The sequence below is a fragment of the Salarias fasciatus genome, chromosome 18 (genome assembly GCF_902148845.1).
Source record: "Salarias fasciatus chromosome 18, fSalaFa1.1, whole genome shotgun sequence".
NCBI lineage: Eukaryota > Metazoa > Chordata > Actinopteri > Blenniiformes > Blenniidae > Salarias > Salarias fasciatus.
The window spans coordinates 8667642-8792713 of NC_043762.1; the positions used below are offsets into that span (position 1 = coordinate 8667642).

The 125072-nt window shown below is 42.5% G+C and overlaps 2 protein-coding genes across 2 annotated transcripts; both read left to right on the top strand.

The window, feature by feature from the left end:
- The first annotated feature begins 19708 nt into the window (after positions 1-19708).
- LOC115405818 (collagen alpha-1(XI) chain-like) lies at positions 19709-91973 on the top strand. Its single transcript, XM_030115545.1, has 68 exons — positions 19709-20020; positions 27267-27431; positions 29993-30206; positions 31125-31287; positions 38816-38944; positions 42009-42098; positions 43015-43113; positions 44799-45101; positions 46104-46169; positions 47026-47067; positions 47453-47515; positions 49494-49568; positions 49975-50058; positions 51002-51058; positions 51532-51585; positions 51712-51765; positions 52128-52181; positions 53061-53114; positions 53696-53749; positions 53854-53898; positions 54583-54636; positions 54716-54760; positions 55451-55504; positions 56140-56184; positions 56443-56496; positions 56577-56621; positions 57180-57233; positions 57314-57358; positions 58688-58741; positions 58825-58932; positions 60223-60276; positions 62674-62727; positions 63544-63588; positions 63913-63966; positions 64231-64275; positions 64591-64644; positions 64784-64837; positions 64979-65032; positions 65212-65319; positions 65651-65740; positions 68096-68149; positions 70900-71007; positions 71101-71208; positions 72056-72109; positions 72372-72425; positions 76039-76146; positions 78750-78803; positions 80096-80149; positions 80255-80308; positions 80537-80590; positions 81507-81614; positions 81727-81780; positions 82055-82108; positions 82356-82409; positions 84618-84671; positions 86338-86445; positions 86545-86598; positions 86907-86960; positions 87510-87617; positions 87834-87887; positions 87996-88031; positions 88140-88193; positions 88875-89136; positions 89313-89425; positions 89586-89654; positions 89995-90228; positions 91031-91215; positions 91316-91973. Exons 1-67 carry the CDS (start codon positions 19906-19908, stop codon positions 91175-91177), a joined length of 5469 nt encoding a protein of 1822 aa, XP_029971405.1. The 5' UTR covers positions 19709-19905; the 3' UTR covers positions 91178-91215; positions 91316-91973.
- Positions 91974-101430: 9457 nt separating this feature from the next.
- LOC115405879 (noelin-3-like) lies at positions 101431-110402 on the top strand. Its single transcript, XM_030115633.1, has 6 exons — positions 101431-101667; positions 104623-104766; positions 106116-106271; positions 107200-107419; positions 108236-108342; positions 109725-110402. The coding sequence occupies exons 1-6, from the start codon at positions 101599-101601 to the stop codon at positions 110400-110402; spliced, it is 1374 nt and encodes a 457-aa protein (XP_029971493.1). The 5' UTR covers positions 101431-101598.
- The last annotated feature ends 14670 nt before the right edge of the window (positions 110403-125072 follow it).

Below are 125072 nucleotides of genomic sequence, written 5' to 3' on the forward strand. Positions count from 1 at the left end.
AGTTGTGAGAGTTTGCCTCTGAATGAGATTCGCCCTGTCCAACTTGTCCCCGGGTGTCTATTTTCTGTCCATTATCTCCTTGTTACAAAACAGATAGCAGGCACAGAAGAGCTTCCTTGGACGTGTGAGTGCACGTCTGAATTTCCAACACTAGGGGTCTCTCTAAGGATTTGCTGATTGGGAGCCAAATTGCTCAGCAAACAAACCAACAATTAGAAAACCCCCTCGGTTCCAAATGAAGCACACACCTCATGAAGCTCTGGGAGGAGGGCGAGCGCCTAATGTGGAGCCTCTGACTGAATGATGGCAGCCTGGAAATGAGAGGCAGATTTACAGTCTTGAAACCCTCCCTCACTTCCTCTCCACTTCTCTTTAGTTTGCTTTGTTGGCATAAAATCTGAAAGTTTGCTGTCAAAACTTAGTGTACAGAAATATAGAAGGTGTGTGATCGAAATGCTTTATGAAAACTTCCCATCTCTTCCTTTAAGAAAACATTAATTTAATCCTCCATGGCACAGACTGACTGTTTACTACAGCCATGGAGCGCATGCACAGCAGAAGCGTTTTCACCGTTTATCACAGAAATGGACCTAGAGTGTTTTGAAAAAGTTGTGTTTTCACCCATTTACATGACGACAGACTCTGAGCATTTTTGAAAGTTCCACCTAGGGAATAGTTTTCAAAAAGTTGGGTCCTTTATGACTCCGAACACTATTGTCATTGCAAACTGACCCTCAAATGCAATGAACGTTTAATTAATGTTTTCACTGGAAGTTGTTGCCTTAAAAATGGGGCCCGAAACACATATACTTCAGTTTCTTCAAGGATTTCTATTCTATTCTATTCTATTTTAAAGCTGTGTTAAAAAAGTTGCTTTCTTTGCAAGTTTTACAAATTGCTTGGTGGGTTTAGCTAGAAAGATCAGAGCCTCTTGCGGGCCACTTTTGGACCGCAGGCCTTATGTTTGAGACCACTGGTCTACACTCAGTTTGCATTTCTGGGATTGTACACAGTGGTTCTTTGAGGAACCATCAGCATCCAAACATGTTGTCAAACCTCAGAAGCTCTAATGGTTTTGATTTGTAATCATGTGTTCAGCATCAGCTTTCCAACATTTTGTAATTCAAACCAAGCAGGAAAAAAAAAAAAAAAAGATGATGGTGAATGGTGAGGCTGGAAAAACTGAATTGACATGGAGATGGAAAATAAACATGATGAAACCAATTGTTTCAGTCTGCAATAACTTGTATTTGTTGACCTCATGGTGGCGCAATAGTAGAGGAAAACCAAGAAAACCTGGATAGGCCATAACTTAAAAAAAGAGAAAGTTGATTTTTTTTTACTATTCACTTGAAAATGGTGTGATTTGTGATTATATATCATCACTGTGGTGTGAAACTGCTCACACGAGGAATTCCCTGTCTATTTTAACTCAGATCAGAAAACTTCTTCCATTAGATGGATGAAATAGGCAGTGCTGGCACGATTTTAAAGCCGTCAACACTTCAGTGGGTTGAACCAAAACACAAAATAACTCCAAGGAAACCTTTTAATGTGTCCGGGCATCGCATCGCTCTCACAGCTGAGGCTGCCTTCATGGACGTGTGATGCTAAACTTCAATAATGCAAATCAGAGTTTGTGTTGTCAGAAATGGTCAAATAAAAGTTAGTCAGACAGACAGCTGTATTTGCTTCTTTATTACGTGTGATCGATCTTCAGCCAGACGAGTGGAGCCAAACCTAAACCCTGGCCAGTATTAAGTGAGTGTTATATTTGAAGCATGTCAGGCGAAGCCACCCGACAATGAGAAATGTGGGTGACAACAGCTCCTGCAGCCCAGCTGCCGTTTCAAGACGTTGATGTGACACGGTGTCTTCAATTATGCTGAAAGCGATCGGCCACTGACGGTGCCACTTGTCACATCTGACGAAAGAGAAGGAGCTCGGTGTGAAAACCTGACTTTTTCTTTCCTCCTCACAATGAATTATGTCATCTATAAAAGATAAAAAGGAGAACATTTCTTTACAGGTCTGTCACTCTCTCCTCTGTTGTCTTATGAAAAGGACACTCTCCCCCATTCCTCTCCATCTCTCACCATGCTCTCAATCTGAAGTTTTATTTTAGATTCCTCTCCTCACTGAACTATAGGAACTTTTTTGAGAGACTGAACAAAGTGCCCACATTTCTCACCCACTTACACCTAAACAGGAACTTTATAAGTATAGCTTTTAGCTCTCTCTCTCTCTCTCTCTCTCTGTGTGTGTGTGTGTGTGTGTGTGTGTGTGTGTGTGTGTGTGTGTTGCACGTGTGTGCGTCTCCCTCTGTGAGTGTAGCCACGCATGGGTGTACGTTTTCTTCACAGTTTATGCGTGTATGTGATTTTCGACGTTATATTTGTTCCAGGGTATCAATTTGGTGAGCAGGGCTCGACTTGGTGGCCAGTAATAAACTTCTATTCCAGTGCTGCCTGTGCAGTGGCCTCCACCACAGGCAACTATGTGGCTGTCCGCCTGTGCCGCCGCAACGAGAGCCATACATTTGGCTGGTGAGAGTCACGGAGGGTTTACTACACTTGGACCTCAAAGAGGCACAATCTCAGATTTCAACTTCGCTTTGATCGACGAGATGAAATATTTCATAGTCTTCAAAAAAATGCTTAAAACCTGAATGGATTCGTATGATCCTCATAGGGTTAGTGTAGTGGTTAGTGACATTGCTTTTCTGTGTGGAGTTTGCATGTTCTCTCTTTGCATGTGTTGGTTTTCTCCAGGCGCGCCGGTTTCCGTCTCGAAAACACGCAGTGGGGTTTACGTGGTGATTCTGAAGTTGTCGTGGGTGGATTTGTCTCTGTGTTTGACATGTGATGGATTTGTAACACGTCTACTTATATCAAGGGTGTCAAACATAAGGCGTGTGAGCATTATTGTGGCCCTAAATCATTCCTTTCTCCATATCATCAGTCATCCAGTTGTTTAAGATCACTACACTCATGGCTCCCATCATGGCATTTCTGTAAAGACCTGTAGTGTTCACAGCAGGACAAATGGAACATACTGGAAAAAAAAAATGCTACCTGAATCATGGTGAGAGCAAAGCTTTCTTTGGAAACAATGACAGTCCTACCGAGGGGAATGATTCCACATGTGGGAATGCGCTGTGAGTCCGGCTAAATGATTCCAGACATGCTGCTCTCCCTATCTGCTCGACGCGGGTGCACGGGCAGCGAGAGCGCACGTGTATGCCTACGAACAAAACTACACACATGTGGAGACACTCACACCTTCTCCACCCTTTGAGTTCAGAAATGGAAGGTTTTTTTTTTTTGTCAGGAGTCCTCATCTTCACTGACCTGCTAAAGTCGCCTGTACATCAAAACCAGTTATTATCCTGCAGACTTTAACCAAGCTGTCCTGTCACCTCTTTAAGTGTCTGTACTTTCACTGGAAAATACAATGGATCAATGTCACTGAAAAATGTCCATAATGGTGTTCTGTGTTATTACAGGTCCACCCTGCAGCTTCCTTTCCTTGAAGCCAGGATTTGGCATTCTTTGACAGCCAGATGTTGGACCCAGAAAAAAGACTTGGGTGGTGCCAACACTCGGCAGAATGTATCGGGTTCCAATAAAAACCATAAAATCATTCATTTTTGGTGCTCATGGGCCTATCAATATTTTTTTTTTATTTTAGGTTGCTGGTCGTGTAGCTTTATGAAGGCATTTATACATCTCCAGGCGCTATATTTGGTCTCAGTCTCACCACTCCCATCATCTCCGTCCATGCCAGCAGCTGTTCTCAGCGACTAGACAGAGGACACAGTGGAGCGTTTCAGCTGTAATAAAAGCTCAAATGTTTCTCTTAGAGGTGGTGAGCGGAGGATTTCAAACTGCAGGGCGTGCCGGCGGCGAGCTGTGTGAGGGGGAGATGAGAGGTGACGCAAGGACAGCCTACTGAGCAGGGTGAAAAGGACAGGTGGATCGCGTCGGTAAAAGTTAAATGTAGGCCCACAGACTGAGAAAGATTTGAATCAGCTCATAGAGGCAAACGGTGGTAATCCTGCAGTTTTAGTCAAACTTCTTTTGAATCCGTGCCTCAGTCGGATCTGAAGAAATAAAGATGAGTTATATAATGTTGGATGCAGCGCCGCTCACACATACCAAGGATACCGATCCAATCTGCTGCTGCAAAAAAAGGAAAAAAAACCTGGAGAAATCCTCCACAATTACTTTTTTTTTCAACCCTGCTTGAGTTTGTCATATTTTCATATTTTCATGAGTTTACAATCGATCCCATTAAGAAGACTTGGTAAATCCGTGATGCACTGCAAACATGGGGAGTCAATAATTCATTCAGCATACTGTTAATTAGTATGTATGGATAAATACAGATTGGCTGGATTTTTAGCCCAGAGCTGACTCCAGGAACTAATTTACCCCCTGCTTCAGTTCTGTATAAATTTAAGAACCATAGTTTGAATAATGCATAATAAAATAACTACATTTCTGCAAAATTGTAATGTTGATGTTTCTGTCCTAATTTGTTCAGCGTCAACTAAGTACATTAAGACAACTTTATAACGACTGACAAAAATGACATGACATGAAGCTTATATTAAAAAAATGACTCTTTCTATTCAACGCAGAATCGTTTTTTCATGAAAGAAAGAGTGTTCTGGTGGAAAAATGATTACATTCATCTCTTATCCACTTCTGTTCTCCATTCGTATGTTTAAGAGCGAAGGTTTTTTTGATTGGCTGGCTGCAGAGGCTTGTGGAGGGACGGCTTGGCACCGCGGATTACAGACGCTGTGGAAACATGGCTGCATCCAGCCAGTGGTTACTGTAACCCAAAACCACCATGTTGGAAATCAACCAATTCATACACTGTGGGAGGTGAACAAAGGAAAATAGTCAGCTACTGCTGCTACTGCTTCCACCTCTTCCACAATGACTATTATAAAAACCAGGATGCAAACGACGCATGGAAAAAAAAAAATGGATAAGTTTGATCTGGCCTCTCTCCAAAGTCACTTTTCCACCAACTTTTATGTTGTCTGACTGAACCAATGCATTGTTTTGTCCATTCAGAGGAAGATAACGTCACAGTGTTGTGGCAGAAGGAATGAAGCGGTCCGCTGATATTCGTGGAGTTATGGGTGATGTGAGTGCATAACTCTATAATCTACCTCATGTGTTTTTCCATATCTCCAACTGCAGTCGTTCCTTTGGTCCTCTCGCTAGAAGCAGGCTCCAGTGCAATCAAGGTTTTAAGGCCTGTATTTGAAACACTTCTTGCTTTGAGAGACTGTGACAGTGTCTTTTTGGATAATGATCTGTCCCACCGTAACAAACAAGAATGTTCTGTCCTCCATGAGATGGTATTTTACCACTTAACTGTCTTTATTAGCTGCATACGACCGAGACATTGGTTGGAACATCACTTGACTGATTACAGAAACATTAGGATTCCTGGACTAGCCTTTGGAGTATTAGGTCAGCAATTTGATGCTTGATCTGCAGCACAGTTAGAGTTGGACCGCACTTCAAGATGTGACTAAGCAGAAAAACATGTGAACCAGGCTGGGTGTGTAATCTGGAAGCCAAGTCATGATTCAGATTCTTCAGACTCAAAGAGCTTTTGTAAGAAGCCGAATTCAAGCCCCACATTTTTTTTCTATCTTATTCAGATTCACTGTTGTTACGGGATCAGGAAGGAGTTCATTATGTTAGCAAAGATTACAAATAGAATAAGAAAAATGTCAAGACAGTGTGAAAGAAAATGGAGAATGTCCCCAGTTTGAGTTTTGGAGTGTTTCTGTGAGGTTCTTTCCAGATAGTCAAAGGTCGATGGAAATTAAATGAAAATTTTCAAATGTATCCTATTTTTAACTTTATTCACATATCAAACTTCAAAATTGCTCTTATTTCTTGGCTAAATGGTCAAGAATAGCTGAACAGCTAAAATTGCCCTCAGAAAGCTAAAACCACAGAAAAGGAATTAAATAAGAAAAATGCCTCCTCCTCTGAGCCTGGTTCTGCAGGTTTCTTCCTTTCAGAAGGGAGTTTTTTCTTTCCACAGTCACTTTGCTTGCTCGTGTGGAACTGTTGAGTTTCTCCCTGTTAGAGTTCCTAGAAATGACTGTGTTGTATTTGGCACTATGTCAATAAAGCTCAATTGAAGCTGAAGTGAAATTTGTACACTGGCAAAAATGGCTCTTGTTGAAAGGTGTTCAGACTTTTGGGACGGATGGTTGGAAAATGGAAAAAGTGAGAGAAGTGAGCCTGTAGAGCAGAATCAGTAAATAAATAAATAAATAAATAGACAAATAAATAAATAAATAAATTAATTAATTGATTAATTAATTTGTGACATTTAATGCATATTAAGTCCTTTGCCAATAATTTCAAACTTTGGAGTCATCCATGTCAAAAGCCGGAAGTCCAAACTGTGAAATTTGTCATAATAAAACGTCAGGTGTTGATTTACCAAACAAAGCCGTGTTCTTGAATTCACTTACTTATTAAGACATAAACAACGTTGCTGTCCCTTGACGAAGAGCAGGCCAAGGCAAGTCCTCGGCGTGATTTAAGCAGACACCTGGAACTCACATGGTTGCTGGTTCCATTCGCAGTGCTGAGTCCAGCAATGCGAGGAGTTGTTTTTAAGAGCGTATGTGTCCCAACAGCTTCAAGGTCTGCAGAAAACATGTCCGAATTAGCCAAACGTGGAGCTGCAGCTCAGGGCACAGCTGGGCTCAGTAAATATGCCTGCATGTATTTGTGTTATCTTCTAAAGGCTGATGGCTGCTGGGAGAAGGAGTCCAACCAATAACTGCTTTTATGGCTGGAAACCCCGCATGCATACTCCCTCATTAACATGTCAGAGGGAATATACCTGTTGCAATAAAACGTTTGCCAGCTGATATTTGCTTTGTCACAAAACTGTGAGAAATGGCCTTTAACTCCAGCATTAAACTTTCTCTTGGGCCGGAGTGTCTGGACAGTGGAACAGTGGAAAGAACAGACCTCCGAATGTCAAACACAAGCACAGTGTTGATATTTTAGCTTGTCAGCCTAATCTTACTTAAATTTTTGAGCTTTGATGCATTTTGAGACTCTGCCCAGTCTTTTGAGTGATTTAAGTGTCTGCATTTCCTACTGATTCACAAATACTGCAGAAAGACACACAGCCATGACCCAGGAAAAAACGGGAAAGAAAAACAGTGCCTGCTGACATGCGTGAGTGTAAAAATATGGATTATTTGGAATCTGTAAAATTCGTCCTTGTAAAGGAAAACAATAGTCTCAGCATGCTATTTATGTTTCAGGGATGCATTTTACACACAGGAACAAATTTCTCACTGACGTAGAGTATGAGGGGAATGATTCACTCCTCAAGAATGGTAGAGCTGGCCAACATTGATCTGATTCATTAGGTCTTCTTTACATTGTCCTAATATGATTGGTAATGACCTTATTCCATTGTTTTCAACAGGGGCGTATACTTATGAATTGTCAGTTATTTACTATTTGTAACTGTTATTCTCCTTATTCACATCTAAACCTTTAACGTGCTGTCAATACTTGGAGCCCACTGCGCAAGGTGACGTTGAAATAACGTATAAGTAACGTAATTTTTTGACCTCCAAATCAGGTCTGCTGTAGGTGCAGAATGAAAGTTTTTATTACTTCTTTTTTGGACGTCATATGGAGGTCTGAATCTGACGCTGTGCCGACCTCCAATGCAGAGTTGGATTAAGTTAAGCTGAGCAGTACAGCAGCAAAAGTGCAGAAAATTATAAATTAAACGGACCGCACTTTAACCACTGGACTTGCAGTCAGAGGTTCAGGCATATTCTTTCAGTCATTTCAGCACTGACAGGTAAAACATCGGCTTTGAACTTTCAACTCACTGTTCAATGATCCTCAGCCTCACCTGTTGAGCTATTAGTTTACTGTGTATTTACTTGGGAAATGGGAGGGTGACCACTAGTTTGCAGAAAACTAATCCTGAAATACAGTGCAATACACACAAAACAAAGTGGTGGTTTTAAAGAGGATTGTTTTGTTTTTCACCAAAGTTCACAATTTGATGAAATTACGTACTAAATTTAACCACTTCGGTGGCTCTTTTATTAGACATAATTCTGTCTTTACGAGACAATGAAAACAAACAGAAAAAAGAAAAAGAAAAAGAAATACAAGGCGGAGGTTAACATTCACATAAACACTTTTTCAGTGGTAAATTTATCAACGTTGTCTGGATGTTGAAATAACGCTTTTCAACTGACATATTTCAGCAAAATTTTTAGAAGTCATGATTTTAAAAATACTGACGATTACATATGCATTTTAAAAATGTTGATATTTCAATGCTGAATCCACAGTGAGTTTACAACACAACTTCAACCATTTAGTGTCAACGTTGTTTTGATGTTGAATTAACGTTTTTCATCAACTGACATTATTTCAACTACATTTCAACGTTTAAGGTCGGTTGAATGCCAGCTGGGTCATTATGACGTCAAAAAAAGGTCCAATAATAACGTCTGAATCTTGGACCTATTTTGTACGTTCTGCTGATGTCTAGATTTGGTCTTTGGATGACGTCCAAATCCTGAACGTCATTATGATGTCCAAAAAAGGTCCAATAAGGACGTCTGAATCTTGGATCCATTTTGTACGTTCTGCAGATGTCTAGATATGGTCTTTGACTGACTGACCCAATAATGACCTGATCTGCAGATGTTTGGTGGGAAGTTTCACCCCCAGACAGGGATAGTTAAAGATTTTATTACTTTTATGACTTGAAAGCTATTGTATGACATTTATATTTTAGAAACCTAAAATATAAAACTTGACCAATTTAAACTTCAAAAACTGACATGATAAACAGTATTTGGCCTATATTATGTGTTATTTGTAACATTGGAGTCTAAATTCAATCTGCTATTGTTCATGTGTTTGAGCAGAGACTTTGCATTCGAGGGGACAAATTGTATGATTATTGTCTTGGTAATGACAGTTTGCAAAAATTGTATGTCTTATACTGTATATGATTTAATTTGATTTTTGTGTATTGGATCACCTTAAAAATGGGAAGATGATCCTCAATCCATCAATAAATATGTTTTAAAAAAGATGAAAGTCAGTAGTTTAACTCCACTCCACTTGGCTTACTGAAGCTGGATAATTTATAAAGTACTGACATGTTACTACTTTGATTTCATTTGAATTAACTTTAAAGAATTCCTCAATGTCTTGTAGATTTCCAGTTGTATGTTCTACTCAAGCTTATAGTCACCATGTGAAAACTACTGAACTATCTAAAGTCTGCTTAATATTGAGCACGACTTTAGAAGCTCGCAGTGAAATGAGGGATTTTAAATTCTATTCTAGATTTAACAGGAAGCTAATATTGGAGTGATGTGATGTTTCCTGCTGGTTCTTGTCAGTTTCTTAGTGTTACCAAGTCAACATGTTCCTAATTTCACAGATATTATGCAATTAAAAAAAAAGTCCTGGACACTTGTTTAATGTGGGAGTTGAATAAGTTCTTGTCAAAACTAACTCCAGGTTCCTCACAGTCCAAATTGGAATAAAGCCTAATTCTGCTCTAAAATAACCATGCAAATGCCTGAAAACTTTGTTTAGAAATCAGTTTGAATCTGCCCGTTTATTCTCTTTTGGAAGTGGAATTATATGTAAATTAGGCGCGACTTTATACCGGTTGTTCTGCGCATGCTCCGTCGTGATGACACAATATTCCAAGATGGCGTCCCGCGTCCCGGTGTTCGACTCGTACGGATTTGATTTATTTAACTGCAGTTTTAGAAGAATTTGATATAAGGAAACGAGCGAGTGGACGGGTGCATAATAATGCGGTCACTTTTAAAGCGGTTTCATCAAAATTAATCGGGAAACAAAGAAGAGAAAAACACTCTTCACTTCCGGGAAACGTAAGTATGTCACGGCCGCCGCCTGTCCAATCAGAACGGTTCGCAGAACCCAGCGTTGCAAATAACTGGAGGTCAAAGTAACACCATCCACTGTTACTATAAGTTTGTAGATCATTAGTCTTTCAGGCGCTTTGGACAAAAAATAACAACTTCTGTTTTATTTGACTTTACATGGAGAAAATTACGACTCAGCCAGACTTCTATGTTTTGAAGACAAGCTTCTAGTTTGACAGGTTGATCAGTGTCATCTGGATTCATAGATAAATAGATTTATGCGAGCTGAAGAGTCATTAATGTGAAGGAAGAAGCTAAGAAATTGGACTATAACATGCTAAAAAAGATTATAGAGAGGCTGTCCCTCACTACATGCACCAAAACGTAACAAGTGCTGATAAGAAGTGTTGTCAACAGTGATAGGAGTAAATTAACGGTGTAATTTATTCTGCCCAGTGTCCATTTATTTTATTCAGTTTTATAATAAATTATTGAATATTTGAACATGCATCTTAAAGTTAAAGTAGAGGAGATCCAAATTATTTTACATATTTTAACCCTTTTTGTAAGTACTGTAATGCAGTAGTTATTTGTCTAGTAATTGCTACTTTAAAAATATTATAACTAATTTACTAACTCAGTTGCTTTTTTAAGGAAGTAATTAGTAACTATAACTAATGACTTTTTTAAAGTGATTTTCCCATCATTTGTTATCTAATGGCTGCCTGCTCTGCTGAGCAGGATGCAGCCACGTTTCAGATTGACATAGGCGGCAGTAAAAGGCCTTAAGCATCCTCTTTGTACATAACATACACTACTGAGTACCGCTGTCCTACACCGATGCTCATATTACTTGCTATTTAAAGTGTCCTGGAAACAATGGATTTTGTTCGGCAGCACATAGTAGCATCATAACAGTATAATAACATGTATTTTCTGACTGTCATCTTTTTACCATAGTTTATTTGAAATAAGTGTGGGAGTGACCAGCTTACCCAATGAAGGGTTATGTTGTAAAAAATAGGTAGAACTAAAAGTAGCATCCTGCAACTATGCAGTTGCACTCAAGAAAAAAATGCTGTTTTAGAGTTCAGGTATATTTGTGTGGCACAGTGTGGCCGGAGCAGTTTAGACATGCTTAATGTAGCTCATCTAAATTCACTTTTTTGATTTGTTATATGTCCTTCAACAAAATCAGTTGCCCTATTCAAATGTTTCTCTTGATCTAAATGCACTGTTGTTCAAAGTATTTGCCTTTGTAAAAAAAGAAAAAAAATTTGAGTGAAACTCAATTCTCTAAAAAGAAAAATGTTTTTATGCAGAGAATCAAAGATGACACTGAAATTTGTTTGACCACAGCAAACACCAGTAATGAGGAACATGCATGGCCCGGGAAAAAGTGAAACAGAAACTCCCAGAGTGCTGTAAGTTCAGTAAGGTTTAGGGGTCAGAGTGTCTTCTCATCCCAACTTTCCTGCTTGTTTGTGAACTTTTGGTGTTTTAATTTCTCATCTTCTTCGTTGCAGTATCACTCTTGGCTCCTTTGGCTTTTTTTCCTTTGTGATTTGCTGTTGTACTTTCAAGCTCCGAAGACCCAAAAGTCAGCTGTTCTTAAGTAAACTGAGCTTTTTTACCTCTTTAGCCTGCCCGCCTCTCCCCGAGTATGAAAGCAGCAGTGAACTTTTGGTTTTGTGTGTTTGTCAGCCTCTTCATCCAGTGTCGGCCCGTTTCGCTCTACAATCACTTTTTACTACTGACAGCTGGAGACAGGACTCAGGGAACCTTTTGCTCATGAAATATGAGATGCTAGGGGCATGTTTGGATTATCGCAGACCCTCCACTTAACTCACCATAACACTCCTTTCACTGCTAGAAGGAGAGGCGTTCATCACATATACTTGACATGAAGCTTGAATATTGGACGACCTCTCTTCATCATGCTACATTTATCAATTCTGCTTTTATCTTTTCTTCTTTTCATCTGGACTGGATCCTTTCTCAGTTTATTTGTGTTTGCTTTGATGGCGTACAACTTGTGGTTAGCAGTGTCTCGAATTGGATTTAGCGTCTCATCTCATAGCGAGAACATCCACGGTTTGAGACATCGATTGGGTTCATGTCTGGATGAAGTTTGCATATTCTCCCTGTGCCAGCATGGGTGAATCTTGTGTGCTTTCAGTTTGACCTGATGGAAATGCTGAAAGGAAATGTTTTCCCGAAAGAAAAATGTTGTATGTAGAGGTTCAAACTACTATTTCTTTACTTTAAAATTCATAATCTTAACTGGCATCACTACAACATGCAACATGCAATACAACACCGCTGCGCCCCCCACCAGACTCACCACATCACCCTTTCCTGCCAACAAACCCTCAAACAAACAAAAAGCCCACCGCTGTGTATGTCTGCGTATGTCTGAGTGGCCGAATGTGGATTTTTTTTGCACACTTGGTGGCAACAAATGGTTACTCATTTAGAGTAACTAGCATTGTTTCTGTCCCATGTGTTTTGACGTTTCAGACCCCCTTCTGCAGTTTTTGACATGGTTTGAGGTTGTTTTCTGCCCCTTCTGTGAGCCTGAAATATGATTCATTCAGAATGTGGTGTCCGGAAACGGAGTTAGGAGCTCTTCATACCGAAATCAGGAGTTTAATCTCTCTCTATTTCTGTAGTGCAAAAAAAAAAAAAAAAAAAAAAAAAGATATCACACATGCTGATCTCCCCAGGCTTTAGCAACTCACAACTTTTTAGAGACAAGACAATGCAAGAAAATACTCAAACAACAATTTTGGCCATGAATCCCACTACTTTTACATAATGTTCCAAAACAGTCACATAATCTTCTGAGGAAATTTGGGCCAAAATGTTATTTAAAAATCACTAGACATTTCCACATTTATGTGAGAAAACAAATTTGTGGAACTTCGATGGATGATACAAAATGAGACTTTATGAACGTACGAATAGGAGTTCTCTATTGAACTGGTCCAGCATCATCAGGTGTCAAGAAAAATAAAGTTCAGAAAAGACATGCAGAAGATGATGGAGGTGTGTCATTTTTCAACCTTTTGAATTTGGTGAAACTTAAAGCCTAAAGCCTAGTTTTGTGATGTGCTTTAGATGCAGTGCTAAGGGACCCAGGTCAAATGGGGGACACGCACAGGAACCACTGGAACCAAACACTATCACTTCAATTAATGTATTATTAAAATCTGTAAGAAAATAAAAAGGATATTTCAGGATTTATACGAAATCTAGTATTGGAGTAGACTCTAGTACTGAGGCATGCTAAAAGCAGGGGCCCTAAGAATGAGCCCTGTGGAACTCCACGCAATAGAAGAGTTGAGGAGGACTCTGAATCCACAATGTTTATGGCCATAGTTTTATCTTACACATATCCTCAGCCAGCTCAGAGTAGAACCACAAATACCCATGAGATGCTCTTAAGGAGATGATATAATGCTGTGGTCCACAGTATCGGAGGCAGCGGCAAAGCAGGACAAGAATCTGAATTGAGGATGCCATTAATGAATATGACTCTGTTCAGTTCTTCATTGAAAACCTCATCTTGGCCTGAAACACAGAAAGTGTACCTTGGGATTATCATTATTATTTAAAGTTGTTTGTGTGTGGCCGTTTTTCTTCACTGCAATTTTAAAACGCATTCATTTGATGTATTTTGGCTCGTCTGTAGATGAAGTAGCTTTGTTTTTGTTTTCTTTTTTGGGGAATTGGTACTGGACAAATTTGCTTTGTGTAATGGGTGTGAAACCGCATTTCTGAAGAGAAAGCACATCTTCCCCCCCGCTATCAAACACCCACTAGGTGAAGCTATCTGGGCTTCACATGTACATATAATAAACATGCCCAGACAAACATTCATTCCAGTCGGTGGTTATGTGGTTGAGTGTCTAGTGCGTATCCCTCTACCCCCGTCAAGCCACATAAAGCTTTCTAACTGGATAATTCATAGTAACGAGGAGCTTTTAAGGTCACATGTACTTGCGGGCAGCTACAAGAAGTCTAAGCTTCTTGAAACTTTGCTCTTGCTCTTACTCATATTGATAAGGGGAAGCGTCCCTCTCACTCTGATGAAGTCATTGTGAGGTTTTTTATTCCAGAGTGGTTTGTAAGAAGGCATAAGGAAAGGAAAATGCATTTTTTCAAAGCCATTAAAAAGTATACAGGGAAAAAAAACTGCAGTTTATTTGCTTATAAGAGGAATTCGGGACACTGGTTAATGTTTCAGAGGGCTCCAGACTAATATTTCTCCACATTAGTGGCACACAGCGCTGCCAGACTGCTGAACATTTGTGGTCCATGTGCTTCAGATGCATCCAGAAGGTCTTGACATTTCTCCACCTGCGTCCTACATCCGTCAAGCTCCATCTGCTCTTTAAAAAATTGTGGTGTACCGCGCCAGAAATTATTGCTTGTGCAGAAACATAGGATACGGTCTGCACATAAGAAACAGTCCAGAACTGAAGAGTCGGGAGGGAAGAAGCAAATTGTTGGATTACATTGACGGCTTAAACAATGGTGTGAACTTAATGAATGTGATGGAAATGTTGAGCAGTCACTGTTTAGAGCATTAGAGTGGCGGTGTTAAACACATTTCAGTTCAGGCGCTTTTTACAGCTTGATTTCATGTTGAGTGAACTGGACTGATAAAATAGTGATACAATAACTTTTAAATCGAAAATATAAGGTTTTTTTTCTTTTGTGGCACAGAGATGAAAATTTGTATGTTTTCACAAAACCAAACAGTTTCTACCAAAAACGACAAGAACCTATCATTCCTGACAGCATCATCGATGTCAAGGTTTGGGTCTCAGTCTTCTTGTTCCTACTCCTCTTAACAATTTGTTTTAAAAAAAAGGTTTTCTTTGAAATTCATAATTTGCTTGATGGTTTGACGGGCATTATTCGACCCTCTTGCGGCCCAGTTTTGGCCCACGGGCCTTATGATTGACAGACACCCCTGGTTTAAAGAAAATATGAGGCTATTTGTGACTTTTTTGAATGTCTGTTGAAATTGTGGTGACTACGGAAGCTTCAACTTTTAATCTCCCAGTGAGAGTTCTGTAATTTAGACTGTGCAGAAATTATAAACCCACTCATTGCTCAGATGTTTAGGGGAAAAAGACACAAAGAAATTACAGTAAAAGTTGCAGTAGACACTCATTACAAGCTGTGCGGTCTTCCATTGTGCTACATGTTTCACTTTTTAAGTTTGTTAGAAGACTGGATTGACGACCACAATGCTCTGTCTACGCTTGGGGACCTGTCACTGTGGAGTTTGCACATTTGCTGGTTGGATTTTATCCAGGTGCACTGATACATTATATATTATTTTTAGCTTTACTTACACATTAAATTAATCTCCAAACTGAGTGAATTCCTCTTTTTTTTATAAATGTCTTTTGGTTTAGTTTTTTGTTTTAAAGTTACAGCAAATCAAAGAACATATTAATACTAGCAACAAAGTAAACTCTTTCCTCCTTCTTCTCTTTCCCAAAAAAACATTAATCTAAAGCAAAAAGTAATGCTGATGACAACAAAACTGCGATTATGGTATACAGTACCATGAATCCTTTCTGTTGTTGGAAAAAAGAAATAAAATCACAAAACAAGTTGGAAAAAAGTGTTAAAACTGCTAAAAAGGAAACAAGGCTTAAAAAAACCCCCAAAATGACCAAAAAGTGGTTAAGAACTTAAAGGTATAGAGGACGATTTTCTCAAAAGTCGAAGCCAAACGTCTGTAACTCGCTTTTTGAAAAACGCGCATGCGCCAGACGATCCTACCCGCTCTACTGCTCCTCCCGAGGAAACGCCTATCAATGTCGGAAGCGTGCGAGCGCGAGCTCATCTTCCCTGGGCGTGCACGGCTCTGTTCACAGTTTCTGCAACCGGCCTCGCTCATAAAGCTTACTTTCCGAAACAGTTACAGTTTCATTATGTCAGACTCGCCATCGGTAAGTACTGGCTGAAACCGAAGCTCATGGGCTACATAAACACTCTGAATCGCAGATCACGGGAACGAGCGCGCTTGACGGCGTTACGCAAGCATTTTTCTAGCTTGATTGACATGTTGGAGGACCAATAGTTGAGATTCGCATCCCGGAATTCATAGGCTAAGAACATCGTCCACTATACCTTCAAGTGGAAATGGGCAAAATGTTCTTTTTAAACCACTGAAAAAAGGGAAAGAAAACAAACATAAATCCTTAAAAAGAATTAGCTGAATTTGCTATAAAATGTTTACTATTTAAAAGAACACAACTGATGGACGTAAGGATGGATGGATGGATGGATGTGTGGATTAGTGAGTGCATGGACGGATTTACGGATGGCTATATAGATGCATGGGCGGTTTGGTGGATGAATGGGTGAATGGATGGATGGATGGAGGGTAACTGATGGATCTCTGCCACTGAACTCTTGCAGCAGTTCGGTGGCCGCCCTGGCTGCCTTCGAGGAGCACAACCTTCTCGTAATAATCCATCCGACATGCCAGAATAGAAGCGGCTCTCCAGAGGAAACGATGTGTATGAAACGCATGAAGCTCTTTGTTCCTCATGATTATACTGCACACTGGTTCAGAAGGCTACACAAGCCTGGAATGACTCACCAGGAGGTACCGCCGCTGCACCACATGAAAAGAACAGTTGTCAAACAGAAACAATCTGGGATTTGAGTTAAGTCAATATCACAACATATCATGTCATGTTGCATTTGGCACACGGCTCGGATTTCTCACTCGTCAAGCGAGCGTTGTCTTGGCGTGTGAAGCTCATGGGAGGAAGGCTGCTTGACAGCAATATACAAGCAAAGGTTGTGCTGCATGCTGGAGTTTCGTACATTCATTTTGAGAGCAAACTTTTTGTTTGTGATTTCAGGGAATAAAACTTGCCTCGTCATTTTAGGAAGTGTGAGCTGCTGCTATTAATGCAAACGTTGAGCATCACTATCGCAATGGCACAACTTGAAGCATTAAAAATATCACCATGTAAACATCGAGCAAATCACAAAGATGTTACATGTGATGTTTCAGAGAGAACATTTATATTTGAAGTGACTGTAAATCTGCAGACGAAGTGTGCCAGTCTACTGTCTGTGGGAAGCAGCATGAAGAATTTCAGTCTGAAATTTGAAGGCGCTCTGATTAAAAGCTGCATTTGATAGAAAAACATAGCCACGGGGCAACGTTTAAGTCATTTTTGTTTTTATAGCTGCTCAGGGCTGAACCCAGCACAGAGTGGAGACTTATTATAGAATAATTATACAATGTCATCTTGGTACACATTGGCAGTAAATGGATCAGTTGTAATCATATGCTTCCAGCTAGAAAGAAGGCAGCTCCCGAGCCAAGCCCTCCTGAAAATTGTAGACTGTCCCGAGAACGAGAAACTGTAAGGAGCCATTAGACCTTCGTCAGAACATTTCGCCGGCTGACTGATTCAGGTCATTTCAGAAGGAAAACTGAAGGCTTCAGTTCAGTTGTTCATATTTCCTGTCTGCCAGTTTTGGAGCTACTCAATTTAAATCAAACATTTTGGGCTGTAGTCCCAGGAAGCTACATGAACAAGAGGTTCTGACATTCTCCTCCAAACAACGGGAACCAGAAAGAAAAAAGAAATTGTTAAGTGTGCCAGCAGGAACCAACTGAGCCAGGCTGCTCTCAGGGAGGTTCTCTACTGCCGAGGAAGCACGAGACCATCACATCGGTTCATGATTGAACAGGAGGAACAGTTCAGACAATCCATCCTCGAACCAATTTAATCACGTTCAACGTCTGAAAAATGAACATCACTTTTACGACAAAGTTTAGAATTTAAATTACTGGAGACCTACTGTGTTCTGATGATGGTCTGTATTCAAACAGAACACAGTTTCCACCAATATGGTGGATTTTCTGTGTTGATGTTCCTCTGAGGATAAAGCTCACTGATGATTTTCCTGATTTATTTTTTCATGACTGATAACTTTTCAAGAACGCACCCTGCTGTCACTCCTCTTCTACCCTGCGACCCTCACATTGATCAAATGTTCAAGATAAATGCAAAAAAGGTCAAATTTCAACATTTACCACTTAGTCTACTTTCATGTTTTGTGCTCAGTGTCATCAGGGGAACGTTGGCTCGAGAAGTGGACTTGGGCTTGAAGGTTCACAGGTTTGAACTCCATTGAGCTTGACCCTTGACCCCCAGCAGCTCTCCAGAGCAACCTAATGTGTCTGCCCACCATATCCAAGTGGATATGAGGAGTTAGTTGGCACCATTGTTCCCAGGACTCAGTGTTGTGTTGTGTTTGCTACTCTTAAGAAATTTGTTTTGAAAAATCAGTGTTTTCTTTGAATTTTTTCTAATTTGCTTGGTGGTTTGGTGAGTCGGATTGGAGCCACTTGCGGCCTGGTTTGGAACCACGGGAGTATGCTTGACAGCTGTGGTGTACTGACTTCTTAGTGAAGGGATATGCCAGTAAACTTTTCATGACTGTTAACCTTTAAAATGATTTTAAGCTGAGATGTATAGTGTGCCAAGGAGGTTTCTTACTATTAATATGCAAACTGACTCTAGTCCTCATCTAAGAGCAAAGGCTTTTAAAAAGAAGTACCTGTATGTTAATAAGTGACAGAAAAGTGCTTATGCAACAGCTTCCCAACAGAAATATACAAGCAGATGTGGATTTGTGTGAATATGCAAACAATGGATGAATAAATGTTTAGAAAAAGTTGAAATCAGGTCACTCCTGCAGCTGAAAAGAAACTGATCACAGCCAAGACAAATTAGTTTCAAAGGAGATCTGGGGGCGTTTCGGGTTATAATAACATTTATTTTTATTCCTCTTAATAGCCCAATATGCAACCTAAAATATCTGTTGGGCACAGTTTGAATTTCTGCTTTGTGATAATAAAACAGCTGACATGTTTCAGAAATGAGGTTTGAGTTTATGTGCCATTAGACTGAATCCTTTTTTTTTTTTTTTATAGTATGCAAGAAACAAACAAAGCTAATGAAGAACTATAGCTACCACCTGTGCTTCCACTCTTTGTTCCAGTCATCTCTTACCATTAATTATTTTCAGACCAGAGAAGTTCTGCTATCCAAAAATCAAAAAACCGAGAAAAAAAACCTCAGGGCTCCTTTAGGAAACTCCTAGTGTCTGGAAATCATTTCATTTTGGCCACTGAGGCTTTTCTATTAGCCATCGGCTCAGGCACAGGCTATTCAGTCTCTGTTTTCACATTCTTATGCTTTCAGGAAACGTCTATAATAACATCTCCACCCCATCCCTTCATTTGCATCTGGTGTTAAATTTAGTTTAACGCCTCTCCCCCTGAATCTTTCTGCTCCTTATTTTTTCTGGCCAATTTAAGAAAATAGTTACTTTTCTTTATTTGTCGAGTTGCTTGTATGTCAGTTTTAGTATTTGGTTCAATGAAATGAAATGACATGGCTTCTGGTGCTTCTAGGATTTCCAGGTCCCAGCCTGTGTAGGATACTGTACCGGATCCTGTAATTAGTGCGCAGGGATGATGGGATGCTCTGCTCCACACTGTTGAGACATCTTTTAGTGCACATAGGGGCGGGCCAAGGGGGGGACAACTTTTCCTGATTGGTGATTTGATGAATGCCGGGTTTTCCAGTGTCAGTATCTTCAGCGGGCTCAGGTTTGTCCTGCCTCCTCACGGTGCGCAGCTCTCAGGCTACAGCGCTTTTTTTTTTTCATGAGAGCCCTTTACCATCAGTGAGAGAGCTGCGCTTGAGGGGGAGCGGATCTGAAGGGCCCAGTCCGGCTGTGAGAGGCATCCTTTTAACTTTCACACATGGCGCTGTAGTATAAGCACTTTTTTTTTTCTCTCTCTCTCTCTCTCCTCCGTGGATTTGTGGAAAGGACCGCTTTTTCATAAAGAAAGTCGCCCGTTTTCTGTGCAGCTGCGGGCGCTCATCATGGAGATGCAAAGGTGGAGCACCAGGTGGAAAACGAAAAGGTGGCTATGGGACTCGACGCTCACCGCTGTGGTCACATTAATGTTAATCCTACAAGCTGCCAATGTTCGAGCAGGTAAGAAGCTGCATGCTGCTCCCGACATTAGACTCTGTGCCAATTCGAGGACTCCCCCCTGACAGTTTGAGAGCTGGCAGACAGCCCGCAGATGGCAGTGCGCTCAGAACTTTTATCGAAATCCCAATCAATTAGACTCACCTTAATCAGCTTTTTCACTTAATGGAAAAATTAAAAAAAAAATGTCACGTTTTCCACAAACTGATGCAAAAGTCACGTGACTGCGCTCAAACTTTAAATAACCATAAGACATGAATGACTTTTTTTTTTTTCCTGGAAATGCTCAGTAAACCGGAACTTTCTGCCACGCGCTTTGCGTCCTTTGTGATGTGATTATGGCACGAGAAGGAGAGGTGCTCTTTTACTCACTGAAGTCGGTAATTTCTCCCCTCCAGGTGTGGTCAGAGAGAAGTGGGCCGATAGTGCCGATGTCTCTTTGACACATATTACACGCCGGTGGTCTGCGTAAAATGTGCGCGTAAAAAAAAAATCACACGTATGCAAAGGATGCACTGGTGACAGTTATTTGCAGTAGCGTTAGTGTTGCGATTATAGAAAATGTGTTGCTGACCGGATGGCATCGTTTGTGTATTTGGAGTCATCACATGGGAGCACCGGTGAAGACTGTAATAGTTTTACGCACAAGTTTTACGCACAGCGTTTGATAATATACAGATTTCAGATCTGATTTAATAAGGATTTTTTTTTATTGAGTTATCAGTGTAGTAAGAAATGAAGGTCAACTTTTTTTTGTAAAAGGAATAAAATGGATTTTTCCCTTGCAAATTTTCCCTTATTTACTTAATCCGGTAGCTGCCAAATACGTTGACAGTAGTAAATTTCAACATATTTTTTTGTGATGACGTTCTAATGACTGGACGCAGCACTATGGAATTCTGGGAGGAACACTCATATTCTGGCCTGAAGGAGCACCATCTTTCCACATTATCCGGGCTCCCAGTCAGTCCAAAAAGGGGCGTTGATGGAAAAAAGAACGAAAAAAAAAAACTGAAGCATTTCCCGTCCTCTAACAAAATACCTATGTAGGTCACAATAAATACTTTTAATATTTCATTTGTCTGTGAAATCACAGAATACTCACTGTGCTTCAACTACTGCAAAGGCAAAATATAAGTTGAACTTTTCTTGATGAGTTTATATAGCTTTTTGAATGTCCTCTTTGTATTAGAATATGATAAAAACAGAAATTGGATATATATAGCTTTTTGAATGTCCTCCTCTTTGTATTAGAATATGATAAAAACAGAAATTGGATTAAGTTATGAGCTGTTAATTAACTAAGGCTCCATGAAATATTGGGATGCAGATAAGACAGAGTATTTTGGCTCTTTCATATTGGGAAGCAGCTTCATTAGACAAGTCTGACATGTATGAAATCATCTGAAAATATGAAAAGATCCTGAAAGCAAATGCCTCACTGGCACAGCTTGCCCAGTGCCCATCTTCCCTTCTGACAGATATTTAAGCTAACCATAATTGCATGATGTGCTAGCAAACATTTGCAGGCTTTCCAATGCACTTTAATTGCCGCTTCTGCTGCCAACTCTCAGTAGATGGCAGTGACACGAAAAAGACCGACAAGACAACCCTAGATGCTGCTGCGCCGCCGCAGAGACATTAAGCCACAGCGTCACACCAGCTAATTGCACGTCTCAACTTAAACATCAAACTGTATGGCTCTCATGACTTATGAGACCAGGAAAGATGGATTTCTTTATTTTTTTCGCGTATTCATCTGAAAAAAAATGGCATTTTAATGTGCTACAGTCTGGTGGAGAAATTGCTTTCATGATTTTAACTGGGGTTGCTCATGTCACAACATGCTTCGGCGCTTTGGGGTAAATCACAGTCCTTTGTCATGTTAGTAGCTTGTTAACATGGCAGATAGTATATCACAAGTCCCCCGGAGCAGCCAGGAAGATGTGTCATTAAAAATCACAGACACTGACAAATTACCCCTCAGACAGGACTGCGGAGAGTCTGCTTCAGTACCTTCAACATGAAAAACCGGCTCCTCTTTCATGTGGCTTCACGTCCTTATCATTAGAATATGGTTTATTATTTTTAGGGTTAAAGGAGAGAAAGAAGTCTGTTTGATCCTTGATGCATTGAAGCCATAGCATGTTGGCTCGACCTCCTAAGAGGCGGCGAAGGTTTTCGAAGAAAGCTATGCCTAGTCATTTTGGGTCTTTAATGGTTTTGGGATATTGCCTGTTTTTCATGGCTTCTGTGAGGCAATAGTTGTGGAAAGGAGAGGGGCTGAAGAGTCGGGGGGTGCGGGTGGGCGGGACTGTGGGGGGGTTCCTGGCCAATTCAGCACATCTGGAATATATGAGGCCTTGAGGTATGCAGTAATGCAGAAAGGCATTTTGAAACTCACAAAGAGACCTTTAGTCCAAGCTTTCTTTCTTTCTTTCTTTTTTTTTTTTTCGAGAACCAGTAGCTCTGTACTTGTGACAATATTCAGAAGAGCCACAGACTATTTTCCTCTTTATGAGGCATTTTGTGTGCCATTTAAAACCTGGCGTTTCTATTAAACTGCTCTCTGCTCTCCGTCTGAGGAAGTTTTGTCCACGACCAGATTTTTTTGGGGGGAGAAATCTAGAAAAGACATCTATCTTTGCTTGATTTCCCAGCAGTGCAGCACAGTTTATCCTCTGAGTGGATGAAATTGACAAAGTGTGCCACAGGATTATCTGAACCAGAATCAGCATAAATGTCTCCAGAACTTTCACGTCACTAATCGAGCAGATCTGGACGACTTCAAATGAGCTCGAACCCGTGACCCGACCACTGAGCATGTGCTCAAATCATGTCGGTTTGATTCAACACTCCTGCTGTTATTTTTCTGGTCACAGTAGATGTAGCTACAGGGATGAGGCCTTCTCACATCAGGCTCAAGTATGTTTTAGTAAGGGGGGGTGCAGGGAGTGGTGCCATTGCCATAATGGCTTCAGCATGTGGATCTTTTAGCTCCGCCCCTCAGACCCCCTCCTGGTGACTCAAAGCCAACAGGAACTGCACAATCAGCACTTCCTGTCTTCCTGCGGTACATTACTTAAAAAAATAGAAAATGTAATGCATGTATACATAAGGTAGAGCATAATCTGCAAGCAAGTTTCCTTTGGCCTTCACGAGAATATCAACTCAGAAGTGAGTCTGTTTTTGCTTATCGTTCTTCTTTTGGTGGGAAAGATTCTGATTTTCTGCTGTTATCACACAGCTTTTTTTTTTTCAAATGTAAAGTTAAGAGAGATTCCTTGAAGTCTTAATTTGTCTCAGTGGAGTTTTAAACTGACCGCCTACACTTTGCTTGTCACCATTCAGCGTTTGAAGATGACAAATCCTTCATCCTCTTTATTCACTGAAAAGACACTTTAACAATTTACTGTCTGGACACTAATATGTGGGTTGTTGTTGAAATGGTTTCCAGCAGTCCAGGAAGTAGCATTTGGTTGTGGAGATTCAATCCATGTTTTGTGTCTGTGTCTAACATCTTTAGCATTTAATCCATCCTTTTTATTCATTGGAATTAATGTGTTTCTATTTTTTTTCTATTCTATAAATACTTCCTTACAGCTCCTAATGACTTAAGGATGTGCAGTCCACAAGAATTTGTTTTTCAACTTGTTGTGTTGAAACATCACAAAACTATTTGTGTTTTAAAATGTTATGGTCAAAAGTTGTGATCTAACACTTTTTTTGTAGTTCATTGCACGCCTTAAATTGCCAAAGGAAGCATTGATCAAACTGTTGCCAGTGTATCTGTTAGGACTTAATTCTATATCATTGCTTATGTATTTAAATACTAAAGGTTTGCTGTTATAAAATGGGAGAAAACTTGGCATACATGTGGAAGCTGATCTGCTAATGAACATGGAAGATTGAGAACGTGTACCAGCTCATGTAAAATACTAGAACGAGTTCACACTAATGTATTAATTTAGGGCATGTATGTGAAAACCACATCTGAAAATATTTGGCTTTGTGAGTTTGTTTTTGATGTGTTTGAGAAGGAGGTGCAGATCAGCTCAGCCTCTATGTTTCTGTTGTTATGAGATTGATTTCCTCAGCTGCCTCACCATGACTATTGTTTTCACACTTTAATGTGAGATATTTTATGTATTGTACTTTGAAATTTGACTTTGTGAGCGATCGTTTCCCAAACTACATTTCTTTTTGCCAGATTCAGAAATGATTGACAGCTTCCTCCAACAACTCAACATTTTCATGCTTGTGGGCTCAGCACTCGATTTAGCCACTTCATGGTGAACCCAAGCACATAAACATGAGCAAGCGGACAGTTCTGATTCCAGCTGATTGTTCTCGTGTACGCAGACTCTTTATTTAAATAATCAGCCTGTGGCAGAGAAGCTGCTGTTGTTGTGCTGAGAAGCATTTCCACAGCTGGCTCACCACCACTTTTATCTGTTGACACTATAATTGGATATTTTCTTTCTTCCGCCATTCTTAGGACTTGCAATCTTTTTTGGAATCTTCTTTTCTTTTTCCCCAAAGCATTGACTCTTTGACAGATCAGATCCTCGAATGTGCTTTCGTTTTTATTTACTTCCTTTTGTGCCAACTTCACATTCATTTTCTGCGTTTGGTGGCTTGATGCTTCTTTCAGTAACTCCATGGGTCTCAATAAAGAACGAAACTATGTATTTTCCAGTTCATGTAACATGCAATACTCTTTTTGAATACTGTTCTTTCTGCACTATGCCACTCGCGCAATTATTCTTAGTTGATCACCTGCGAAACAAACTTAAATTGAATGTGTATTATAGTTGCCTCAACATACAATTCAGTTGCTTAAAAGAGAATCGTATTATTCTGGGCCCTTTGAAATGATGCACATTTCATAGAAACTGTTCAATCCAAAATTTTGTTTTAATTCTTTTACTGGTATGATGATGAGTCTAACAAATTGTGTCAGTATTAGCTAAAATTAATAGACTTCTCTTTCCACAAGTGGTGTCCTTAACATTTAGCATTGAACTAAAAATGACCCACATGCCTCAATAATCTCTGCAGCTGGACTCATAGGATCAGGTTAGTTGATGTTCAGTACACGAACTCCTCAATATTTAGCATTAACTTCAAAAGTCAGTCAGATATAATGAGCTCAGCATACTGTAGTTAGTCGTAGATATTAGCTTATAGCAAATATATCATTGTGAAATCGTCAATAATCAGCCATAATACATAATGCATGTAGATCATTGGTTTATCTGATGGCTTATTTTAGAGGTATTATTGGTTGAAATATTCAATTAGCATTGAAAACTTACACTTTAACGACACATATTTGATGAGAAAATACTTGACTAAGTGTATATATGTGTTAGTTCATAAGAGTATTTGAGAGTGTTTTAGTTTGAATTTGCATTGAACAACTTCCACCCTTGATGTTATATTATTGCAACATTTTTTAAAACTGTGTTGTAGGGATATCTGGATAATTTGTTTCTTATCAAATCCAGCTTTTTAAAGACTTGCTATATGTCAAAAATCACATTGAACTGCAACGTCAACAGTCCTGTTTATATGATTGCCAAGAAAAGCATACCCTGTTCAACATCTTCAATCCCCCCTATAATCAGACTGTAACTGATGATGTGCACAATGAGACAGGCGAGACAGTGGTTTCACAAGAAAAACATTTTCAGAATCAGAGGGAGAGACTAGACTGAAGGAGAGAGATTAAACCATGTTTATGACTCAGAAGACTTGCACTCTCATTGATAGAAACGAGCCCAGCGTAAAGAGGCTTGTAAAGTTCCCTCCTCTGTTCTCCTCAGTCCAAAGACCCGATGATCAGCAGCGCTGAGTTTTTTTTATAATCCCAGAGATGCTGTGGTGTTTCTGCTGCAGGGGCAACAGTGCGTCTGAGGAGGGGCAATTATGTCTGCTGAGTAGTTCTTAACATTTTTACTGTCTCTCTGCCAAGGCAAGCTCATAAACGGACAACCCGGTTGAAGTGACGGATTTAGCCAGGAGTCCCCTAAGAGGCAGTGGGTGCAACGGGTGTAAATGTTGATTTGTCATTAAACTGTCAGGTTCAGTTGAATTTACTATTACTACTGGGTATACAAACCATGGACTTTCAGTTATGTGCAATGTGTACATCGACTATTGGACAAAAAACATAGCAAGTTTATTGTTATGCATAATTCTATCATATGCGTATTTTAATTATAGCAAAGTCTCTCTTGGTGGTGCATCAGGTTGAGTCCAGACCTTAAGAGTTTAGGGATCTGGGTTTGAATCCCTGCTGTGGGAGAAGGAGCATTAAAACTGAAGGTGAAATTACACTTACAGCATCTATAAAATGTGCTGAAATAGATTGAGCTTGAGTTTATCTGAGTTTTACTTCTGTTAAACGATGAACAACATCACTGTCATGTGTAACACGGATGTGCAAATGGAAATTTTGCTGAGCTGGTGGAAATGACATTGCTTCCTTTTTTTTTTCTGGGATGAGGAAGTTTTCAAAAACAGCATACATTTAAATGAATAAGGCGAATGTCGAAGAGATAGCATATTTTGTCTTTGATATGTGCTAATCTGGATTTACACGTTTGAGCATTTGAGAAATTGAATTGAAATGATTCAGAAAAGAGCGAAGAAGACGTACAAAGCAGGACTGATAATAAAATCTGCAAAAGAAAGTCGTGGTGAGCCAGCTAAGGAAATGCTTCTCACACAATATCAGTCGCTGAAGGCTGAGCTGATGTGCAACACCTTTTCAAACGTGCTGACTGTTGATGTTTGTTCAAACATGTTTCGAAGAGATGCAATCATGAACAAAACGGAATACAGCAATAAAATATTCTGCTCAATCTGGAACTTATGCTGGATATTGTAAACATTATGGTCATTGTCAGCTTCTACATGTCTGCATGCAAAATCAAGTTTGACTCATTTTTATACTTATTCCCTAAAGTAGATCAGGTTCGGTGTTTCCAACTCGATATTTAAGAAACACCGTATTTGCAAACTGAACTTTGCTGCATTTATTTGTATTCTGTCTTAATTTTTTAACAATTGATGGTTTAAAAAAAAACACCTTTAGAAACTGTGTTTTTTGGTGAGAGGGGGCAAGCAAATTCCTTGTTATGGCAAACATGCACCACTGAAACGTCCGCATATCGCTCCCTGCATAACCTTGTGCTAAAGCTTTATTCAGTCCTGTAAGAATCTGTCTGTTCTGCCTCCGCAGCTGAACCAGTGGATGTACTGAAGGTGCTAGACTTCCAGAGCTCTCCTGAAGGAATACGGAAAACACCAGGCTTCTGCACAGTGCGGAGAGGATCCAAACCCGACATAGCTTACCGAGTAGGAAAAAGCGTCCAGCTCAGCGCTCCGACCAAACAGCTCTTCCCAGGTAAACCAACGCCTCTTCTCACACAGATTAAGCTACAGAACATCCTTGAGACAGACATCACCTTCCTTTTGCTGTGTATGCACATATTAACATGCTAACACAACAGATTCAATGTTAATCTGTTGGTACATATGTTTAGGTTAGTGTTATATTGTCCTCCATTTAGAGACAACATATACCATAGGTAATGCTGCTGGATATGTCACTATTTCTGCATAATTTGAAGAAAAAAAAGAATAGGTGTTTAAGAATGGAGGACACACCTTTGGTAATATTCAAGGGTCTCCTTTTGAATTTCTTTTTTCTGACAACCCAAGGGGCACGTGAGTCTCTGAGCACAGAGAAAAGACACGAAACTCTGGACCGAAGTGAAGAAAAAGTCAAATGCTATTTGATATTTTGGATAAACCCATACTCTATTTTGAAAGTGATTAAGAGGAATATATGTTTATTGATGCTTGATAGGGTGACCTTTTCCCCCTTGTGATTGCTGAAAGACGCTTGTATGCAAAAGATGTTCGGCAAAATATTTTAAATAATATATGTGCATTGATTCATAGATGCCTGCTGCTTATGAGAAATAAACCATGTGTATTCAGGCCTCGTTTCCAGAGAGACGTTTCAATTGAAAATGCACCTTTTTTGTGTTTTTACTTCAGAAAAGTTTAACGTTTACAAGGCAGCATTTTGAAACCAAAATCCATTTCTGCCCCTTATGGACATGGTCATGGTGCGCATGCGCAGTAGCAGTGTTTCCCCCATCTACACAGGGATGTAGCATTTCCAGAAACTGTTTTTGCCCGTTTACACGACGACACTGGAACATTTTCGAAAAATGTTCCCCCTTAAAAGCTCTTTTCAAAAAGATGTGTTTGTAGTAGTAGCTTCAAGCACCGATGTTGAGTAAACAGACACTCAATGTGCAACAAAAGTTTAGTGTTCTCACTAGAAATTGTAGTCGCGTAAACACGCCTTTAATTTGGTGGGGAGCACAGCCAAATACGCTGCATGAAATCTACATTCAGAAAATAAACCTACTTTTTGTTTAAATTCTGCTGTTCCTGATTGTTAAACTTTACAGTCCATAATAGTAACTTACATCGGGCGATCCCTTTGAGGGTCATTTTTTTCTTTATTACTGGAGCGGAGTGTAGAAAAAGCCTCTGATTACTTACTGAAAACCAACTTGGCAAGAAATTTATGAGGACCTGGATACTGTTAAACAGATATCACTCGATTGTGCTGTTGTTTATGAGCTTGGCTCAATTCTGAGCTTGTAAAATATCTGAAGGTGTTAGAAAGCTGTTAATTTTGAGCAACGTGTTCACTGAGGGAACCTGGAAGGATATGCTCAAACCTGAGGGGTGAAATGAAGTGTCAGAATGTCTTTATGTATGTTTCTCATTGAACCGAGATATTGTAGTTGAAAATATGTGACACCGGTTTGAGCTGTTGTATTAACAGCCCTTGTAAAGTGAATCCAGCTGCATCACCACTTCACCACTCCTTTCACTTCATGCCAAGGTCTTGTTCAAGCCTCCTTATAATATACACACTGCTGCACTTCTGTTCGTTTACACGAGCCTGGCAGTACTTAGTCTAATCATTACAGTGCAGTTGTTGTTGGAATGGCGTTTGGGATCGGGCCATGTTTACCATGTTTACCATTCTGCAGCATCCGCTCTTCATCCTGCAGCAGTCTAAGAAGCTCTCGAAAGAAAAAAGAGCATTGTTGGGTCGCTCAGTCCCGAGTCTTCTTTACCGGAGATTTGATTCCATTACGTGCCAAATGGTTTCAGCAGCTGGACTCTTCGACTGTGGATGCAGCATCATTGTTGAATAACACAAGGACTTCCCTGAAAACGATCTCGATGAGAGCAGATGTGTCAATAACACCCTCCCAGATGTGCAACCCGTCAACACGTTGGGCATCAAACCCATGAGAGAATCTCGCTGTGATTCATTCACAGGTTTTCTTCTACCTAGCTGAACTCCACTTCTCCAGTTTTAAATTAGCCTTGCTTTCAAGGAGAGGGATTTTTTTTTCCTTTTCGTTTCTGTATTTTGTGGATTGCTCAGTAAAATGTGTTCCCAGACACTGGTTTCTGAGCTTTGCGGTTCAGAATCACGTCTGTTTTTTACTGCAGTGTGGCCCGAGGGCCCGAAGATCACAAATACTCAAAGTTAACCTCCAGACTCGTCTGGCACACAGACTCCTCCACATTCTCCAGATCACTTGATTATATCATGCACTGTAGATGGGAATATTATTAAGCGCTTGAATAATAGTCCAGAGTTTTGAGACAGTAATTGATTTCTTCCCATTTGTATTTCCATGAGACATTGCTTCTTCTTTTGTATATTTCTCTTTGAATCAGTGGTGTCTCTGTCCTGTTACCAATCAACAGTTTCTCTGTCCCTTTTCCTTTGTTTTGGCTTTATCCATCTTAGAGCGTCTTAAACAAATCTGAGGCAGACGTGTTACGTGACACTGTGTTGATGTGTCTTATAATGTAGTTTCCGGTGGTCACTATCATCTCTGCTGCTTGTTCTACCTTAAGGGGGAGTTTTCCCAGAAGACTTCTCCATCCTGTTTACCGTCAAGCCCAAAGCCGGCCTCCAGTCGTTCCTGCTGTCCGTGTACAACCAGCAGGGCATCCAGCAGCTCGGCGTGGAGGTGGGCCGTGCGCCCGTCTTCCTGTACGAGGACCAGCATGGCAAACCCGCCCCGGAGGAGTACCCTTTGTTCCGCACCATCAACCTCGCCGACGGCAAGTAAGTGACTGACAGCTTTAAAAAAAAAAAAAGAAAGCTGGACTGTGCGGTGCGTGTGGGCGGATGTGGGGAGCTGAGGAGTTTTCTGCCCTCTGGATTTTGGATTTCTGGTTCAGTTTGTTGCAAATCTTGTGAGATTAACTCAAAACCAAGGAGAAACACGAAGAGCAACACTAACAAAACTGGCGCTCACAGTATTTTCCTACACATCTGAATCGTCCGACACCGACACCCAGCACTGAACATTTATTTCCATCAAATGTTTGTTCAGTCATTCACGCCATATGGAACACGTCAGACACTAATGGCATATAAATTGTTGGCTGAAATTTAATGACAGCCTTTTTTCTGTCTGTTATATACAACAGTGCTGCAGTAATGTGGAGGATCTTCATAAATTTTACGGCTGTTCAATGTAAAAACTACAAATTTGTCATTAATCTCCTGCAGAAATACATTTAAATTTTTCCATGTGTGGTTGCTCATCTGCAGTCCAAAGAAAATAGCAAAATAATTGCTTTCCGCTGCAATTTTGCCAAAATCTATGGTTTGTAGTAATAAAAGGCGAGACTTGAAAACTACAAGTCTGCTGTAATGTATTGCCATGGAGAGACAGAGAGAAAGAGAAAAACAACCTTTATACAGGTTTAACCATGATTTTAAAACATCTATCTGGCATGTAGCACTAAATTTAGCTATAAACCATATGCCAAAAAAGTGAAGTTTAAAGGAACAGCTGAGTTGTACAGAGAGGTTGGCATATTTATATTGTCAGTGAAATAAATCTACAAGTCCTCTTGACATGATAAGAAAACCTAGGATGCACAGTGAGTTACAAGGTGGCATGTTTAAATGTAGAACTGTACTGTAGAAAACCCATTCCTGCCTTATTTCTGACATCCGTTTTAATTTGGACAGATGGCATCGTGTAGCCATCAGCGTGGAAAAGAAGAGTGTTACCATCATCGTGGACTGTAAGAAGAAGGTGGTCAGGCCACTTGGCAGGAGTGAGCGGGCTGTCATCAGCACAGAGGGCATTACTGTCTTTGGAACCAGAATCCTGGACGACGAGGTCTTCGAGGTAAGATGCCCAGATTTTCTGAAAGTGGAATAAGCTGAGATGTTACTTTTTTTTTGGCCATGGCGTGGTGTAAAAGACATATTTGACATTTTGGCTACCGAGGTGGCGAAAGAGTTTGTGCCTCGTTCGTCTGGTGTGTGCATGACGTAGTGAACTCAAACTCCCGTGGGAACAGTTTTGCATCAGGACAGCAAATGGATATTCATTTGGGACGCCTATTAATGCATTCAGCAGTTTTTGGAAAATCCATCTCTACCTGAAGTGTTGAAGTCTACAAGGATTTAACCCATTGAACCTCTGATTGAGGGATCTTCGGCGCCTTTCATGACCATAATGCAAACATTCAACACTTGATTGAATAGATTGTTTGGACTGGATTAACAGAGGGCTTAACGCCAGCAGACTCTCCAGACTGCTTCAGCTCGGACATAATTGAAAACAGGTTATACATTTTACACACATTCAATTTGTCTGTCATTATTGTGTGCATAAAGTAGACGTTGGAGTTTACTGGCTTGAACAACAGTATTGGCTTTGTGTGCTTGGCAGGAGCTATAGGTAACGTCTATGGAAAAGCTAGTAGCGCAGTGTGTTGTCCAATTTTTTCTCTCAATCTATATGAATTACTGAGAGAGACTGAACATTAACAGACTTCAGTTTTATTTATGCATAATTAGGTTTTCTATATAAAACTCAAATGGTTGATAATAGAGCTTATGCTGAGAAATATAGTTGTGTACTTAATATTTTCGTTCATGGGACTCATACACTTTTTACAGCATTGAAATAGGTCCAAAATGTGTCTTTGTTTTCAATGAGGGGTGTCGAACACATTTGAGTTCAGAGGCCACACTCAGCCCAATTTCAGCTTAAGTTGGCTGTTCTGGTAAAATCGAGCCAATATTAAGTTTTAAATTTAAAGGAGTCATATTATGCAAAATTCACTTTAAAAAGGTGTCTTTACAAAGGTAGGCTGTGAAAATCAGGCTGTTCGGAGGAGGGCTCCTCAGAGCCTCTTTTTAGACCGCTCAAACTCCGAACATAGGATGAATTTGGGGCAAACAAACTTATATACTATGTTTTTGGGCTTCTGTGACCGATATGACGTGACTGAAAAATAGCATAATAGGTCCGCTTTAAACATTTCTTTGTTGTAGTGCAGAGTATATGTGATGGAAATGTCTATATTTTCACAGCACCGTTATCGTGTCAATGGACACCCAAAACGCAGTGCGTGTTTTGCTTTTTCATTTGGAACCATTGTCGTGTAAAAGGGGCCCGGCTGTTATGAGAAGTTTTCATCTTTAAGATTAAAAAAATAAAAAGTGTGAAAAAGGCTTTTTGTTCCAGAGAATTTGTTTCCACCTTTTTCCTCTCTGGAGCTCCCACGAGGTTGTCTATCCGATCTCTGCTTTAAGTTCTGGAAAGTCTTTGGTTTTGGCCACGCGGTAATCACCGACCCCAGCCCCACCCCCACCGGGCCAGCAGATCACACTGCTGGATGTGGAGATTCATCATGCTGTCAATTAAATGTTAAAGACGTGTGAGTCAGGACATTCGACATTTTCTATAATAAAATAAATGAGTTCCGTAACATTAGGCCTATTAGTGGATGCCACAGTGATTACAGTGACCGGGGTTAATTAGAACTGGAAAGGGGTAGAAATAGACTTCACATTTTCTCCAAATCTCTCCTATTTTTAGAGAAACCATTTATCTTTTGCAGGGAAGCTTTGTTTGAACGTATATTACACCAAATAGCGTTGAATTACAGAGTAATTTGTTTCACTCTCGAGGAGAAAAAGATTCCTTTTCTTCCAGGAGTTTAGGTCTTTCGCACGTCGCAAGGTGGCTTTAATCAGTGTGTATCACATAAAAACAATGCTGTGGCAGACCAAATGAAACCGCAGCCATATCTGAAGCTGTAATTATTTCCACTTCAAGTTTAATAACCTTTGATTTGTTGATTGTGAAATGGCTACTTGTGGGCAAACGTCTCCGCTAATGACAAAAGGTCTGACTGGCCACAGGGGTGTTGGTTAATTACTGAGTATTCCAGGAGATGAAAAGAGGTTTACAGCGGAGATGCGAGCCATGTGTTTGGTTTGGGGTTTGCTTTTGGGATTATAGTTTGGCAACCGTTCCAAACATACATCTGTTGTAGGTACAGTACAATCAGAAAGCCTCAGAGGAGAAACGGAAACTTTTGGAAAACTGCTGGCTGCATCGCCTTAAAAGACACGTGAATATCTGAGGCGTCTCCGAAAGGACACGTATTCAGGAGTCAGTTGGACGGAGATTCTGCTATTTTTTTTCCCCAAAAAATATTGACAGTCAGATTAAAAAAGGAGCTTGACTTTCAAGGAAGGGATTATGCTTCAAAGCTTCCTGAGTAAAAAGTATGGAGCTCAGAAGGTAGAAAGTAAAAAGGAATCATCTCAGGGACATGTCTCGTGTCATTTATCACATCGTAACATGAACAACTTGAATAGCATCTTATTGAGGTTATTGTATTGTTGGTAATAAGTAGAATTTTTACACTTATCGCATAAAATAAGAATTATTGAGGTGGTGAAGCAGGCTGTGCTCCTTTTCCAAAGTCTTAAATGACAGCTACATTGTAAGTTAAGGAATATTTTAAACCAGTGTTTTATAGATGATGAGAATTATTTAGTATGGATAGCAATAAGAATGAAAGTGAAGTTTCACTGAACAACCTGCTCTTAGTGCTTGTGCAAAAATGTCTACAGTGGTCAGATTGGATATAAAAAGAATGGATTTTAATAGAAAGCTCTCACAGGAAAATGTAGACTTTGGCTAATCTTTTTTTATCTATTTTTACACAATGTGTTGTTTAACTCAAACACAGTTTTGATACATTTAACAGCCCTTGTTTGCTGCTTTACATCCAAAATTCTTTTAACAGAAGTCTGTACTTCCCTTTTTTTCAGTTACATCAGAGATTCGATGAAACTTTCTCCTTTCTCTGGCTTTCTCTGTCCACTTTACAAACCTTTGTTAGACTCTGACACTTTTACAGGGGTGTTATTCATCTCACTGAGCAGCAGTATAGTCAGATTGATAAACATGTCCATTTTCATTAATGGTTTGGTCCCTTCTGACCTCCTGGCTGTTGCAGTAGGGAAAATGTGTCTTTTCTCCCAATGAACAAACAAATTCACCATTCGAGCTCTCATTAAAGTGGACCTGCAGATGAAGCCGGGGTTTGACCGTCAGGTTAATGATGAAGTTTGGCATGAACTTTGTCACTCAATCTGCTTTGAGCTTTTAGCACATGGCTACCTTACTGCAGGAGATTTCATAAGCAGGTGTTAAAGCTGGAAGCGCAGGGACGACTGAAGGCTGGGGGAAAATATGAGCAGCGTGTGCTCAGTCTTGGCTTGGACTGCACAGCTGTTTAAGAGATATGCTCACTGACCGGGTCTCCAAATGCCTTTTTCCCCCCTCTTTCGTCCTCCTTCAAATAAAACCCACAAGAAATCCGAAGTGAAATCATCTCCCCCTTCTCATATTTATGCAAATTCATTTCTCAGACTTCAGAGGATCGGGTTCGGGCTTCTTTGTTTGCGCCACATGTCAGTCCGTGTGTTTACGTGCGTGTGTGCGTGAATAAAAGCGTGTGTCTGCGAGGAGGACAGCCAGTGAGGGAGGTGAAGATAGTTTGTTTATGTGTCTGTCATAACTGTATAGCAGATCATTCCAGAATGCTGTCCCTCAACCGAGACAGTCTTTGGCAGAGGCATTCTAACAAGCGTCTGATGGGCTCTTAGCCTTAAAAATGAATCATAGCTTATGGTCGGGCTGGCAAGAAAAGCTAACGCCGGGACTGTTTCTCATCTTCCTCAGTTACTTTTCACCATCCTGTACCCATCAAAGGCTGTTTTGTTAAAGAAGAATATGCTTTTCGAGTGGCTAGTCTTACTGAGAAATAAATTCCAACATTTATTTGTGCATGCGCTTTCACATTTCTGCCGCTCTGACCCCGATGCCCTCGTCTCTTGACCCTCACTAAATGGCCTCAGCGCAGTCGTGGAGCCATTCTCGGAAGACGTCTGCTGATGGAAAAGACTGACGTGTAGAAAAAAAAAAGAGAGACGTGGGGAGAGGGCGTGCAGACAAGCAAGCAGATGGTTCAAACAGTTCAACAGGTTTTAGCGAGCTACTGGCAGAAGAAATGTTTTAATATTCGAAGGGTGCAAGACGTTTTGTATGCCCCCGGTGCGTGAAAAGAAACTTTATCCCAGCGCAGACCACAAGGGCTGCATTTGATAAAACACTGCGAGCAATCTGGAGCGCATTATAGATCTCCCCTCCGCCATTCGTCCCGGTTAATTGTTGTCCTTGTCCAGTTTTGAAATTCCATCTGTCTGTTTGGACTTCTTGAGGTCTGCTTGCCTCCTATGGAAAAGCAGGCTGTGTTCAAGGTGTGTGCAAGAAAGCTCATTTATGGCAACGGCGTCGTAGCTGTGAAACTTCGGTTCCAAACTTTTTCTCAAAATTTTCAAAAGCTCAAGACACTGGAAGATTTTCTCGAACTATCTTTCATGAAAATGAATTAAAAGTTGTTGTGGATTGATGATTGTCTCAGAAAAAGCGAATAGCGCCTGTAAAGTTATTTTCCCCTCCATCCTCTGTGTGTGTTCAGTGGGTCAAACTGCAGATGCTTCGGAGCATATTTATAAATGTGTGTTCCAGGTTGATTAATAACCTCCAGCTGTTCTTCTGGTGACCTCCACCTGGCCACTGACAACACCCTCTCAAGCACGTAATTGCCCTTTTTCAAGCTGCTTTTTAGTGGAAACTTTGTGTAATTTGTGTTTCATGTTGAGGAGGCCTGCGAAGTGTCAAACCAACAGCGCAGAACCACAAATATTCAGTTTATGATACGACAAACACATTGAATTTTTGGGACTTTTACTGAAAATTATTGGGGAAAAAAGTATTTCATTGTGGTTTATCTGTTCACTTTATTTCAGTTTTGGTGCAGAATGAATATACAGTGTCGCATACCGACGGCGTTGTCTCCTCCAGAAATTGACACTGTGTTGTTTATGGAGTCTCCGTGTCGAGCATGGTCTTCATTTGGTGAAATTGAAGAAGCAAGCAACATCTTCGGTTACACATCCAAATTAGTTTGACAAATACAGGATGCGGGGAAAACTCGGAACATCCAGTCATCTCTAATCTTCTGCAGGCGGCAACTATCTGCGTCCAATCAAAGTTTTCATTGGAGATGTCAGACACATGCGCCACAGGTTGTGGAAGAAGCAATATGTGATCATAGTGAGAAATATCAACAGCTTGCGTCTCTGTTTCAGTCTGAGTGGCAAAGAGGAGCTCTTATTCCAGTGTTTGTCAACATTTTCAATATCAGTGAGGGATTGTATGGCCTCCTGATGACTGCTTGATATTTATCACTCTGCCTGTTATTGACTTTTTTTTGTGGCTTTAAATCAAATGTGAAACTTGCAAGCTTGAGGATAGATAAAGGCAGCAGTGTTCAATACTCTTGTATTTAAAAAAACAAATGTAAATGAACAGCCATCACCCCCCCCCCCTTTTTTTTTTTTGTAGAGGAATGTCTGTTTCAATCTGATATTAAGGTTAACATGTGATCAGATGTGTCGTATTTACATGCACATGCACATTGTACACAGACATTTTAATAGATTAGTTTCAGTACGGCCGGGACAGATGATTTATCTGTGCCGACTGCAAGTGGATCCAAGACGTTTGCTGAAGCTCATTCCTAAAATTCTGAGGAGGAATCTCAACAGATGCTGGAGAGATGTGCGAGTCAGTCCAGACAATAACACTAACAAAGCAGATAGATGCAGACCAGGAAGACACACAGGGGTGAAAGTGGAGGAAGGAGAAGATGATCAAAACTGATTGAGTCACTGTCTGGATTTGTTTATTGGCGGTGTGTGTGTGTGTGTGTGTGTGTGTGTGTGTGTGTGTGTGTGTGTGTGTGTGTGTGTGTGTGTGTGTGTGTGGTCTCCTGACTTCTTGACAAAGTGCATGCATCGTTGAGATTAATTGGCTGTCTTTCATGGCAGCATCACTGATATCTCAGTGTTGTGTTGTGTCTGCTACTCTTAAGAAATGCATTTCAAAAGGAAATCAGTTTTCTATTCAATTTTCACAATTTTTTTGGTGATTTGGCGGACTGGATTGGAGCCTTTTGCGGTCCAGTTTTGGCCTGTGAACCTTATGTTTGACACCCCTGATCTAGTGTATTAATCTCGAAATGAATCACAGTCGGAATTCCACAGATAAAATGGCCCAGCTGCTTACAGTGGTTGGTAAATTGAACATTCATGCATTAATCCATATGTCAAATATATTTATATCTTCATCTTGTTGTTTGGCTTGTTCAATAGCTTGTTTAAATTTACTGGTCACATGTGATGGAAGCACAGGGCGTTGGGTTTCTAATGCGTTCCAGAGATCTGAGCCCGTACAGATGCTGCCTCCTGTAATTTAATGCAATCTGCATGTATGTGCTTCCTCTTTAGAGGCCACCCTGGTCGCGGCCTCTGTTTGCCTTCACACTATGTTTATTTTTCATATTTTGTCATGTAGTCCAGGTGAGATGTGAAGGGAGAGCGGAGTCGCTCGATAACTTCTCCAGATCAGTGGCGTAGTAGTTCCTGGTTTGGAAATTCCTTGGGATACTATCATGGAAAATGGGCCTTTGGCTGATGTGAGGCTTGAGAGAGGGGATCTAATTTCCTTTTCCAAAGGCTCATGAAAAACAGACGGCTTCAGATAAGTACAGACTTGGTTATTTATCTGCTGTGGATGGGGACTCGCAGTCCCTAATGGCGAAGTGAGAGCGACCGTACAATAGTCCTTTTAAAAGCTTACAGACTACCCCGAGGCGTTGATTCATTCCATAAAGTTATATGTGAGGATCCTGCTTGCCTCTGGTACTGGAAAGCATCTGTCTTGTTCTTTCATTGTCAAAATGAATCATCAACAAGTTGGTGTAAAGGTGTGTCAGTCAGCAGGGACGGGAACTCTGAAACTCTATTGGCACCGACGTTTGTTTTCTTTAATGGAAAAAACCGTCAGCGAGAGTGTTTTGGGGTTGTTGTTTTTTTTTAACAGTTTTGAAGCCATTGTCAGTTGCACAAACCTCTTTTGTCACACAAATGTCTGCTTTTGGATTAAAGAGTCATTTCTGCTAGAAAATCCACAGAGAGCAGTAAACCACAGAGCCTACCAGCCAGCCTCTAACCACCGTTTGCTGCCAATTTGGCAACGTTAAGCCCTAATAACACGGTTTTAAACGGCGCACCTAGTTGTCGACTAATTAGGCCGAATTAAACAGCTTTGTTTCTAACTGCAACTGCCAAGTGATCGGTTCAGCTTCTTTTTTTTTGCCACAGTGGCTGATGCTCCTGGGAAAAATTCAATGAAGCCATCTCACAAACCAGTGCTGCCCAGTATCTTGATGAAGATTGTTGTCTTTCCCTGTGCTAACACACCGCTCTGCTCTCAGGGGGACATCCAGCAGCTGCTGATAGTGGCAGACCCCAGGGCCGCCTACGACTACTGTGAACACTACAGCCCCGACTGTGAAACGCCGAGCCACCACGACACCCCCCAGGCTCAAGAACCCGAGGACGAGGTCAGTATCTGGGTCAGCAGCAGGGAGAGGAAAACTGGCGGAGATGGTTTTGGGAATGGAGAGGCGGGCGGAGAGAGGAAGGGGAGGTGCTGAGGGTTTGGGGGAGTAGTGGGGAGGAAGGAGAAAGGAGAGAAGAGGAAAGAAGCTGATGTGGGAGCTGGAGGGTTGAGGGAAGGCGCTCGCTGGAGGCGTAGCAGGAATTATATTTATAAAGTATAAAATGGGAAGTTTGGATAGGTTTTGATTAACACAGTGTCTTTAGAGACAAGCAGAAATGTACATATTGAATGAATTATTAATTTCTGGTTATATAAAATAGAGACATCAACAAAATACTGTTCTCTTTGACGATCAAACAAAAGGGAAAGGTCACAGATCATCTGTACACCAGGAACACCCTTAGCTCAATCAGTTCCGTCTTTGCTTAATTTTTGAAGTACCAGTATATTGTTTTGGTAATGAATTATTAAGCCAACTGTAACACCAGTAGGAAAGTGCTTTCATACGTCTGTGTGCTATTCTTGTGTCAAGCGGAGTTACTGTGCAGCCTGAGGAACTCTCCGTTTGTTGGCAGATCCTGAATGATATAAAGTCTGACATTTAAAGAAAGGTCGAGGTGATTGAAGGGCTGGGAAATGTGAAAAAAGGACACTTTCAGACTCCGAATTCAGAGTTGGCCCGCTCCAGTCAAGGCTCTTTGCCCCACTCCCATCCTGAATATTCGCCCCATTTATTCGCCAGTGCACTTTTCAGTCTGCATGAAGTAAACAAAGGGTACAAAATATTTTCTGCAAATTGCTTGGACGGATTTGCAAACATTCCTCCCGGCGTAGTCACAAAGAAAAGGCTTTCTGCTCCTTTTTGTTATAGTGGAAACCTGCTGACAAGTCAAAACACAGTGACTCCAAATCACCACTGATACTTTTGCCAGATCTGCTAATTAAAATACAGTATAATTTCCTTTTTTTTTTTTCAAACTTTCTCTATTCCTCTCCTTCGAACCTTTGTCGTCTGACGTTTCCCTTCACTATTTGACTGAATAACTGATGAGCTCACACTGGAAACTTTCCTCTTTTCCCTGCCACGAAGTCTGAGCCCACTTTGGAGTGGCCCCGTGATTTATATCACTAACGAGTTCTGCAGGCTCTGCCCAGACTCCCAGGGAAATCTAAGCTTTTCCTTCCCCATCCACACATCCAGTACCTGGAAAAGCAGACTTTAGATCCCCGTTTCAGGACGAGGTGGTTCTGTATTGAAAAATATTGGCTGTACAGTGGGTACCAGTCCTGGAAAATGTTGCTTCATCATCAACTTACTTTTCAGCTCCAGCGCAAGGAGCCTGTCAATTCTGAATAGACAACAGGGAGCAGTTTGCCTTCAGGAACCTTGTAAATCTGGTTTATTCATTGTTGGTGTCGTTGCAGTTCAAGCAGGAATGTTCTTCCTTCATTCCAGTTTAGTTTTCTGAAGTTTCTTTTTTTTTAACAAACTTGTTCTCCTCCTGTTTATCAATAAGCAGTTTTTACTTTATTTCTCCGACCTTGACCTGAAGCGCGTTGCCTTAGAGTCCACAGAGCTGTGTGTGGAGGAGCGTAATGCAGGAGGAGGCAGGGTGGCTCCCTTCGTGAGCACACTTCAGTATTTATGTCTCTTATCCAAGACTGTGGCGAAGTTCTTGAGCTCAGCCAACACTGTCAGCACGATAAATCTTTATAAATCCTCTCTTCATACTCTTATCTTCCTCCAGGGTTCTCTCTGACCGTCTCTCTCGCTGTCTGTCTGTCTGGTCCGTCTGGCCAGTGTGACCTCTCTCCGGGCCGCTGAACAGGCCCGGCCAGCGCTGCAGCAGGCCGTGGATCTTGTATAATTTTTATGAGCTTAGCGTTGTCCAGGGAGTAATATTTATTCCTTGGCTAATAGAGGATTGCACATGAGGGGCTGGTCTGTTAACTTAATCTGCTTCGCCTCTGTTTGGACTGTGTTGCACAAGTCTTAGACAAAGAGCTAAATGTTTCTAATTAGAATGAGCATGCATTGTGCCAAAAAGTGCCTATCAGTGCTAGAAAGTAAATCAGTGAACGAGAAACCTGAAGTCCTTAGGAGGCTCTGTGTGCTTAGCATTAAGAATAAAAGGGATTAGAAACACCAAGCTCCTCAGGAACACTGAACATCCAGCGTCTGTTCCAAAACAGGGAGGAGTTCATGTTATCTGATTAATGGACAACCCAAAATGTGATTTCCTACTTCCAAAAAAGCTTCTGTTATTTATTATCGCGCCTATTTTTACACATTGGTGCAAATCGGCTCATTTGAAGATGCTGTTCTTTCTTTCTTTCTTTCTTTCTTCTTTTTTCAATTGCATGTCGCGGTGTTGTGTTGATAATGTTTCCCCTCTGGTGAACCATGCTGAATTCATTTTCACTCGCAAATAAACAGCTATAAAAAGCATAAAACAGGCCACATTATAATGTGCGAGTTCTGGAGAAATTCGGGGAAAAAAAACGAACTGCACTCACAGAGACTTTTCTAATGCACTCAATCTTTTAACAGTAGTTAAAACGTCGGGTTCACCTCCTGCTACTACAGGCTGTGCACCCCATAATTTACCATCACGCAGTGAGTCAGGACAGCTTGAGTTTTCTCCTTTAAAGAGTCTTTAATGAAAGCTGCAGGCCATTGTTGCCTCACAAATTAAGAAGCGAAAAGCAGATAAGTTTTCACTGGCATCGCAGTAACATCCTGTTAGACGTAAACAAGAATCCTAATTGCTGTTTGTGTGGTTGCGAGCATTAATGTCTCTCACATAAAGTCGGATGGAAGGAATGTTGCCTTCATCCATACGTAAAACTCTTCAAGTTGTCTGGAATGGATGTGAGCGTTCCTACATTTTTCTTGTGAGCATGTTATTTCTAAAATAACATGATGGTTTGATTCCTGGGTTTTAGAAGAAGCACTGATTCTTACTTGCCATGTAAATAATGTGCGAGGTGTCTCTGAGACACTGTGGTGCTTTATTTACATGACTGACTGACTGATGGCTTCCCTTCACTCTTTTTCCTTTTAGTACACTAACTATGAGTATGGTGAGTTCTATGACTACAGTGAAGGAGAGGTCACCACTGACCCTGCCCCAACAGAAGGAGCCAAAACTGAGGTAACACTCAACTATTACACATATTCATGGCCTCACCATGAATACCAGATACACTTACTGCCACATGCTGAGGTACACCGTGCTGATTTTCTTTTGTCTGAACTGCCGTCATTCCTCATGTAAAATATTCCACAAGCTGCTGAAAACACAGAAATGGATCCGTATTGACACGAGAGATAAGATGAAGCAGGATTTTGCTGCAGATCCCGTGACTACGATTCCATTTTGGTTCGGTAAACTCAAAATAAACAGTTGGAGATGACTGGAGCTTTGTGTTTTCCCCACAGTGAGTAGCCGTGCAAAGACATGTACACTGTGGGAAGGACATGGTCAGCTAACAGTACGCACAGTTCGGCTGTGAGTCGTAAAGACATCCCATGCACCGTCCTGCCTCCATCCAACAGCCTAAACTGTTGATACATGATACATGCTGCACTCATCACTCGGTGTTTGAATTTTCTATTGTTCAGTTTTGGCGAGCCTCGGCTGTTCTCATCCGACAGTATAAGAAATGGCTATTTGATGTACTGTTGCCTTTGAGACTCCAGACCATCAACCTCTGGAAGTCGTTCCTCAAAATTGTATGTTTTCTTGGTACATTCTCTGTGAAGCCCTGCAAAGCTCCCACCATCTCCTCTGGCACTGACTCTGGAGAAATTTATATGCTTCTCCGTTGTGATTTCCACATGAACTGGTGTACCTCAGGTCGTGGATAGTAAGAGTATTGTGTCTGCTTTACTTCATTGTTCATTTTTGGCCCTTCCTTTTTAATCTTTTTCCTAATGATCGCCCAACGCGTGATGACTTGACTCACTATTTCGTGGTCGTTGTTCGAGCTTTACCTTAGTTGCCAATCTTGCTTGTAAATCTTGTTGTATTTTATCAATTTCAACTCCTCCTTGTGTTGTTCCTGCAGACATATGTGGGTGGAGATTACTACACAGGCGAGTATGACTACACCACAGTGGATGGAAATCCACCTGAAACTCCCACTGAGACCACCGGACAAGGCCAGGTAGTTATTTATCACGCTTCCTTCTTTTTATTTATCTTTTTTTTTCTGCAGGGATCTATGTGAACCACTTAATATCACTCACAGGCAACGCTTCAGGAAAACAATAAATACAGTTTAAGCTACATATACTGATGTGTGGATACACCATGTTCTTTTAACATTCCTAATCTCCGTGGTCTAAATGAAACTTCAATAAAACTGTCAGACATCACATGCAAGAGGCACATTTACTATGATTGTATTTGGAGGATGAAACCCGACAAGGCCTCGCTCACATCAAACAGCTCACTCCAACTCTTGATTTCCACTGAGAGATGTCGCCATCAGAAGAAGTTTGGAAGAAGAAAAACTTTGTCGTATAATAAAGCATGACCAACGGAAAATCAGTAGACAGACAACGTCCCCCACGTTTCTGCCATATCCCGAGTTTGGCAGATCCCGTTGTAATTTGTGAGAAACCATCACATAAAACACAAGATAATGAGGAACATTTGGAGGTTCGACTGAAACAATACGAGTGTGTGCTCCGCCAGCCAAATGACTGCCGATTACAAACGGGATGTACCTTCAGGTGGATAACGCAGCTTGAGTTAGCCCGAGACGTGACGTTCATTTAAAGTGACAAGACACGAAGGAGGTTCAGCAAATGCTGCACCATGTTGGAACAGTTGTCTAATTACTGAGGACTGAAATCCAGGGGAAAACTTTCTAGATCTGTGTCGTGTTTTCATGTTATCCATGGATAGGTTACGTTTAAAGCTTGGTAGTAGTATTAAAGGATGACATATATTTGAGGTTCAGCTAAAGAATGAATATAAGTTTGTGATATATGGTGAATGTACATTTTCAATTGCAGTGATCGTGTCCCTGTTTTCCCATCAGGCAAAGCAAAGTAGACAAGGGAGCTCAAGATCCAATTTCTGTTTATATTAATCTGGACATGGAGGAATCGTTAACCACTGCAGTTAATGCTTTAATGTTTTACATTTCTCCAAATGAAGCTGTCTGCAGCATATTGAGCACATTACATCCACTTACAAACATTTACATGAGAAGTATTAATTGTCTTTTTTCAGGGTCTCCTTCGAGTTTCATCTTTTTTTTTACAAAGCTAATTCACGAAGCAATCATTATTAATCAAAGCACTCCCAATTTCCTTTCCCTCTCAAACGCTGATTGATTTTCACTCCTTTCTTAATGCATCAATTCTTTCAGCTACTAGAGTTTGAGTGTTTGAGAGTTTACCTCAGAGGAGTATCTCATCTATATCTGCATCCTGCTTTATAAAAGTTGCAGATGAGCGATTTTACTATGAAATAGAATTTTAGATTCTTTCTACACTTGCTGCTGCTTAGAATGAATTTCCCTTTTAGGACCATTTAATATATTGTATTGTAGTCAAGGTTAAAGTGTTGCTTAATCTCACAGAGCGTTCTTTAAGGAATGTGTATAAATTGATAAAGACAGTTTCATTATAAATATAGAATGGGATTCTAATAATCCCACATAAGTGGATTTTCACAAATGCAGAGTTTTGGTTGAAATCCTCTGAAGTTGACTGAGTTGGAGTCATGAAACTTTCAAAGACTAAAACTTTGCGGTTTAAACCATGAGAATCATTGAAGCTGTGAACTAACCTCCATCTTTCTTCCCATCTCTTTTTTCCACGCCCGGACTGATCCCAGAGTTACGATAGCGAGATCGTGGATGATTATATCACGGGCGCGGAAGAGGTCGGGGCCGACCCCACTGTCGCCGTGGAAACCGTTGCCCCGGTGGACACCGGGAAGACGGTGGATCCCGCCAGCGACGTGTATGAGTTTAAGGAGTACGACCTGAAGGAATACGACCACAAGGAGTTCGTGGAGAAACCATACGACTACGGCGATTACGGAGATTACGGCACCACCGAAGCCAAGCCCACCCCTGTAACGTACGAGGAGGAGATCGGGCCCGGCGTGGCGGCCGAGACGGACATCAGAGAGAGTGTAAGTGAGGACAGAGGAAGCTGGTGGCTGTCGTTTGATGGAGTGTTTTGTTCTCTTCTTCCTGTTTGTTGTTTCTAGTATCCGTGGCGTATTGAAGCAGGCTGCACACACAAGCAGGGAACACAAACACACAACCGCGCACAAACACACACCTTGTCTTGCGCAGATGAGCAGATGTTGACCCAGCTGTCAGCACGGGGCGCCCTCTGTGACCCCTCGATCCCGCTGACCTCCGTGCTTCATCAAAGACCCGTCCCTGTTTATCCCACCAATAATCTGTTTGGATTACCTGATGACAAACAGTCTTTGAAAATGTTTTTTCGTTAAATCCAAGTAGATTGATATCTTAAGCCAGACAGAAATATCTGCTGAGCCAGTGTCTATCATGGCCGCTTTCCAGCCTTCTTCCTTGGCTCAGGAGTCGGATTCTCAGAGGCAGGAAGTGACACAGTCTCAATCTGGATTTTGGCTTGAGATGCGTCTGCTTTGGGTTAATCCACGCTGTGCTCTCCACTCTGCTTTCTTCACCCTTTCACCCTTTTTTTTAGGACTTTCTCATTAAACGCTGTTTTCCTCTTTAGGCTGAACTGTACAGTCTCGTGCGTTGTGCGCTCAGTGGTGTAGCCGGGTTGTGAATTCCTTTCATGTGCAGTCATTGTGTGCATAGTGTCAGGTAACAACCTCTACATCTGAGCACGGTTGGGGTCTTTCTGGCTCCGAGGATGCATAATAAATAGATGTCAGACCAATTTTAAATTATACCTTTTCACGAAAATGCTTCTTGAGGTTCACTTTTTCCACGGGTCAGACTGAAAACGGCTTTTTTTTTTTGCCTAAACTACTCAAATCCCTTTAAGCAGTGAAGACACAAGTCAGCATGTTTTTTGTGTGTTTTCAGTAGGTTTGATTATTATTCTGTGTAACGGTGATGCACCCTCTGGACATCCACTGAAGCTCTGTCACATGGAGAGAGACTCACTCAGGTCTCTGTTATGTTGCCAGATGGGTGGAAGCCACAGCTACCTGGGAGAAAAAGGAGAGAAGGGTGAACCTGCTGTCATCGAGCCAGTAAGTGACGTGTCACACTCGTCTCTTTTCTGAAAAAGAAAACAACTGCAAATTGATTTAAATGTGTTTTAAACTAAAACATTCAAGAAACCTGTAACACATGCTGGCTAACATGATTTTTGTAATTTTAATCAACTGAAAAGCCAGTCTCAAGAAAGCATATTTGGGTTCAAAAGCAACCATCTACTTGAGTAACTAAGTGCAGATATGTTTTTATTTGTCACCGCTGCATAAGTAGCATATTTCTAGAGTGAGAAATGCCATTTTTTCATATTGAACACATTGATTTAAAGTTTAGAGAGGGAGGATATGAAGAATATACTTTTTTTCATTCATTTAAAAAAAATCTGATTACGTTAACATTTCATTTACATCTCGATTCATTTCATTTTCAATGGAGCTGGATCCTCGCTCCTGATGAGATTTAACTTTCCTCTTTCATGAAAGAGACCCGCAACTAAACAGCCGCCGTCTGCACGGAAATGCCACATCACTTCTTTAGGGAGTCATCCTATACAATTTACCAGGGCAGGCCAAACACTGACTGAAATAGCAGCTGCAGTTAGCGTCTCCCCTCCCAGGCTGCGTGCACCACCACACACTCTCGTCTCGACCGTTTGATGGCACACAAACACACACACACACACACACACACACACACACACACACACACACACACACACACACACACACACACACACACACACAAACTCATCATCAGATAAAAGCAGTATTGCTATGATCTCTTTGCCATAAGTGAAGTCCTCCACCTCAAACCCGAGCAGCCGCGCTGCCTCTCATTGGCTTTACGGGCAGCCCCCATAATGCTACTGTATCCACTTTTTCCCTTTTTCAGGGGATGCTTATAGAAGGACCCCAAGGAGCCCCCGGCCAAGCAGTGAGTATCACGTTCTCCCACACTCCTGTCTGCCTCCTTCCACAGATGGAGAACAGCTAAAGAGGGAAAAAATGTCTTTATGGAAAGAGCGTCAGCGCTGATCGCCAGTGAAGCTTGAGCTTGGAGAGACGGTTAAAATGTGTATTTGTGCATGAGTGGTGTGTGTATGAGTGTCGGAGGGAGCGTAAGTAGGGGGGTGGGGGTGGGGGGGTATTTTGAGGCTTTCGTCTTTCAAACCCATGTCTTAGCTTCTGTCTTTGTTGGCCTGTACAGCTCAAGTATTGGATAGTTTGACAGTGGTGGGAATGGTGGTTTAGCTCCAGTCTGGGATAATATTCTCAGTGTGTTTGTGTGTGTGTGTGTGTGCGTGTGTGTCTGCTTTCAGGGTCTTCCCGGTACCCCAGGATTACAAGGTCCCCCAGGTACCCCAGGAGATCCTGGAGAGAGGGTGAGTGAAAGCAGGCCTCGTTTCGCGGCTGACTGCAGACGCTCCTGCGACGCTCTCACACCTATTTTCCTCCTCATTATATATGTTAAAGTTCAGCAGCTATTTTCATGGTAAAAATACATTTTCACTAATGTATCCTCAGTCTTCTCTAATGGTAGCTGCAGCTTCACTTTCTCCATCTTTCTTCTGGGATTGTTTATAAATGCCCCTGTGTTTATTCTCCCGACTCCCCTCTCCGGTGCCGGAAAGCTGTGAAGTCCTATTTCTCTGCCATGGAGTGAATAATGCGACTGGACGCAGGCTGCTACTGCAGCGGTGGGAGGGATCAGAGAGGAGTGGTGCGGGGAGATGAGATGCCCATAAACTGTCAATATAGTGAAAAAGAGAAGCCATGAGAAGCAGCTGTGCTGATATGCTGTGCTGAATAGTGGAAATACTTAGAAAAACACCCCACGGTGGGATTCCACTCATTTATTTGATTATTTGGATGACACAGATTAAGTGTCCACCCTTCTCCGAAAAGCTTTCTTTTTCCAGTTGTGGTGTTTACCTTGCAGCCCCTCGATCATCAACCTTTTATTCAGCCAGGAAGCGTTGACCAACAGCTGTCACAAGTACAAAAGGCTTATTGTTCCTCTGTGTGATCAAGAAATATTTTCTTTAGTCCTAAACTCTCCCTCCTCCCTTCATTTCCTCCCATGAGAGACTGTCTTGCTGAGGATTGACGCGAGGATTAAAAGTGACTCGTTTCTGTAGTCTTGCGGTTTTCCTTTACGTAGGCTCCGGCCCGCACTCAGCATTTCTCTCGTGATCGCCGTCTCTCTCTCTCTCTCTCTCTCTCTCTCTCTCTCTCTCTCTCTCTCTTTCTTTCTCCCTCCACTCCAACCAAACGCCGCTTTTCCCAGGCGTGCGGCACAGTTATTAACACTAGATGCCACTCCGCTCTCGATAAGGGAGGTGGACGGAGGCCGGTGGCCGCCACGGGGGGAGCAGCGGCAGATGGAAACACATGGCTTCAATTTGAGCCAGTCTGAGATCGGTGCTCATGACATGACTGCTAAGTGGATCCTGGTTTTCCTGGAAGCAGTTTGATCTGATCTGTGATAAGCCTGCATTTTATATTAAACCATAAATCTGGTCAAAGTGTAATCTGAACGTCTGTCGGGTTTTGGTGTTTGGTAGCTTGACCATGCAGTCATTTGGTTGAAGTGTAAGAAGTGCGTATTTCAGTTTGAAAGACATCCGAGTGAAGTTTGGCAAACAAAAAAAACTCCGATTCACAAAATACGCTTCAGAAGTTCCCGCTGACTCAAACTGATCCCTGATTCATGTTATAAAGCGATCTTCCCTCTAGTTCCGCCCACAGGCCAGCCACTTTCTCTCTTCTTCCTTCAGTTTTGTTTTCTGGCGTCGGGAGTCTCTCGGCGCAATCGCTCCGGCTCTTTCTTCTCGTTATAAAGTCGTTCCATATCTCAAGGCGAGCTTAATGAAAACACAGGCTTTGTCTTTGCCCGGGACTAAATTCCCTCCGTTCGCTTGTTTGTTTAGAATGAACAACAATGCAAATTGTAGTGAAAAGCAGCTTCCTGTTGAAGTCGCAGATAAACAAAGGGTTTGCTGTGAGCTGATTAGTGCCCCAAACTATGAAGTTATAATGCTGTTATCACTTCTTTTCTTTCTTTCTTTATTTTTTTTTCTTTTCAATTAGCGTAGCCCCTCCAGGGATTATGGAGACATGACAAAATAGTCATGTTATCTACTGGAAAAATACAAGGCTTTCCTATTATCCTCCTCTAATTAATTCTTCCCACTAATGCTGTGTACTGCTACACAATTAATGAAACAATGGCTTGTCATCCAATTTGACAATATATTCTAAAACCAGTCCTGTAAATCTCAAAGATTAGCTCCTTTTTTTTTAGTTGTTGTTGTTGCTATGATATTTTAGCACTCATGTGTCTGTCTGGTGTTTCTTCAGGGTCCTCCCGGCCGTCCCGGTCTTCCCGGTTCAGACGGTGTCCCTGGGCCTCCAGGTACCGTCCTCATGCTCCCAGTAAGTCCCGCTGCTTTTCACACACCCGTCCCGTTTCCCCTCACACACACTGTCCGCCCTTCGTCTTCGGCATCGGCGCGCAAACTCACTTCATTTAGCAAAATTACATCACTGCATCGCCAGCAGGCCAGAGGATCGCAACCTTATTTTCTTTGGGTTACAAATCACTCAGCTTGTAAATGTCAGCTGGTGCAATGGAGTGGAACCAGTGAGCCGGGCTTTGAATGGCCGGGCGACACACATCTCTGCGTGCGTGTGTGGCAAAGAGCAGCAGTTTTTACAAGTTTTCACCAGGAAAGATTTGAACACACTCACCGAGGGGGACATCAGATGTCTCACTCTGTAAAAAGGCAGACGAGTCCATTTGTGTTTAATTGTGTGCCTTTTGCTGTTTTGTGGCTGACAGTTTCGTGCGGGCGGCGAGTCGCATAAAGGACCCGTGGTTTCGGCCCAGGAGGCTCAGGCTCAGGCCATCCTCTCCCAGGCTCGGGTAAGTACGCAGCTCCCCAGGACCCCGGTGCACTGTTATCAATTCAAAGAACACTTTACGAGTATTTTCTTACAATAGATATCCATACGGTGACCCACTGAGGAAGAGCTGACTTTCCACTGGACCCAATCTTCAAATAAATTATCTGATTTTCTAATTAATGGACTTTTGGCAGGTTAACTAGGACGTAAAGCAGCAACATATGTTAACACCCACTCAGGGGTCCTGACAACCAGGGCACTGTTTGAGCAAACATTCTGAGGCTTTCAGCAAGGTGTGATTTGTATCCGAACACATGGAGATCATTAAATGTTGTGAATATTCACATATTCACAACACTCTATGGAGCTGGATGGCTGCCAACGCTCCGCTGTGTTTAGCAGTGTGGGGAAAGCACTCGTCACCTTCGAGGGGGAAGGGGGAAACAATAAAGACAGGAAATACACAGAAAGTGATTTATTGAAACAAACTGGACGGCTTTACGATCTCAAAATACATTCTGGTGTGTCAATATTCATTTTATTTGACAAAACCTGTAAGAAATAAAGCATATGCACTCGATTGACCCTGAATTTGAATTCGTCAGTTCAGTAATCACCCGGCAAATAAGTTCCAGATAACTTAACTGGCAACATCATGCTGTGGTCAACCATGAGCAGCAAAGAGCAGCCTGGGAAACCATGAAGGAGAACAAAGTGAAGTTCACACATTGTAATGGTCTGGGCATTACAAGAATTTAATGGGTGATGTCTTGTTGGGGTTTTGTTTTATTATTTGCAGTATGTCAGACTTCATTCTCCGTTTCCATAAATGAATCATGTTGACAAACAAGTGGATGTGTGCGTGCCTCTGCCTGTCCCATGTATGTGGACTTGTAGTATGTAAAAGTGCCCCTTTAGTCAGTGGCTGGTGGTAAAAAACTCTGTTTTTCTCTGATCTGTAGCTCGCCATGAGGGGTCCTCCTGGGCCGGCAGGCATGACGGGGAGATCCGGTCCTGTGGTGAGTCGCCGTTTATCATCCCGTCATTCATTTAGCCACATTATCTTTCACAAAAATGACCACTGATTCTTAATGTGAAGCGCCATTTCCACAAACTCATACATGCATCACCAACAGATCTGATTTAATTCTAGTGAAATCTGTTAAACAGGAGTAATGTGTTTTTTAAGCGTATTGCATGTTACTGGTGACGGGAAATATTGGGATGTGACGGCGTTCCTCTCATCTTCACATGAACAGTGCTGTCATTGTGTTGTAATTCTTTAACATGAGTCAGATTTTGCTCACATGGAAACGTGCTTCAGGAGGTTTTTTGCATAATTTAGAGCTAGAAATGTTACAATACATGTGTTTGGGTTAGCATTTGGTTCTTGGCCATCTAAAGTCTGATGCAGGTTTCTGAGCGAAATCATGACTTGACAGAATATTTGTCTGAACCGATGACATATTTGTGTGTGTATGTTGATGAATAGGGAGGTCCTGGTGCTCCTGGACTTAAAGGTGACCGTGGGGACTCTGGACCACAGGTGAGAGAAGGACTTTTTTCACCTCAGAGACCTATTTTGTTATTTGTTTCTCTCTTTGATTTGTACGGTGTAATTTTCTGCCCTTGATGCCGACTGTTGTTTTTCTTCATGTCTCCTTTGAATTAGGGACCCAGAGGTCTTCAGGGTCCAACTGGACTTCCAGGGAAAGCAGGAAAGAGGGTAGGAATTCTTTCCAACTTAGAGATTTTTATAGTTCATTTCACATATTGATTAATCTTCTCTGCAGCAACAACACATCACAGCAAAATGAAATGTTCCATTTTCCAAATTTCTAATATTTCACAATGAAAAACACACATTTCAGTAGACAGTGTTTAGTTTTCAACATGGCCGGCTTTCAAATCAGTCAGCTGCACCCAATGATCGTCTCTTAGCTGTTTAAACTCATGTTTATTTAACCGTAAACTGTCTTTCTTCGCAAAGTGCATCTTCCCTGTTTTTTCTCTGCAGCCTTCTGAGATGATTGAATGTTGTTGGGAATGACATTTTCACGTAAACTGACACACTTGCTTGTCCTCCAGGGTCGTAACGGAGCTGACGGAGCACGAGGAATGCCGGGAGAAGCAGGAGGCAAGGTGAAGTTGCTCGCCAGGTTTTTTTTTTTTTAAAGAAGAATTTGTTGTGTTCAACCAGACTGATGCGTGTCCCTCACTGACGGGGTCACTGAGCACGCTCAGGGAAAACTCCTCTGTGGCTCTACTGACCCAACATGATATGGACACGTACAAAAAGCATGATCGCAACTCACTGGCATGCCAAGGTTAACCGGATAAAGAAACCCATGAGCAAAATACTGCCTCAGAATTTATGTCAAATTATCCTTCTACTTATTTAATTTGAGAAAATAAGTATATGCTACAGAAGATGAAACCAAAACTGTGCCGGAGAGGAAAGAAGCACAATGAGCTGATATGAAGTCCTCCCCACCCAAAAACATTTTTACATTTCTAAAATGGAAAAAAAAAAAAAATAACGAAAGATGACCAGAGAAAACAAAGGACTTGATAAAACAGTTACCTAAAGCCCACAGCATGACTACTCAGAATCACTGAGATCCCATTTGAACAACAGACATTGAGCCTTAATGACAGCCAAAGAGAGAAGTGATTTTAGTGATTTAACCAGAGAGTTCCAGAGTTTAGGCCCAAGAAATTCAGCTGATGTTTGGATCCGACTGAGCGGAAACTGAAGGTCTTTTGGGTTCCCTGTTTCATAGGACTGAATGACTGAAGATAACAGGGACAAGTAGTGAAATTTGTCTTATTGATGCATAAGCATGTATGTTTGTATAGTATTGATAGAGGAAATTTGTTAAAGTTTAAACTTTCTTAGCTATTGGCCTTTAATAAACAGCTACATGTGAAATATTTGACCTCCAACATCTCAAACTTCACTTCAACTCTTCACAACAACAACTAATGGCGCTTCATGTTTCTTTTTTTTCCCAACTCCAGGGTGATCGAGGCTTCGACGGCCTCCCCGGTCTTCCTGGAGAGAAGGGACACAGAGTGAGTCCAAGGACAGAACGTTTGGTGTTTCTCTGAATGTGCAGGGTCAGAGGACAAACGTCACGACGCCTTCTGTCTGTAAACAGAAGATCCAGCACTCTGTTATTTCTGCAGCGAGCCGTCCATTGATCACTGTCACCGCTGCTCTGTCCTTACAGCACCGTCAAGGTTGACTGGCAGTTTAAAGGCCGCTCTCCGTCCGTCTCATGTACACTTTGGAGCTGACAGATGTGAATTCATTAGAACGTTTGACCCAGTTTTTAGAGGCGTAACCAGCTTTTAGCCTGGGCTGTGTTTGTGGGATTTGGGCCTACGTAAAGAACCCTCAGTGAGAACACGCAGGCGTATTTCCACATAGACCTATCCTATACAGGGTAATTACAGGGCTACTATGGGATGGCCTGTCCTTATAGAACACTAAGAATAGCAGAAACATTATCGGTCCGTGCCATTTGTGGTGACCGGGCCTATTGTAGATTAGAGGCAGTCACTCACTGGGTTTTTTTTTTCTCTCTTCTTTTCTTTTTGTCTTTTTAATGCATCCAGAACTACATCAGTGAAGTATGTACTGTCTTTTCCAGGGGGAAGCGGGTCCAACAGGTCCTCCAGGATCTCCAGGAGACGACGGCCCTCGGGTGAGTCGCACCGCGTGCATCTTCTTTGCTATCTTTAAGATTACTCAGCTTCTTCCTTTCTTTTTTTTATTCCCCTAATCCTTTATCTATCTTTCCAACCAAAGGGAGAAGATGGTCAAGTTGGACAGAGAGGTGTTGCTGGTGAGAGTGTAAGTATTTATTATTAGTTAAAACTGATTTTTATATATCGTTGTGTCATTGGGAATATTTAAAGAAGTTTCAAATATGATTCTAAAGTTATCCGTTCTCCTCGCTACTCCCCTCACATTCTTTCCTCAGCATTAATTTTCTCAATTACTTAAACACACGTCCTCGCCCTCGTGTCCTCGCTGCAACTGTAATGGCATTCCTCTCTGCAAAGACCATCGCGTTTGTAATCTCGGCCCTGCCAAGACTGAATGGCTTTGCATAATAGATCAAAAAATAGAACTGAATAATGTGTTTTGTCACTGCACGCGAGGAACTGCCTTACTCTGCCAAGCGCCTTTCACGTGGACAACAGAGTGACACACTTAACCCCGCACAATCCTTTTAGAGAGACTCTTGCACTGCATTTCATCACCAATTGTCAATAGGATGAAAGAATATAGAGGAGCCTTGATCTTATAGGCATAACTTAAGAAATGAAGAAACTTTTTCTTGCTTTTGCACCTGCAGTACCAATAAATGACCACATGGGGTCAGTGTTTTACGTGACCAGAGCATTTGCACTGAAAGTGTATTATATTTTACTGCATGTCACTTCCTCACTATTTTACTCATCAAAGCTTTATTCCAACCTCTCATTTGGATGTTTCTGTGTGTTTTCAACCTGTGGTTGCTGTGATTTTCAGGGTCCTCGAGGTCTGCTCGGCCCCAGAGGGTCTCCAGGTCCTGCAGGACAGCGCGTGAGTTTCCACCACTGTATCCGCTTATTTATAATACACGTTTTTTTGTTCACCGATCATTCAAATGTTTTTTCTTCAGGGTCTTCCTGGACTTGATGGGCAAGCCGGTCCCAAAGGAAACATGGTAATTTGTTTATTGGTTTATTTTAATCAGAAAATCTGATGATAGGAAAACATTTGTAATGACGAAGCAAACAAGGGCAGTGACTGTGCTGCAATTCCTCCCTTTTATGTTTGATCAGTCTGCTGAGTGAGGGGAACTTTAAGCTTGAGGGACCTGTGAAGAAACAGAAAACCTGTGTTTTCCTATCATGCATTTATCTTCCTGGAGGGTCTCGGTGGGACGTTTCAGTGGGGTTGGCCATCATTGGTCAAGGCAGCTGCACAAGCCCACATCTTGTCTGTGACCACTGATTCACTGAGCCAGGAAAAGCAGAGCAGCTGTTGCAGGGGCAGAGAACAATGGCAAATTGGTGTGTTTCTCATTAATGTCCCGAAATGCTGGTATCGATGTCAACACGCTAAAATTTAATGAAACCAGAATCCACTGAGCCAGAACTTCCTCAAGCCCTGATGAACATATGGGCCTTTTTTCAAGCATCATTTGGCAGAAAAGAGGCCCTTTACCTTTACTTTTACAGAGAAAACCCTAACATAGTGTACAGTTAGAGCTTTGTGAGAACACGGATTATTATTATTATTATTTTAAATTAGTTCATATCTCAGTAATCCTCTTTATAGCATACCATAAAATCAATTAAAGTAGCATTTAATGGCATTTAATGAAGTATCCTGCTTCCTCTGTTTTACCCAGGGTCCACAAGGAGAGCCGGGGCCTCCTGGGCAGCAGGGCATGCCCGGTCCACATGTAAGTCGTTTTGAACTTCCTTCTTTCTCTGTATCCACCCTTTTAACTCGCACTCTGTCTGATCTGTGTCTTGCTCAGTTTCCCTCTGTCTCCGTTTTTTTTTTCCTCCCAATCTCTTGATCTCTGTCTTCCTTTTCTCACTCCATGCACGTCTCTCCCGTTTCATGCTCGCGCTGCAACAGGGCCTACCGTGAGCTCAAAAGATCACCGCCGTTTTCTTAATCAAAAGTCCGTACTCTTTATTTTTTTTTGTCTGTTCTCTCCATTCTCACCTAATTTATGTTATTGGCTGTATTTTGTCACAAAATTCACCTCAGTGAGAGCAACAACCATGCAAGTATTCATTTAATTAGTGTATTTTCCACTCATGAGAAAATTTTTTACTTGCCTGTGAATAATAGCGCTTGAATCAACTATTCATTTGTTTTGTTTTATTACAAAACAGCATCCTTAATATTTTTAGCCAAAGGTTTATTTACCTTTGCAAAACACTCACAGCTTGAACAAAATAGATTCATTCCCACGAACAGTGTTTGAAATCACCTATTTCTCTTTTATCATAGTGAGATAGGTCCTATAAGTCACCTTGTCTGGATGATTGTTCTCCTAACTGATTTACCTCCATTGTTTTTCAGGGTCTTATTGGTCCTCAAGGTCCAATCGGGCCTCCTGGTGAAAAAGTAAGTGAAGGAGGAGAGCTGCTGTCCCAATAAATGAGTGTTTGGGTCCAGAATTCATAAGTGATTCTGCAGCTTTGCTGCAGAGCCGTCGGCCTCTGCTGGTGCAGAGAAAGACATGTGCTCAAATACTTTATGAGCATAAGTACTTCCTTCGCCTCACAAAAGGCAATGCATGCATTAGTGGCGGTAATATGCTTCTCATCTATCGGCCTGTCTCACCGTCTCTCTCTCTCTCCCTCTCTCTCTCTTTCCTTGTAGGGACCTCAAGGCAAGCAGGGCCTGGCCGGCCTCGCCGGTGCTGACGGCCCTCCTGTAAGCGACACACATCAATTGAATTTTTCATTTGCTATCCTGCTGAATTCTGGCTTAACCAACACGTCTGTGCTTTTTAGGGTCACCCTGGTAAAGAGGGTCCTGCGGGAGAAAAGGGAGCTCCTGTAAGTATAATGCGGTTTTAATCACTCCACAGTGGCGAATCAGAAAAAAAGAGAGGTTGGTTAAGGAGTTACTGTCAGATGTACAGTAGCTCTGATTCACATGGCGTTGAGCAGGGGAAGGATTAGCCTCAACGCCATGCTGTGATTTTCCAAAACATGTATTGTTCAACAGCTGTAGAACTTTTTTGGACATTTCGCTGTATTTTGCGCCAGAAGTTTTTATATTAAAAATGGCTTTATGGTGAGATTGTAGTCGTTTTCAGTCCAGTTTGCTTAAGATAGCTGCATTGATATGATGGAGATAATTCTGAGACAGTGATCATGAATTAATTCAGTCTTTCGATGTAAATCATGTTTTTAATGCCTCTGTTGTTTTCAACCAGATGATGTTACCAATGTAGCCTAATAGCACAAGCTCTATCGATGTATTTTCCAGAAGTTTACAACAGTTCCCTGTGTCTGCTTGGGTTTTTCCCATCATACCTTGAGTTAGGTATCACAGTGTCCCCAAAATGTGTCTATTGTCGCTGTTTCTCATGTTTTTCCTCTAATTTTCAGGGTCATCCTGGTCCTATGGGATCCATCGGTTACCCTGGACCGCGTGGTGTAAAAGTACGTCCTGCCCTCGTTACATGCAGTACCAATCTGCTGTCAGAAATCTCTGTCTGAGCTGAAATGTATTCTCCTCACAGGGTGCAGAGGGAGTCAGAGGCCTTAAAGGTGACAGAGGAGAAAAGGTAAAGCTCTCTCCGTCGTCCTCTCTCCATTGGACGTGGCTGACAGATGACATTCCTCTAAAAACGAAGCCATCAGAGTTGTAATTCCTTCTCAAATGAGGCTTCCTTTTAATCCTGCCAGTGGAAAAACTCTTAAAGGCCCATCAGGCTGGCAGTTAAATCCCCGTGCCACTGAGCTGTAATGGAGTGTGGAACATTAAACCAGAACGAGGCTGCTTTGTGGGGCAGTTTTCACTCAAGATAGATCTATTGCCATTGTTTTCTTGGCTTGCTTTTGTGGAACTTAACCTGTTGCAAGTTTTGTCTCGATTTTCCACTTTGTGGTCAGGAAATTAGACTTCTTCAGAGTTCTGCCAGTGCTTAGAATGTTGATAAAACTTTTTCATTCAGATTTATTTTTATAAATTCAAAAAAAAAGTTTTGTTTTTTTTTAAATTTAATGTTTTTGGGTTAATCCCATGAACACGAAGAAGACTGGACATGAGTGTATGTGTTATGTTAGAAAATGGAGCTTTGGTGAAACAAATATGAACAAAACAGTCGAACTGCATTCTCAATTTTGACCAGCAGGTGTCAGCAAACTAACACAGTGGAAAGAGTCAGATTTTACAACAGCTGACAGGAGACCTGAGCTTGGTACCACCAGGGGCCACGTGTGGTTTTTCCTGACCAGTCTGAGAGAAAATGAAAAATTCGGCAATGAAGTGAAACTACACCAAGCAAACAATACAGGGGCGCACTCTCTCCGGTCCATGTTCAGGGTCCAATGTCCTTCATCAGTCAGTGACTCTGATGTTTCCTAGAATCTACAGTGTAAGATTAACAATCAATGAACTCATTAATTCTAAATGAAACCCCAAAAATTCACAGGAGTTTCTTTTTATTTACCAATCTATAACCAGTCTAAACTTGTAATGCCGCGAAATTGTAACTAAAAAAAGTCATTTCCAAATTTAAAACTACATAAACTTTACAGAAGCCCAGATAAAACACAGAGAGTTGCAAAAACTTTTTTAATTTGCGAATGAGTGTAGATAGCCTGTTTTTTTTAGTATCTGTATCTGAAATGTTCACAAAGTAAATGTGAAGGGCTTTTGGGCGATTTGTGCGATATACTGATTGTGCTGCATGAATAATGGATTTATTATTTGTACAAAGATCTGCCGATCACGCCGTACATTTTACCAAGACTTATTAGAATGCAGTGATTGCAGTCTCATCGACCGCATAGGTTTATACTTGTACAATCTATTTATGTTGAGCACTTTGCCAATTTCAAGTATATCACTAACATGTTTTACTGAGATTGGGTTTGTCTTTGATCTAAAGGGAGAAGATGGTTTCCCTGGTTTCAAGGGAGACATGGGCCTGAAGGGTGACAAGGTAAAGCGTTGCTCTAACCAGGAAATCGAGCTTTGTTTTCGCAGAGACTCAAATAAATGTGTTTTTATTTTCTCTGCTTCCAGGGTGAAGGTGGTGTTGTTGGCCCCAGAGGAGAGGACGGTCCTGAGGGTCCCAAGGGCAAGTCAGGCCCCACCGGAGAATCCGGACCGATAGGAACAGCCGGAGAGAAGGTAAATAAGCCATTTAGTGTTATATATGCATATTAAGCGACATAGCAGGTCGCTTAAAACACTAAAAATATAATGTTTGACTAATCGCGGTCTTTAATAAAGGAGTCTGTCTGAAGATTGCAGTTTCTTGGTTTTTGCTCCTCGCTCCCTTCTGTAGATTTTCTCTATCAGCTGTAAGACCGTCCCAGTTTAATTGGCCCGCGTTGCCAACATTTCTCCACGGAGCTTTGATCCTGTCATAGGGTTTCCTGCTTCTCGGTGCTGCACTATTTATGCTCCAACAAATTAGTAGTAAAAGGTTACAGCACCGTCTTCCCAGTTCAAACTGAAGGTGAAGGAGAAGCCTTTGAAGATAAAGAATAATTCATTAGCTCCGCATTATAGTTTTCCTCCTATGGAAGATCTTCTTTAAGCAGCATGTCCTCCTGAATATTAAAAATATATTTTACATTTTGCATGCATCATCATGCGCCAAAGACATATATTCTGTATTAAAGCAATTACACTCCCCAACTCTAAGACGTTTCAGATTAAAGATGAAGCCGTGAGGTTAGCAGACAACAGTTTTCACAATCCCGCAACCACGGATAGCCTGAGATGATCTTAAAGCATTTCAATGGGACTGCTACGAACCGGCCAATAGGAATGCGGCGTGGAATGATGCAATCATCAGTGCGCCTCCGGCCGTGCACCCAAACAATGGTTTGAAACTCCTCATGAAAGTAAAACACTCCATATTTTCCGTCTGCTCCTCTTCTTTGTTCATTCGCTGCATATAAATGGCTGGAGAACAATGGTTTGGTTTTGGTTAGTGTTGTTTATTTATGTACTGGCGAAGCGCATGGTTTCCATGGAGGGCGTGCAGGAGGAAGCAGTTATTCTTGACCACTGACGTAGCCTCTGATTTAGTGCATGTCAAAATTTATGCTATAAACTGATTTGAGGTTTAACAGTATGATAAACTTACAAGAGTGATAGAATTTCTGTAAATTGCATTACTCTAATCGTATATAAAGTTTTGGAGTTGACCTCAGCTCCCCCCAGATGCAAAACCGCAAGGAATAGTTAAAAGAAACCCTGCGCGATTCTTGAAACGTGGGCAGAATCTGAAACAAACCAGTGAAAAGAAACGCCTCTTTAGAGATGAGATCATTTTCCTAACCGTGACATTAAAGTGATTTAGCTTCACGGTTATGAGTTTAACTTCGGTGAACTTTACTGCTGTCTCCAGAAATGTCTCTGGTTGGAAGAATGAGAACGCAATATCTTTGTTTTGTTGTTGTTCTTCAGGGAAAACTTGGAGTTCCTGGATTGCCTGGTTACCCTGGAAGACAAGGACCGAAGGTGAATAAGAAAACTCCTCTGATTAAAGCTGATTTGTTTTTTTTTCTTTTAATAACTTAATCCCCCCATCCAATGGGAGGTTAAGAATGAGAGCTAATGATAGGTTAATGTTTTGGTCAAGGGCAGCTCAGCCCTGAATAATGTGGAGTGTTGAAGGATTTTCTCTGTGTTCCCACATCACGTTTCTCTTTATGCTTGTTTTATGTTCGTTCAAGTAACCAGAAACACATATTGATGCACAGAAAACAGAAAATATGAACCCCTCTCCTAATCCACTGTGGTTTAACAGGTGATCAGTTCCACCTGTTTGTATGCATGTCGTGTCAGAACAAACCGATTTTCATTGTGATTTTATTAAGTTTTCCCCAGGCCCGCATGCATCAACATCTGCAAAAAATGGAAGCCTTTTCCCACGTGTCCTTTTAAAAATCTGCTGATGTGCTGACTGACTCCCAACGCCCACAAACACAAACCCGAGCAGACACCGTCTGAGCCCTCTCCATGACTCCTAAAGCAAGCCTCGCTGGCACGGTCACCTGCTGTAGTCATCAGCTGTCTCTCTTCCTTACACTTCCTCGGGCATTATCCGGCATTGCTTGCATTGTAGCAGCTCCCATCCAGATTTGCTGCTGTGGCTGCTTCGTCTCGTCTCTGCTGCTGTCAGCACTGACACCTTGGCACTGATATGATGGGTCACATGCACTCAGGCTTACAGCGTGGAGATAGGCAAACCTCCCCGCTCCTTCTGTTAAAGTCAGCAGAATCCGAGCTGTGGGCACAAATTATTAAGGAACTAGAATAAATTAAAGCAAAGTGGAAAGGATTCAGAAGCAATGCGTTAAACGCTGGGCTACAATAAATCTCATTGCATTGATTTTGTTGTGCATGCTTTAATATTTCTAATACGTTTTATTCTGTTGTTTTCTAACCATTTGTGCGTTTCTCTATTACTGTATATTTGTGTGAAATGATGTGAAAGATACAGCTTGATGAAAACTCAAAAAACTTAAAAGAAAACCGACGGTCACCTTCATTTCTCGAAGGTATATAGCAGCCTGTAAATATTTGGATGTTTTAAGTAGGCCAGCTAATTTCATCTCTTCAGACTGTCTTCAGACTTCATGATGGACTGAAAGAGCTCAGCTGCTGTTTACTTTGTGGATTAGAACCAAAAGAGTGTGTGTTTATTCGTCAGAGCATCATCAATGTTTTTTTTTAAATGTCACCTTGTCCTCGGGCGGAGGAGCGGGGTCGTAGTCTCGGCCCATCGGCGGCCTCTATCCCCCCTCCATCAGCCTGCGCACCAGTACCCTCCACTGGCTGTGTTTTTGGCTGCTGCACCCAATCGCTCTCTGTTAACAGCTTTCCCACGCCGTTAATTCCGGATGCCATTTGCCGTATCTTCACTGGACTGTCTTATCTCTGAGACGCAAGTCAGGCATGTTCAGTGCCGGCTCCCCTTTCAGTTTACCATAACTGCACCTCTGTGAAAAACTAATTACGCCGCATAGATCTCCATTTCCTGCTGTCTCCACAACGTTGGGGCTGTTTACATTTTGCAATTCTGCCCACGCTGCCTTGTTGTGGTGCCCTTGCCCGTACAGCACAGCGTTATTCCTCATTTACATATGCATGTGAGCAGTAATGAGCAACTGTAGATGTGCAGAGTATCAGAAGAGATTCAGAACGCCAAGACGTGCCGTGACCTTGGTGTGCAAAGGGAGGAATATTTAACTTGAACTGGTTGAACAGATATTTATGTTGTCTAATTGTGCAGAAAGTGAAGGTCTGTCAGCGAGCTGCTCCATGCTACCGTTATCCGTCCAGCAGCGAGGGGCTGGGCCCTCCTCCTATTTGTTTGACTGACACCGTCACTGCTATCAGACAGCACAGCCGGCAAAATCCCAATAACTAAATTGCTGATGGCTATCAAAGGGGATCTGCTGTTTCCCCTTTGTTTGTCTTCATTTGCTTGCACCATTTTTTTTTTTTTTTTTTTAAGTCTTCCTCTTTTGTCGTCCTCACAAATCTAACAACTGGACGACAGTGTGTCAGAAAGTCTCAGATTTACTTTCACTTCGACTCCATTATAGGCATTAAAAATGTGTTTAATTAGCTACATTAGCCACAAATTATAAGAGTAGACCTTCGATAACAATGAGCCAGCCAGCAGGATGTCTTTTCAGTTTTTAAAAGTTCCTTTTTTTTTAATTACTCTTGTCATTAAAGTGAAATGAACTCTTTCTGTCTTCCTGGACAGACCACTGTGCTCCTCCCTGTTCATGTCTGGACTTCTCTTATGTATTTTTTATACATTTGTTCAGTCTGTCTCTTCTGCTGTTCCTCTTGCTCATCTTTTTTTTTTTTCTTCTTTTTTTTTCTGTTTCTACCTTGCAGGGCTCCAATGGCTTCAACGGATTCCCAGGAGCAAACGGGGAGAAAGGAGCCAGAGTGAGGATTTCTTATTTTTACCACATCTTCTGTTAAGGACAATTACAATCAGTGGCTGGGATCTCTGAAAAGGAACTGCATATAGATTGTGTTTTTCGTGATTAGTTATCAGTTTCAATGTGACTGAATTACACAGCAAAAATAAACAAATTCAGTTTGGCGATAAGTACCAAAAGTGCTGCTGGTAAAAAAAACGTGGATATCAGCGTTTTGAAAGCCCATTTGTGAGTGAATCACATCACAAAAGTGCACCAGGAGTGCAATGAACCAGAAGTGATTGTTGAACCTCTCACTCCGAAATCGCTGCCATTAGTCTGCCCGCTGTAACAGCGGCCGCTCTTCCTGGAAGACCTTTTACAAGGCTTTGTTACCTGGCTTTAGGGACTTGCTTCTCTTTAGACGTGGGATGATCGGCGAGGGAAGCGATAAGGCCGAGGCTTTTCAGAGTGCAGGGTCGTGTCGAGATCAGTCTCTGCAGCGCCACAAACTCTGAAAACTACCTTTTCATGTTGAGAGGGTGTTTCCCCGAAGAGCCGTCTCCTGGTGGAGACGTGGATTCATCATTCATGGTGTGAGAGAAGTCCTGTTGGGAATGACAGTGAAGGTTAGCTCGCCGCTCTGTGCTGTCAAGCACCTGTGTGTTATCACTTCAGTTTTTATCCAAATATGGTCGGATCCTCTGACTCAGACTCCCACGGGGACCGTCTGATGTTGAATTGTTCTCAAACTTCCACAAAGAGGTTTTGAAAAAAGGGCCTAGTTTGGCTACAAGGTGTGATTCTGTCCTGAATTAAAGCTTTTGTTTCTTCTTTCCAGGGAATTGCTGGCAAATCTGGCCCGAGAGGGCAGCGCGGCCCAACGGTAGGCGATTCATCTGTCTGCCGGCTCCGGCCGAGCCCTCCGCTGCAGTGATTTATTGTGCTTAAAATGAAACTCTCATCTTTTTTGTTTGCTGGTGTCTGGGGCTTTTGTTTTAGTCTTTTGAAGAAGCATGTGGGAATTTTTGGTGGGCAGGGACGACTCCTGATATTGATCAGCTGCCCTTTATCAAATTACTTTCTGCGTTTTGGATTTATTTATTTATTTATTTATTTATTTATTTATTTATTTTACTGTTTCGTTGTGTAAAACTGAAGAAGACTGACTGATGAATGCTGGGCCGTTTGTTTATTTCCTGCCATGCAGGGTCCCCGTGGAGGGCGTGGCGCTCGAGGACCAACTGGAAAACCAGGAGCAAAGGTGAATTCCCTTTTATGATCTTTTTTTTTTTTTTTTTTTACTTATTTTTGTGTCCATTTCTTATTGCTTATACACACACACTCACAAAAAGTAATAAAAGTTACCTTAGTGTTTACTTCTGGGTTCTGCACAAAGAAAATAAAATAAAGATAATTCTGTAATTCCAGTGTGAGTGCAGCGCATTTCTTTCATCTGGATTTCGGAGTTTGACAGTTAAGACTCCGCTCACGTCATTTCTCTGCGCTTCCTCCTCTTTTTCCTCAGGGCACCTCAGGCAATGACGGACCTCCCGGCCCGCCAGGAGAGCGCGTGAGTGTCGGCTTGTGTTTCATCACCGCCTGATGTTTTGTGCAGCCAGTGACAGGAACAACACATTTGAAGCTTTGTGTGATTTAAATCCATTCCCGTCTTAATCAGGCGTCCATCAAAAACTGCTTTTGTTCCAATCAACATTTGTAAAATTCCAATTCCTAATGATATCTTATTTATATTGAATAAAAAAAAAAAAAAAATCCCCACAGGCTTGATTTGACAACCAGAGTCCAATTATATACCATGTCCATGTCATGTTGTGTTCCTCATCCTCCTTTCTCTCTTTTCCTCTTTGGTTTCTTTTCATTCAAGGGACCTCAAGGACCGCAGGGACCCGTCGGCTTCCCCGGACCCAAAGGACCCAACGTGAGTAGCTGCTGTCAAGCTGTCTGTGAGCCGGCGCCGCTCACAGGGACGCTGACATTTTTCACGCCGGCTTTTCAAATATTAATCCGTGGCTGACGTCTCCATCTTCATGAACCGCTCACCTGTTGTGGCTCCTCAGGGCCCGCCGGGGAAAGACGGGCTGCCCGGTCATCCCGGACAGCGGGGAGAGACGGTGAGTCGCGTGTTGTGTGTATGAATGCATTGAGTCAGGTGGAAGTGCTGGAGAGCAAATACTTACCTACCAAAGCATGTTCATGACTTCCTACAACTCAGTAAAGAAGCACAATAACCAACGTCTGTTTCTCCTCCTCAGGGCTTCCAAGGAAAGACGGGACCCCCCGGACCGGGAGGAGTGGTCGGACCGCAGGTACATTACAACTCTTTTACTCTGCCGCACGACACGCCGAACTTATTTCACACAACATCTGAGGCAAAAATCAAAGATGCTGGTTTAGTATGGAGGTGAATACAGTCACAGGTGAACTGCTGAACTCGCTCACATTTTCCAGCAACGCGGTCCTAACGTCCCCCCGTTTGGTTTCACAGGGGCCGACAGGAGAGACAGGACAGATTGGAGAGCGAGGACACCCCGGCTCCCCGGGACCGCCCGGCGAGCAAGGTCTCCCCGGAGCCGCTGGGAAAGAAGGCGGAAAGGTGAGCGTGCACCAGTTCGCTCAAAACCTTTAAATTTAATCTGCTGGAGCTTCAGGTGAGCTCTGTTTCTGCTAAGTCCGACAGTGAAGTGACTTGTGGGTGGAATAAAACACACGTCTCACATTCTTCTGTGTGTGGCAGCTTGTTAATTTTGCATCTCATAATCACTTCCCCGTCGCGGCCACACAGTGAGGTATAATTTTCTCGGTCATCCGACGGATATCACTGTGTTTTTTTTTTCTCTCAGTCAGTTCTCATTTTCACAAAAAGCGGTTGCGCGCTGAGCGATTTGCTGGCGTCAGTTAACCGAGATATTTTGTCTCCTGCGCAGGGGGATCCGGGTCCTTCTGGTCTGTCTGGGAAGCCCGGACCTGCGGGGCTGAGGGGCTTCCAGGGGGCAAGAGGTCTTCCAGGGGCCATGGTAACACACACTGACCACCCACAAACAAACACACTTATGCAAACAGTCCCACATGTGCACACACCCAAGTGTGCCGTCCCACATACTGAGCGAGCACCCAGCTGAATTTAGCTCCAAACCCCAATCACGGCACTAACGACCTGCTGTTAAACCAAATGTCAGCCTTGGCAGTGGACGCGAGCGAGAGACGTGGAGCAAGCGCCGAGCCAGATACAACACGGACATGTTTCATCATCATTTTAATCGGCGGTTTAGAAACAGGTCGCAAGTTGCTGCAAATAAAAAAATCTGGCAAAACCTTTGAATTAGTGAAATATTAACCGGATCAGCTGCAGCCGGCATTCTCGAGGCTTGTGTTAATTGATTTAGAGGAGAAGATCCTCTCCTCCAGGGGATGCTCGTTCTGTTGCCATTCAAAAAAAAAAAATGAGTCAGAGCCTCGTGATTTCGATTCACATCCTCGACTGCATGACTACCTGGCCTGCACCCTCGCCTGCTGACTAACCGGAATTAATCCTCAAAAGGAGTGGGTGTGAATTTGAAAAAAAAAAGTTCAAGGAGAGAGCAGCCGGCTGTTAGCGGCTGACTGAGGATCAGCTCGGGGAACTGCGGGCTGGAGCTCATTTCAAGGCTGACCATTAAGAGAGCGCACGACAGCACTACCCAGACTTATTACCGCCATTATGTTTGTCTCATGTGTGCGGCGGGCGGGTGGCTTTCCTGGTAGAACGGCAGGAGACACACGCACACGGACACACACGTCTAATTACACACTCTCTCTTAAAGTGCTATTCGGCAACACGCTGACACACATGAGTGTGTGCACCTGTTGTGAGACTGAAAATAGCGAGTGTAATTTTGTTTGCTGAGGGAATGCAGGTACACGCTTTTTGATCTGCTGACAAAGATTCTGACACACACACACACACACACACACACACACACACCCACTTCATCCCATCTCGGTCTTAAGGAAAAGTGCAGTGGTGATATACGAGCTAATAAATAACGTTCGGTGTGTCCTGTGAAGAAAGATCTTTCCAGTCTTCTAATGCTCGGTGGTGAAATGTGGAAGGTGGAGAGCTTGTTTGGCAGCCTCTGTACCTTCTGGCTTTGTTGGAGCCTGTAAATTAGTTATTATAATGAAAGTCTTTACTGCCTCTGGTGAGCTCTGTTTTCCATATGCAGTTTCTGCCTCCGGGCGCTGTGGTTCAACACAGCGGCTGCCATTCAAGGACTGAGAGCTGACAAAGGGTCCAGACACAAACTGTACAATGGCTTCCACTGTTTATTTTCTTTGGAGCTCATTTAAGCTTATTACTGTGTAAATAATGTAAAGATGACTACAGATTAAGTTTTTTTATAAACAACAGACCACTGTGCGTTGTTGACTAAGTGAATCTTTTTTGGATTATTGCTATTTGAACAGTCAATATATCTTTGTAATTTGAACAAAATGGACATTTCCAAACATCCATCTGCACTGAATGTCAGAAATTCTCCCTTTTGCTTAAAGAGTAACTCAACAGCAGGCTAATAAGCACTATACACCTTAAGATACAGGCAAGGCAAACAGAATTCATTCATACAGCACTATTCAGGCACAAGATGATTCACAGTGCTTTACAATGAGTCAAAGGAAATACATTAAGGCAAGGCTACAGATCTACAGATTCAAAGTTTAAAGCTATCCTCAATAGATGAGATCCAAATATCCCATTTATCATGACACTATTCATAAGATGAAAACCGGCACATTGATTTATTTCAAACAGCCTCTTGAAACAAAAGGATCCCGATCGATCACTGTAATACGGTTTTGATCATTAGCAGTGTTTTTATTGTAGCTGTACTTTAAATTTCCATGAATTCCACCGTTTTAAGGTAGAAGGACAAACATAGATGGATACAATATGAATGAACACCCAACGCAGCGGAAATTTAGAGGTGTGTTAAGTTTCTTTCACTATGTGCATGAAACAAACATAAGAATGGGACGAAGCTCAAGAAATCCGTCTTTGACCTTTGAATCGCTGCACGTGTCTTCGTGGTTTTAAAAGTTACTAGTTACCATAACATTGCTAATAATTAGTCTTAAATTAGACTATTCATATACATTTCACCCAAGTTGCAAGTCAACCTGTGTTTACCAAGCTTTCCAACAAGCACACACACACACACACACACACACACACACACACACACACACACACACACACACACACACACACACACACACACGCTGGGTAACGTGTGAGTGTCCATCCGACAGCTCGTGATTACTGCTGTTTGAATGGCATGGAGTGGCAGCCTGCGCTGAGTGCGACCTAACCCTCTCCTGTCCTCTGCTTTCAGGGTCCAGCTGGCTTGAAGGGAGGCGAAGGACCGCAGGGTCCCCCCGGTCCCATCGTAAGTATCCTGTTACTATGGTTACCCCCTTTGTCTCTCGCCACACAGATAGCGGTGGAAAGTCACTTGAGCTCCTGGAGGATGGAGACGTCCATGCTGTGCACAGCTTCATTCTCCGGTCATTAAGCGGCGTAAACGGCAGAGGTGGAGGGTCGAACGACTGAAATCAGTCTAATAGCTCCAAATGTTTTTGGAGATGATGAAATGCAGTCGATTTGAAAGGATTTTCTTTGTATTTAAAATCCCTCACTGAAACATTTACATTTATCACATTTTTTTTTACCGAGTTAACTCTCATATTAAGATTTTATCTCCCTAATATTTTACCAGGCAGAAGATAAACATTTTGTGCTTATGAAGATTAATAATCAGGCTGTTACACTGGGAAGCTTACAGCTGTGTCACCGTTTGATCAAAGCAAGATGCTGCTTGATTTATTGTGTTTTTGCACGTCGCGTTGAAGCATGGCCCCACTTAAACAATAGGTCTAATTAAACAAAAACTCCTTTCATTGGTCAGAGCCCTTCCCCTCACAGATTTACTGTTGTTGAAGTTTTTATTTCCTCCTTACTCAGATGATAATTCCTTGCAGTTCATTTAGAATCCTTTGCATGTTCCGAGTCGCTTTAGAAAATAGTTTACTCACATAATGAAGCTGCAGTTATATGTTGCGCGGTGTCACGCTCCCACACAGTTTGTGACCCTGAAAAAGATCATGAATCGCAGGGTTATTCATGAATAAGTGGGACACTTTCTTTATTCCTTCTTTCCTTCAGTTTGCAATATATGCGATGAAAAGCCTCGGGAGCTCCGGCGGTGATTCTGTACAGAAAGCTGACTGACAGGCGGCTTTGAACTGTCTGACATTTTGTTCAAGCGTTAAACGCAGGCTCCCGATAATTGCCCCCATGCTCACCATGCGACAGAGCAACACCAGATTAGATGACAGCGGATATGCAGAGCAGGGGTGAAAAAGATGATGAAAGTGAGAAAAAGGGGTGTTTTCTGAATGAGTGAAGCCATTTCCACCGCAGAATGAGGTAGTTTTCTTAAATTGGCTTGAGTGAGCCGTCGGGCTAAAAACATGTGGCTGACTGTTTTGGTGGCGTTTGAAAAATTTCTTGAAAAAGTGGTCGGCGCGCGATGCCCACGCACTCAAGAGATCTGATATTTTCCTGCATCGATTTCCTGCCAGAGATTGAGCTGCTGTTGTGCTGTGGGAAAGCCTGTAAGTGCTGTTTTTCTGTGTGTGTGTGTGTGTATGGTGCTCTCTCTTCGTCTTTTTCCGGGGTTACGTGTGTTTGAACGAAACGGAGCAAGAAAGAATGGAGGAGAAAGGGGGAAAAAAATGAATACGACAAGTCTCAAAGTTTACGTGTTTGCATGTTTTGATTGATTGGCAGGTTTGAGTTCTAGTTAGAGAATCACTGGAGTTGGAGCAGAAATTGGTTGAAAAGAGAACGAGGGAAGAGAGAGAAGGAATGCGAAGTGCTTTGAGTCGGAGGAACTTTGTGCGTGTGCGTGTGTGGGATTGTGAGTGTGGGATTGTGTGCACATGGCCTTATTCTTCTGTCACCTCTTCTTCATTGTAATTGCACACTAGCCACTGACTGAGATTAGGTTTTGGGTCGTGGTAAGTGTCGGTTTGAGAGTAAGTCTGTGGGAAGTGAATGAGAGTCAGTGCAGTGTCTCTTCAAGCATTAAAACAAGTCTTCTCTCCTGGGCTCACCTGTCTTTAGGTGTCCAAAATACCAGGGCCAATGCCGAGATGCATGTATTTAAGGGTTAAGATGTGATTAATTGTAATTTTTAGGGATTGCGTTGACAGAGTAAAAGTCAGTTGGCGATTCATTAATGTCGTTAAGACTGTGACTCGGATGGGAGTGAAATTATTGGGATTAAGAAAGAATGCCTTTTAAATAAGAAGACAGAGAGAGCGAAAGAGATCAGACTGTAATGTCTGTCAACTTCCAGTATTTACCTGCTTAAAGGGAGAAACAGGGAGAGACACAGAGCAAACTCCATTAAATGAGCAAAGGAGCAACTGAGTTTAGAGCCAGTCTGCACGAAACGAATGCCAGTCAACTGCACGTCAGTGTGTGTGTGTGTCATGCCTGTCATGAAACGGGCCAAGCTGGCAGCTCATATCAGCTGATTCAGGGCTCTGCTTGGTGAGGGTGAGACTTCGACCCTTACACCTGCACAGTTTCTGCCTGACACCTTCCCTGGGTGGTGCGACGCTGTAATGTCCTGCTGATCAAATACGTGGTCAGAGGTTTTGGGTTTTTTTTTTTTTTTTTTGTCCTTTGAGCCTCCCACACAGTAATGAGAACCGTAAAGGGAAGAGTGAAGAGCAGGGGCAATGAGACACAAGGATGTGAGGCAGAATGGAGAGGCCTTCCACGAGGCCTTGGCGCAGGAAAGCAGCTGCGTCCTATTAGTCAGATAAGAGCTGGTTTCTCGCGGCTCCTCTCGTCCCTGTGAAGCTCTGGGGCTTTCAGCAGGGTCAGTGGTTATCACTCAGTGACTTCTCTTCTGGTGAAATACAGCTCATATCTCCACGATTATCTCTGCACAGCAATCAGTGGAAGACTATTTCAATTATTCTACATTATAGAACGCGATTTATCTCAAAAGCAACATATTGATAACTCGAGTGCCTGTGTGGAGATTGAAATGTAGTCATGTGGGCATGTATTACAGCATATCCGAACTACATTTACCGCTTCTGAAATGGTCTTTGCTGACAGGGTTCTCCTGGAGAGAGAGGAGCTGCCGGTCCCGGAGGCCCCATCGGTCTGACAGGACGTAACGGCCCGCAGGGACCGCCAGGCCCCGCCGGAGAAAAGGGAGCTCCTGTGAGTGTTTCTGTCTCACCTTCACCATCTTGAATGCTTGTTTTTGGTAATGCACCGTTTTTTGTTTTTTTTAATGCATATGATTCTTCACAGGGAGAGAAAGGTCCGATGGGTCCTGCTGGTCGTGATGGTATTCAGGGACCTGTTGGTCTTCCCGGTCCGGCTGGTCCACAGGGTCCTCCTGGAGAAGATGGTGACAAGGTAGATCAATCTTTTTTTTTTTCTTTGCAAATTTCCACTCATGAGAGCTAAATATGAAGGTAGACACCTCAAATGAAGGACAAGTTCTCCTTCCCGAGCAGCTACTGGAACTCATATAAAAACACTTGGAATTCATCTGTTGCTCAAAACATGATAAGAAATGTCAGAGGTGTTACATGCATCAGTTTTTCTGCCTATTTTTGCTTTACTGCATAATAAATGTTTCAGAATTAAAGCACATATACAGAAAATACACCAGTCATTCATCTTCTATGCTCACTTTTTCTACTTGGTTGTAGTTCAGGATAAATCACAGACTTACTACAGCATCAATCACACATCGGGCTACGTACAATACAAAAGCCACTTATTTTGTTTATTGGCATAAAATCAATGCCCTGCAGGCATTTAAATATTTCTGAAGGAAAACTGTTGCAGAAGTATACGGTACTTCCTGAAGAAGTCGATTGTCTCCATCCTCGGTTTACCCTCCAGCCAGGCAATCAAATCTCACATCCACGGCTGATACACATATCAGCGTTTTTATACCCCCCAAACATCACGCCTCCCACTTCAGTCTCCCGTCACGTCTCCTCTCCTCTCACACCTTTTCGTCAATCGCCGTGCCAATGGGGTTAGACGGGGAGCCAATCAATTAATTGCAAACACTCGCCCAAGGTCTTGGTGGGCCAATCAAATTAAAAATCTCTAGAGAAATATTTACTGCCCAATCACGGCAAAGGTGACACTTTAAGATATTGGACTCTGACTAAACGTGGCAGGGAAGCGCTTCGTACGACTGGGAGGAGAGACGTGAACTCTGCTGTGTGTGTGTTTTACTCTGCAGGGAGAAGTTGGCGGCCCTGGACAGAAGGGAAGCAAAGGAGACAAGGGTGAACTCGTGAGTTTGTTTGTTTTTTTTTACTCCTGTGCACGTGGAGAAAGTCGCATATAAAGCAGATAATTTGAAATCATTATCCATCAATAATAAATCACGCATGGAAATATTAGCTGCACAGGTCACCCTTTACAGTCTGCTGCATTTAAATATCAATTAAAAGGCAATCAATTCAAATGTTTGTCATTGTGATAATGTTCATGTTGGTCCTCACTCTTATTGTTGCTCTTCATCCAACATTCAACATCTTTCCTTCTGTTTTCAGGGTCCACCGGGTCCAAGCGGCCTCCAAGGTGTGGTTGGAGCTCCTGGTCCAGCTGTAAGTATCACCTCCCCCCCTTTTCATGTCACATCGGCGTCCAGCCCACTTTACAATATCGGTGTTCGTGCCAAGTGAAAATGCAGAACTCTCCTTGTGTTTTTGTCACTGAAAATGCAGCTTTTCGTAAACGCTCGGGCTGTGTGTCCATGTTTGTAGCTGTGTTAAATGGTTAATCTGCACATGCTGAGAAGATGGACAATAACAACAATGTTTTCCTCCAGAGTGTCACGACTCCCTGCTCCATATACTCCTGCGTCTGGGTAGTTTTAGAGTTGACTGCCGCCATAATAATATTCCAACTTGCTGGTCTGTCCGTACGAATGTCTTGAGACATTGTTCCGTCGAGGGAGCCTGAGTTGACTTTTCCCTTTTCCATGCAAAAGATGTCATGAAAAACAACGGCTGCCCACCAGCCAACCCCACACACACACTAATATTTCATGCCAGACATTGTTTTATTGGGTGGATCATGAATTTTTCAACCTTCCTTGTTTTCAACATTTCTGATGCTTTTTAAAGTTTTAGAAAGCCGTTCTTCTCCCCTTTACCCTTGTCCTGTCAGTCTCAGGTTGGTTTCTCGGTAATAACGGTTGAAATATGTACTGCAACCCAGAGGATTAAGTGGACGGTGTCATGAGAGGCCACAGGCTGAGGTTTTTTTTTTTAATGACACCGGCTGCCCCATCATGATGAGACAGACTCCTGCGTGTCTCCGCAGGACCAGAATACACCCCGATCACTGTTCGTTTTCCTCCATCTTCAAATAAGAGCAGCGTGCTGGATTTTGTCTTCGTTAGCCGTTCCTCACTGATAGTGTGATAATTATTTCAATGGGCTGTCGGAGTGTTTAGATAGATTAGAAATCTTGGACACTTGGCTCTTAATCGTGCTCGGTTGGAGACCTCCATTACAAGCAGGCAGATTGCAATAAATAAACAATGTTTAATTCCACAGATGGACAGAAATGAAGTGGCGGTCCATTCCAGGTCACAGACACTTTGTGCATTAAGCAGTGTTGCTTTTTACAGTCGGCCCTGCGGTCCAAAAGCGTTTGGCTTCAGTCCCTGCTCATTTTTAAAATCTCCATCCTTTTACCTATAATGTTGAACAAATTCCCTTTTATCCTCATTTTTCACTTGAGGCGTGGTGTTAATATCAGGGCTTTTGTCATCAGTTTGCAACATTAGTATACCACCTTTAGTACCCAGTCATTAATCAGACTGCAATTTCAAATCTGAGTTTTATTTTTCTAGTTGGAATTAAGTTTGTGACCCCCGATTTATAATTTATTTATTTTTTTGTCACATCCAACACTGATTTGCCTGCCAGTCATGTTTGTGTATCACCTCATACGGCACCAAAAAGAGCCAAAAAAAGCTGCATTGTATGCTGCAGAGCGCCCTCCTCTCATCCATCTCATTAACACAACAGGGAAAGTCCTGTTTCCACAATAGCTGATGGCCGGAGGGCAGCGAACAGCTCATTGGTGTAAATTATCAGGCCTTAACAACCATTCGAGCAAAGATTCAGCATCTGCAGGGCTCTGTGGGGGCTGGAATAGACCTGGTGAGACGGATTGCCGTGAGCAGGTAGTGCACCCAAGCTGAATAACAAATTATTTAACAGTTGTTTGTCCTGGTGAGTCAGTCTGCTCATGTGTATTCATATCTTCATGAATGAGCCCGGACTCATGCTGAGCCACTTCAACACTGCCCCCCTTTCTTTTCTGTTGTTGCAGACCTTAATGTTGCCGTCACCATTTGCCTGTACTCCTCCTTCGCCTCTCAATCCGTGACTAAATGTCGATTTCTATAAGAACAAATAATACAGTCGTATTGTCTTTTAAATGATCAAGCATTTGTGATAAAACTATGAGGCAGATTCTTCTTTTTCGTTATGTTTTGAGCGTCCTATTCTGTTAACAAAATGTGGTTTCATTCAGTAACATCTCATATCTAGGCAGTCATGTTGTATAAACTGCATGTCATGGACAATCTGAGCGTATTTTCAGCAAGCTGCATTTCACAAGACTGAGAAATGAATGGATGTGGCTCCTGCAGGTCTAAGCATCTGTCTCTCCCTAAAATACTTAAGTTCTTGTGCTGAATCAAATCTTATTCAATTACACCTGCTACACTTCAGATGTTAAATAGATCCATAAATAATAATTGTGGAGCCTTAAAACTATTCACAGCCAACAAATTTTAGTGCAAGTAATTATACGTTGATGTATGGCGAGTGAAGCACCAGCAGAGCAGTTTTACAATTACAACATTAGCGTGAATGTTCCTTCCAGAAGGAATAATGTCTGCTATTTACAAGAAAAACGCTCCTATTGTTCAGTTATTAGAATGTATCTTACCTTTTTGTTCTTGTATTACATGGACGACTTCACAAAATTGTAATTCACAGAGCTGAAGGCACTTAACTCCATAATAAATGATGGAACGAAGCGCGACTCGGGTTCTAATGAAATCTTTTTGGAGATGCACCTGCATTTTCCAAAACCTGCATGATATCGCAGTAACCAGAGATGGTGTTTCTTTCCCAAACAGTTTAGACTTTTGATTATATTTCTAATTTGAAGGGGCTGCGTGGCTCATAATCCCTCAAAATATTAGCGTTCCCCAGCGGGGATCATCAGAACTATTCCGTCTAATTGAAGCTAAACATTTTACACACGAACGTCTCAGACAAGTTCGAGTGCTCTCCATCCAAACACACGTCTGCGTTTGATGTTGCCTCAAGCCTCCGTAAACTTTGCTCGCCTCTGACTCTCCGCCTCAGCCGCGCTCGCGCTACCTGTAATCACCTAGCGTTTCCTGCTAAGCTGCTCTGCATTCAGCAGCAGCGCCAGAGGCTGCCTACATGTCCCAGGGCTCAGCGAGAGCTCCTCAAGCACTTTCAAGTGCTGACATGCTTTTGAACTGCAAACTCCCCGGTCTGTCAGCACTTGGCTCTCTCCCCGTGGCCTCCTCAGTCGCACCGTGCACCTCAGCATCTTTCACACACACTGTTTACCATCAGCCCGTGGCTATAGTGTACTGTACCCCCGCTCCCCCGTCGAGCCGCTTTAGTCGGATGTTGCTGCTTTTCCTCGGGTATCCCGGCGCTCGGGATGCAGCGGCGGCAAGCCGCCGCCATGTCGCCCTTGTTTTCATTTTTTTTGTTCTGAGGTTGTGATTTATTCAGTGCATTTCCCACTGAATGATCAAACGGCCCTTTCTGTGTAGACTGATAGACACTCTGAAAAGGCTGTGAGTGTGTCTGCCTATAAGCGCGCGGTGAGAGTGTGTTGGCCTGTCTGGGATGACGGCTTGTAAAGCTTTGAGTAAGTCTGTCTGCGGCGCCGATGAAAGTGTAAAGTTACCATAAAGTGACCTTAGTACTGTGATTATACACTCTAAACAGTGTTTGAATGTGTCCATCGATCCACCTTTTGTCATGTGAACTTTGATATTCTAAGCAACCTTGAGGAGGATTCACAGTGAAGAAGAAAAAGAACATTTCAAAACAGAGGAAAAACACGGTTATCGGCATGTTCTGCGGTGTTGTGACTTGTTTACCGGTGATCAGAGTGAAGGACTTTGTGTGCTTTGACCTCTTTCAGGGCAGTGATGGTGAATCCGGGCCCAGAGGACAGCAGGGCATGTTTGGCCAGAAGGGAGACGAAGGACCGAGAGGATTCCCGGGTCTCCCGGGACCCATCGGACTGCAGGTACGTCGCCTTTCCTCTCACTGTGGAAAGCACGATGAAACCAGCTCACGCTGAGCATCAGCTTGTAGGTGTGCACATTACTTTCCTTCTGTCAGAACCTCACTGAGCAAAATGACTTCCTCTGTGCCCCTTAAACCGACCACATTTCATCTCTCCTTGCATCATTTACATTACATCAAAACAAAGCATAATTTATTTATGCAGCCTTGACTCCTAATAGCTCTTTGTATTGCTCCTGGGCAAATAATACTTTTTTTCCCCCCCTCAAGGACTTTCCTCTGTGTAGACAGTGCTAAAAATCCATCACCATTGCTAACATTTTACATTTGGCATTATGCCGTGGCGTTAATGGTGGAGGGGGGACCAGTGTTGGTTTTTCCGCTCAGACTACTTCATTATCATGCAGTAAACCACTCCCCTGCAGTGCTCTCAAGACCAAACAGGAGACCAGCTGCTACAGCTCGGCCTTCATTTGATCAGCTATTTTAATCAATATACAGTATAAATTCATTTATCTTTCGCAAATGGGCTTCATATCAGACAAATTACACTGTGCACACACTATTTCTTTCCTCGATGATGTGGAGTGAGTGGGGAGCAGCACTGAGCTGCAGGGAAGGAGTCGCTGTGGGTTTTTAAAACAAGGCGAAGACGATAACCTGATTAGCTTTATTGAGTATCTGATCCGTAGCCGTGCAAATATCCTGTCCTGCAAATAAAAACATAGACTGTGCATTATGAACTCTGTGATATTTCAGGTCAGTCAGTTTTTTTTCACTGCTTAGTTTATAGATTCTTTTTTAAAAGTCATGCTCAGTACTGAGTATTTAAATGAGACTTTAAGCAGATTCAGAGACACAATAGAATATCCTTCTAATTGCAGAAAAGTAGGCTGGAACAGTAATCAACACTCAGCGCCTCTGCTTATTAAATCCACCCGGGGGTTTTGGAGTTCTCAGCTTCATTTAGTCTGATATGAGCCGTGTCGTATGGCGAATACAGTGAGATTAACTCATCATAATACCTTTATGTGGAGCTGCACACTTTCAGAGTCAGTCAGTGCTGAGTTTGCATGTTCCTCCTCTGTATACATGGGTTGTCTCCAGATTCAGTTCCTGGTGACCTGTAGAGGGTCCGAGGTTGACTTTATCTTCACTCACATCAATGAAGAGGATGAATAGATCGATGCCTCTGATTTTCGATTTTCTGCAATCGAGCGGCGGCAGAGCCGCATCATTTCAGAAAATGAGCTGAAGTTGCGAAAACTCGCTTCAGATGTCAACGGATGAAGAAACGGCGCTCTTCAGAATATCTCAGTCATTTATCCAAGGACTCGCAGAGGATGAAATTAGAGAGAAGCCCCGCTGGTCAATAGGGCCAGATAACGTTGTTATTAAGTGCAATTGGCTTTTAATTGGGCATAATGCACTTCATCTCCACTCTTTTAATTATGTTTGGCTAAGCTGCCCTTCAGTAGACGGCAGCAGCCGCTGCGAGCTCAGCCCTTCAATGCAATTATCTGTAGCATTAATGATTTTTGACTATGGGGAATGAATGGCTCCAGTCTGAAAGCCTTCCATCACCGCCAGGCAGTATTTGCCGAAGAACACTGGAGCGTTGGCTGAATTCTTCAGATTAAGAGGTTAAGGTGGAGCGGCGGAGACGGGTAAATACCAGATCTGAGTGCGCTCAGATTTCAAGACTGGTGTGGGGAAAAAAAAATCATTGATTTTCAATCACAGTAATGTGAATTAAAAGCATAATACACCCCTTCATGGCGCTCATATTTTACAAACAAAACAAACTGCTGATCAAGAAGCTATTATTTCCAAACAATTAATGAGACAAGGTTTAATTTATTTCCACATCACTTGTGTTAGTGTGACTAAAGCCCCGCTCACAATCTGTGGGAGATTAGTCGTGTCTGTCATGCAGGGGTACAGTAAATCAAGCAAAAGGGCTGAAACTACACACGTGTGACTGCAATGATCGATCCCCGCGTCGTTTGAGTCTCGCAGTCACTTATCACCGCTGCTGTTGTTTTCCACCCACCTCTGGATAATGCATGCGTCGTTTCCAAGTTAATCAAACGCAACACCTCATAGCTGCAGTCGGACAGGGAGACAATTCGCTCCGCCGGCAGGTAAAAAGCTCCTTCATTTTTTGTTAAAGATGCAACTTTTCAAGCTGTTCCACTGGAGCACGGCTCAAACCTGCAGAATACACACCACCTGCACTGTCCCCTTTGTTTCCACTTTCCCGTCGGACGTAGATGGATGGAGTTTCCACCCTGCAATTTACACAGGCTGATTATACCAAAGCCTCCCATACCCTTTAATTACAATAGGTGTCCTTTTTGACTAATTGCGTGTTTACACTCGGGAGGTTCTGCTTGTATTAATGCACTCTCCATCACGCTGCATCATAAAGCCCGCTGTTCAAAACACCGCAGCCAAAAGTGTGTGTTAATGAGCTCCCAAAAATGTATTTTCGCTCCTGTCGGTGAGATTTTCTGTCGTGCAGTTTCGCCTCATGTGAACTTCCTCTGTTCTGAAGAATATTTGCCGATTTCTTTTTTCTTTCTTTTTTTTTTTTTTTCGCAGGGCTTGCCGGGCCCTCCCGGTGAGAAGGGAGAGAACGGAGACGTGGGACCGATGGTGAGTGCGGCTGTTCTCTGTCACAGGGATTCGCATTGTGTGCACGTACCGAACAGCGGCGTGGGGAAACGGGCCTCGCTGGTTTGAAGCTTTTAGCTGGTGGAGTTTGGCAACACCAGCAGCCTCAGAACAGATGTTGTTGTCTGTGTGAGAGGCGCTCATGAGCAAATCAGCCAGCGGAAAGCAGAATGCTTCACTGCTATAATTATTCACACTTCAGCTATTAACAATGCAAACAATCACAGGCATGGATCTTAAGAACATGAATTTAGTTACATAGTCGCAATTTTTAACACTCATATAGCAACTTTTTTAAACATCTTTACATCTTGTAACTGTTAATATTATAATACCTGCCAAAAACATGATAAATGGAGCATTTTTTTAATGTAATAAAGCCTATAATTTAAAAAATTTGTCAATGAAGTAGTGATATATTGTAATGTAAAAGTAATAAGTTATTACGTGGTTGAATTTGCATTAAAACATTTAAAATGTATTAACTTCAGTTAATAGTAATAATGCATGAATACGACATTTCTTGGAAATTCAATCCTTTTTTGCAGGTTTGGTGCAGTTTTCTTACAATTCATTGATGATGTGAACTCTGTTGCACTTTTCTCATTGATGGTGGTGAAAATTATTTTACCATTTAATGAGATTATTGGCAATTTATTACTTTATAAGCCCTTGTATCATGCTAGAGCTTGAGTTTATCATTCAACTCTGTTATTCGAGCACAGCGAATGCAGCCCACGACCGCACACTCATTTTTTGGGTTTGGATTTTCCTTTAAGCTCCATTCAAAGTGTGATGCACTCAGTTTCAACATTAAAAGGAGAACTCACACATCTAGCAGAAGTTCAGCAGGTGTTATTAGAGAAATTTCTCTTAAAATACTCAAAAGCAGCTTTTATGGATCTTTATTTCCTCTAGATGGAAAATAAGAAAATGTCATATATTCTTTAAATCACGTTTATTGTCATTGAATTATTCTTATAGCTACTTATTTGAAGAAGAAGTGAAGTTTTAAAGTTTTGCCAGTTAGATGCAGCATCCTACAGTGACGATGACCCAGATGCTGATGGATGTGCAGGAGAGACGCCCTGACTGACCCGAATAATGAAAATAAGGATTGGTCGGTTGGTCTTTTAATGGGAAGGTTGCAGCTTCGATTCCTCATCTCCCCTTGTTGATGTGTCAGTGTGCCCTTGAGCAGGATTCTGAATGAAAAGCTGAGTCAAATCACTTCTCTCCACGCCACTCTCACTAATGTCCCTTCACACCGACAGGGTCCACCTGGTCCTCCTGGTCCCAGAGGTCCTCAGGGTCCCAGTGGCGCCGATGTAAGTTTACATTTAAAGTCTTTAGTTCTGTCTTATACTTTTTTCTTAAATGAAGGATTTTCTTTGTATCGACTTTAACTTGATGTCTCTGGCTTTGGTCTGCAGGGAGCACAAGGTCCACCTGGAGGTATTGGTCCAATGGGAGCCGTTGGCGAGAAGGTGAGCGGCGCTTTCGAACTCCGACGACAAATATTCCTCTTCATGCTTGTTTTTGCCTGAAAATGATTTAACGGGGAGCGGTTGAGGGGCGCGGTGTGCACAAACAAAGACGCAAACCAAAGCTGATCGCTGGCAGCCGACGCTCTAATTAGTGCACCGATAACGTCGACCCCGTTTGAAGTCGCCGCCATTTCCATTAATGCTCTCTTTCTCTCCGTGGCGCCACAGGGAGAAACCGGCGAGGCTGGAAACCCAGGAGGCCAGGGAGAGCCTGGTGGCAAAGTAAGTGCTGCGTCATGGAAAAGCTCCGCTCCTCATCTCGTTTCAAACACGGTTTTGATTTTCTTCAAAGACAGGAAAAAAAAAAAGAAAGAAAAAGCGTTAATAGATGTTTAAAGAGTGTTTAAAATGCATTGTGAGCAGGTTGTCACCTCATCCAGCAGCTCCTCTGATGTGTAATTATGACTGTTGAAACAATACGTCTATGAATAATTAAGTCCTGGTTGCGGTTTGACTCTCTCGCTGTGGGGCTTCAGCGGCATATTTTACCCACATTTCTGTAAAGCTGATGTTTTGCAACCCGAGGGCTCCTCTGCTCGTAATTGGTTCAGCCTCATTTGGATTATTTAAGCTGCTTCACCGGGTTGTTTTCAGAGCAGAAGTCCAAATATACCAGACGTAATGCAGCAGCAGCGGCAGCAGCAGCGGCAGCGGCGGCGGCTTCAGCAGACGGTTTCAGGCTTTGTGCAGGAGAAGCTTCGCCTCAGCTGTGGGTCTGAGGCGCTCGCTCTCCTCCTCCAGTCCGACTCCATCAAGCCGCATCGACGTATCCGTCTGCCGCAGTGTGTCTGTTTACGGTGACGGATAGACCCGGCGCCGCGTCCAGGTCAATGCTGAAGGTGCCGCGCCGGCACTGACCGGAGAGGAGCTGGTCTTTAATGGGCCGGCTAACGATTCGCAGCTTGTAATTATGCTTCAAGCTGCTGCTCCGAGTCCGAGCCCAAGAGTCAGGGAACTGCTTAAGAGTGAAAAACGATCCCGGATGCTTTAGTTCTGTCACTTAATGAGCAAAATCATCTTTTTAAATGAGTGAAAAGATTCATTTGTCATTATGGTTCTTCTCATCAGACGGGTTTTAGTCCAGTTGACAGATTTGAGCCTCCGGTTCTGTTCATGCTGACAACACTTCTCCCCTCAGGGCCCTAAAGGAGAGACTGGCGAGAAGGGAGAAACCGGCCCCCCAGGAGCCGCCGGACCCCCCGGCGGCCGCGGACCTCCCGGAGACGACGGTCCCAAGGGTAACCCGGTACGTCAGCCGAGATGCGCCGGCGGCCGCCGCGTTTCTGAGAACTGCCGCCGACACCGTGTCAGATACGTGACTGGCGCTCCGCCGGCTCAACGTCTCGATCTGTCTGCAGGGTCCCGTCGGCTTCCCGGGAGACCCGGGCCCCCCCGGAGAGCCCGGTGCTGCTGTGAGTACCGCAGTTTGTGTTTACGCCGGTTTAACAAAAATGACGTGTCGGTAAATATTCACAACCCTGAAAGCATAAAACACATGACGACTCCGCAGAGGTACAGCCTCAGCCGCACCTTCAGCTTCATGTTCAAGATGTGTAAAGCCTTTCTGATCACAACTCCAACCCAGTTAAATACTCATTTCCTCAACCTGCTGTATTAAAGGCCAATTTCAAAAGATTAAACTGTGATTATTAAGATTAAACTGTGATTATTGTGTCCTTGTTTTAGGGTCTCGACGGTCTGGCCGGTGACAAAGGAGACGATGGAGAAATCGGACAACCTGTAAGTCCAATACGACCTAAAACCGTTTCCAATGGTGAAAAACAATTGAAATGTACCTATCAGTTCGGCGGCTGCTGCAGCGAGGTGGCGAGATGCGTCAGAGCGAGGATGGAAGCTAACCTCATGTGCATCCTGTCAGAAACGCTTCTGGCTTTTAACAAATGTGCAGTCACAGGAGCTGATTATGCGACAACCCTTCATTTTTTTTGGAGAAGTGGAGTTAAGTATTCTGTCGACGCCTCTTTAGGGCCCTCCAGGTCCATCTGGCGAAGCTGGAGTACCAGGACCTCCTGGCAAAAGGGTGAGTACATTTCCAAACTGACATATGATATGATACTTGAGCTGGGCTCCGGAGATATTCTCCATTTTCAGCCTCTTACTGGCCCCCAGCTACTTTATTACCCGGCGTAGGGTGATGCATATTTATGATGATATGCTTAGATTTTCAATTGATCTTCATGACTTCGACAGGAAATTATTTCCATTAGTTAAACTGAGTGTCTAGAATAAGCAGTAATTGCAGATAGCGATCATCATGTTGTAGAATATTAGCATATTGAGAGTTTGACGGGCAGTAATGTGAAAGCTGTAGGACCGCCGCCGCCGCCGCTAATGTCTGGAAATTAACTTGTCGCAGGCTTTCCTGGCGCTCGCTGCCCTTTCTGTCACATCAGACTCGAGCTGAGATTATTTTATTTCTCCAGCGTCGCGTTTTTATGATACCTTCCAATTACAGTAATAATGTTTTACAATTAATCGTAAAGTCCTAATGGAGCGCGGAAAAGGCTGAAGCAGCGCCGCAGAGACATGGAGGGAGTCTCTCCCGCCTGTGGGAAGCCTGTTACCCTACTAGTTAACAAGTTAACTAGTCGCGTCCTCACGTCGAGGCTCTGCTGATGCTCAGCACAGAGCTGCACTGTAATTTTTATTTTATTCCTGAAGACAGATTCTTGATTTAATTTTCTATTTAAAGTTCCGTTGTTTTGCACTTTGCAGTTATAATTCCCTTCTCTTGATGTGAAAAATAATAATGTGTCTAGTTCAAGCACAAAACAGAATATCAATAGTTTTTTAATGTGCATCTCCAAATTGCTTTGTAGGTTCACAATAACAAGAGTTATTCATCCATTTAATGCCTCATTTCGAAAGTTTTTGGTTTTTAAATACAGTTTTCCAATATCTCGCTTCTTGAAGGAAATGCACTTTTTTATTCAATAAACCCCTTAAATAAGTTATTTGATACGTAGTAACTTGATAAATCCATAATAAAAGTACAACATAAAATAACTACACTTGTTGATGCTTTGCAGTGGCCGTAAATGTCATTTTAAAACATAAATACACCAAAAAAAACCTACTTTATTACCTTTGTTGTAGATCAAATGAGCCACATGCTTCAGTTTTTCATGATTCCTCTTGAGCGTTAATCAGAAGGTCGAAGTTTTCTTTTGAAATAGTCGAATTTGTTCCATTAGTACAAATATTTCAGGCTTGTTTGAAGACGCAGTGAACTCCTGCAGGCTGTTGGTCACAAAATGATCACGGTGCCGATACTTTGGTTTGAGATCATGTGTCGAAAAAATAAATAAAGGGAGAAAGAAATCTACCCACAGCAGTGCTACTCTGCCATGGGTGTTTGTAAAGCCTCAAGCAAACTACCTGGCATGCTACCCGGAACGCACACTTGAATTTTTGATTTAAAAAATCTTGGTAAGCAATTTTAATCCCGGCGATTGGTATTCTGGGGACGTGGCGCGCAGGTGACAGAGACTACTGAAGGAATTAGACCCTGCTCCGTGTCCATGTTAATGGACTTTGCGATGTGATGTGTTTTCATCCCTCGCTGGGATAATTCTGGGTTCGCCTCACTCCCAATATCTCCTCAAAATTGATTTGGATTTGGTGCTCATTGATGCGTGTGACTGCTTCACTACATTAGCCCTCACATGCCACATACACACACACACACTGGACTCATATTCACTCATACACACACACACACACACACACACACACACACACAGTTTCCAGGCCTTATAACCTACATTAAAGACCTGTGGTTTTTCTGCGGCCTATTTGATTATGGCTGAAATGTCAAACCCATTTACGTGGTTTGGACCCGAGAGGCTGTTTGGTGAAAATATCGACGCATGCTTTTAATGTCGGTGTGTTTTGAAAAGTGGGCCAGCTCGTTTGCACCGACACCGTGTCGCTGTTTTTTTTAAGGTCAGACTTATTAATAAGAAAGTTATTCCAAAATGACAGAAATTACACTAATTTTTGTTTGAAAACATGGAAAAGTGGTTTGTTTTCTCACCCTACCGTGAAGAAACTCCCGGTTTGGTTCCAGGGACGTCGGCTTTTTCATGCATGTGGTACTCTCATATCTAAAATGTGTGATTTTTTTTTTTATAGGCATCACTAACATGATTATGTGACAATTACTGCAGAAGGATAATGCAAAAAGCTTCCATTCACCTTTCTAACAGTGTTTGTTGTTGCGTTTCAGGGACCTGTTGGAGCAGCAGGTCAGGAGGGCAGACAGGGAGAAAAAGGATCCAAGGTGAGTTTACTTGATATTTTCATCATAACATTTCAACAGTTTTTAGCATTGGGACGAGAGAGAGGGTTATTTTATGTTGATCTGACAGATAATTAGTGCCTGATATGACCTTGTTTTTGTCTTTATAAAACTTTAGAGGGGCCTTCATTTGAGCTTGGCAGTCATTCATTTTACTTTTTTGGTTCAATCTGATCATATTAAACCAGAACAACTTTGTTATTTTTGCTTTCACTTTCACTCCTCAGCGCCAAATAGATTAAAAAAACAGACCTGCTGTCCCTCTTATCTGTAGTCAGTATCGTGAATATGCACATTTTTCCCTGTGAAGAGTTGACAGCTTGTTTATTTATTGTTTTTGGTATTTGTCTTAAATTTCCAATTCGTATTGTTGACAGTTTTCATTGTTGATGTTCATAAAATACACTTTTTTTTAATTAATTCATTGTTCTCTTTGTGCATTGTGAGGCTACAGTGACGATTCCACGTGTTTCCATAATATCTTCAGTTGTGTTTATGAATGAGCACTGAGGTTACCTAAGGCCATTAACTAGTTTGATTACTTTCTTCAGATCAATAACTTCATGCTTGCTCAGTCACAGAGGAAAAGTCTTGAAGCGTGTGTTTGTCTCCAGATCGGATGGTTCAAAGGAAATCACAGACGGGGGACCCGACGTGTTTCAGACGCCGCCTCTCTCTTCCTCCTGTTCTCTGTCACACTCCCTCTCCTCTCCGCACTGACAGACGGAAACACAAAGTGCATATTCTATCCACATCTGGGCGAAGGATTAGGCTTGATTTGATGGAGACAAGACAAAGACTGCGTGGTGATCCCGCGGTGTCACATCCAATCCTAATTGGTTGTCAGAACAATTTAATCCCCTCCTCCCGCCGTCCCTGTCAGTATGACATCCCTGGCACTTCCATACTCGGGGAAACTGATGAAAACATATCTGTTTCTGCTCAGAGACAATAGACCAGACCTGATAACCTTTAATTTGATCCGACGTGGCGAATTCTTGAATCCTTTCACCCGCAGCGCTGATGGTGAAAAATGCCGCAGAATATCAAACAGAGATTTTGGGCCGATGAAAGGTTTTCGTCATGTGTGCTGAAATGTGTTCGATTTGCGAGGAGAGCGGAGGGTGGGGTGTTTCCCACTGTGTCTGGACCGGGGGTGGACATCTGTTTTATCCTTGGTTGATGCCAATCAAAATACTCCACCTGGCGTGTGAGCTTAGATTCAACCGGATGAGTTTCTCTCTCGACGCTGGAGAGATTTTAAAATACAGTGAATTATCCAGGCGAAGTGGCTTTCATCCCGGTGAAAGGGAGACAGATTTTATCAACACCTCTGATAAATATGGTTCAGCAGAAGCAGGGATGTGGAAACCAGAGGAACAAGAGATCTCAATGCATTATTTGCTGGTTTGTTTAAAAAAGAAAAAAAAAGTGTACCAAGAGAGTTAGATAGAATATATCTCTGTAGAAACTGGACAAAATTAAAGCTGAATGTATTTTTCAATGGAGAAAATTTCCACCCCTGAAGAGAGACGTTGGGAATCTGTGGTCCAGACCTCTGAGGAGTTTGGTGTTTGAGTGGAGCTGTGAGGGATCAGCGCCGCGGCTCCCTGAGCGAATCTCCTAAACCCCGACTTCTGCCTGACAGGGTGAAGCCGGCGCCGAGGGACCTGTGGGCAAAACCGGACCTGTCGGACCTCAGGGGCCTCCTGGGAAAGCCGGTGCTGAAGGTCTGCGTGGAATCCCCGGCGCCGTGGTGAGTGGAGTTTTGACCGCTAAATCAAGTTCAGTCTGGCGTTTAAGCAATGAAATGATGCGAGCTGATCAAATCGATGCTTTTATTTTGTTATTTTAGGGTGAGCAAGGCCTCCCTGGCGCTTCTGGTCAAGACGGCCCTCCTGGACCTCTTGTAAGTCATTTCCTCTCGCCGCCTTTCATAAAACACTGTTTACCCTTCATCATGAATGCAGATTTGATTCTTCTTCCCAGAAAGCCCTGCAGTTTAATACTGTTCTTTACCTTGCTTGGATGATAAATGACTGGGCTTTTGAGAGACGGGAGCTTCATGGAAGCATAAAGTTTTGGGAGCGATAGTAGTTTTATGAGATAAACGCAGAACGCTCTCGTCTCCCATGTGTGCAGATTGTCACTGTTAAATAACACCAATTCCTTCCATTGTCAGTTTTTTTGCTTGACAAACTGATTTCCTCTCCGCAGGGCCCCCCCGGACTTCCCGGTATGAAAGGTGACTCTGGATCCAAGGGAGAGAAGGCAAGGCGTTATTACGATGATAATCTCAAATTGCTTTATTGCGTATTCCTCATATCTGCCGCCGCCGTCTTATCTGGAGCTTTTCCGTCGTGAGCAAACATCTGGTCCCGTTCCCGCCGCCGCTTGGAGCTCGGAGGGGTTTTGCACACAGTGATTTAACGCGGCGGATGAATATGTATAAGTCCGGTAACATCATCTGCGTAATGGTCGTTGGTTTGATGCCAGCGTGCGGCCGTCGGCAGCAGATGGTCGTAACTCTGCCGAGCAGCAGGCGCCGAGACAGACCGCCGTTGTTAAATACGACCACCACAGTAAACACACTAATTATTTATAGGCGGGAATCGGACGGCGCCGAGGTCGTCTGACCAGACGTTGCTCATAACCGTGTGGAGGAATTTGCATATTTCTTCCACTTTGAAGACATAACCTTAATTTTCCACGAGTGATAAAAAGGAATTAGGCTTTTTTGTAGATGTTGTAAATTTCAATAAATGCACCTGCGTCGCTTCTCCTCACTGCTCGTTCTCGCTTCCTGTCGGCGTGGCTCAGGGTCATCCGGGTCTCATCGGTCTGATCGGACCTCCGGGCGAACCGGGAGAGAAGGGAGACAGAGGTCTGCCTGGACCGCAGGGGACTGGAGGTGGAAAGGGTGATGCTGTAAGTACCCTGTGTGATCATTTATATGAAATATATGATTTGTGTGATTTTGGTCATTTATAAACCATTTTGCTTTAAAGTCTTGAAGTGTGACAGCATCCTCCATATGGATAAATAATCAACGCTCACATATGTTACGTGGTTTTAAATCGTTTTGGCCGAACAGCTGAGATCTCTGCTGCTTGCCGACTTGTTGCCTCTGCTGTGTGTTCTCAGGGTATCGGCGGCTCTCCGGGTCCTCTCGGTCCTCCTGGTCCTCCTGGAATATCAGTAAGTTTCATTTCTTGCTGAACAAGTAATTTTTTTTTTCTCCCGTGTCCCTCCTGCTGCACAGCTGTTGTTCATCTTTTAATATTGCTTTTTTTTTTCTCTTCCCAGGGTCCTCAAGGACAGAAGGGATCTAAGGGATCAACTGTAAGTTATATGTTTGATATTTTCAAAGCAATAACTCACTGTTATGTGTTACATGAGTTGGTTTGTAACCATGTCTGTGATGCATTGTCGATTTTTTTTTTTTCCTAGGGTTCAGCTGGTCAGAAGGGAGACACTGGACTGATCGGACCACCCGGACCTCCTGTGAGTTACCTTTTAATCCTCTATTGATCTTTAAACGATCCACTTTAACATTAGAGCCATGTTACAATATGTGCGTGAGGTGACAGCCACGCGTATTTACTCAAACGCCATAAATCACGGCGATTATATCGAGGCGAAAAGCAGCCGCGAACGTAGACGAAGGGATGAAAGCGAACGGCAGAGAAGAGCTTGCAGCGCTGCGAGCTGGAACGCTGAGCTCTGCAGCGAACAGCTCTCCGGGATCTGAGCGGACTGGAGAGGACATTAACAGGAGCCTCGTGTCCTGCTGGGTCACCGAGAACAGAGGTGTCAAACACATTTTAGTTCAGGGGCCACAAACAGCCCAGGTTCACCTTGAGTGGGTCGGAATAATATAACCTTTAACTGCAAACTTTCCAGTAGTTTCTCTTCAGAACCTTTACCACTTAAATCTGCTCTGTATTTTTTATTATTTTTTTACGTATATCTTATTTTTAAACAAATATTTGCAGTTTTCCGCTGAATGTTTTCTTGCCAGCTCTGCTAATTGGGAGCTGGTGAATGGATTTGACCGCCTCAGCAGTCTCCACATCGTTAGTCGCACCCACCCCACAGCCGCACTTTCACACAACACTGGCGAGGGCTCGCACGCTCAACCCCGGACATACGGGCAGGGATTACGTCTTCACCTCTGCGCTGCAGGGTCCGCCCGGGGACGTCATCCAGCCGCTGCCCATCCAGCAGGCGTCCAGGAAGACCAGGCGGCAGGCCGAGGTGCAGGGAGACGAGGCGCCGGCCGACTACGGCATGGAGGGCTTGGGCATGGAGGGAATGGAGGACGTCTTCGGATCGCTCAACAATCTCAAACAGGACATTGAGCGCATGAAGTTCCCCATGGGCACCCAGGACAACCCAGCCAGGACCTGCAACGACCTGCGCCTCAGCCAGCCCGACTACCCCGACGGTACAGCTGACAGTGTATTCACACGTCACCGCTTTAGGTTAAATCACATTTTAGTTCAGGGTCACATACAGCCCAATGACAACCCCCTGGCTGAAACTGTCACAAACGCCGAAGCAGCTCTTTATTATAACGTCTTGCAGTGTCTCACAGGTCTGTTTCTTTTCTTTTTTCCTCAGGCGAATACTGGATTGATCCAAACCAGGGCTGCATCGGAGACTCGATCAAAGTGTTCTGTAACTTCACTGCAGGCGGAGAAACATGCATCAACCCAGATAAGAAATCCACAGGAGTAAGTAATCAATCCTCCTGTTTGTGTTCGGCATCAGACAATTCCAGAGATTTTCTAAGGAGAACTGCAACAGTGACAGTAGAAATGCTTCGATCAGCCGTTCACATCTCTATACCATCTCTGCCATCAGTGTTGACTTATCATTGTTTTATTGTTGCAGGTTAGAATATCAAACTGGCCCAAGGAGTCTCCGGGTTCATGGTTCAGCGAATTCAAACGTGGAAAAATCGTGAGTCGACCCGCACGGCTTCTTATTTTATTTTCTATTACCTCCCGTGCTTTTCAGATAAGTTTTTCCATTTGCCTCTTTTATCACTGGGCTCATTTACAGTAACTCTTTCCCACCAATCTCTCTCTTCTCTCTCCTGCCTCCCTCCCATATCCATTAAATCCTTTCTTTTTCTCAATATCTACTTCCTTGTTTCATGTTCGCCTCCTTTTTTTTTTTTTATCTATTTCCATTATTTCCACTCGCCTCACTCCATCCTTTAACGCTCCGTTCCGTCGTTCCTCCCCCACCTCTCCTGCTCTCTCCCTCACCGCTCCGCCTGCTCTTGTCCTTTCTCCAGCTGAACTACGTCGATGTGGGCGAGAACACAATCACCACGGTGCAGATGACCTTCCTGAAGCTGCTGAGCTCCTCGGCGCGGCAGAACTTCACCTACATTTGCCATCAGTCCGTGGCGTGGTACGACGCCAAGGCTGACAACTACGACAAGGCGCTGCGCTTCCTGGGCTCCAACGACGAGGAACTGTCTTACGACAATAATCCCTTCATCAAGCCGCTGATGGACGGCTGCTCGGTAAATACTCACTGCATAACTTCCAGTTTGCAATTAAACTTTTTTTTTTTTCCTCTAAATCCCGTGAAATCGCATTAATCCCCACAAATATGGAGACCGTTGTGGAGAAATGGCGTTGAAGACATGCTAATACAGGACTGGATAACCAGAGTGCATCAGGAGCCAGAGCAATGGGAGCGTTAAAAAAAAAATGACCAGAACAGCTTGTTTTAATAAAGAAATGAACAAACTCTCACAACACAGGCCCGTTATTAATGAGGAAATGTGTTATTTTAATATAAATAATATGTAAATTACTTTCTGGGAAACACTGGTGATGTGATTGAATGAAGCTGAATAATTTATTCAGTGACTTTTTGTTAATATGTGAGGGAATTCACGACTCTTTGCATTATAAATGAACAGCATCTCAACCGAGAAGGTTTCCCTTGAAAACACACATACACTAGATAAATGTGTGCCGGTCTCAGACGAGATAAATCACCAGGTATCAAGTAATTGCTGTTGTAGTCAACCAGTAATGATCAATAACATCGTTATTTTTGCCATTTTACTTGTAATAAATGTAAGAAAATATGTGAGCCAATATTCTGATAACAAATAAGTTTTAATATTTGGCCTGTTCCCACCTCCACCTCTCACCTTAGACCAATCCACCCACCAACAACTCATTTCAGCAGTTTGTCCTTATTTATGCTCCTCCTACATTTTCTTTGGAATCATCTAGAATATGTACAACAAATTGCGTGACCTGAAAGATCTGGAGCTCCTCTTGAAATCCCTGCGCCTCCTCTGCTTGCAGCTGAAACAGGGCTACTCCAAGACGGTGATGGAGATCAACACCCCCCGCATCGACCAGTTGCCCATTATTGACGTCATGCTGAATGACTTTGGGGACTCCAACCAGAGGTTTGGCTTCGAGGTCGGCCCCGTCTGCTTCCTCGGCTAGACGCACCCCTACTCCCCGCTGAAGGACAGGGTCAGAGGGTATATATTAACACCCACACGCTGAGCTCTGACAACCTCTTTACCTTCTCTCTCCCCGCCGAGCAAATACCCTGTGTTTTCTTTTTGTGTTGCTGAGAAGATCCACTCGGAGAAGCGGCGGCGGCGGCTTCGGCGGCGTTCCCTCGGGCCCTGTCGTGAAGGCGCTGAGCAGGGGAAACTACTCCTCGCCCTTGTAGGGCCAGAATCACATGACTTTAACTTAGTAACGGGAGTGACATCAGGAAAAAAAAAAAAAGGACATTTGATGCCGTGGCGGACAGCGGCGCACCGCCGGCGTCAGAGAGGGGATCCACTCCGCCCCCACCGCCACCACCACCGTGCCCCCCCCCCCCCCCCCCCCCCCCCCCCCTCTCTGGAAGCCCCGGGTGCTGCTCCAAACACAACCACAGAGGTGCTTTTGTGCAGAATCACAAAACACTTAAGGTGCTACAAAAAGTGCTTTTTGATAAAACTGTAATTATTATTATTATTTTGTACAATACTGTTCCTTTTTGAATCCACTCTAAAAAAAAAAAAAAAAACTTTGCATGGCCCCCCCACAAGCTCTAGAAGTTTCAATAAATATTCGGTAATCTATGCTAGAATAAATCTTATAAATATATTTAATGTCTGTTTAGGAACAAAATGATGCTGTCGTTTTTTTTATGGCAAACATTTCACAAAGAACTCTAATTTGTAAGTATGAAATCATCTTTTTGTAAATAATATGACTTCCAATATGAGATTTGAGGAAAAAACGAAGGATCCCGACACCTAACCTTTTTTTTTTCCCATGGTAAACATGTTGTCAGGCCCATTAGGAAAACCAAGCCTTAACAAAACGAGACAATAATATAAATATTCTAAAAGGGCTTATTTTTTCCAGGCAGATGACTTTACCTCAGTTGTCCAACCGTGTTTCTATCATTAGGGAAAAATCAAATTATAACATTGTTTGTGGTTTCAGACTTTTAAAAAGCAATTTTTGTGTGGTTAAGTTTGTTTTCAGTTGTTCTTTATAAATTTTACAGAAAGAGCCCTGTTGATTATTTCTTTGTAACTATGAACAAAATGTTTTCGTGTGCCTTGACTTGTTCATTCAAAAATATTAAAACTGGATTCTGAAAGATGTCGGGCTGCAGTAATGAGTAGTGCTCCTTCTGTGATTCCGCGCTGCCTTCTCCCTATTACCCTCCTCCGTCGTGATCTTTTAAGATCTGGAGGATTCCCGGCTCGCAGCGTTCCGGGATCGTGTGATTGAATTTGCCGATCCCAGGCGCTCCGATCTCTCCCAGATCTGACTTGGATCAAGATCTGTTTGCATCTCCACCTCCTCAGCTTGAAGAGAGCCCAGACCCGAGAGCCGCTTTCAAACCTGTGTAATTACAGTATGCTTTAAACCTATGTACAACTCAAATAAATGTTTGGTGCTTTTCCAAATGCACACCGGCAATCGTTTGCATTCACTTGCAGATGAAAATGTACCTGTAGCAAATTGACAAGGCTTTAAATACAAAAACAAGAATGTATTTCAAAATGCACGTTCAACTTGAGGTGGAGTGGTTAGCGCTCTCGTCTCATGGATGGATGGATTTTCCACTTTTGTACTTACTAATAATGTGTGGCATTGACTGGCATCTCTAGAGAATGCAGTCCAACCAAAACAATAATCTCTTTGGTTTCTTTCTCTAAAAGGATCTTTTGTTTGAATCTCTTCATCTGAATCTTTCCATTCCAGAAGTTTAGCACATGTAGTCAGGTATCTTATGTGCTAACCTGTAACTGGGATTTGTCAACACAAAACTATCAAAAATTCACATTTACCCATCTGTATCAATCAATCCATGTATGTTTAGTCAAAAAAGCTCTCTTCTTTTGGATTACAAAATATGCTTTTTCGCTGCTTTATGGGGAGTTTTCTCAGGGTTCTCCTCGATGGTAAAGTTAAGCTGGTGTCACTCGTCCAGCCCGGTGGCAGGCCACTGACATGTTCAGGGCGTTTCCTGCTTTTGCCCATTGTAAAACAGGACTGGCTTCAGCCTCCACCACCCGAAAGGAGAAATCACTTTAGTGTCAGTCACGCTGTAAGGGAGCTGTCTGTACACACAGGCAGCAAAAGTGCCTCGCGTACACTTCTTCATATTTTCAAATCTTTCTTTTCTTATGCATGAAACGCTCACAAAGATTACATGAAGTGTGATTGAGGGTATAATCCATGTAATGTTTGTGTAATAATAGCTCAGAGCTTTTGTCTGTGCGGCTGAAGTGGCGACAGCCAATGTAAACAGACAGTAATTACCTTTTCTTCCCAGGGAGTTTGTCGTTTTAGCAGTGGAGAGTGTGAAAGAACAGATTACATTTATGATAATGAAGCTCGGAAACCATCAGACACATTCACCAAAAAAAAAAGAAAAGAAAAAATAGATCTGACAAAAGGCAGAGATGACTTACCGTCACATCGAAAACAAGCAGCAGCAACAAAAACACTCCGCAATGTTTAATGCTGCAACTTGTCCACATGCAGAGTGACGCAGGTCGTGTTTTCAAATGGAGACGTCCAATTCGCAGATATACACATGGTTTTGTTACGTTTGGTAGGTAAAAGAGTCAAAAGTGTCTCTGTCATCAGTTTGCGTCTGTCACGGCGACATTAATTCTCTTTTCACTGTAATGAAGTCCATGATGCTGCTTCGGATACGGTCGTAAGAGAGAGTCAGGAGAGTCGGCACGGCGTTCCCTGCTCTTGTCAGAGAGTTGGAGCAGATCCTCACAGAACGCTGTCCACATTTCCTCTCATGCTCATGACAGTTGGTTTTATTATGGTTGGATCTTTGATGATCTGCAGGCCTGAACCGAGGTCAGTTTGCTGGAATTTCGCTGTTTATCGACTTGCAAGAACTGTGTGACGGGAATATTTTCATTCCGATTCACTTGCATTCAAATCACAGCACGCAGTGATCTTGATCACTCGTTGCTGCGTGTTTGAGCGTGACTTCTGACGAAACCGCATGATTGACTCTCTAATTAAACCTTCATTCTCCCATAACTCACTTGTATAAAGAGGTAAAGAAGCAGGAAAAACTGTCAAATTAATCATTTATAGAACACCTATAGATATACTTGAAAGTGAAAGATTTCAACATTTAGTGCATCTTAAAGTTTGTTTCAAGGATCTGCATTTACCTGAGTCTCAAAAGTGAGGAAAAATAACCATATCACAAAGTTGTTCTTCATTGAGAAAGACTAAAACTGATTGAAACTCCCCAGATTTCGTGAGGTAGAGGTTAAAAATGCTTCTGTAGGAGGATATCTGCTAAACTATCCTGTCATCCTGCAGTATCGTTATTGGTATCACTGCTCGCGTTTTGTTTCTTTCAGAGATTCTTTGTCTTTTGTTTCAGGCTCCTTGACTTCTCTCCCCTGTGTCTGATTGCTGTCCTGACGTGTTTCACCGAGGCAATCACACAGAAATTAGAAACAAGGAGGGAAGTAAGCCTTCGGTGTGCAGCTTTACCATCCGACAGGCTTTGAGCACTGTGGCTGGATACGCAGAGGAGAAACGACTGGACCTCTGCCAGATCTGTTGATTTTAACTTCCTGCTCTGGAACAGCTTCCACTTCATGCGTCGGTCGGGCTCAGCGTGGAATGAACCGGAGTGTTTCAGCGAGTGAAAGCACACGTGCTGACGAGTAATCATTAAGTTTCTGTGCCTGACAATTTTCTGCTTTGGCTGATGGTCCAGTTATCTCCCTGCTCTTTCAATTAATAGAAAGCCTTCTCTCTTTTTTAAAAAATCTTAAATGCAGGACATGTTTTTGCCGTTTGAATGGCTCGAGGCTCAAATGAAGAAAGGGGGGAAATAAAGCCGCTTTGCAGTCAGAGGATGCTGATTTCTTCCAAACATTTACCCGAACCCAGCTTGTCAGTGGGGATCTACTAAGATGGTCAACATGCCTGAAGAATTCTGCTGTAAATCAAAAGTGCTGCAGGCTACAAGCACGTCTGCAGAGAGGAGAACAGAGGGAGGGGAGGAGAAATGGTAAAAAAAAAAAAAAATCTTTCAATATTCTCACACATTGTCCTCTGCCATTTTAATCCTTTCCAGGGTCATGAGCAGCTGCACCCCATTGCAGTTTGAATTAAGTCGGAGGGTGAGAAAGATCACAATCTTGTGAATTAAATGACTCTTCAGAATCTCCGATTCTTTACATCAAACTGGCTTTCAATTAGGAGAAATAGTGCTGAGTCATTACAGCTGACAGGAGATGGATGCACCTGTACATTTGAATGGTGGCGATTATATTACACATGTATGCACATGTAGGGATCAATAAGGTAACGCAGAATATTCAGAAACTTTCATCGAAATTGACTTTATGTTGAGATTGTAGTCATTTTTGGTAGTAATTCTTTGTTTTTTGTAAAAAAAAAAAAAAAGACATTTTCATGACACAAACGCTTCTCGCAGTTCTTCAGCAGGGTTTATTTAAACAAGGCAAAGTCAGCAGCAGGCAGAGTAACTAATTCAGACACTAAAAAGGACTGAAGCAAAAAGAAGAAATCAAAGGGCCTAAACAGGAAGCGGGGAAAACAAAGGCAGGCTGAACTGGCACAGACAACACAGAGCACAACGCTCAGGTACAGGAGGAAGTACAAAGGTAATAAAACACAGGAAGAGCAATCAGGGGAGCGAGGCTGGCTTCGGTACAGTCGTCCCAAAGGGGCCGGGGGACGAGACACCTGGAGCAGGAGAACAGAGGAACACACAGGAAATACAGAAAACAACCATCTGGAGGCTCAACTCTGCAGGGTTTATACAAATATTTAGTTAGCAGGTACAAAGTAAAGCAGTTTTTTATCAACCAGAGTGGCCACTGATAGATTTTTCTTAAATTCTAGTAAAAATGTAGACAGAAAAAGTCTTTTTTTTTTTTTTTTATTTGTTTTGACCAATTTATGTTCCATACTGGGGGGAACGTCAGTAGTTAACTGCTGCTTCTCTCTACAAAACATTTACCTTCCAAAGCAGAAAACATCTGTTATATAAAAGAGGAACTTACGTTTAGAGCTCAAATGTGAACACGACAAACATGCACTGGATGGAGGAAGATAAAGACGACTTGTTCAGATTGGCCAGCAGCGTGTAATTTTCTGCTCTTTCATGAGAAACAGTGGAAACGGGCTGTGTTGATCGCTGTTTTCCTTTGTGGGAACATAATTGCTTATTCTGTGTTGATATTTGCTGGAAAGACAGGAATTCCTACTGACATTAAATCTGCCATATTTACAGCGTTATTAAGATTTTATAGTCGTCCATTGATTCCACCCCCGTCCCCCTCCCGGCTTCCTCTGTAAATACTTTTTTTTTTTTTTTAAATTGCGTTTGAAATGCAAAAGATACCCTGCGCTCATCATATGTCACAGCCTCTCTGAACTGGATTAAGCCACGGAGCAAGCAGCAGCCGCCGTTAATGCACAGAGAGGAGCTCATTAGGAATGCAGGTCACGCCTCATAAGAACCCTTTGTTCAACTGTGCCAAGAAACTTCTGTCTCCTTCTCCTGTCAAAGACACTCGAGTATTCCCTGTTCAAACAATTTCGCTGGGAAGCGTTCCAGCAGTACCATGGTTCATTGCCCAACCCATCAACTCGGCCCAACCTGCCGCTGACTGGCGATGTCGACAGGGCCTGGAGACACCTTTATTCTGCAGGTCTCCAGTATGCATCACCGGCTGAAACGCTTCCCACCCCTTCGCTCTCCTGAAACCGGAGGGGCCTGACGGAGCGTCACCGTTTCTTTTCTCCGAAAAGGCTGTTTCGAAACAGTCTGTTTTTTTTTTTTTTTTTTTCTTAGGGAAGGGATAAAATACAAATTGCCACACCGAAAGTGCAAAGCTTTCCGAAAGGGTGAAGGTGACTCCTGCTTTCAAGGACGTGCTCGTCTGTGAACAGCCTCGAGGGGGAAACACTCCAACGGCAATCCGAGCGCAGAGGCCGCGGCTCGGGCCCAAGTCAAGTGGTCTTTAGGCTCGAATGTTCCAGACATACTGCGCACTTGTGACAGAACATCCATCCAGGGGTTTTAAGCTCCAAGGAGCATGTATGGAGGAGGTTGTGAAGGTAGACGCCAGACAAACAGAACACCAGCAGGAAGCCATAGGTGCATGCATATGGAGGATTATTGCACTCCGCTTATTGATCTGTCCCTCTTGCCAGCACGGTCAAGAGCTGGATGTGACGCAGAGCTCATGGAGGTAATTAAGGAACTTACCACTTCATATCTGCAATTTGTGTCAACATTGATTCTCCTTTTCAGAGACAAATCACCAGATTTTATACACCAGCATACCATAAACATGCACGGCTCAGGCATGATCAAGGTCAAGGTCAGTCGTGCATTAATGGCCGAACCTCCAATTAGTAGTTAAAGCTGTAAACCTGCTTTGAAGGTATCACATTTTCTGTGCTTTGAAATTCTTGTATAACCCAATGGATGCTGTTTTACAGGTGAAGGGAATGACAATGTTTTTTACATTTCCAGCTCAGATTTGTGGGGTTTTCGGGAGCCGATCCCAGCCGAGCGTGGGTGGAGCACGAGGAAAGTCTGGCCTAACACTGACAGACAGACAGACAGTCACACTCACATTTATTCTCAGGGCCGTTTCAGAGTCACCAAACACACTTTTTTGGACAGAGGGAAGAAAGAACAACCGAAGCACACACAGAGAACAAAAGCTCTGCACATTCTTGCTGCGAGGTGGAATTGCTAAACACTACATCAACAACTTTCTCAAGCCTACATATTTTCTACATCAGCAACTTACAGCTCTGGCAAGGACAAACAAGACAAAAGACCAGCAGGAGCAACCTGAAGCTCTTTTTTTTTTTTCTATCATGGTTTGTTGTCCTTCAAAATGTCTGAAATGTGATGAGACAAATATTTTGCTGAAGTAGCCTATAAATCAAAACAGGACTAATACAGCCTGGACACAGCACAAAATATGCTCCAGCCTTCACCCAAACAGCAAACTCTATTTGTATTCATAATGAGAGCGCCGCATATTATTTAATACCTTGTCTCGGTTATTTGAAAACAATGTGTCACATGAGAGTAATGACTCAGGACGGCAAACAGCAGGGAAAAACAAAATGCCCCGTGCCATTTGGTGCCACAAGTTTGAAATTCCCCTGTGTGATGAGATCATTGCAATCACGATGCTCTGTTTCAGGGAATCAGACAAAACAAGCTTTTTTTTTGTTGTTGTTTATGATCTTTTATATTGTCGTTTATCTTTTTTTTTCCAAGAAACTATCGATTTCCTTGAAAATAATTTGCAAACAAAAGCACCATTAATGTGGTTTAACTGTCAGAAAGAAAGGAAAATAGCAAACAAACATAAAAAAGTGAACTTACTGTGTTTTTTGGGTGAAATTATGACAGATTTTAAAGACCATAATTTGGAAAAATTTAACTTTTAATCTTTTCTGTAGTGAATGAACTGTTCTATCACGCTGTCTGACTTATGGCCCATCCATCTATCTTCTATTTACTTCTGTGAGTAAAGGCCACTTTGGGGAAATTCAGGATGACCAGTAAACCTCGAATATATGTTTTCTGGAGTCTGGGAGAGTTTTTCCAGCAGGGCTGCTGCGGCTCATTTCTTAGAGCAGTTGTCCACATGTCAAAGTGCCAAAATGTCACCACTGGTGTGTTTGAGGCCATATGTAAATGTTAGATAGTGCATATCTCTTTGGGAGCTTTGAATCAGTGAAAGAAAAGTGCTATTGAAGTGACGCCTGTTTAAAATTCACTCATAGAAACGACAGACTGTATAAACTCCACATAAAATGATCCTCAAGCCCCAAATCAGACTTGACTCTGGAACCTTGGAAATATTTCTACTGAAGATAGATGGATAAACATGATTTTTCTGAATGAAATTTAAATTTGACATTTAATTTATTAAAACTATTGTTTTAGGCTTAAAAACAATATTTTTTTAAAAACATGATTAAAAGCAGAATTACCATTGTTAATCACGATCAGTCGCAGTGTGAATCCCGTTTAAAATCCTGTCATTTTACATTTCTCAGCCGTTTTAAGCCCATGAAGTAAAACATTTCTTACCAGACTGTCTTAACAAGGAATCAAATGAACACAAAGAAAGAATTCCCTTTTTGACCTTTTGGTAGACCCACTGGTCTGCTTCAAAATAAACACATGCTTCAACAAAATGCTCAGACAGAAACAGGTCATGAAACCACGGCTTCGAGGTAGGAAACGGCTTTCAAGTATTAAGAGGAATAAAGTAACGCAGCGCTTACTTTGAGAGATTCAATATTCTCTCTCTTTTGCTGCTTCGGAAATAAACAATAGCACCATTTGCAAAGCAATCGTAATCCTAAGTTGAAATGACAGCAAGCTGTAACACTGGCGGTGACAAATCTCGACTTTACTTGTATGACAAACAGAATAATCCAAAACGCAGACAGCCACAGGAGGATATCTGTAACATTTCCAAGCTTCAAATGAAGCGTCCTATCCTCAAGTCAGCTGTACTGCACAGAGGAGAGGAAAAAGTCCCAATGACAGAAAATTTAATTATAATTTTAAAAAAAATCCACTCATTAGACATGAGGTTCAGAACTGTCTGAGTTCTATGTTTGCTCTCCTTTTTTTCTTTGACCCAAAGCCTAATTCTGCAATTACTTGTGATTAAAAAATTAATCTTTTGACAAGCCCTACATTAATTAATCATGTTTAACACTGACAGCCCTACTGTGATTGCATTGAAATGGCCTATTTGGATCCATTTGTATCGAGTTAAGTGTTTGTATCTAGAACTGTGTAGGCATGATAGCCAGTATGCCACTGACATGAGTTTAACATGTTTGATGTATGTCCTGAGATGCCTGGATGGATCTATCCTCACATTCACCTGACCAGGGCGTCTCAGGTGGATTCATTCATGTGGACTTTACTGCCAGAAGTAATTATTTAGCACGGTAGACTGTAGCTTCAGCTTCAACGCCAGATTGTCTTCGGGCCAGAATCCAGGTTCCACACACTTCGGGTCAAGACTTGGCCCGACGCCGCGCCACCGGGGAGGCTGAAAAATACCAAAACCCACTTTAAAAATTCACCTGCCTGAGAAGGAAACCGAAGACGAAGACAAGGATGTTTACAGATCCTTGTGTGGGAGTGCACAAATCTTGCACTCACCGAACCCGCTAGACACATGTGAATGGTATTCGTATGTGCGTAATTTCACGCAGTTACATTTACACAATCATGTTGATATTACAGACATGCAAAAATATTTACGCATGTTGCATCACACATCAATGTAAAGCTGTAAATGCAAATATTTTGGCCGATTTGGACAAAAATCTGTCAATTGCACAGTACATTTTACCAATACAAATTAGTCGCAATCTATGCTTGCACAATCCATCCTCCGCATTTTGTTAATTTTACTTTAATCGAATGTCCCCTAACTCTAACTCTTGCTAGAACCCATTATATGCGTAGCGCAATCTGTAGATCGTGCCCATCATCCAACAGCGTGCGTAATGTATCATTTAATTTATAAGTGCGTAATTTTACGCACGTGTGATCTACATAGTACCTTTATCGGCACACATGTTGAAATAAATATAAAAATCAGTTTGCACAACTTGACAACAATCTATTTCAGACAAGTAAAGATGATTATGTACACAGAATCATTACGCATCCACAAATCAACATGAACACGCAAACATTACGCACGCACGCTGCATCGTTTTGTTACTGTGAGCACAAGCTAAAACTGTGCACTTTGTGCTTCGTTTCTCTCATAAATATGCTCTCTCTCTTACGCACTCGCGCGCGCGCACGTACACGCACACACAGAGACGCAGCAGCAGCTCTGATATCGCTCCTCCACCTTCTTATTTGCTCCTGAATGCTGCCAGCTGCAACTTTTGTGCGCGCACAGCTGCCGGTGGTCTCTCCTCTCTCACAAGGTCGAGTCATCTGAAGTCAGGAGAGGCGGCTGGATGATGTCACATCCGCGGAGAAGGACTCCTCTCCTGTGACCTGAACGCTCGCGGGTTCGCTCGCCCTGTGCGTGTGCCACAAACTTTTTTTTTTCCCTCCCTTTTCGCAGCTCGCAGTGACAGTGAGGTTTTTTTTTTTTTTTTTTTTCCCCCGCGCGCTGCCGCTGCCCGCATGGCGCGCGTAACGAGTGGGACGACTGGATGGACGAGCCCCCCTCCTGCGCAGGAAAGCGGGGTTTCTGCCAGCGCGTAGTGGACGCGGAGGAGCCAGCTTGCGGTGCGAGAACTTGCGCGAGAATTTGCGGGGGCGGAGGAGCGAAACGCCGGGAACAGCCGACAGAATGTGGCCGCTGTCCGTGGTGCTGAACCCGCTGCTGTTCCTGCTGCTGTTTGGATACTGCCCTTCAGTGGTGAGTTTAGAGAAAACTGCCTCCCGTTTTCTGGCTGGCTGGAGGGAGAGAATCAACTTGATGGAGAGCTCCGTGCGTCATGTAAAGTTCATGTGTTTGGGAATGGGTTTCGGTGATCGCGGGCTGTATGCTGATGCTTGGCTGCTTGTTGTTGATGAAGCTCGTGCGCCCACCTGCATTAACACTGAAATGCAAAAAAATGCGTGATATTTATAATATTGCTGAAGCACATTCAATGCACTCTTGTTTATTGCTTGCATCAACCACACAGCCCTGAGACTGATCCTGGTGTATTGCCAGGCAATAAATCACTTTCAAATGAATATTTCAAAGAAAAGAGTTAAAATAAATTTGAAGGATTGAGTTGCAATTCCCAACTCAAGAAGGTTAAACTGATAAAAGAGGAAAATCTTTCATGTATCCAATCATGTCTCATGCAGTTTTCATCTTTGTTCTTAGAACCTTCCTTTTTCATTGGGAACACTTCACGACTCTACAGAAACAGTAATGCATTTGGGAGCTTTACCACAAATGAGAAGGAGCAGCTTGCAGATCACCAAGTCATTTTGGACAAGAACAATGGTCGATTAGGTTCATCCCACCCATGCACAGAGCGGTCCTGCTGCCAGCGTCTTGATTGCAAAGCAGTTTCCTCACACAGTGTTACCTTGCCATGGCTGGAAAAGTGCAGAATGAATGTGGTTGGTTTGTAACAGGAAACGCTGACGTGCTTAAGAAATCCTCAAAACTGGATTCAGATGGGTCAAAAAACTCTGAATGAATGCTCAAGACAAAAGAGGAGCCAGCTGTCTGAATTATTTAACTGGAGAAAAAGTCTTTGTGCAGAGTTCCCCTCTCATACACACACACATAAAAAAAAGAGCCCCATCGGAGAGTGCATCTGGCTTGGCTGAGTGACAGAATCATTTTAATATGAGGAAATGTGTGAGCGAGAAGAGGGGAAAGGATGTGCGTCACTCAAGAGACGGCAGGAGAAAGACCATTTTACCAGATTAGGGAAAGTAGCTTCTTTTCAGCAGCCTTTCACTTCAAAGTCAGAAAAGGGTGTATTTTTTTTCCTCTCCTTTTATATCCATTCAGATATGATCTCATAAGAAAATGTTGCGTTTTATGCTGCAATTCAGCATCTAACAATCTATTAAATCCCACACATGACCTCAAGATATTTTCTTCCACTGTGTTATGCAGTGAGTATAAGAATTTAAGAATATGAACATGTACATTTGCGAAATATAAAACCACATATATGAGAACATAGGACTGTATTGCTCTTTGTGGCTTTCGTCAGACCTTACAGAGTTAGTGAATGTATTTTGTAACTTCCATTCATATTTCTGTTTTTCAAGCAGATTTTGTAAACTGGTGATGTTAATGGATATATGATTTAATATTAATGCTAAAAATATGGTTAAAAAAAAAAATTGCAGCTTTGCTTCATCAAAGTCTCTTCCTCCTAGTCGAAACATTTTTTGCATGTATTCACCTTGAAGCTGTGAAAATCACATGGTGAAGTAGTGCAAGTGACAATATAAACAATGATGCTTGTTTGTCAGATGTAGTTCACTTTTTATGAAATAAAATTATAATGGATAAGGTGGAGTTGATCACAATTGTAACTGTGACTATCAATGTTATTATTATTATTGTTATTATTATTATTATTATTATTATTATTATTATTATTATTATTATCTTGTTAGCTGTTGGACACCTTGAATTTTCTTTACAGAAATCAGTTGAAAAAAAACTGTGGATTAAAAAAAGCCAGAAATTGATTTTTTGTAGTTTTTTTCAGTTCGATGGGATTCAACTGAGAATTTTAAAAAGAAGGAATACACATAAGACACGTAGGGGTGTTTCTCTAAACTGAGTTTAAATGTAGTGTAATAATCACAGAATGTTCTTGAAATTTATATATAAAGATTTATAGTAGCTGTACTGTTTTATTATACCTTAAAGATCCTTTTTTTAAAAAAAAAAAAACCTCTGAGAGATTTGATGCAGTTTTTCCCCACTTTTTATGTCAAGTTGAAAGCATGAAAACAAGATTGGACTGAGGAGCGCTAAAAAGAGTGGTGAAATAGCATAAACTCCAACACCAGATAGTGGTTTGAGCCGGCACTGCTTCTTCTCATGGCAGTAAAATAGGTGGGACTGATCAGTCAGAGCACGAGCTTTCTCCTGGGCGTGACGTTTCCGCCTGCTCAGAGACGACGTGATCTTTCACGGCTGCTTCCAAACGCTCTTTAAACTGCTCCGACTGACAATCGAGGACGAGCAGGATGAAGGAAAGCCGCTCACTCTGTTGTCCCCAGCCTTCGGAGGCTGCTGAGTGTTGTGTGAGTGTGTGAAAGTTCAGATGGTGTGCACGTTCGTGCCTCCCTCTAAATACAGATTGTGAGCCTGCAGATGAAAGTTGCCAGTGTTTGTCTGACGGATTGTGTTAATTTTAACCACGTGCTGTTTAAACGCTGACGGTTGATCAACTTTTCGCTGCAAATCCAGATAATCTAAATCATATCACTGACACATTTAGTTTTGGGTTAAGATTCTTAATGTTTTTGTTCTTCAAGCCTCCCACAGTGCGGCTGTGGAGCATACTGAACGTAATAAAGATGAGGAAAAAGCTTCCATAAATCTGGTTTATCTCTGTTTTCCAGCAGGACTTCTGGTAAAGGCTTCTGTGAGGAGAGGAATTACAGCATTCATGCTATTCATCAAGATAGGAAATACCATGTGTTGTTGAAGATGGAAATAATAACGTGCTTTGTTGGTCGCCTGAGCTGGATGAGTGGATGACCTACGGAGAGACAGAAATATCAGAAACATTCTGTCCGTGTGTGGCAGTTTTATAATGTTGATACCATCGGCGCTGCTTGTTGTGTAGATATGCCGGCTGCGGATTTACGAGTGTGTTCACGTCTCTGCGTGCAGACCATCAGGCCCAAGGAGGGGTGGCAGGTGTACAGCTCGGCTCAGGATGCAGATGGGCGTTGTATCTGCACAGTGGTGGCACCTGAACAGAATCTGTGCTCCAGAGATGCCAAAGGCAGACAGCTCCGCCAGCTCCTGGAGAAGGTACACACACACACACACACACACACACACACACACACGCACACACAAGCACACGCATTCACTCGGAACACACACCAGAACTCATATAGACATATCACATCGATTTCTGTCGTTATTCATGTGCCTCTTTGTTGCCCTAATCCTGGGAGAGATTGCACCAGCCGGGTCCATAACCCTATTTTCTCCCACTGCATATATTACATGGATGGCATCAGCTGAATGGCTGTTTGTGAAGATGAGAACGCGCTTCAGTTCACCTTAAAAGAACCGGAGTTGTCTTCAAGGGTGTTGTTCAGCTCTCAAAGACGTGCAGCCTTTCGTGCATTTGATCGTGAATTGTATTTGCATCAGAAAGAGGACTCACAGAAAAGTCAGTTTTTTTCAACAACTGGTGTTATTTTTTTTTGTTTGAATCCCATTCATCAAAGAATTGATGAACTCAACAGTCTGCAATGTGAGCTGAAGGAGAAACATCCGATGGAAATCCACATGTTGTGCTCACCTGTGTGACAGTGCTGATATTATTTGCAAACAAACACACAAACACACAGCAATAGAGTCACTTTCCGTGTGGGAGAAGATTGCACCAGCCGACATTTTAATGTTGCACGCCAAAGGCTGCTCTCTGTCATTCACATGGGGCCTCTGACACTAATGTACTAAGCTGCCTCGGGGCATCAGTGAGGCCATTTCAGAATCCCACTGCTAGAGCCAAAAAAAAAAAAAAAAAAAAGTATGTAGAGCACAAAGCCTGAGTGTTGTGCCACTTCCCAATAAAGCTGGTTTGTCAGAATTCGAGCTGGAGCGAGGAGGGCGCGCATCATATTTCTTGTAGTTTGCACGCTGAAGAAGAATAGTGAGTGAGCTTAAACTATTGTGTGGAAAAGTGAAAGTGAGCTTTATTGTCAATTCTGCTGCACATGCAAGACAGTGGAATCGTCTCGCTCTCCCTCAACGGTGTAAAAACAGGGAATATAGACAACATATGTCACCGAAAAAGAACAAAAGTAGGATAATAGAGAACATAGGCAAGAAAAATAGTGCGGCAGCATTGCCAAAAAGAAGTTGAAAAAACTGAATTGTGCAATATCCAATATCAAATGTGCCATCAGAACCAGAGGAAATGGGTTCAGACTGCAGGGAAAGAAGGCTGCCGTGTTACAGTCTAAGTGTCTATGAAATTTTTTTCAGAAGCTTTAATGGATCGCTAAAAGACAATCAAGCTGGAGGTCAAAATGTTGATTTGTTCCCGCAGAAGTTGGAGCATGGCAGCGGCTGAACATGGAGGACATTTTAATCTTGCGGTGGATAGAAAAATCAATGCGGCGCTGTTTCGTTCTCTTCAAAAGGTCCAGAACATGTCGCAGTCAATCGAGGTGCTGAACCTGCGGACGCAGAGGGACTTTCAGTACATCATGAGAATGGAGAGTCAGATCAAAGGCCTGCGGTCGAAGTTCCGACAGATCGAATCGGACAGGAAGACGCTCGTCAACAAAAACTTTCAGGTATGTTTGTATTTGATGTTCAACTTTGTGAGAAACATCACAGAAAAAAAGAAAAGAAAAGCCTGGGAAAGATGACTTCTAAAGATACCTGCGCAGCATCCGAATGAATCAACCTTCGTTCCTGTCCTTGGCTGCGGCGAGCCGCACGGCCAAGGACGAAACACTAACCAAAACCGTGGCGTGTTTGGGCAGCGCCTCGCATTATTTAACTAGAAATAACTCAGATCCTGTTGGAAGTATGATGGATGTCTATTTCAGAGGAAAAGCAGAGGCTCTTTGACAGCTGTGATTAAAGAAAATGGAGCTGATAGAGTTTGCAATTCTGTGCTTTCAACAGTTACATTGAATTTCTTTCACTGATGTAATTGGAGTTCCCATTTCGGCCACCAAGGTGAAACTTAAACAAATTGAACTGTTGCTAAAATGTCTTGATGTAAATACTCTTTGGTTTTGTTTTGGGGAAATTCATGGTCTTGTCAGACATTTTCAAGCTGAATTAGGATCTGAAAGTCAGCTTCGTGGGTAGTACTCAAAGTACAACATCCGTCTCTCTAATCCAGCATCCGGGGGCCTTTCTCTGTGGAGTTTGCATGTTCTGCATTCATGAGTTTTATTTATGTGCTTTGGTTTCCTCCTGCAGTCTAAAAACATGAGTTTGAGGTTAACCAGTGACTCTAAATTGCATGCAGGTGAGTGTGAGTGTGAGCGTGTGTGACTGTGATAGACTGGCAGCCTTTCCTGCTTGTTCCCCTGGGACTCCGGCTCCCAGTGACCCTGAGTTGGACAAATGGTTTAGAATCATTAGAAGATCAATAGATGGAAACAGTTAAATCTATACAGATAATCTATCTGCAGTTGTTTTATTTATTTATTTATTTATTTTTTGTTAAGACTGGTGTTTTTGCAATGCATCACTTCTTTGTTCCAGGAGCTAAAAGGAAAGATGGAGTCCCTGCAGCCGCTGATCCCAGTCCTGGAGCAGTACAAGACCGACGCCAAGCTCATCTCCCAGTTCAAAGAGGAGATCAGAAACCTGTCGGGTGTATTGATGGGCATCCAGGAGGAGATGGGCGCGTACGACTACGAGGAGCTGCAGCAGAGGGTCCTAAACCTGGAAAATAGGCTCCGCAACTGTATGAGCAAACTCAGTAAGTCCCTTGGAAAAAAAAAAAGAAAGAAAAAAAAGAGGCAGCAAATCCAGTGTGGTGACCTGGGATTATCCCATGGCGAGGGGATCACAGACATATTTCTTGCAGCTCTGGGCAGATTGGCTCTTTAGATACAGAACTGCTAACGGAGGCTGAAATAATGTCACTGGCTGGAAAAAAAAAAAAGCCACATTTTTCAAAGCTAAAGGTAAAATGTGGTAATATCAGAAAGCTTTATACACCGACTCCTGAAAGAAAAATGACAATCCAGGCTTATTCCAAGCCATTTATTTCAAGTTAGAGGTCGTTGTATAGCTACTTCGCTTGGGGAATAGCATCGATTCAGCTTCCAGAGCAGCTTTTTCCTTTCAATACGGGTTTGAATAACTAAAGCTCCCATTTTCCAAAGGCCAGGTTATCAACAGTGAGGCCTCGTGTCAATGTGTCATCACTAATAACTAGCATGTGAATGCTAATAGGACGTGGCTGAAAATCTGTCGGAGCTCAAGATGACTGCTTAAGTATTCACTGCATGCAAGCTTTGATTGATTAGATAAAATAGCACTTCAATACTTAATAGGGAACTCGTAAGCTAGTGTGCAAGTGATAGCCCACTGTCATTTGGCACAATTAAAGTGTCGGGCAAGATGAATTAAGTGCAACTCAAGTACTTCAAATATGAAACGCTGCGGGAAGAATGTTTCCGGCTCTGACTCTTGGAGAGCAGCGTGCAAAAATCTGTTGCGTTTCTCTTAACAGTTAATAAAAAAGGGTTGTTGTAGCGTTTGTTACCGGAGCTGTGTGATTTGTTCGCAGCATGTGGAAAGCTGATGAAGATCACCGGACCGCTGACGGTGAAAACCTCAGGGACCAGATTCGGAGCCTGGATGACCGACCCGCAGGCGTCGCCCAAAAACAACAGGGTGAGTTGAAAGTCGGTTTAGTAGTCTATGTAGAACCGTTTCCCTCCCGTCTTTCCAGCGGAGACATGCTGGACAGTTTGAAATTACTGATATTAAGATGGTTGTTTTCTTCTGTGTGAATGTGAACTAGAGAAAAACTCAACTCTAAACAGACTTTTTGCTGAAGATTTTAGCGCTTTGTTTACTTCCCACTCCCATCTTTGATCAGTATATTTTAAGGAGTCAGTGGAAGTCAGTGGGTTGAGCTCACGATGGCTGAGACTGTCAATTTTCCAATGAATCCGGGACGCATTAATGGCTGATGCTGCACCTTCATAGCGATTTGAAAAGAAAAAGAAAAAAGAAACTTTTGAAAGATGTTTACCTAAAAAGTAAAACCTACCACAAATTGCAGCAGCAGACGAGAGTCCTTGAGATGAGGAGAGCACAACTCCTTCAGCGTGACTTCAGATCGAGCGTGAGTGCCGATGCTTTCCCGTCTGCACAGGGGCTTCGCTAAAGTGTTTCTCTAAACGAAGTGAGACGACAAAGTTCAAGTGTTTGATCAGTTTCACACTCCGTGAACCGAAGGTCAAGCTGCACTTGACGTTAAGAAAGCCAAACGCTTATGAGAAAATACCTTTATTAAGTCGGACATATAATTACGAAAAGAAAAGCTTTTCTACTTGCTTGAAAAATGTTTTGTTCAGATTTACAAGTTTTCATGTACGTTCGGTCTCCAGTCTTATTGCTTATTAAACCAGTAAACCAAGCTTACATTTTTCATGAAGCACCAGTTTCCTGTCAGAACGAATGAACATGATCAATAAAGATGAATAATACTGTTGGCTTAGCCTTGAAATATATGGAATAGTATGCTCTATAACACCCCACGGTAAAATACTTGGAGTTTATTCAAATAGATAAAGGTACAAAGTGCAACGTGACATGATGCTGCTGTTGTGGTGAGAGGAATTTCCTTATCTGGCCCCCAAAACTTTTATCTGTGATCTTTATCGTAATATAGTTTCTATGTTGCGTCTTTAATTTTCACTTGGTGACCTCTCATTTCCTGGATTTCACTTTTTTTTCTTTTTTTTTTCTGTGCCACATTCGGATTTATTTGCTGACACACTCCTCCACAAATTTCATCCATTCATCTCCTGGTGTTTGTGCTTGTGGGGACTCAATGCTTCAAAGCAAATGAACAGAAAAGTGAATGATTCTCGTGTAATCAGGGTGTGTCGCAAGAAAAAAAACCTCATGGAATGATCCTGTTTGCAGCTGATGTCACTCATTTTTTTCTTAAATGGCTGCAAAATTCACACAAAGTGAAAGTGAGTGTGTGAGACTGCAAGTCATTATGAAACTTTCAAAATACCATTGTCTCTTTCTGTCTCTAGGTTTGGTACATGGACAGCTACACCAACAACAAGATCGTGAAAGAATTTAAATCCATCGCCGACTTCGTGGCCGGAGTCGAGTCCAGAACCTACAACCTGCCTTTCAAGTGGGCCGGGACCAACCACGTGGTGTACAACGGCTCTCTGTACTACAACAAGATGCAGAGCAACATCATCGTGCGGTACAGCTTCGAGACGGGCCGCGTGGTCACGCAGCGGGCCCTGGAGTCGGCGGGGTTCCACAACGTGTACCCGTACACCTGGGGGGGCTTCTCCGACATCGACCTGATGGCCGACGAGCTCGGCCTGTGGGCCGTTTACGCCACCAACCAGAACGCCGGGAACATCGTCATCAGCCAGCTGAACCCGGACACGCTCCAGATCGTCAGCACGTGGAACACGGAGTACTCCAAGCGGAACGCCGGCGAGTCCTTCATGATCTGCGGGACGCTCTACATCACCAACTCCCACCTGACCGGAGCCAAGGTGTACTACGCCTACTCCACCAAAACCTCCACGTACGAGTACACTGACATCCCCTTCCACAACCAGTATTTCCACATGTCCATGTTGGACTACAACGCCAGAGACCGCGCCCTGTACGGCTGGAACAACGGCCACCAGGTCCTGTTCAACGTCACACTGTTCCACATCATTAAAACAGAGGACGACTCCTAAACATGACGGAAAGCAAGGACGGCCGTGCCTGAATGTTTGTTTAAGTGATGTGTTTTACTAGTCGTTTTTTTTTATTATTATTATTATTATTATATTTACACAACATGTATTTATTTGACTGACTTTGTGGTTACATGATGAGTGGCCCATTCAGGCCCCAAAAATATAACTCTGCGTCAGCCAATTAAATGGAAGCCCAGAATGAGAGAAAAGAAATTGAAACGTGCCTCAAATGCATTTTGGACTAAGTAATGACATGTCTGTTTAACAACTTAACAACCTAACAATGAGCCTGGAGTAATTCCCGAGGTTCTTTGCTCTCTCTGAAATGAAACAAGTCAGTATAGCTTTTATTCCAGCTCTCTAATTTATTCCTCTACACTGTTTTCATTAATTGATCATTCTTTTCTCCTCTTTTCTCCGCTATTTATTCATCACGACGTACTAATTTATTCCTGCTTTTCACTGCCTCCATTAATTTGTCTCTGTACTTTTCCTTTCCAAAGTTTTGCGCTTGACCTTGTACAAGACAATGAGAAATGTGCTGAACCATAATGCACCTGTATATTTAACGTACTCGGCTTTTTTTTTGTGTCCGTGAGGATTCTAAGTCATCAATCTCCAGTGACTCCTCGGCGTACTAAGTCAAACTACTAAACAAACACCCAAATTCGACTCCCTTTAACTTAGTGCTCTGAGATTTGTTTTTTTTTTCTCTCTCTCTCACTTCAGCAACAGTTTGTATGCCTTATTCAGTGCAGTATGTTCAGTAAGCCCAAGGATAACAGCTCTTGTGCATGAATGTTGGCTATCCTAATAGCGTTTTTATGGTAACTGTACATCAGCATATTTTGTATTTGCACAGCATCCCATTCTTCCCCTCTGTAGCTGTAGTGAGCGTCCGTTTGTACAGACAGAAGTAGACGACTTTAATAAGCCTTCATTTGTGTAAATAAGAAGTTATACATGACCAGAATAAAGTTCTTGTTTTGTTTAATGCTGTGTTCTGTGGTTTCATGTTTTTACAAATGACAGATTTCACACTGACACCCCTAAAGGTTCCACTGTGATTTATTAGAACAGCTCTAGCCAATAAACACAAGAGCAGTGATTGCTTCTCTTTAGTAAGAGTGACTTTGCATTATTTTTTCACCACTTTACCCATTTTAATATTTTTTGCCATAACAAACAGGAAAAAAGTTTTGCTTTTTCATTAATAACAGCATATTTTAAAACCCCAATGTTTCTCATACTGTCAATGATAACAGTCTTTATGCTGCAAAAAGATGAAAATATGCAAAAATGCCATTTCCATGTAAATGAACATTGTTTTCAAGTCGTCATGTAAACAGGAAACTTGTCTGAAACGCAAATGCAACAACGTGTTTTCACTTGAAAATGTTGCATAAGTGGGGCTTTTTTTTCATATCACCTCGCATAATCAGCATTTTCTAACAGTAAAACATCAAAATACGAGAAAGGATGTTTATCATTAGGCAAATACAGTTAATGAGGAAGACAGCTGGCTTCCTTGTAATGTCATTTTTAAAAACTTGTATCATCCTCAGTCTTCCACCAGACTGGTGAGTTGATCAAGCTATTTAGACACCAGGACAAAAACTTTCCTCATGAAGATTTCCTCAGCGCTGATGTGTTCGCTCATGAATGGTCACTCATTAAGAATAAAGAGTCGCGATTGCACAGGTCTCTTTTCACCCATTAAAATGTGGAATAAAATACAGAGTTTCTCAACTGCACACTGGACGACCAAGCGCACCGACTCATACACCCTGACAGGCTGCACTCGTCCTCCAGGCCAGATCAATGCAAGCGGCGCAGACAGGAAGCATCTCAAAGGTCAAAGAAGCAGCTGCAAGCGAGTCTATGCCTTAAGAAACACTGTATGGATCTCCTGAGAATATCGATCCCCAGAGTGCACCAATGTCAAGCAACTCTCTGCTTTTCATACTTGGATGCCTCATCCAGCAATATGAAGCATAAAAAAACACAAAAAACCCACATGCATTGGTTGTAAAGTTTGTACCGTACAGAGAAACCAAAGACGTTAGGGTTCTGTTAAAACCCCCTTGAGGAGATTAATGCAACGCTGCACTTCTGACAGTGAACATCCTTATTACCCATGGATGGCTCCTTCTGGAAAAAAAAAAAAAAAACTCAAGAAACTGTAAATCGAGTCAATCCCCTTTTTGGCAGAGTCCAAAATTACTTTCCTTCTATAGGCGCCTTCTGTTTAAATGTAGAGTTGCAGATTGATGGTGCAAATGTTCTGCACACATCCATTCAGTCGTTTTGGGAGTTTCAGTCTTTATTGTCAAAGGCTGAATGAGTTTTGTGTGAAGCTGCATGAAACCTCAATCACATTTTTGTGATTGAGGTTTTGTACTCTATTATATTGCATTGAATTATACTGCTTTATTTACTCTGAGAACTCGACAGAATACATACAAATTGAAAGGAAAAAAAAAAGCCAAAGCCATTCATTAGTACTGGAAAGGCAGTGGGAAGAAGAAAAATATATTTAAAGTAGAAACTGGCAGAGCCTTGAATGTCTGAATGTCCCACGGCTGTTCAGAAGAAAGACTGACCTCCGCGTCCGTTTTCAGACCTTCCAATTCAGAGTTCCTTCCACCATTGGCCCGGGTCTTCGCTCTTTCTCGGTCGTAGCCCCTCTTTTAAAAGTTTTGCTCCCCCGACCGTTTTCTCTTGGGCTGTTTTTTAGCCATAGCGAAGGCAAAATATCTGTACCCACTGTACTGTGTCTCGAACTGCTAACTTATTAAAATGCTGTTATTGAAAATAACATTTCAGCAATGGTATGAAAGAATACTGGAAGGTAAAGAAGCATTAACATACACTGTCTCACTACACTGGGACCAGCACTGATGTTTATATAATAGTCTGAGTCTGTGGATATTTTGGCAGCTCTTGTGATGAATATCCAGGCTGTTCCAGAGTCTCACTCCACATACAGATACACACAAAAACTTTTAGAAATGATACAAAGTTTAGGCAATGTGAACTCTCCATACCCTCTCAGGATATGAGTACTCTACCATTTTTTTTTTTATTTTAGTTGGTAGTAATTCGTTGAATGCTTTAAATAAGATTAAAACTAAATTATATTCTACAAGATCCTGTAATTTAAATAGTTTTGGATGCATACACAGATTGTGAGCATGTTCTAGAAATTCAGCCTTGTCAATAATCTTCACTGCTTGTTTCTGTAATGTCACTAATGGACTGATTGTGCATTGGTGACTGTTTCCCCACACTTTAACACAGTATGTGAAGTGTGGGAGTACCAAGGAATGGTACAATGTTCTGAGTGCATTTTCATGACAGTATGATCTTACTTTAGTTATAACTGAAAGGCTTGTGGAGGTTTTAGTTTTTACGTGCCTGTTGTGGGCTTTCTATGATAATTTACCGTATATTATATAACGTAGAAGTTTATTCTCATTTACATATTCAGTTTGGACTCCTTCAATCTGTGGTTCAGAGTGTGTTTTAAGCTGAAAAACGTCATCATCAACTTCATTTAATTTATGTTTAAGAATAATTTATAACTGTCCTTCCACTTTTTCAGTTCATTCCTTGTTTACTATGTAATCATTAGTACTAAAGAAAATGATGGTATCATCTGCAAAGAGTATACATTTTAGTGATCAAGGAACATTAAATATGTCATTGATATGATTATTGAACAGTTTTGGCCCAAAATTATTAGTCAAACTGTGCAGCTCTGTGCCATCTAATCCACCTGAAGCTTAAACAGCTAAAGTATCGAACAGTCAATACTTAACCAAATGATCAAGGTGGCGGAAGAAAAAAAAAACACAACAAAGACTAACTCACATTTTTTTTATTTCAAGTCTATGATTTCATTTTGTTCTGTCAGAATATATATCCAACGCATTAAAAAGTTGTGAAATACAAAAACAGAAAATGAAATGTGTCTGGTTTTGGTCACTTTGATGTAAAAAGTTCTCCTTTTAGGCCCCTTTCAGACTTCAACGTTTCAAATGACAACAAATAATTTTTGCATTTTCATTTCAGAAAAGTTTCACGTTCACATGGCAAAGCTTTGAAAACGATGTCCATTTGCATGGAAATGACAGAAATGTTGAAAACAATGCAGTAAATTGGGCCACGAGCATGTGAAAGTTATTAACTCATGAATAACGATCCTCAATAAGCAACACACATTGGTCAGTCGAGCAAATCAGCAGAAAATGCTTACCGGGTATTTACTTAAATAAAGATTTCACCCATCTGACGCTGAGCAGAAAAATACGATCTGCAGCTTGCATTTATTTCACTGAAACATTTGGATCTGTGGATGTTTGTGTATAAATGTGCTCTCATTTCACTGCTCTGACCCTCTCTAGTTTCTCCACGAACTAAAATGATTTAGACAAAACGGGTATGGATTTTTTTTCATGGATTTCTTTTTTTTTTTTTTTCCACTATTTTTTTTTGGGAGAATACACATCTTCATTTTGTGCAGTCAGTGGTTAATGAAAGTGTCAGTGTTGCGGTTTGTTAGTGATTTTGTCCCAGAATTATAAGTTTGGGATTAATTAAAAAAAAAAATATTTAGAGTTTATGTTATATGTGGCCATTTTGAGGGAAAAAAACAACCTGGTGATTAGTTACAATGTCATTAGAGTCCTCAGCGTCATACCACATGTTCAAAGTGTGTATGGACTGAGCCTTCCTCATCACTTCCTCCTGAACCTTCTCAGATAAGCCTCCTCAACAATCTGACAGCCAACAAATCACAGATACCTAAATCAAACAGAAAGCACATTGTTCTAAAGATCAAGCCTGTCAGCAGAAATTCGACAAGTTTGCAGCGTTTTGAATTTGCAGTGGGTCAAAGGCGTTCTCAGAGAGGCAGAAAGGGATTTTCCAATAGCTGTCACAGGGGCGATCGACAAATCCAACAGAAAGACTCGGCAGAGTGGACGGAGACGGAAAAGACAAAACTGGAGAGAGCAAACGCCCAGCTGTGTAAAGACAAGGACAGACTGCAGAGTGAGCAGAAGCAGCTGCAGGACGAAAAGAACCTGCTGCAGCAAAAAAAGCTTGACCAACTGCAGGAAGAGCCGAGCCGACTGCAGGGTGACCCGTACGAGATGCAGTAAGTCCACCTGCAGGACACGTATGAAGTAGGAGGGCTTATAGAATGACCGGGCCGTATATCCAGCTGTGCAAGGAGCATTATCAACTGCAGGAGGATTCAAGGCAGCAGGAAGATGGCAGACTGCTGGAGGACACAAATGAGAGGCACCAGGAGATTGTCCAACTGCAGGAGACGTGTTTCTGACTGCAGGAGGATGCAAAAGAGAAGAATGTAGTATACGACAGGCCAGTTTCTGCATTGAGGGCCCCTCGTATGTTTGCGTGTTGGAGCGATCAAATGACTTTCATCTGTTATAGCATTGTGCAGCCCTGCATCCGGGTGTGTGTTGGAAGGTTTTAAATCTTTTTATGACACAGTCAATTCAGTTCAAACTAAAGTAATTTCTCAGAAAAGTAGAGGCACGCTGCACGCGTGCGAGCGCATGTCAATACATTTAAAGGATTGACGTACTGTGGAGGCTTTTAATCTAACACAGAAACCCAGGATAACACACCCAGCAGGGAGGGCGGCATGAAGGGGGTCCTCAGAGGGGCGGGGGGAGGGGGAATCTGCACCAGGAGATCAAGATGACAGGAATCAGAAATTAAAAAGAGAGTGACAAGGACCGGAGGGTTCAGATGAGGTCGATAAAGAAACTTGAGAAACTAGAAAAGGAAGAAGTCTTGCACAGCAGAGGAGGTAGAGTATTTATTTTTCACTTGTCTCTTCACCTTTAAACACATATAACTCTGCAGCCTCTTTATATCCTTCAAACTGGCTCATTCCTCCTTTAAGCTTTTTATGAGGAAGATTCAGTGAGAGGATCAAATCGCATGATGGTCACAGTTAATCACACCAAAGCTGCAGAAAGCGAAGAATATTAGGACCCATTCAATGGAAGCAGCAGAAACACTAAAAACAATGTAGTTTTCATGTCTGGCCAACAGTTAGTGGTGGTGGTTGTTATTGTAATGAAACCAGACACACATGCTGTAAAGAACAATAGACTAATGCTTGATTGTTAAAAAAAAAGGCATTTCCAGTTCTTGTTGGTGAAATGTTTGGCGCTAACAGTGAGGCTGAATTACCATATGTTCACTAGTAATGCACACCGTAAATTCTGGGACAGTGTATTGGCTCCAAAACGTAGGAATACTAAAACCCGACTCTTGAAGGCTCTAAATTTAGAAATTTTGAATTTTATTTCATTTTTTTAAAAGTACTGATTTTACAACCGAAAAACAAATAAATTCCATCTGGTTTTGTTCCAGAGCTGCGTGAAGGGACAGCAGAGGAATCTGAGCTCTGGTGACTCAGCAGCGTGGAAGTTTCCAGCATATGAAAGAAGAGGACAAGTAACTGAAATCCTGTTTTCACCACAACAAATGACGAAACACCAGAAACACTGTGGTTTGCATGTAAGGCCTCAGTGGTGCAGCATTTGTTTAACACACACACACACACACACACACACACACACACTGCTGCGTTGTGTTTTGGTTTTCCAGCATCCCTGCTCCTACCTATTTTTGTCCTGGAAATTAATTTTCTTTGTCAGCCTATTTTTGCCTTGAATTTAGCTCTTTTCTTCTTTTTTTGACCTATTTGTGTCCTTGAAATTAGATTTCTTTTTTTGTGTGTGTTTTTAACCTATTTGTGGACTGGAAATTAGCTACTACTGCTTTGCGACACCTTGTTCTAAATTCTCCACCCCTTGTTCTAAATTCCGGCACCTCTGTTCTTCTTCTTGTCCGTAGCTCAGAGTCCCTCACACACCTGCAGGAAGGTGAAGAAGGGCATGGTGGACTCCATGGCCTTGGCTTTTCCCTTCTGCTCGGCATCGTCTCTGCTCATCTGCCACTTGCGGAACGTGGCAGCTGAGATCAGTCTCCAGTTGTAGAAGACCTCAAAGAACATCCGCAGCAAGTTTCTAGGGTGGCCAAGGGACTGAAGGACATAAAGCGCCTGCAGCTGTCGCTCATCGTCGGACTCAAGGTATTTTCGTAGGACTGCCAATCTCGTCTTTAGGACGTCCATGTCCACTAGACAGCTGGCTTCATTATCGTTCACTGCAGGCTGATGCACTGCCTTCACCACAGCTCCCATGAAGGAGGACGAGTTCAGGTGACATTCTTCCACGTTGGCCTGAAAAAGAGACGAACACACCGGCCCTAAAGGCTCCGTGGACGCCACCGGCTCCACTGGCTCCGCTGGTTCCACCGCTTTCACTGGCTCAACTCGGTTTCGCTCCATCTCGCCGGTCTCACTGTGTCTCTGCTTCATGTCTGTCTTCTTTCCAGCACTGCCATGTCTGGGTCTTGTGGGGGGAGTGGAGAGCTGAGACAAAGGAGCAGACAGCAGCACAGAGTCTGGTTTGGGGCCGGCGGTCTTGGAAACTCTTGTTTCAGAGTTGCCAGCTGGAGTCCATCCACGACATCCCATAACGCCAGACCCTGTGGGCGCAGCTGGATCGCCTCATCCAACTGTGGCTGCTTTGAAATCCTGGGGGTCTCAAGAGGGATGAAGAGCCTGGTGGGAGCAGTGGAACTGGTTTCTTCATTGCGGTACTGAGAAGCGACCGAAGTTCCTGCTTGTCTCCAGTCGTCTTTGGAGAACAGCTGCTTCGTCGTTTTGAGCTGCTCCTCCTGTTGCTCCATCTCAGCCTCTTTGTGAACCTGGAGGATGGTCTTTGGGCCCTGGTCGGCCTTCCGAGGAACCCAGTTTTTCTCTTTTAACGCCATGACGTCCTGCAGCATGAAGCGGATTCGTGTCGACGTCTGGCGCTCCTCCATCAGTTTTGTCATCTGGTTGAACATCTGATCCATTTGTGGCTTGGCTCCGTTAGTGTCGAGCTCTTTCCCGGCAGTCGTTAGCAGCGCGCACAGCTGCTGCAGCGAGTCCTCATCCTGTTTCTTTAACAGCCGGAAGGTACAGCTAAAAATAATGGCCGCCGTCAACATCTTCAACTTGAAGAGCTCCCCAATGAGCTTGACGAGTCCGACTGAGCGCCTCCGAGCCTTGTTCTTCACATCCTCCAGCTCCTCCCGAAGCTGCTCACGCTCTGCGGTGGATGCAGAAGAGTCCAGCTTCGCCTGCTTCCTCTGAACCACCATGTCGTCACTTCTCTCCACGACAAACTCCTACTCGCAGCGGCACAGCAGCAGCATGTGGAAGGTCACGGTGCTGTAATAATCACTACAACCTTCACTTGTCTCGTGTAATAATAGAAAAACACTCTGTTTGATGTAAAAAAAAATATTTTTTCATAGTTTGAAGGATTTTGTGCATAATGAAATTCAAAAAAACTTCACTCTAACGAATTAAACTTGTCTGAACCCATCAAAGGCGTCCTGCCAGTCTTACTACTGCAGTCATTTTTTTTGAAAAGGAGAAATTTTCAAAATCTTTCTAATTTTTAATAGTACAATAGAGTAGAGTAGAGTAGAGTAGAGTGTTACAATCCCAGTTCTAAATAATCTTTTTTTTTTTTTTTTTAACCTGTCCTGTCCAGCATGGAAGTAGCAGAATGGGAGTCTGGCTGCTATGTCCACAGATTTGCTTTTCCTGTAAGTGTAAAGCTCCTCTTGTTGACATGCTTTTTTTTTTTTTTTTAGTATTTTATTTTATTTATTTTGAGTACTAATCTAATACATGACCTGACAGGGGGACAGAAAGTGAAAGAAACAGAAAGAGAAAGAAACAAATGACAGACAAGCCAACAGCAACAAAAGGGGGTGAAGAGAAGGAAGAGATACGACTAGGATACGACAACTTATTTATTGTTTTATATACTCTAGACAATCAGCTACTGCACCTACGTAAAGAAAAGATATGACAGAGGGCATCTTATGGACTTTTTGTTGGGGAATATAACTGGTAGTGAACTAGGGCGCGCAAACTGAGGATTAAGGTATGAAATTACACCAGAGCATCAGGAGAGGCCTACTAGATCACTATTAGCCTAACTCACCACAAGAGAGCAAGGTAACTGTGTCCACAGGTAGAATGTGAAGAGTGATTAAAGATCAGCGTGATCATGTAATTGTGATAGTGATAGTGATCATGCATATATGACCTCTGACCCCTGAGAAGACCAGAAGCAGGCCGGAGAGGCCCTCAGGGCCCAGATTGGAGCCACTCCCCCAGGCAGACACCCATGCGCCGGTCCAGAAAAGGACACTGGACACCCGGGGTGGGCAGAGCCGAGAGCCCAGGGCCCAAGAGCCCAAGCGCCCAAGCGCCAACCCCCCCACTCAGGCGGAGGGCCATGACCATACCCAGGAGAACCAGCCCGAACGGGTGGCTACCTGCCCCAGGCCAGCGCCCCCCCAGCGCTCCAGCCACGTACCCCGAGATCCAGGGCATCACTACCCCCCACCCATCCACCCTACCTCCCCCCTGCCCTCCCACCTCACTCCCCCAATGCCACCAGACCACCCACCTCCTCCCTAACCACCCTATTCCCCCCATCTCCCTCCCCTGCCCTGCCCCCCACAACACACACACACACACACACACACACACACACACACACACACACACACACACACACACACACACACACACACATTTCCATGTCTTCTGGGGACGCTGCATTGGCTTCCATTCATTTCCTGCAGACTCTGTTTACTGTTAATGTGTTGCCAGGTAACAGGTCGGGTTGAAGTTAATTTCCTGGCCGCTATTGATATTAACAAACACCACCGACAGGAAATACAGCCGGAGCTGCTCAGAATACAGAATGGGAAGCGGTGTGAGGAGCTGAGGCAGAGACTGTACTTAACCCACTGTGCGACTCTTCGGTCGAGAGCCATTACCCATCACTCAAATGAGAAATGCAATTACTGTGGGCCATTTGATGGCCCTGTGTGAGAATTCAGTGGGAGCTCTTATTTGTGTTTATTACAGTGTAAACAACAACATCTGCTGACCGAGAAATGTGAAAGACCTTCAGTGCGGCTTCGCCAGCGCGGATCACGTGTTCAGCAGCACAGCAGGCGTGAAACGGCCTTTGAGCTGCAACACAAAGTGTTTGTCTGATGGTGGAAATGATAGCATATGATGCTACAAATCATGTTGACAGCTGTGGGCTAATCCTTTAAGAGTGGGAGATCACGCTGTGTCACCTTATCTCTGTGTGTTAAAATAGGATTCGAATATTCTCCGCTGGATTTGCAGGCGTCAGGAAACACAGGCTGAGGGAAAGGCAGGGAAACAGATCTTTCTTTCCACTTCAAGCAGGACGGGAGTCTATTTACAAAAAAAAAAAAAAAAAAAAAAAAAAAAAAAAACACAAACTCCCCACAAAAAAGAGCATCCTTGAGAAATTGTATTTCTAAAAAGTTGTTTTCTTCAGTTCCCTTGTCGATTTCTCACCTAAGTTAGGGAAGAAGTTGCTTTTAGAAAACATCAATTCTGTTTCGATTGTGTCAGGTTGCTCTTATATGCAACCGAGGCACGTTTGAGGGCAGCAGAAAACAGTTTGAGCTGCAGACTTCTGTCTCTTAAACAAGCCAACTGTGATGATTGAAGTCATTAAAGTTGACACCAAACACTTGAACTCTGCATGTTTAGCAGGGCTGATTACATTTAGAATAAGCCTTGCTTTGTATTCCAGATTGTATTTGATTGTTGATTCTTTTAATATGTTTCAAATTAGCATTTCTTGGGTCACAAATGAACTTCCTGGCATGCACAAAACACAACGGCTTTAAAAGTCTATGAGATATAAACACTTTGCTCCCTTTATTGATCTGTAAATATTCCCCTGTTTTATCAAACCATCAATAACTCTCACAGGAACCATTTTCACAACCATTTCAAGTGCAAACGCAATACTTTCATTGCGTTTTTGTAGTGTTTGGAGTCACTGAAAACACAACTTTTTGAAAGTTTTTTTGGAAATATGAAACAAACAACAGCACCCACTAGTGGCCCAACAAGGAAACTACTCCCTTTTCAATATTTCTGCACTTTCCATGTAAATAGATATTGTTTTCAAAGCATTACCGCGTTAATGCAAAACTTTTTCGGAAAGGAAATGCAAGGTATCAGACACGCAATACAGAGCAGCTGGCGCTGTATTGAGATTGCTGTAATTTCCCTGTACTAAGTTTTTGGTTTAATTAAAAATATAGACATTTTCAACAAGCACGTATACTCTGTGCTACAACAAACACAAACTTTCAAATTGAAAGGTTTTTTTTTAATCACTGAAGAAAATATTATTTGATTAATGTGAGTTGGAGGCAAATTGTATTGATAATAATACTCATGACATGAATGACTTTTGGGTTGATTGTCAGGAGCTGTTTTCATTTCTTGCTGATATCATTTTATCCGTAGACGAAAACGATCATCACCCTGTTGGTCTAAATTACCATTCTCATAATGTTCTCCTACACAGCGCCAGCTGATGGATGAAACACATCATCTATAAGAGTTAAACCACAAACATAATATAAACCTGCAATCAAGTTGGCCGGAAATGAGCCTTTTGATTTTCATTCACCTATAAAAACCTGCTGAATGAAACTATCTTCGTTTTAATCCCCTGATTCAGAGCTAAATATGTCCGTGTTTATATCTCTAATATCCGAGCCTGAAGGGGACAACATGGTGCTCATTCATCCTGAGGCGTCTCTCAGGCACACCGTGAGAAAAATAAGTACCTTGAGATGACATTTTCAAAATACCTACAGGGCTAAATAGGCTACAGCAATAAATTTGATTAAATGAGCCCAAACATATGGCCATGATCGGTGCTCTGTTGAAGTCAAACCAAAACCGACGATTAGATGTAACTAAAGTGAGCGCAGACTCACTTTTATCACACTTATTTATTACAGTCAAGTCATTTTTTAGTGCCCTTTCATAAAAAATCCATGCCATCGGTGGACTATTCACTTCCCTGAGAGGCCACTGTAAGACTAAGGACTGCAGTAGAGGGTTAAAGCATTAGCCGACTTCAGTTCTGATCAATAGAAATGGAAATAAATGTGGAATATATCAGTGTTTCGGGGTCTGCATCAGTCTAGAAACTCTCTGTTATGTGTCAGGTAATAATAATTTAAATAAATAAACACACAGTTTCACTTTTCACTTCAGTAAATCACTATGAATTGATAATTATAGCACTGCTTTTAGGCTCTGTTTAGTAAAGTGTTTTCGTTTTGGAAACGTCTCACATTGCCATTTTAAAAACAGTGTCCTTTTACATGGTAACAGCAGAAACACTGAAGTGAGGGTGAAAAGTTTGAAAGTCCATTAGACTTCAGGCCTTATCTGTGAGCCGTTGCTTGGCTACATCATCACCGTCATGATGGGAAGGTGCCTCGGAGCAGCAGACCAGATCAGCAGTGATATTAGTTTTTAATCACATAACGCGAATGTTGTGATTACGATTCTATTAAGTCGGACACAAAATATCTGGGCAACATGTTTGATTCTTTTGGTATAAAATTCACATGAAGGGATCCTCTTCATGTGCCGTGACCCAGATCAGTTGGGAAAGCTCAGCGCTGTCATGAAGTGTTGCTGAAATGCTCCGGTAATGATTTTCATGGGTTTTCAGGCCACTCCATAAAAGCACGTGTACACAAGAGAGCGGAAAGACCGACCTCACAAATCAGAAAATGCGACCTTCCCCGAGGCTCGTGAATGCAGCGTAAACCCAGAAACATTCAATAAAGGAAAGAGTGCTCTCCATCGCTGGAGTCACGAGTGCAAGATGGCGGAGGAGCAGAGCCCGTTACCAAGGCTCGTGACTTGATAAAAGATATCAACTCCCAACTTCATACAACTGCCAGAGCCCCAAAATATCCTACTGTACATATTAGGCTGCTTGCATTTGAAACAACTGCAGCTTTGCCAGCAGAGTCATTTTGTGACAGTTTAGTAATTCCACATCAAGAACATTCCTCTTTCAGCAGATGCTTTATGTGGCTTTGTGGCTATGAGCTTTCTCTGCTCATTTGCCTGTTTATTTCATTGTCTACTCTTGAAATGATATTTATTTAACAGTGCAGATGCTGGTCATCACTGGTTTGCTCTGGTGCTTCAAAATGAAAAGAAAAAACTGTGGGTTGCAGGTTAATCTTATTTACCACTTCACCTAGATGTTTACGTGATAACATCTGGAAAACTTTTGAGAAACATCTCTGTTAACATAGAAACACTGAAAACGATGGAGTGAGTGTGTTGGGCCACGAGTTGGTGCTGTTGCTTGTTTAATGGTGGGTGTTGTTAATCATAACCAATAGGAGTAGGCTACACAAACATTCGGATCGACGGAGAATTAAGTTGGACTGTTGCTACTCCGGGTGACTGTCAACTCTAAAACTACCAAGTCCCAGGAGATCATGACAGCCTGGAAAGAAGACATTGTTACTGTCCATCTACTGAGCATGTGCAGAACAACTACTGACAAGCAGCATTCCAAAAAATTCTGTTTCCCCTGTTCCCATGGAGACGCAGCCTTCTCGAAAGTGGCGTAAACGGATGCCCAAAACAACGATAGAACTTTTACGTCTTCACTCGTGGTGAAAACTGGGCCTCGGGAAGCTCGGTCCAATCCCAACAGATCAAGGCAGTTTGCATCTTCAACCAAATAGTCTAAAATACATGTTTTGTGCTTGTGGGGGAAAAAACAAAGAACAAAAAAATCTGTCCACATACAAGGAAAACATGAAAACTCCACACAGAGAGGTCTCCAAACAATACCTGGACTTGGATCAGTGACATTCTCAACATGAAGCAAAAGCACTAACCACTGTACTAACGTGCAAACACTGTAGATCAACCAGATTACTAAGATTCTTCGAATCGCACCACAGCGGTATCGATAGGAATCAATTTTCCAGCCTTTGTTCCGAGGAATTAAAGATCCAAAGTACAACAAGTTGCTCTGATCACACAGGAAATGAACATGAAAAATGAAACATCAACAACATTTCTCACCGTTGCCCTGCGAGTGCTGCAATAGCAATTATTGACTAAAACCATGTACTGGTGAGCAGCATGAATGTCAAATCCCCTCCAGCTGTTCTGGATGATCAAAGCCTCTAAACTCCACTGGTCCGTCTGCCCGCCGAAACAAGCTGCCGAGGCCAGAGGCGGGAATTATCATCTGAGATTTTCAGATAGCTGATGTGGCGAGATGGTGTGGAGGAAAGAAAAAAAAAAACAGAGAAAAATATGAAGGTTTGAAGAGGAAACTTTAGTGGGAAGTGAGGTTGTCATTATGTGGTAATAGATGGAGACAGATAAAGAGGGAAGGAGACATTTGTCCTTCACACTGCTGCTTCGTACCGATCCTGCTCGCTCTGAATGTCACTTGTTCTCAGGTTTGCGCTTGTGTATTTGGCTGCACTCCTCTGCAATCATCCCTTATCTGTGTGCACAGCAGCTGAGGGTTCGTCTCTCTGAATGAATGGCCTCAATAAACCTGTCACAGCCCAGACTTGTTGACTCCATATTGACTCGGGTTACAGGGATCCATCCTTTTTATTAGCCTCTGTTTGGCC

What these genes read in the sequence shown, in the direction of transcription:
- LOC115405879 (XM_030115633.1), top strand. Translation starts at nt 101,599, where the DNA reads ATGTGGCCGCTGTCCGTGGTGCTGAACCCGCTGCTGTTCCTGCTGCTG. An exon ending in TTGGATACTGCCCTTCAGTG is followed by an intron (nt 101,668 to 104,622) that starts GTGAGTTTAGAG and finishes CTCTGCGTGCAG; the next exon opens with ACCATCAGGCCCAAGGAGGG. An exon ending in CAACTGTATGAGCAAACTCA is followed by an intron (nt 107,420 to 108,235) that starts GTAAGTCCCTTG and finishes ATTTGTTCGCAG; the next exon opens with CATGTGGAAAGCTGATGAAG.
- LOC115405818 (XM_030115545.1), top strand. Translation starts at nt 19,906, where the DNA reads ATGGAGATGCAAAGGTGGAGCACCAGGTGGAAAACGAAAAGGTGGCTA. An exon ending in CCGGAGAGCCCGGTGCTGCT is followed by an intron (nt 81,781 to 82,054) that starts GTGAGTACCGCA and finishes TCCTTGTTTTAG; the next exon opens with GGTCTCGACGGTCTGGCCGG. An exon ending in CAGGACCTCCTGGCAAAAGG is followed by an intron (nt 82,410 to 84,617) that starts GTGAGTACATTT and finishes GTTGCGTTTCAG; the next exon opens with GGACCTGTTGGAGCAGCAGG.